Source organism: Macaca mulatta, chromosome 6 (assembly GCF_049350105.2).
Source record: "Macaca mulatta isolate MMU2019108-1 chromosome 6, T2T-MMU8v2.0, whole genome shotgun sequence".
Taxonomy (NCBI): Eukaryota; Metazoa; Chordata; class Mammalia; order Primates; family Cercopithecidae; genus Macaca; species Macaca mulatta.
In genome coordinates this window covers 36,461,528-36,605,706 of record NC_133411.1, presented here as the reverse complement: position 1 = coordinate 36,605,706, position 144,179 = coordinate 36,461,528, and the positions used below count along the sequence as shown (strand labels likewise).

The following is a 144,179-nucleotide window of genomic DNA, read 5'->3' as shown; positions in this document are numbered from 1 at the left end:
CTTCATCTTATCTCCTTGGTTGTCAGCTGGCTTTTCTTTTTCACTTCATTATATTTTCTTATAATGAGAGGAGAACCAGAAAATATGCAGCTATATCCCAATGGTGGATATAGCTTGGAATATGGAGAGGGGTAAATCAAAGAATATTAAAGAAGAAACTATTCCATATCACCCCATTTGCTTCCATTTCCTAACTTCTCCACAAATTGAAGCAGCAGATAATATTTATTGCTCCTGGTGATGTCATAGTTTTCTGGAAAAATTTATTTTAGAAGAGTTTTGTTTCTAATGAGTTGAAGAGCTTTGATTTGTGTGTTTTGCCCTGACCTTCTGGTTTCAGGACAAGGCTGGTTTTTAAGTCTCACAGTATTTCCTAGCAGATTTGCACTCAGCAAAGAATTGAAGCTTTCTTTGTCAACTTTGAAGCTCTATGTGTCATTGTGCAGTGAAAATAATGAAATACAGCATTATTGTTTTGTAGAGTTATCTTCCAAAGAAGTAATGTTTTCCCACTGAAGTTGAAAAAATAACTTTAGAGATTTATGGCATTGGCATTGCCTGAGAATTAGATGAGCTGGAAATACATTATTTCTCTTAGGTTATCAATAGCTTATATGGTTACTCAAATAATTTAATGTGTGCTTATTCCAGTTCCCTGCACTTTCAGAATCAGGCTGGTGGAACCAACACATAAGTTGATTTACCAGTGCCCCACGGCAAGAAAACCATGGGAAGAATAAAAATCTCCAACAGAGCAGATCACACCCATTAATATTTGCAGTGGTTTCAGTGATTGATTCTTCCACATCCACTCCATTCCAGATGTCTAAAGGAATAACAGTAATGCCACTTCTCTAACTAGTCATTGGTCTAGGCAAGGATATAGGTATATCCTTAGATCTACATTAATATACATGAATATAAATCTATATATATGGATGTAAATCTATATGATATGAATCATATATATGGATACAAATATAGATATAGAGATATATATGAATTCTATATATGTGTATGAATATAGATATATCTCTACATTTATATCCATAGTCACATCCATATATCTTAGATTAGAATTGGTTTGGATATGCATATAGATATAGAGACCTATCTATATTCTAGATACAGAGATATATCTATATTCATATCCATATATATCTCTGTATCAATATTCATGCCTACACCAATTATATCTATCTATCTATATCTATGCCTAAACCATTCATACACACACACACACACACACACACACACAGACACACACGAATTTCTAGCAAATGAGGCAAGAGGGAAAGTCAGTTGGTGATGGACAAGAGAGGATTCTTGGATGAATGAGACCTAGAGAGAGTATCTTAGGCTGGATTCCCTAAAGAAAAGCCTGAGATGTTGATTATTGTGCAAGATATTTGCTGAGGGTGTATTCCTTGGAGAAGAAGAGTGAGGGAAGCAGAATAGAGTGCAGGAAGAAGGCTAAGCAAGAGTATGTTCTCAGGTGGAGTATGGCTTCAGCCTGGTCCTACAGGAAGCTCTGGGACAAACACCTCACCATGGAGATGGTCCCATGTTGCGGCAAAGGACTGATCTTTTGTAACCCCGTGCTGGTCAGTCACTAGTCATTGGTTGGCTCCCTCTTTTCCCAACCCTGATAAGGAAGGGCATTGCCTCTCAGGCAAGGTGGGTCCTGTTTTGTCAAATGCAATTCTCACAACAGCTTAGGGACAAGTGTGCTGGCCCAGTAAGTGGAATCTGGACAAGGCACCAATAGCATCCCTTACTGATGATATGTCTGAAGCTACCAGGTGTCTGAACACGGTGCCCACACATAGAAGAGGGCAGGTCAAACTAATCAGAGAGAAATAGAGTCAGAACCCTGACACACTCAGCATACTCTAGATTTCTTCTTATATGAGATAAATCGCAGAAGTTACTCCGACTCAAGAATTCTGTTATTGCCACCAAAATACCCTGACATGATACTTACAAAGAGGTGATATTTCGTATATCACTATTGTAATAGGCAAGCTGAAAAATAGAACATTCACACAGCACAGATAGATGATAAAATCAAAATATGTCTTCTCCCTGTCTTCCACACCTAACTGTCTCCTCACATAGCTTAACTATTTTCTTTTTATGATTTCCTTCATAATACTAAATGATATGCTTTTATTTATATTTTTATCTCTAAGTAATATATATTGACTTTTTGCCTTAAAACTTGAGAAATTTAGCTTATTTATGTTACCTCTGCTTCCCTGCTTTTCTGCTAATATTTACTAGTTATATATAGGTTAATGTTTTTATTTTATCAGGTTAGGGTTTCAGAAATGCATTCATATCTTTTTTATGGATTCACCACCTTTGCATGATTTCTGACTCCCTAGATATAAGGTGAGAGAACATGCATCTCTGCACCTCCTTCCTGACCTCTCTCCTTGCCGATAGCTCAGAAATTTTCTCAGCTCTACCATCTTCATGTTGTTAAGATTTATCACAGTAATGTTTCCCAATGCTTTATTTCACCATTAGCTTTAGAACAGACCTTATTTAAGTTCACTACTCCAGGTCATCCTAAGGTGTAGGCTCCCAAACCCAGTGTATCATAGCAGTGGTGGCTCCCACCTGTAATCCCAGCACTTTGGGAGGTTGAGGCAAATGAATTGCTTGAGATCAGGAGTTCGAAACCAGCCTGAGCAATGTGGTGAAACCTTTATCGACCCAAAATACAAAAATTAGGTGGGCATGCTGGGGTGCACCTGTGGTCCCAGTAACTCTGGCAGCAGAGGTGGGAAGATCACTGGAGCCCAGGAAGTCAAGGCTGCAGTGAGCTGTGATCATGCCACTGCCCTCCAGCCTGGGTAACAGAGAGAGACCCTGCCTCAAAACAATAAATGAATAAATAAAAATAGTAAATAAAACATAATTTAAAAGTTAAAAGAAAAAGGAAAAAAAGAAAGAAATAGAAAAATACCCAAAACAGTTACAGAGCAAGAATCTTCCATGGGCATACCAAGCTTTCCCTCCCTTTCCTCATCACATCAAGCACTTCCTTTCCTGGGTACAAAGTCCAGTAAATAAACTTTGCCCATGCATGTCAATATCGCTTTTCCTTGGGGTGGAAGGAACAGATGAAAGGCAGAAAGGAGCATAAGTCTTACCCAGAGAAATCAACATCTCCCTGTCTTGGTAATTTCAGGAATTCCTAGCACTTTTTATTTTAAATCTGTTAGCAATTTTAATCATAAAATTAAAAATGTGTTTGTTGTAAAATTACTCATTTACAAACATTTTATTTATTGTTTGTGTTCTCCATTACACTGTCAGCAACTCAAGGGTTGAAACATTATACTCTTAGAACGGTCTTCCATAATACACATACAATAATTAGAAACGTACAGGGTAGTAGAAAGAGCACTAGCAAATCTGAGGGTCAATGGTTCCCAGTTCTGCCACTTAAGTGCCTATTCATTAAAAGTACATTTTGCATTTCTCCTCTGTGCCAGAGAATTTGCTGGGTACTGAAGAATAGCTTATGTAACCCAAACATACAGTCTAAGTTTCACATGGCGAGTATAAGTACATTAGAAAAACCAATGTGTATTACTTTGGAATATACCAGTATTTTGGCTTATTGAAGCATAAAGCATGAGGCAATGGCTAAAGGGAGATGAGCTTGGAGAGACAGAGAGGGTCCAGATCATGGAAGGCCTAGAGTGCCAAACCAAAGAGCCTGAGTGTTATCCTGTAGTTGTATGGGAGTCATTAAAGATTTTAAACAGGATAGACACAGCTATTAAATAGAGTCCTGTATTGCAGATAGGAGAATGGCTTTAAGGGGAGGTGACCAGTGTCGGACAGACTGGAAACATTTCATTGTCCAGGTTTGAAGTGAGGAGAAACTGATCTAGGATGTAGCACGAGGAATAAAGAGAAGGAGAGAGATTTGAGGAACTGCCAGGAAGTGAAATTAGCAAAATACGAGACGGATTAATACATAGTGGTAAGTGAAGAATGGGAAAGTAAGAGTAAAAGAGTGAAAAAGTAACATCCCAAGGCTTCTAGCATGGTGACTGTTGTGACCACTAACCAATAAGACAGGGAGGTGATAAGCAGAAGAAGACAAGAGGATTAGAGTCAGGGAAAAACCTGTGATGACAAAGATAAGAGTGAAAGAGAAAGTAAGCGATTGAAAGATGGTACGCTGCTAGCTTTGATGATGGAGGAAAAGGAAACAGCCAAGGAATGCATGGGGTCCCAGGAAGCTGAATAAGGTGAGGAAACAAGTTCTCCCCTCAGAGCCTCCAGAAGGAGTCAGCCCTGCCAACACCTTACTTTTAGCCCAGCGAGACTGATTTTGGACTTGCGACCTCTAGAACCATATGATAATAAATCTGTGTTGACTTAAGCAACAAAATTTGTGGTAATTCGTTACAGCAGCAATGCAAACTGAAACTTCCAAAAGTATGTATTGAATACCTACCATGTGCCAATGTGTATCTTTTAGAAACCATCATACTCATGGAAGAGAAAGAAACAGGAGGAAATTATTATAACTATACTGTGAGAGGGGCTGAAATAAACAGAAGTTTGTACAGTCAACTGTGGGGACAAAAAAGGCAAACCAGTCAATTCTCCCAAGGATAAGGGGCAGGAAGGGCTTCACTGTGGTGGTGAATCTCAGCTGAGTCTCAAAGGATGAATGTAAAAATTACTAGATGATTTCTGAGACTCCTTTAAAAAGCAGCACTCTGAGATCAGTGAACTCTTTTTACATGGAGTAATTAACTTGCAAGATATCTTGGGAAACAGGCAGCCATTCTGGGTTGAAGTAATGAATTTCCTCAATTACTTTTCTGAGCTCTTGTTAGCATGACTCCCATTTCTCTCCTCCAGATGATCCCTCTGGGTGATGACATTTGATATACCCTGTCATTCTGAACAACCCCAATAATTATAATTCCATTTTTAGTTCTTTGTTTTTCATTATTTCTTAATGCATTAGTTTTCTACCAAAAACTGGGTAGCTCAAAACAACAGAATGCATTGTCTTAGAGTTTTGGAGGCCAGAAGTGCATAATTAAGGTGTTGTCAGGGGCATGCTCTCTCTTGACAACTCTAGAGGAGAATCCTTCCTTGCTGCTTCTAGCTTCTGCAGCTTGCTGGCAATGCTTGGTGTTCCTTGGCTTGTAGATGTGTGACTGCAGTCACATGGCTGTCTTCTGCTTGTGTGTCTTCACCTCATCTCTCTCTGTGTGTGTCTGTCTCTGTGTGCAAATGTCCACTTTTCATAATGACACCAGTCATTGTGTATTAGGGCTCACCCTAACGACCTCATCGTAACTCCATTACATCTGTAAATATTCTATTTCCATATAAGGTTAAATTCTGAGGTAAGGTGGATTAGGAGCATAATGTATCATTTTTGGAAGACACAATTCAACACATAATAATTGATTACCTCAGTTTATTTATACTTATGAATGGATTAGAAAGAGCAAGAATATCAAAAAGCTACTTTGTTCTTTCCTAGGCAAAAGAGAAAATATAGAGTGGAAATTTGCCAGTAAATAGGTTAATACTAAAAACAAGAAGACAATAAATAGGATAAGATTAAGAACAAGAAGATAATGAAAAAATATGTAAGTAGTAACAAAATTACTCTGTTTTAAAACTCATGATAAATTTTCTATTTAAATGTTTTAAATATTTTTTAGGCTCTTTTAGAAAATAGTTTATGATATCACCTGAGATTTTTATAAATGTAAGTTATTTCAGAAAGGAATTTGAATCTGGAGTAATATAAATGCATATAGAATTGTTTTTATGTAAAGAAGTTAAAAAAATTGATCATGAAGTGCAGAAGTTGTAGCAAAAAAGAGGAAGAGAAGACAGTCGGTGACATCAAGATATTCAGTTGCCTTTCTTCTCTTAAGTTCTACTACATGGAAGGAGGGATCAATAATTCAGAAAAGCAGGAAGTTAAAACTTTTGGAAACTTTATTCTTTCGGCAGGAAGTTATGAAAAAGGCTGCTAGTATGACACCCTGTGGTAAGTTATTCATCATCACAGCTGCAAGGAGCTCCAAGGAACTGCCAAGCTGAGCTGCTTAAGCGTTAAACCACCCTGACCACCCTGAAGCACCAGATCACAGCCAAGAAGGGAAAGATGATAACTCTACGTACATAAAATAGGGTGAGTTACAGGCATATGCTTATTGAGTATGTTTCAGGAATTAAGAATGAATGAGAAAGACACATTTTAATTTTCTTCCCCTAATCTGCTTTCTAGGGCCATGCATTTTCACTATTCAATGTGTATGCCTTTGTTTTATTTTAAAATAATGACTGGAATTATAGAAACATGGAGTCAACTTGAAAAAAGTTGTCAGACTATTTAAAAGCTGATATCACCACTGAAATGCTTTTTTTCCTTCTATTTTTAGTAGATCCTAATTGTCAGTGAAATAGCAGATGGTCTCTTGAATACTGGTTTCCTATGGCTCCTGACATTCCTTGACTCATGGCAACATCACTGAAATCTCTGCTTCCATCTTTACATCTCTTCTTTGCCTTTACTCAATCTCCCTCTGCCTTCCTCTGAAAATGATACATGTGACTGCATTTAGGTCCCATATGAATAGTCTGGGATAATTTCCTCATCTCAAAATCCTTAGCTTAATCACACCTGCAAAGAGTCTGTTTCCAAATAAGGTAATATGTACAGGTTCCAAAGATAAGGACTTGATGTGTTTCGGAAGCACAACAGCCTGGTATAAACATAGAGTTTGCAAAACTAAAACTTTGACATAATGATAATAAACATGCAGTACTGCATGGTGGTTAATAAGGTCAGTTCTAAAGTCAACCAACCTGGGTTCAAGTCCCTGCTGTGCCATGTATTACTTGTGTGACTTCGAGCAGGTGAGTCAACATTTCTGTACTTCGCTGTCCTAATCTTTAAAATGGGGCCAATGTTCTCACCTCTATTAAAGGCATGTGAGAAGGAATAAACCAGACGATTCACTTAAAAGATTTAGCATGTGATTTTCACATGGCAAGGTTTCAGTATTGCCTATTGATAAAACTAGTAAGAACACTGGCAGAAGAGCAGAACTTTGTGAAACTGCCAAGATGATTCTCAATTATTCTCTTTAACTCTTAAAATTTTCCTCTTGGATCACAGAAAATGTCTGAGATCAGATGAGTACTTTTATTTGACAGAAAAGACATCAAAATAGCCTTTTTAAAATAAAAGAATTAATACACCAGGAGCAAGAGGGGCCACAGGCAGAAATATTAAATAGAAACAAATGGGGATTTCAGTCTAAATAGTTTCCCTTGTGGCAATACAAATACAGAATTGATTTCCAAGAAAGACACAAAAGCAAATAGCAGAAATGCTTTTAAATGGGCAGGCATTATTTGCTTAAAGGATGACTAAAGAGAAGCCGTAATTTCAGATTAAAATAGACTATAAGTGGGTGGATTATTAGTCTAAGCAGCTCTTTTTTAGTGTCCAGAGGTATGTTTCAAAAAATTAGAAAAAAATACTATCCTGGAAGCATAGGGTACTCTAGAATTCTGTCACGTCTTAAAAGAAACAATTTGTGAATCTACTTTGAATGGAAGACATTCTCACCAGCAGGCAGAGTGTGTGGTCCTTTCATTTAGGTAAAAATGGTTGCACGTGCATTCCTTTATTTTAAATTTGGAGTTGAAGAAAAATTGCGAGGACATCTAGGGGTTCAAATCTACTTCATGTCAACCATAAATCTGATTTCGGAGAACTGGTCTCTAGGTGACGAGTAGTTGAGTATAGAGGAAGTCAATTCTAGAGGAAGAATTCTCTGGAACCACAAAATAGATACTCAGAATGATTGAATCAGCTAAATATCTCTCCTTGTCAATTTTATATACAAAAGGCTTGCATTCAAAATGAAGTTTAGTTTTTGCCTCCCTGCAATTATATATGAATAACAATTTTTATTGGAGAACAGCATCGACATGTGAAGCTTTATTTACTCTTTGCTGATACAGGAAGGAGTATTATTATCCCTTTCCAGAATTATCTTTAGCAGTTTCTATCAATTTCCTTGTCATTTTGAGTCTACCAAAATCATTTCTCTGGCACCAAATTCTAATGGGATTCTTCTTTATTGCTTTCCTATAATAGGATTGTTAACAAGCCTCCTGTAGTAACCATCAGCACACCTTTTTATTATAATCAACATTATTATTCATCCTAACAGGGGATGTCAGGTTGTGAAAAAGCCTTGTAATAACTTCCCATGTTGGCAGAGTCTGATTCAGTAGGTTTGGCATAAGGCTTAGGAATTTGGGTTTCTTAAAATCTCTCCAGTAGCTTCAGTGTTTTCTGGTGGTTTAATTACATTAATGTACAGGTTAGTAGGAGAACCTTCTCTCTAGAAAAGTGATGTGTACGACTCCTTAAGGAGACACTCTAATTCTGCCTCTTGTGACCTCTAGTGCCCTGGTGTGTCAATATTTATACCTATGTGCATGTGTGCTTGTGTGTACGCATGTGTGTGTTTTACAGTGCATGAAATAATGCCTATTTACTTCCAAACATTTGGAAAAATCTTGATTTAGACTAGAAGTGGAAAGAAGAAAGTGAAAAGTCCCCTAATAATCAAAACTTTAAAATTATTTGAGTATTGACTATAATTTCAATAACAAAGATTCCTATAACTAACAATGGAGTGATAGTCTAGAATATCATAGCTATCAATATTCTTAACCTTTTTTACTTCCTTCCAATTATGGGATTTATGAATTTCATGTATCTTTGAGGATGTTTTAAATTTTTTGAGCAAACTTGCTAGTAACTACCAACAACAATAACAATAATCACAATAGCTGACACCAGTAAGTTTCAGGGACTATAGCAAGCATTTTACATATAGTTTATGTAAATTTACAACTACCTTATCAGAGCAAAATTATTACTATTTCTGTTTTATTGAGGAGGAGATTGAGGTGTTAAGTAACAAAGAAGTTAAATCATACAACTGAAAACTGGTTAGGTTAGGATGATCCCATGAAATCTAATTTTAAAGCTTAACACCTCCATTAAATAAATAAAACTATTAATATTTAAAGAAGTGGCATTTTAGAGCACAGGCTTATTTAAAACTTTGCAAATTTTTGCCTCAGGACATGAGGCCCTGAGACCAGATTGTTATTTCTTCATTCATCGATTTTTTTATACAGTGTTTACTTCCCAAGGGATTTCAAGTTGGCTTATGAGAGCAGACACGTATGCTAGAGATAAACAATCTAAGAACTGGAAGTTTGATCAGCAGCAGGGAGTATCAATAGCTGCCAGTAGAAGACCTAGCTGAAATGAAGCCACTGTGATTCAAAGCAAAGTTGTGACAACTCAGGCAGGAAAGAAAACAGCCTGAGTGTAGAGATTAACATTTGTGTTCTGAGTATAGGGGAAAGAGTTCTTGAGATACTAATCTTAGAGATTTTGCTTTCCTGCTGCTCTTTCCAATCTTTTCTTTCTTCATCAGTCTGGGGTACCCCGTGGCCTCCAGGAGAACTAGGGTTGTTGTAGCAGAAATGTAAGGAGAAAAGCAGTTATTTTCAGTAGTCATTTAGTCATTTTAAGTCCCACACTAGATTTCTAAGAATCAAAAAGAAAGTCTTTCTGGAGAAGTTTTCACATGGAAGTTATTAGAGATGCATAGACATTGGGCTTCATCTCTGTGAGACCCCATAAGGCTCCTTGTCTAGGGGGGTGAATATCATGAACATGGAAGAGTTCACTGGTCTAAGGGAGAAGGTCCTGCCCCGACGGATCCTGGAGGAAGCACGACGAGGGTGACTTCTCCATCCTCTTAGACAAAGGAGTCATAACCTCATTCTTCAAAACTCTTTAAGTTTTGAAGGCCTCTTTAAGGCCTTTCATCTACAGCTGCTGGCATGTCTTCTGTGGCCCACCCGGCAAGAAGGACCCCTGCTCATGCTGCTGGAAACTGCCCCGTGAGAACAATATCCTAGTCATCAGCCAGGACACGGGGCAAGGTCCTCAATCCTTAGAGTGGGAAGGAGTGGCGTGGAATAAAAACTCTTAGCACAAAAGCTAAGGAAACCAACCCCACACTAGCACTGACATAGGAGAAATGCAGTGCTTCGATCTGATACACACCTACATGTACAGAGTAATACTGAAAAGACATTGAATATTACTATAAAAACAATGCATCCATTAATATTGCATTTTTCACTTAAAAATCACTTTCACATGGAGTAAGAGTCTTTTAAAAAGATGCAGACACATTTTTTAACACAAAAAAATTGTATTCCCTATTTATTGACCTTTTTCTCACAATAGGATATAAACTCATGAGAGGGGATATCTTATTAACTGAGTGTCTTATTCACTACCATGCTTGAATGTGATGATAGAATTATGTCTGGCACTTAATAATTATTTCCTGTGAACAGACTCTGTGACTAACCCTGCTATTAACTGAATGAATTAATGTGGGTTTGAAATGATGCCCTTAGGGTGGAAAAGAGTAATCCCTTGAACGTCAACTCTGGTCAACTGGTATTGTTTCCAGGGAATACAAAACAGAGAACTTTAAGCATGGATTTTAATGGTTATCTAATTGAACTTTAAACAATTTGAAATTGGCACCTGGCATAGCTGGATTCTGATAACACAGTTATCATAACAGGCACATTAGCTGGCACGGATCAGAAAATGGACCTCAGGTAACTGAAAGACTCAGTGATCTGAAGTATTTAGCATTGTCCATCTAAATGCCCAGAAATGTCTGCCTACCTCGAAATCATGGTTTCAGTTTTACCTACTGGATGTTGTGCTGCTCTTTCTGACAGTAATTTGTAGTTAAAGTTCAACTCTTTCTGCAACTTTTGGAAAATAAAGAAGGGTACTTGTATTAGTCTACTCTCACATTGTTTTTAAGAGCATATGTAAATATACGTGACACTGTATATTTATAAAGAAAAGAGGTTTAATTGACTCACAGTTCTGCAGGCTGTAGAGGACACATGGCTGGGAGGCCTGAGGAAACTTAAAACCATGGTGGAAGGGGAGGCAGACATGTCTTATACGGTTGGAGAAAGAGGAAGAGAGAGTGAAGGAGGAGGTGCTACAGACTTTTAAACAACCAGGTCTCATGAGAACCCACTCACTATCACAAGAACAGTAAGGGGGAAACATGCCCCCATGATTCAATCACCTCCCACCAGGCCCCTCCTCCAACACTGGGGATTACAATTCCACGTGAGATTTTGGCAAGGACACAAATCCACACCATCAGTATTCATCTTCCTGTTTGCTGCTGAAGCAGAGAATGTGCATGCTGTTTGTTCAAAAATGATACATATTTATGGTAAAAAAAATGCATAAATCTCAAAAGAGAAAAATTACCCAGAGAAAAACAGTACTGATAATATAGTACAAAACTTTCTAGAATACTTTCATGCACACAGATGCATCGTTTTCACAGAAAATAGTTATCTTATGCACACTGCTTTATAACTTGCTTTCCTCCTAAAATATATTGTGTGCATTTCCCCATACATACCCTTCTCCAGCCATACTGTTATTCTTCAGTCATGCTCTTTTAAGAGCTATACCATTTTTCATCATAACGATGCACCTAATAATGGACTTAATTCTTTTCCTATTGGTGGATTTATAGGTATTTTCATTTTTAAATATAATATATAGATCTTGAATATATATATATATATATATATATTTTTTTTTTTTTGAGACAGATTCTTGCTCTGTTACCCAGGCTGGAGTGCAATGGTGTGATCTTGGCTCACTGCAACCTCTGCCTCCTGGGTTCAAGCTATTCTCCTGCCTCAGCCTCCCAAGTAGCTGGGATTACAGGCATGCACCACCACACCCAGCTAATTTTTGTATTTTTAGTAGAGATAGGGTTTCGGCCAAGTTGGTCAGGCTGGTCTCGAACTCCTGACCTCAGGCGATCCACCTGCTTCAGTCTCACAAAGTGCTGGGATTACAGGCGTGAGTCACAGCTCCCGGCCGAATGTACATTCTTTTAATGATGTTTGTACAAATGTATACTTACATAGTTTGGATATGTTATTTATGGAGCAATTGCTGTCTTCTTCATCAATAATTTTTGTAATTTTGATTGAGTTGTGCATCCACATTAAAATAACTCATTTTTTAAAATTAGCTTTAGTGTACTATGCCCTTACTTCAAAAACATTATTTCTTCACTCATGAGCTTAATTTCATTTTATTGCTGTATCATTGGATGTGTTTCTTCAAGTTACTGAAGAATGATACATAAATGGGTGATGTACTTTATGAGTCCTTCCAAATATAAGTGTGAATTTTTATTGCCTTTATACATGATAATCTGTTTGGCCTGAGACAATGTTTGGTTATATCCTCCCCACCCTCCAACTATGTAAATATTGCCCTAAATTTTCTTGCAAATGTTTCTGAGAAGAAAAGTCTTAGCCCAATCTGAATTTTGGTTATTTATTGGTTATAGATATAGATGTAGATAAATAGACGTAGACACAGACTGGTATATCTAGATATAGATATAAACATATATATAAAGATATGTTTTTTACCTAGAGGTTTTACAGATGTTAAAAAAACTCCTGTAAATAAAAATATTGTCAGATGTACTTAGGTGTAGATTTCCTTTGATTAAGTTTGCCTAGAAGATAGTTGACTCTTAAAACTGCGTATCTGGATATTTTTTAGTTCTGAAAAGTTTCTTAACGTTGTTGCATATTTTTGTCCTCCCTTATAAATAATAATTGTCTTTTTGTTGTATTTCCCTCTCTCTATTTTGTATCTATCATTTATCCAGCCTTTGCGTTTCAAGAAAGTCACTCAAATTAGATCTCAACACCCTATTTTAGTTTTTTCATGGCATCATTTTGGTCTCTATTTCCTACAATGTGAGTTTTAATTTTTTATAATGCTTTAGTTTCTTGAAGATATTTTACTATATTATTCTTCTCTTTTTAAATATTGAACTGTTCCTTCTTATCTCATTCCATTCTCTTCTTATGTCTTTTTATTTCTGTTTCAAAGAAGCCACATCTAATTTAATTTGATAAAAGTGCCAAAATCTTCTTAAAATGTTCCTCTAAGATAATTAGATCACGATTTTCCACCAATGTGCTCCTCTTCTGAGTCTTCAGAATACGATTTCTTTTCTTTTTTCTCCCTCATTTGACCAGGGATATAGGTTTTTCTTTATTTTCTTTTGACCTTTGTACTAGTCAACTTCCACTCTCAGATTTGTACCTAGAGGGTAAGATATAGACAAGCCCCCGTCCAATTGCTATGGTTTGGATGTGAGTCCCCACCCAAATCTCATGTTGAATTGTAACACCCAATGTTGGAGGCAGGGCCAGGTGGGAGGTGATTGAATCATGGGGGCAGATTTCTCACAAATGGTTTAGTACCATACCCTTGATACTGTCCTTGTCATAGTGTGTGAGCTCTCATGCAATCTGGTCATTTAAAAGTCTGTGGCATCTCCCCCATCTCTCTCAGGCTCCTGCTTTCCACCATGTGATATGCCTGCTCTCCTTCAACTTGTGCCATAATTTTAAGTTTCCTGAGGCCTCTCCAGAAGCCAAGCAGATGCCAGCATCATGCTTCCTGTACAGCCTGCAGTAATGTGAGCCACTTAAACCTCTTTTCTTTATAAATGGCCAACTCTCAGGTATTTCTTTATAGCAATATAAGAACAAACTAATACATCAACTACCAACTACCAATTTTTGGTAGACTTTTTTTTTTTTTTTTTCAGTTTTGTACTATTCTTCTCATCCCACAAATGACTGATAGTCTGAAAAATTGGAATACATGAGACATTATGTAGAGTTACTGGGAATTCTCCTGTCTTTACCCTAATGTATAAGCATTTGCACATAGAGACTATAATACATTTGGAGTTACTGCATTTAAATGGGCCTAGAATAAAAGAGGGGCAGAAGCAAGACACACTTCTCTGTCTCTTAAAAAGCAAAGCCTAGGTTGGGTATGGTGGCTCATGTCTGTAATCCCGGCACTTCGGGAGGCCAAGGTGGGCGGATCACTTGAGGTCAGGGGTTTGAGACCAGCCTGGAAACATGGCAAAACCTCATCTCTACTAAAAATATATATATACACACACACACACACACACACACACACACACACACACAAATTAGCTGGATGTGGTGGTGCGCGCCTGTAGTACCAACTATACGGGAGACTGAGGCAAGAGAATCGCTTGAACCCGGGAGGCGGAAGTTACGGTGAGCCAAGATCTCGCCACTGCACTCCAGCCTGGGTGACAAAGAGTGAAACTCCACCTCGAACAACAGCAACAACAAAACAAACAAACAAACAAAGAAAAACCAAGCCCTATGTGAAAGAGAGACCAACCCTGCCCTAGTCATCTGGTTAAAGCATTCATTCCCTGGCGACCTGAGTCAAAGGGCACACAATGGGACAGGTTAAAAATGTCCTGGTTTTGTTTCACTTAGTCTATATTTCAAGAGGAAAAGCTGGGCATGCCATGAAGTAAAGTCTATATAGGTTTTATCAACCTAAATCCATCTATCTTATTATTTTATGTAAGTTCTGACAATTTCTGTTTTCAGGGTGTGCATTGAACAATGTTCAACAGACATTTATCAAGTCATTGCAATAGGCTGGTGTATGATGACTTTGCAGTGGAGTGATAAATTGTGAGATGCTGCAGGACTAGGGCTAGAAGAGGGCGGGAAGTGATATTTCTTAAAGTCTCATTTGAACTTTAACTTTTTATACAATCTGCAAATCTGCAGTCTTAAACCCTTGGTTTTGCCAGTGCAAAATGTGGATTCCAATGCCATAATATACAGAGATAATTATATAAAATTAAGTGAGATGTTAACCAAAAAACTCTATTGGTTTTCTATTGTTGCCATAACAAATTACCACAAAGTAGTTTACAAGAACACAAACTTGTTCTTATACAGTTCTAGAGGTAAAAGTCCAACATCAGTTTCACCAGGATGAAATCATGGTGTTAGCAGAGTTGCATTCCGTGTGCAGGTTCTAGAGGAAAATCCATTTCCTTGCTTTCTCCAGCTTCTGGAGGTCTCTTGCATTCCTTGATGCATAACTTTTTCTTCCTCTTTAAAGCACATTACTTCAACCTCTCCTTTCATTGTCACATCTTGTTTTCTGATGCTGACCCTCCTGTCTCAATTTTATAATGACCATTGTGATTACATTGCCCACTGGACAAGCCAGGATAATCTTCCCATGTTGAGATCCTTAACTAAATTACGTCTGCCAAGTCCTTTTACCATGCAAAGTATCATATTCGCAGGTTCCATGGATTAGATTGTGGACATCTGGGGCGGGTTGGGCAATTTTCTGTACCTCAGCCCTTTGCCTTACTTTTGTAGGTAGATCATAAATAGAATATTATTAAATACCATAGTCTCCTATTACCCATGCTTTTTTTTTCTGTAGTTTTAGCTACCTGCAGTCAACTGTGGTCCAAAAATATTAAACAGAAAATTCCACAAATAAACAATTTTAAAGTTCTAAATTTTGCACTCTTCTGAGCATCATGATAAAATCTTGCATTGTCCTCCTCCATTATGCACATGACATGAATCATTCCTTTGTTCAGCATCTCCATGCTGTAGACACTACCTGCCTATTAGTTACTTAGTAGCCATCTCAGTTATCAGGCAGACTATCTCAGTATTGCAGAGTCTGTGTTCAAGTAACTCTTTAGTTAACAATGGCTCCAAAGTACAATAGTAATAATGCTGGAAATTCGAATATGCCAAAGAGAAACCATAAAGTGCTTCCTTTAACCGAAAAGGTGACCTTGGTGTTCTTCAGCTAGGGTTTGTTACTCTGCATGGTTTTAGGCGTTCACTGGGTTCTTGGAACACATTCTCCCATGGATAAGGGGAGACTACTGTATGCCTTCTCCCAACATTTCAATGTTGCTGGTACACATGTATTAGCTATCTATCACTGCATAACAAATTATCCCAAATTTAGTAGTTTACAATGACAAATATTCATCATCTCATGGTTTCTGTGAGTCAAAAATATAGGTACAGGTACAAATTAACAGTATACCTCTGGCTCAAGGTACCTCATGAGGTAGCAGCAGTCAAGGTATCAGTTAGGGCAATAATCTCATCTAAAGGTTGGATTGGAGATGAGATCTACTTCCAAGCTCATGTATATGGCTGTTGGAAGGCTTCAGTTCTTCATTTTTGGGCCTCTCCACAGGGATGCCTCCCAACATGACAACTGGATTTTGTCAGATGAGCAATCCAAGAGAGAAAACGTGAGTATGCACAAGATGAAAGCCAAAGTCTTCATCTAACATAATCTTAGAAGTGATATCATGTCACTTTGCCATATTCTGGTCATTAGAAATGAGTTGATATCTGTAGTGCACATTCAAGAGAGTGGATATTGCACAAACGTCAGCAAGTAGGGATCATTGAGAGCCAGCTGAGAAGCTGTGTATCACTGGTACTCTAATATTTTGAACTGCCTGGATTTCCAGTGCCAAAATTACACAAATTATCTCTTCCTCTCTTTCCACTTGAGTATTTTTTTTATTTCACATATTAAATAATAATTCTAGGAAATTTTAAAATATATTTCAATGGAAAATGTTAACAGTCTGTGCAATTGTGGAATTCATTTGTGAAGAATAATGTAGTAATTATGGATTTTCAAGCCATCTTAAGAGTGTTTTTAAAAAAATACTATTTGATAATAATGGCTGGAAGGCAAAATACTAGAATTCAAGTTATTACCCTAAATTGAAATACGCTGGTGGATATTTTCTAATAATAGATAAATAAAAGTCAAATTGGAGAAATACGTCTCTTGCACCCTAAATAACAACTACAAAAAAGTCTTATGATAAAAAGTACCCCTGTATTTCCATCCTCAGTTGAAAGAACTATTTGATTATTTTAAATAATGGATAACACATAATGTACACTTCTCCCATCTCTTAATATGCTCAATTACAAAAAAAGAAATTCAACTAAAAATAAAGATATTTTAAAAGTTAAAAAGCTTTCTAAGAACTCAACACTCAGAAATAACAACTTTGATAGTTTTTGCTATAGTTTTTATCTCAGCATTTTTAATAGATGAAATTGTGCTACATAACTGATTTCTAAGTAAGTAAATACATATCATAATTCAAAAATAATATGAAAGTGGCTTAGTAATGGATTATACTTCACGAATATCTTACCCTTCAATATTCACTTTCTAATTCTACTGTCTGTGCTTTCTCACTTACTTCCAATTCATGTTTAGAGACCAGGGATGCTGCTACATATTCTACAGTGCATACGACAGCCCTCCTTGGCACCCACAACAAATCTTGTCTGATCCCTAATGGCATTACTGCTGAAAAATTCTAGTTTCATGTTATTCTGGATGTGGTACCCAATACAATTAGGAAAGAGAAAGAAATGAAAAATACAAATGTTAAAAAGACACACTTATTATTTGTAGGTGAAATGAACATATACTAGTCAACCCCCAAAAAACTATTTAAAATACTATTGATCAGGGAAGGAATAATTAATTCTATTAAAAATAGCCTAAGAGAAAATTGACATGTATTACAACTTGTGATATTTTACGATGTATCAACTGCAACCTAATGTATTCAAAAAATGAGAAAAAATGTAAGCATTTATTTCTTTTATAACTTGTTACTTTTTATAATCATTTTCATTTTTAATTGTCTATTTTTTTGTCAACAAGTGTGATTTGGAGTGTAAGTTCTATACAGGAGGTTGATTTGGTGATGCAGCTGTAATGACAGGAAAACATTCCAGGTTAAAAGGCTATGCTAGGATATACATCAACATATTGCTTCCTTCACTGAGAAAGTCTTGCTGTGAAAAATGCCAGCTGACCTAATCAGTATGCTTACTGATGCAGTAAAAATTATGAATTATGTAAAAATTTACCATGGTTGTTGATCGTAAATGTTATTGCATAATGACACACGTGGTTATCAAGGGGAAGAAATTGTTTACAATTTTAATACTTCCATGTGACAAAAAATGCAATTTTTCAATTGGAGATAAAACATAAGAGCAAAAATGAAAGCTAGAAGCTTGGAAGAATCGTTTCTAAAGATCATTGTTACAAGTTCCATAATCTAATAATAAGTAACCATGAAGTACGTTAGTGATCTGAATACTGTACACTTGCAAGAAGTTATACTAAATACCTTCCAAATTTGATAAGATGTTTTGAATTTTCCTTTTGGTCAAAAGAAGATCCATTCTAGGTAATGGATTAGTTTTGAATCTATGTCTTTCCTCAAGTGATATTATAGGCTGGACACAGTGGTTCATTCCTATAATCCCAATACTTTGGGATGCCAAGGCAGGAAGATCACTTGATTTCAAGACTAGCCTGGGCAAGCACATGGTGAGGTTTTGGCTCAAAAAAAAAATTTAAACATTTTTAAAAAGAAGTGTTATCAAATGTATAACCTTAAAGAATAAGTTGTTAGAATTGAATACCAATGAAAAAATTGAAGATAGATTGTGAAAATATAGCTTTATTTTCATCCTTTTGGAAGAGTTAAAAATTAATACCAAGAACTTGATGAAATTGCTTTAACATCTCATTTCCATTACCATGAACATACTTTTGAGAGACATGTTTCTCTACTATGAATCAGTAAAACAGTTTAGGCGTACTTTGTCCCCATATGAGTAGTAGTATTGTGAATCTCACCCAGAAAAGACAGTGGGCAAGAAGAAAGCCAACTGGTCACATTAAAACCTTTAAATACTGATATATATATATATATATATATCATGTGCATTCAATGTATGTATATAGATTTTTCATATGAAAAACTGTAGTGACAGACTAGATTTTCTAAAATTTTATTTCAAAGGAAGCACGGATCTAAAAAGACCTAAAAAGAGGGAAAAAATTAAGAAAATTCTCAAATAAATTTTCCCTCAAAATTTGCCAAGCCCTAGTGGTTTTAAAGATTAGTTCTTTTAAATTCTTAAACAACAGATAACTAGTATAACTAGTGAATAGTTCCGGAACATAGAGAGAAAGGATTAATTCCAACGACAAACAAGAAAACTTAATAAACAAGACAAATAGGTTAATTACAAAAAAAGTAAGTGTAATAACGCCAAAAAGGCATTTGATGATGTTGAACATCCATTACTGATTTAAAAAAATAGAAAATAGGATAAATGAATATTTTAATGTGCACATATTAACAGGGAAGTCAGATATGTGCGCACGCGTGCACACCCACACACACACACACACTTCAAGTCAAAAAGTCAGCATTATGCTGAATGAGGAAATGCTAGAGCTATTCTCATAAGTCAGGAACAAATTAAGTTCTTCGCTCACCGTTGTTGAAGCTCTAATATAGATGCTATTATGGTAAATTAAATAACAAGCCCCCCTACTGTATGTTCATGCTCATGTATTACTCCCTGGAAGCTATGGGTATTTTATATTATATGGCAAAAGGGAAATTGCAGATGTGATTAAGGCTACAGACCTTAAATAGGGAGATAATCCTGGTTCATATAGGTGGGCCCAATCTAATCATGTGATCCCTTAAAAACATAAACACATAAACAAGAAATCAAAGAGATTCCAAGCATGAGAAGGCTTTGATGAACTGTTGCTTGTTCCAATGCGGAGGATCCACATGCAAGGACCTGATAGAGACCTGTAGAAGCCAAGAGTGGCCCTCGGATTACAACCAGCAAGGAAACAGTGGACCATAACTACAAGGAACTGGGTTTTTCAACAACCTGGCTGGGCTGGAAAATACATGCCAAAGCTTCTTGATAACAGCCCAGCAAGACAGTGCCATGATTTCATCTTTGTGAAACCCCAAGCAGAGACACCAACCTGGATGAGCCAGTCCAGACTTCTGACTCACAGAACTGTGAGATAAAATTTTGTGTTTTTTTAAGATGCTAAGTTTGTGTAAATTTTTATGGCAGCATTATAGACTGAATTGTGTCCTTACAAAATTCACATATTAAATCTGTAACCTCCAAAGTGACTGTTTTTGGAGAAAAGGCCATGTAAGGAAACAGCAAGAAGGGAGCTGTCTCCAAAACAAGAAGAGAGGCCTCACCAGAAATCAACTCTACTGGCTCCTGGATCTTGGACTTCCAGCCTCCAGAACTGTGAGAAAGTGAACTTCCATTGTTTAAACCACCTAGTCTGTGATATGACAGTAGCCTTGGCAAATGAATACAGGCAGTGATAGAAAACTAACAGAGTTAGTAAGAGCTATCAACAGGAGAATGACCCTTACAATGTGAAATGTGTGTTGGTTTGTTACACTTAGTTGACAGTATACTTTTTCAACATAGAAATTTTATCTGTGAATCAAATGTTTCAGTTCTTTCCTGACTTCTGAATTCTATGTCTTGCTTAGAAGGCTTTAAATCACTACAGTAGCCATCAATTTCTCCCTCACTCAGTCTAGCATCATGTTATTTATTTGTTTCAATAGGTTTTTGGGGAACAGGTAGTGTTTGGTTACATGGATAAGTTATTTAGTAGTGATTTCTGAGAGTTTGGGGCACTCATCACCCGAGCAGTGTACACTGTACCCAATGTGTCGTCTTTTATCACTCACCCACCTCCCACCCTTTCCTCAGAGTCCACAAAGTCTATTGTATCATTTTTATGCCTTTGGGTCCTCATAGCTTAGCTCCCACTTATGAGTGAGAACATACAATGTTTGGTTTTCCATTCCATTCCTGAGTTACTTCACTTAAAATAATAGTCTTTAGTTCCATCCAGGTTGCTGTGAATGCTATTATTTCATTGCTTTTTATGGCTGGGTAGTATTCCATGGCATGAATATATATATACACATATAATCTAGAGATTATATATATACACAACATCTTTGTTATCCACTCATTAATTGATGGGCCTTTGGGCTGGTTCCATATTTTTGCAGTTCTGGATTTTGCTGCTATAGATATGCATGTACAAATATCTTTTTTGTATAATGACTTTGTTTCTTCTGGGTGGATATCCAGTAGTGGGATTGCTGGATCAAATGGTAGCTCTACTTTTAGTTATTTAAGGAATCTCCACACTATTTTTAATAGTGGTTGTACTAGTTTACATTCCCACTAGTACTATAAAAATGTTCCTTTCTCATCACATCAATGCCAACATCTATTTTTTTTAATGTTTTGATTATACCCATTCTTGCAGGAGTAAGGTGGTATCACATTATGGTTTTGATTTGCATTTCCCTAATAATTAGTGATGTTGAGCATTTTTTCATACATTTGTTAGCTATATGTATATCTTTTTTTGAGAATTGTCTATTCATGTCCTTAGTCCACTTTTTGATGGGATTATTGTTTTTTTCTTGCTGAATTGTTTGAGTTCCTTGTAAATTCTGGAAATTAGTCCTTTGTTGGATGCATAATTTGTGAAGATTTTCTCCCACTCTGCGGGTTGTCTGTTTACTCTGCTGATTATTTCTTTTGCTGTGCAGAAGTTTTTCAGTTTAATTAAGTCCCATCTATTTATCTTCATTTTGTTACATTTGCTTTTGGGTTCTTGGTCATGAAGTCTTTGCTTAAGTCAATATCTGGAAGGGTTTTTTTGATAGCATCATATTTTCATGGGAAGGTGCTAAACGAGTATTCTTCCCCTTCCCAAACCTGCTTTGCTTTTCAAGGCTCTCTTCTATTAACTTGCTCTTTCTTGATTACCAGTTTCCCTGAACACCAAGAACAGCCCTTGGTATATGGTATTCACAAAATAAATTTGTCTCGACTAAAGGCAGTTAGTCTGGAGAAACACTCTATTCAATTGCCTTGTCTCAATTTCTGTTTTGTGTGTGGGGTTGGGGGTGGCATTATTTCTTCTCTCTGCTGACTGTCACAGGCATGAAGAAGGGAAATTCCACAATATACGTATTTCCTCTATAACCCATGATTATTGTATTGATAGAAAATTAAAACTGACATGTTGAGTGGGAAGCTCAAGCACTCATGTATCATGTGACCGATTAGAACAAAAAGGCACTCTTTGGACACTCCACTCCTGTTCAAAGCAATACCCAAGGAGTTTCTTCATTTCAATTTACCATTGAAAATTATTTCAAATCTCCATTCTGCTCCTTTTTTATTATTATTTTATTTTCTATTTTAAACAAGCACTCATTCATGGTCCATTTGGTTTTTTTTCCTGCTTTTCCTTGTGAACCACCTTTGCAAAATTAAAACAGTAAGAATAGTGTGACATCATTGACTCCATCTTGCTTCTAACCTCCAAGCTGTCCTTGTCAATCCTGTGTATAGGCCAAACTAACTTTTGGAGAAACTTAGTTTATAGTTTAACCTTAAAGCAAGGATAATAATAGCTCTTCCTAAAATTAAACCATCTTTGTAAAACTAATGAAAAGCCACAAAGTTAGGATTAGGACAGGAGCATTCTAAGATGTAGGCATAGTTAAACGACAAAATAACCAGCCTTTGTTCTGGAATTCACAAGATTTATAACTTCCCCAATTACTGCTGTAGATAACATCACTATGACAGAACCTAAGATTGGCCTTTTGAGTTGTGGTTTCAGACTTTTACATTTCTGAAGATCAGCTGACCCCCACCTGGACTCCTGGTTCATGATTCAACCAGTCTTGTGGCCCCAGTCAGAGGTGGACCCAGCACAGGAGGACTGTTTCTCACATCCCTGTGATGACATCCTTGACTAATCAACAGCACCCATTCCTACTCTCTGGTTCACCAACTATCCTTGAAAACCTCAGTGATAACTCCAGTTCTCCAGCACAGGCTGGCCTTGCGTCAATTAAACTCTTCCTCTACTGCAATACCATTATCCCAGTGAGTTGATTTTGTCTGTGCAGTGGTCAGAAAGAACCCATCAGGTGATTACACTTGCTGTCTTCCCTCTGGACCCCAGGAAGGGATATGTTGTAGGCATCTTGCAGCCACTCTTAAGAGCTAATTTTGCATCTTGTCTCAATTCTATGTTCAGTGACTTCAAGTTGGTCACGGGAAATCAGTCATGGTGGGAGTCATGGTGCAAATGCTACAAATCCGAATCTTTTTTTCCCAGAGAGTACTGGCTCTAGGACTCAACCTGCAGCATGGGTTAGCCTTCTTCATGCCCTAGCCAGACACTCCTTCCCCTGTGAGAGAGGGAGAGAAAAGCAACCAAGAAAATCTGCTTGTCCTGTCACTAAGCAGTATTTACAAAGATTACTCAGAGGAAGCCATGAATGGCTTCTGGAAGTCCTTTATTGATCTGTGGGTTATTGCACTTTTGTGTTGGAAAAATTATTAGCAATGTTGGGTGTTTTTTTTTGATAAAATGAAGATTCAAAAGAATGATGTTAATTTTGGTAAAATAAAGAAAACTCTTAGCTTAAAATTTCATACAAGATCAATTTAATAAACTAAATATCTGTTAATAAGGCAATATTACTTATATTAAGTCCATAAGGAAAATTATACAGTGGTGTAACAAGTATATATATTCTTGGCATGAAAATCTTAAGTGGAAAAAGTAAATGGCACAAAAATGTGTACCTTATTATTGGATTTATATATAAAAATTATATATAAATAGAAAGGAAACATTTGGGGGCCTTTGAGGTACTGATAATGTTCTGTTTCTTGATTTGGGTGATTATTATATTGGTGTTCACTTTGTAAAAATCCATTGAGCTATAAATTATGATATGTATACTTTTGTATATGTATGTTCTACTTTAATACAAACGTTCACTTAAATAGTATCTAAAGATATGTGTGTGTAATTTCTTAGAAAAAAATCTAAAAGCATTCATTTAATAGTGCTTTCCTCTGGTGAGAGGAGTAGGATTTGGGAAATGGTGCAGGGGAATTTCCTTTGTTACCGTATAAATTTTGTATTGTCTGTATGTTTTATCATGATTATGCATTTTTTTACAGGGATAAAATATGCCCCCAAAGAACTATTAAACTATCAGCTACCCATCCATTCACATTACTTTTAACATTGATTTTTACTCTACGCTTTCAGCTGTTTCTCATGTTCTACTTAAAGTTCCAGATGGAGGGAGGATTGCATTTTCCCCCCTGTTTTGAAAACACATTAGCAAAGGCAACACCTCTAAAATGTGAAGTCTGTGTGATAGCCTCTTTCAAGGGAGTCTCTTTTGCAGTTGAAAGCAAGTAAATTACCCAAGATAATGCAAATTCCATTTTGTGAAATCTTTGTTGAGAGGTAAATGAATAACTGATCAGGACACTATAAGCCTATACCTTGGTCCTTACTCTCCTCCTCCACGGACTTGGATAAATATTTTTTAAAGTTCTTGAAGGTTAGTGTGAGAAATTATTTGAGGACTAGAGATACAGTCATTAAGTAACATGTCCAAGGCTGGCATTGATGAAGGCTTCTGCAGAACCAAGAGAGTTCTTCACAAACCAAGTTGTACATATTTCTTGAGACTTCACACCTAAGTTTCACCCCCTCAGGAGTAAGTTCCTAACCTACTTTAACTTAACCAGAGCTGTTACATATTGCTATGCAACAGTGCATGAGGCCAAATGAGGAGCTGAAACCAGCTTCTGCTGCCCATCATCAGCTGAGTGCCACATGGGCTGCCTTCACCCACAGGGGACATTATTTTCTAATTCCCAGAAAGCCACTATGTAGGTTAATGGTGGCTCTGACTGAACCATTCTTATAGAAAGTAGGACAATGTATTTGGCATTGATCATTTCAAATACCCTTTAAAATAAAAGTTATTTGAGAATATTACTTATTACTACATTGTATTAAGTTCATTTCCAACTCTGACACTTTCAGAGCCTTCCTAAGACTTTCAGTTACTTAATGTATATCAGGTTGGTGCAAAAACACACATGGAAATACCTAAAAACATTCTTCATTTCAGCATTGGTAATTTTTAAAGCTTTCCCCAGGGTTGCCTTTTTATATCTTTGATGCCTGAATTGGCAAAGCGAGACTTATTATATATTGTACTCTTTTCCCTTAAGGCAAGTCAATAATAAATGTATTTTTAATTAGACCTGGCAGATCTGGGCTAGGAGTCTGAAATTTGCATTTTCATTCTGCCTGTAGCCCTGACTAGAAGCTTGGAAAAATTTTCACTCTCCAAATTCTGTGCAATATGGCACTACACTCTGGGTATTGGGAACCTTTTCACAACTAACCTCTTGGTCAAATCCTAATCTGTGGAGATCATCATAGAATTTATGTCCACTCCAAACTCTGTACAAATTCCTAGGCTTTTACTTGTGGCTTAAGGAGGCAGAAAGAAGCAGAGAGACCTTATGGAGTCCTCTTCAGGAGCAGCTGATAAAACTAGAGTTACAAAAAAATTGGGGGTGGATTGTTGCCTGTAAAACTCTCCGATCTCTCAAGATCCCTGAGATAAAGCAAGGGGTGGCCAATGCAATACCCACTCTGGGAGAAGAATGCAAAAATGTGGTGCTGTGTTAAGGTTCAGGAAACCGACCCTATTTCTCCAGGCATGGAGGTAGGGTCAGTCAAGAAAAACGATTGCTCTTCAGTTTCTCAGACATTCCATCCTCCTCCTCCTGTCTGAGAAACATGTTTGGGGGGTGTTAGGAGTTAGGGCTCTAGGACATCTCACAGTTTTCATCTCCCTACTTTTGGTGTGTGATTGCAAAAAATCTCCTTTGTGTGATCGTCATGGACCAGAAAATTTGTGACCCATTCAGAAAAGGCCTGGGCTGCTGCTCCAACAATGACCCTGCTGCTGCCTCTGTGCCTGGGTCATCCCTAGCTTCCTCCATCTGGGGCAGGGCACTGGGCATCGACAGGTGCCTCAGGAAGATGATCAACTGCATTGTATGGTAGGCAGGAATGTGGGTATTCATGCTGCATTGACTGTAGCTACTTTGCTCTCACCCCCTACCTCCACCTCGGATTTATGTTGACTCAACCACTAGGCTGGGTCTAGGTCTTTAGCTGTGTAGGGCAGCAGTCCCCGACCTTTATGGCACCAGGGGCCAGTTTTATGGGAGCCAGTTTTTCCACGGAAGGTTGGGAGGGTTGGTTTTGGGATGAAACTGTTCTACCTCAGATCATTAGGCATTAGTTTGATTCTCATAAGGAACACACAACCTAGACCCCTTGCGTGCACAATTCACAATAGGGTTTGTGCTCCTGTGAGAATTGAATGCCCCCACTGATCTGACAGGAGGTGGAGCTCAGGCAGTAATGTTCATTCACCCATCGCCACTCACCTCCTGCTGTGGGGCCTAATTCCTAACAGGCCATGGACCAGTCCACAGCTCAGGGGTTGGAGATTTCTGGTATAAGGTACTTTTATCCATATCTCCTCCCCATCCCCCACCCCCAATTCACCTCAGGCAGCCTTTCTTTTATTTCTTTTCTCACCTAATTAAAGCAATCTACTTCCAGTCTGTCAAACCAGCTAAGATCAGCCTTTAATTCATCCCATCACCCCTGAAAATCAACCCACCCGGCTTCCAGTTCCTGCCAACTACCTCAAGATTTCTTTTAAGTTTTGTGCAGTTCTTTAAACCTTTCACTGCAGTATCAAAAGTCCAAAACGTGAGGGCTTGAAAATGAAAATGTAGTAGTCCTAAATATTAGTATTTCAATAAACCTGACAAACAAACACATAAATGTTTACATGCAGCATTCATGGATACTTGTTGTTTCCATATTTTCTCTATTCGTTTTTTAAATGGCAGCATTCTATGAAGGTAATAAACTCTATGGTAATAAAAATTGGGTTTGAAACCCTGTTCTTACCCTTACTTTCTTCTGTTCAATTAGGAGCACCATTTGCTGATCTTAGAGTTTGTTCCCTATATGTAAAATTGTTACCTATAAGAACAATTGTGGCGAATCGGCAAATCCATACTGGTCTGCAGCAACCTCAATTTTTACCTCCTCAGAAGAAAGAATTCAACCAAGAGGCATAAGGCAGAGTAGGAGAGTGAGGCAAGTTTTAGAGCAGGAATCAAAGTTCGTTAAAAAGCTTTAGAGCAGAAACAAAAGGAAGTAAAGCACACTTGGAATTGGGGCAAGCAGGCAACCTGAGAGATCAGGTGCACAGTTTGACCTTTTGACTTGAGGTTTCATATGTTGGCATGCTTCCAGGGTCTTGCATTCCTTCTCCCATGATTCTTCCCTTGGGGTGGGCTGTCCGCCTGCTCAGTGGACTGCCAGCACTCGGGAGGGCTACACATGCAGTGTCTTTACTGGACTTGTACACATGCTCACTTGAGGTGTTCTTCCCCTGCCAGTCAAACATCCCTAAAAGGTCATATACCAGTGAAACTCTGCCATTTTCCCTCTTAATGCACATGTTTGAATCCACTTGCTGAACTCCTAAAATCTTATCAGGAAGCTGCTAACCACCAGTTTTAGTTTTTCTCTATCTATTGGGAGACTGCTTTTCCCTGGAGTTGGCTGCAACCAATTATTATTTTAGAGAAAAAGTTAACAACCATCACTTGATGGTCACCTGACGTTCCTGGTTGCAGGGCGGTGGGGAAGGGGGTGCTCTCTTGCCTTGTTCATGTCTGCCTGACTACCTATAGTAATAAGAGGAGGTTGTAATATTTACCTTGAAGATTTAGGGGGCTTTCTCTTAGAAAAAAAAATTCCTAAATACAATACCGGAACACAATACACAGAGATTTTTATTTTTCCAATTGAATTGCAATATTTTACTTTTGCAAATGTTGCGAAAATCTAGGACCATATGATGTGGTTAGGCTTTATGCCCCACCCAAATCTCATCTTGTGTTGTAATTCCCAGGTGTTTAGGGAGAGACTTGGTGGGAAGTGACTGGATTGGGTGGTGGTTTCCTCCATGCTGTTTTCGTGATAGTGAATTCTCATGAGGTCTGATGATTTTATAATGGTAGTTTTTCCTGTGCTGACACACACTCTCTCCTGCTGCCATGTAAAGAAGGTCCTAGCTTCCCCTTTACCTTACGCTATGATTGTAAGTTTCCCAAGGCCTCCCCAGTCATATGGAACTGTGAGTCAACTAAACTTCTTTTCTTTATAAATTACCCAGTCTCGGGTATTTCTTTACAGCAGTGTGAAAGCTGACGAATACACCATATGACCATGTAAACCTACTGCTGTGAGTGTTGGCTGCTACCTAGCCCCACAACTAACCTCCACATCTGGTGCCTGTAGTGGAATGACTTAAATGTTAGGCTCCATTGAAGCTATCTTCCAGAGAGCATGCATATAGCCTCTTCACAAGTCGTGGCTTTTGTACAGCATGTGGTCTCAGTGGATTCTGAGTGCTCTAGAGGGCCCATCCCCTTGAACAAGGAAGACGCAGCAGGGTCTTTATGACCTAACCTCAGAAAGCTTCTAGTGTCCTGTCATCATACTTTGCTGGTAAAGCAGACACATACCCACTCATATTCTAGGGAAAGAAACACAGACCCCACTTCTCAATGGGAGGAGTGTCAAATTATTTGTGGTCATATGTTCAAATAGCCATAGGGGGCCAATTAGGAACAAATTATACAAAAGGATATACAAGTTGTAGAAAAACTTTTTATTGTTTTTCTATGACCTGCTCTGAATCATCACCATGTAGGTCCTTGCAAATCTCTGTTCTCTGTGAAATAATCTCTAATTTACAGATTCTGCTTTGGAGATGCTGAGGTTATTGTATAGTCATGGAATTGCATTGGAAATGAAATAAATGAGAAGTCATTACAAAGTCTGAATCAGCAGTCCTTGGACAAAGGTCAAGTCTATTTTTCTACAAGCAATATTGAAAGCCTAAATGGCTAAATTATTGATGCCAAAGTGCTTCACTCTTACTAACACTAATAGTCTTTTAACAGATTTCTGTAACACAGAAATCTGTTAAATCTCCCCCAGAGAAGCAAAAAGACTTGCTACACTGAAATGTCAAGTCCATTGGTAAGGGGATGAAGAAAGTGGCTTAAAAATGTTAAAAATGTTTTTGTTGTTTATTTGTTTTTAACTTTTATTTTGGGTTTGGGGGTACATGTGAAGGTTTGTTACACAGGTTTGTTAAACCTGTGTCACAGGGTGGTTTGTACATAGTATTTCATCACCCAGGTATTAAGCCCAGTATCCAATAGTTATCTTTTCTGCTCCTTTCCCTCCTTCCACCCTCCACCCTCAAGTAGATCCCAGTGTCTGTTGTTTCCTTCTTCGTGTTCATAGTTCTTATCATTCAGGTCCTACTTATAAGTGAGAACATGTGGTATTTGGTTTTCTGTTTCTGTGTTCATTTGCTAAGGATAATAGCGTCCAGCTCCATTCATGTTCCCACAAAAGACACGAACTCATTTGTTTTTATGGCTGCTTAGTGTTCTATGGTGTGTATGTACCACATTCTGTTTATCCAATTTGTCATTGATGGGCATTTAGGTTGATGTTCGTGTCTTTGCTATTGTGAATAGTTTTGCATTGAACACTCATGTGCATGTGTCTTTATGGTAGAATGATTTATATTCCTCCAGGTATATAGTTAGTAATGAGATTGCTGGGTCAAATGGTAGTTCTACCTTTAGCTCTGAAAAATCACCATACTGCTTTCCACAATAGTTGAAATAATTTACACCCCCCCGCAACAGTGTACAAGTGTTCCCTTTTCTCTGCAATCTCACCAGCATCTGTTATTTTTGGACTTTTTAATAGTAGCCATTCTGACTGGTGTAAGATGATATCTCACTGTTAAAATTTTGAATAGATAGATAGATACAGAGTCAGACAGAAAGATAAACAAAAACAGGGAGACCAGAAAGACAGAGATAAAGTTTACATGCATGCATATACCAAAGCATTAAATTACTCAAAGTAAATATTTAAAATAAAAAATAATTTTTATTCACAATGTCTCATTTTATTTATTTATTTATTTATTTATTTATTTATTTTTGCTGTGGTAGAAAACACATAATTTAAATTTTACTGTAATAATTATTTTTAATTATTTTAATTACTAGGCCATATGGTAGTTCTATTTTTAATTTTTTAGAAACCTCCATACTGTTTTATGATGGCAGTGTTAACTATATGGACACTGTTGTGCAACAAATTGCTAGAAATTACTCAAATTACAAAACTGAAATTCTATACACATTGAACAATAACTCTTCCTTTCCTCTTTCCCCTAGTCCTGTCAAGCACCATTTTACTTGCTGCTTCTAAGAGTTTGACTATTTTAGATACTTCATGTAGCGGGATTACGCAGTATTTGTCTTTTTTTGTAACTGGCTTATTAACTTAGCATAATGTCTTCAAGACTCATCCATGTTGTTGCATATGATAGGACTTTCTCATTTTATAGGGCTGAATAATATTTTATTGTAGATATATACCAGTTTCTTTATCCTTTCATCTGTTGATGTACGTTTAGGTTTTGTGTTTTTGTTTTATTTTGATGAAATGACTTCACTCTAATACATGTAATAGATTTTGTTTTGTCTTTAAATTATTTTATTATGTATTTAAGGTGTACAATATGATGTTTTGTTATACATTTACATAGTGAAATGATTGCTACTGTCAAATTAACATGTTCATCACCTTCCATAGTCACTTTTGCTGTGGTAGGAGCACCTAAAATCTACTCTTAGCAAATTTTCAGTGTACAATACAATATTATTAACTATAGTCCTCATGCTGTACATTACTTCTCTAGACTTACTCATCCTACATAACTGCAACTTTGTACCCTTTGACCTACTTCTTCCTATTTCCTTCCCCCTTGCACCTAGTAATCACTGTTCTACTATCTATTCCTATAGATTTAACTTCTTTTTTTCGATTCTCCATGTAAATGACATCATAGAGTATTTTTGTTTCCATGTCTGGCTCATTTCATGTAGCATAATGTTCTCCGGATTCATCTATGTTGTTGCAATTGGCAATACTCCTTTTGTAAGGCTGAATAAAATTTTATTATATATATATATGTGTGTGTATATATAATGTGTGTATGTATATATATAGATAGATATACAGATTGTGTGTGTGTGTGTGATTAGTTCCCTTGTAAAAGATATCCCAGAGAGATCACTCATCCTTTTTGCCACATGACATTACAGTGAAAATGAGACCATCTAGGAAGGGGACCCTAGCACAGCAAAGAAAACAAACAACAAGATGAAATGTGTGGATGCATGTGTGTGTGTATATGTGTGTGTGTGTGTGTGTGTGTGTGACAATTTCTTCATTTATTCATTCACCACTTAGGTTGTTTCCATATCTTGACTATTGTGAATAATGTTTCAATGAATGTATAAGTACAGATATCTCTAAGAGGTGCTGATTTCATTTCTTTGGGGTATATACCTAACAGAGAAATGGCTATGCCATATGGTAGGTCTATTTTTAATTTTTTGAGACACCTCCATACTGTTTTATGATGGCGACACCAATTTACATTCCTACCAACAGTGTCCAAGGGTTCTCCTTTCTCTATACCCTTGCCATCACTTGTTATCTTTTGTCCTTTTGATAATAGCCATCCTAACAAGTGTTAGGTAATAGCTCATTGCAGTTTTCATTTGCATTTTCCTGATGATTAGTGATAATGGGCACTTTGTCATACACCTGTTGGCCATATTTATGTCCTTTCTAGAAAAGATGTCTATTTAAGTCCTTTGCTCATTTTTTAATTAAGTTTTTTGTTTTCTCTTGTTTTGTTTTACTATTGAGTCATATGAGTCCCTTACATATTTTGAGTATAAACTTCTTATAAACTTATACAAAGTGGAAGGCAAATATTTTCTCCCAATTCATGGGATGCCTTTTCACCTTCTTGCTTGTTTTCTTTGCTGTGCTACAGCTGACTTCCAAGATGATCATATTTTCACTATAATCTTTTGTGGCAGAAGGGATGAGTGCTCTTGCTGGGATATCTTTTATTATAAGGGCACTAATCCCATTAATAAGGTTATTAATCCCATTTGTAAGGGATTTGTAATCCTGTATATCACCTCCCAGAGGCCCCATCTCCTAATATTACCTAATACTCCCTAACATCTTGAAAGTTAGGGCTTCAACACAAATTTTTGGGGACACAAACATTCAGACCATAGCAAGCCTGGAGAATCTTCTGTGTATGCTTAAGAATGTATTCTACTGCTATTCTTATATATGAAAAACAGTCAAGCCAAGAGCCAAATCAGGAACAAACTCCCATTCACAATTATGACAAAAAGAATAAAATGCCTAGGAATACATATAACTAGGGAGATAAAAGATCTCTACAAGGAGAACTACTAAACACTGCTCAAAGAAGTCAGAGATGACATAAACAAACAGAAAAACATTCCATGCTCTTGGTTAGGAAGAAGCAGTATTGTTAAAAGCCCTATTGCCCAAAGCAATGTATAGATTAAATGCTATTCCCATTAAACTACTATTGAGATTCTTCAGAGAACTAGAAAACACTATTTTCAAATTCATATGGACAAAAAACAAAAACAAAAACAAAAACAAACAAACAAACAAAAAACCTGGATAGCCAAGGCAATCATAAGCAAAAGGAACAAAGCTGGAGACATCATGCTACCAAACTACTAACTACACTAGAGGACTACAGTAACCAAAACAGCATGGTAGTGGTACAAAACAGACATGTTGACCAATGAAACAGAATAGAGAACTCCAAAATAAGGCTGCACACCTACAGCTGTCTAATCTTCAACAAATCTGACAAAAACAAGCAATAAAGAAAGGATTACCTATCAATAAGTGGTGCTGGGATAACTGGCTAGCCATATGGAGAAGATTGAAACTGGGTCCCTTCCTTACACTATATACAAAAATTAACTCAAGATGGATTAAAGACTTAAATATAATACCCAGAACTATAGAAGCCCTGGAAGACAACCTAGGCAATATCATTTAGGACATAGGCATGGGCAAAGATTTCATTACAAAGACACCAAAAGCAATTGCAACAAATCCAAAAATTGACAAATGGGATCTAATTAAACTAAAGAGCTCCTGCACAGCAAAAGAAACTATCAAAAGAATAAACAGGCAACCTACAGAATGGGAGAAAATGTTTGCAAACTATGCATTTGACAAAGGCCTAATATCCAGCATCTGTAAGAAACTTAAATTGACAAGAAAATAAAGAACTAAACAACCCCATTAAAAAGTGGGCAAAGGATATGAAGAGACACTTAGAAGACATACATGTCACCAATAATCATATGAAAAAAAAGCTCAGTATCACTGATCATTTTGTTACAGGTGGGTCTTTGTTCTTAGAGCTCCCAAGATGGTGGTGGGCTGCTCCCAAGATGGTGGCAGCCACTCCCAAGATGGCAGCAAGCCCTTTTTTCTCTCACCTGAGGTTCGTGGCCTCATGGATTCCAAGGAAAGGAACCTTGGGCCATGTGGTGAGTGTTATAGCTCTATTAGAAGCCATGGGTCAAGGAAGAGAACCATGGAACCCAGCGACTAGTGTTCAGCTCAATTAGGATGAACCTGGGCACTTAGCCACGCAGGAACAATGGCAAACCTCTAGTCGAAATGGGAGTGGCAATGGGCACCTCACTGGATCAGAAACACAGCAGACACCTTGCTGGATCCAGAGGGGTGGAAGTCAACAGCGGGTCTACGATGGTGGCAAACAGCAGTGGTGGACAGTGAGCGAAAGCTCAGCTCAAGCTGGAACAAATACAGACCAGAGGAGTGTGCAGTTGCAAGATTTAATAGAGTGAAAACAGAGCTCCCATACAAAGGGAAGGGACCCAAAGGGGGTTGCCCACTCCCGGCTTGAATGCCTGGGGTTTATATCCCAATCATTGTCCCTCCCGCTGTGCTCTCAGATGATAGATGATTTGACTACTTCATTACCTTCTGCTTTTAGCCTAATTGATATTTTAGTGAGCCCTCTTTACTACCTGACTGGTTGGGTGTGAGCTGAGTTACAAGCCCCGTGTTTAAAGGTGGGTGCAGTCACCTTCCCCAGCTAGGCTTAGGAATTCTTAGTTGGCCTAGGAAATCCAGCTAGTCCTTTCTCTCAATTTGAGACATGCAAATCAAAACCATAATGAGATACCATCTCACACCAGTCAGAATGGCTATTAGTAAAAAGTCAAAAAAAAAAAAAAAAAAAAAGATGCTGGTGAGGTCATGAATAAAAAAGTGCTTATACACTGTTGGTGGAAATATAAATTAGTTCAACCATCGTGGAAGACAGTGTGGCGATTCCTCAAAGACATGAAGACAGAACTACCATTCAACCCAGCAATCCCATTACTGGGTATATACCCAAAGGAATATAAACTGATCTATTATGATAAGACACATGCATGTGTATGTTCATTGCGGCACTATTCACAATAGTAAAGACATGGAATCAACCTAAATGCCCATCACTGATAAACTGGATAAAGAAAATATTCTATATATATACCATGGAATACTATGCAGCCATAAAAAAAGAAAGATCATGTCTTTTGCAGGGGGGACATGAATGGAGCTGGAGGCTGTTATCCTTAGCAAACTAACACAGGACCAGAAAACCAAATACTGCATGTTCTCACTTATAAGTGGGAGCTAAATGATGAGAACACATGGGCACATAAAGGGGAACGACACACACAGAGGCCTTTTGGAGAGTGGAGGGTGGGAAGAGGAGAGGATCAGGAAAAATAACTAATGGGTACCAGGCTTAACACCTGGGTGATGAAATAATTTGTACAACAAAATCTCATGGCACAAGTTTACCCATATAACAAACCTGTACATGTACCCCTGAACTTAAAATAAAAGTTTAAAAAAAGAACATATCCCACTGTTGTTGGGTGGAGTGTTCTGTTTATGCCTGTCATATCCAATTAGTCTATAGTATTGTTCAAGTCCTTGATTTCCTTATTGATTTTCTGTCTTGCTGCTCTATTCATTATTGAAAGTGGGGTATTAAAATTTACTATCATTGCGTTACTCTCTATTTCTACTTTTAATTGTGTCAGTGTTTGCTTCATGTACCAATCTTATGGTGTGCTGCTTAGTTCATACATATTTATATCATCCTAGCAAATGGACTTTTATCATTATAAAATGTCCTTTGTCTCTTGTGACAGTTTTGGAGTTAATGTGTATTTGTCTGGCATAAGTATGGCCACCTTGCTCTCTTTTGGTTACCATTTTCATAGAATATCTTTTGCCATATTTTCACTGTGAGCCTGTGTATATCCTTAAGTCTAAAGTAAGTCTCTTGTAATCAGCATGTATTTGATTCTTCTTGTTGTTGTTTTGTAACACATTCAACTATTCCATTTTATTTTGAATGGGGAATTTAATCTATTTACATTTAGTGATTACTGATATGAAAGAACTTACTATTGCTATTTTTAAAATTGTTTTCTTTATGTCTTGTAGTTATTTCATATATGTTTTCTTCTCTTGCTGCCTTCTTTTGTGTTTCATTGTTTCTTGTAGTGACATGCTTTGATTCCTTTCTTATTTTCTTTTGTGCATCTTCTATAGATATTTTCTTTGTGGCTACCATGAGGATTGCATACAACATCTATTCAACTGCATACAAAAACTTTACTCCATTACATTTCCCCACAACATACATTTTATGTTATCATAAATTGCATATCACAAATTGCATCTTTTTATATTTCATAGCCATTAACACAGTTTTATAGTTATATAATTTCTATGTTTTAATCTTTTAAACTCTATACTTGAATTAAAAGTGATTCATATGCTATCATTGCATTTTTTACAGGATTCTGTCTTTGTTTATGTATTTACTTTTACTAGAGAGCTTTATAATTTTATATGTCTTTTTTTTTTTTTTTTTTTTTTTTTTTTTTTTTTTTGAGACAAAATCTCTCTCTGTCACCCAGACTGGAGTGCAATGGTGCAATCTCAGCTCACTGCAACCTCTGCCTCCCAGGTTCAAGAAATTCTCCTGCCTCAGCCTCTTGAGTAGCTGGGATTACAGGCACATGCCACCATGACTGGCTAATTTTTGTATTTTTAGTAGAGACAGGGTTTCACCATGTTGACCAGGCTGGTCTTGAACTCCTGACTTCAGGTGATCCACCCACCTCAGCCTCCCAAAGTGGTGAGATTACAGGTGTGAGCCAACATGCCCAGCCTATATGTCTTTATGCTTATGTTGTTGACTAGCATTGTTTTGTGTCAACTTGGAGGATTCTCTTTAACAATTCTTGTGAGACAGGTCAACTGGTGATGAACTTTCTCAGCTTTTATACTGGAAAGTCTTTATTTCTTCTTCATTTCTGAAGGACAATTTTGCTGGATATAGTACCTTTAGTTGTCAGGGGTTTTTTCCCCAGAACTTTAAACATATCATCCCACTCCTTTGTGGCCTGTAATATTTTGGCTGAGAAAGTCACTGGTAAACTTGCAGTAGCTTCTTTGTATATCGTGAGTTACTTTTTATTATTATTATTATTATTCTTTCAAGGTTTTTTTTTGTTTGACTTTTCAGTTTTGTTATAGTTTGTCTTGATGTGGGGCTCTGATTTCATTAGAGTCCTTTCAGATTTTTGAATTTCACTGTCATCTTATTTTCAAGATTCAGAAAATTTTGGAGCATTATTTCTTCACCTGAGTTCTCTACTTGTTTATATCAATGCCCTGCATCCAGAACTCCCATAATGGATATATTGGTTTGCTTGATGGTAAGTTTCTTCAGGTTTCCATAAGCTTATCCTATGCAAAGTTTTATGGGCTGGCTTTGATTAGGAAACTTTCCATAAGTTTCTTCAGCTATCTTTACTTTCTTTCATTCTTTTCTCTCTTTGCTCCTCTAACTCAATAATTTCAAATGACCTGTCTTTGAGTTTGCTAATTCTTCCTTCTGCTTGATCAAGTCAGCTATGGAACCCCTCTGATATATTTTTCTTTCAATTTAGTTACTGTATTCTTCAGATCCAGAATTTCTGGGTTTTAAAAAATAGTTTCTGTCTCTGTGTTGATATTCTGATTTCATTTATGCATAGTTTTATTGATTTTATTTGGCTGTCTTCATTCTCTTGTACTGCATTATGTTTTAAGATGGTTATTTTGAATTCTTTGTCCAGTAATTTATAGATCTCCATTTTTTTTTTCTTGAGACAGAGTGTTGCACTGTTGCCCAGGCTGGAGTTCCATGGCATGGTCTCGACTCACTGTAACCTCTGCCTCCCAAGTTCAAGCAATTATCCTGTCTCAGTCTCCTGAGTAGCTGGGATTACAGGTGCCTGCCACCATGCTCCACTAATTTTTTATATTTTTAGTAGAGACAGGATTTAACCATGTTGGCCAAGCTGGTCTCGAACTCCTGACCTCATGATCCACCCACCTCCGCCTCCCAAAGTGCTGGGATTACAGGCATGAGCCATCACATCTGACAGAACTCTAGTTTTTTAGAGTTGGTTACTGGAATTTTATTTTGTTCCTTTGATTAGACCACATTTACTCGTGTGTGTGTGTGTGTGTGTGTGTGTGCATATACATGTGTGTGTATGCATGCGCTTTGTTATTTTTCTTGTGTGATTGGTGCATTTGAAAAAACAGCCATCTCTCCCAATTATATGGGCTGGCTTCGTATAGGATAAGAACTTCACCAATGAGCCTGGCTACAGAATCTGGGAACATCTCAACCTTTTTATGGGGATGTGTCTTCATTGGGGTTATGCCTCCAACTTTCCAATTAGAAAGGTTTGTCCATTTCTTTTTTCAGGAGCTTGTAACATCTTTCTTTCTCTAGTGTTTGTCTGGGGTGCTACAGGATTTCTGGTGCTACAAAAAGCTGCTTAGCTCTCTTTTGTTCTCTATGACCCTAGGCACCTAAAATATGTCAACTCCATCAGGGATGCATATCAGGCTAGGTAGAAATCAGTCTCTCAGACAAAACCCTGAAAAAAACAAATTTAACCTGTGTTCCATTCTTTTATTTTTCTGCCAAAGGAGTAAGTGTGAATTACATTTTTTTCTCCTAATTGTGTTGAGTCATGTGGCTTGGAGAAAGGAATGATGCAGTTGAAATCAAACAGCTTCTCTTACACATTTCAATGGGTGTGTCCTTGGCTTTGAGCTTACCCGGGTGTACTGTTACCTCTTAACTGGAATCTGAAGATCTCATAAAGACTTTTTGGACTATATATTTTTGTTCAGTTGGTGTGTCTGTAGGAGAGTAAAGTCTGAGGCTTCCTATTCAGTCATCTTGCCGTCAATCCTCTAATTTTATTTCTATCTTTCTACCAAATAGATAGGTAATTGTCCTACAGGCACATGTAAGTTTATCTTTATATCTTTTTTCCACTGACTTTTAATGCTACTTTTGTAAATTCCCAGAGATGCACGGGCCTTTTCAAGGTCAATTAATTCAATTCCTTTCATCTATTTTCCTATTCCTTAACCAATATCACACTGTTTCAGTTACTAAAGCAGAATACTTAGTCATGATCTCTGTTAGAGTATATACTCCTACTTTATTTTTTATGCTGTCTTAAGTCTTTGTTGTATAACCATTTAAAATCACTAGGTAAAATTCTCCAAAAAGATTTCTTGAAATTCAGATAGAAATGGCACTGAATTAGTTAATTAATTTTGGTGAGTATTGTCATATTTACAATAACGAGTTTTTCCATCCCATGTGTCCGTGTACTCAGATCTTTTTCTTTTTGCCCTTCAAAAGTTATTAGTAATTGTCTCCATTCAGGTTTTACACATCTTTTGTTCAATTTATTTCTGAGTAATATATAATTCTTGTTGCTACTGCCAAAGATATCTAATTTTTATGACAGATATTAAGTGGCTTTACTAATGTGTGAAAGTACTATTAATGTGTTAACTGATTTTAAATCAAACCAACCAAAATTTTGTTCATTTTTGTAACCCTGTTTTAATATCATTATTTTTAATATTCTGGGATCTCAAAACCTGGAAGTGACTTGGGCATCTTCTGATTTCTGAGAGGACTTGGATAAGCATATCACAGAACAAAGTGCCAAAGCAAGTCAATGGTAAAGAAATGAGATCCGAATGTTCTTGTTTAGTTACCTATTCATTGCTGAGGTCCTCAAACTTTAGCTTACTTCAGAACCACCCACAGAGGTGCTGATGCAGTACCACCCATAGAGGTGCTGGTTAGGTCATATAATCTGCATTTTTAAGTCAACTAAGAGATTCTCATTAAGATAATCCTTAGGCCACATTTGAATAAACAGGGATCTATGGCATCTGCTGGCCAGAGGAGTCAGTTGCAATATAACTGATGGCATCTTGGTTATGACTTTTGCTAAGGATTTTTACCTAGTATACTGCCCTATTAACTTTTGCCAAGAATTAGGAAAGTCTATCTTTTTAGATTAAAAACATTTCCCCAATTATGGTCAGTTTGTTTGTTTTGTCATCCTGCCAACTGGGTCCTCCTTATTCTCAGTGTTAGCAGCTGTAGTCAATGCATTTCAGAGTTTCTTGTTTCTTGCTAAAATTGTTGGCCATGAACTAACTAATTAGTTGCCTTGCAGGGACAGGAGCTACAGTAGTATAATTACAGTCCTTAGCAAGAACATTAAGCCTGGTGTATTTATAAGTTCAACTTTGATATTAGTGTTGTGGTGAGCCTCATGTGTATTATAGGGGTAAGCCAAGATGAAGGGAAAAACAGAGAAATCCAAATGGATATACAGCTGATCCTTGAACAATATGGGTTTGAACTGTGTGGATCCACTTATGCATGGATGTTTTCCAGTGAATATACTAGAAATTTGTATGGAGATTTGCATTGGAAAAAACTTACAGATGAACTGCTTACCCTAGAAATATTGAAAAAAATAAGAAAAAGTTAAGTATGTCATGAATGCACAAAATATATGTAGATACTAGTCTATTTTACCATTTACTACCATAAAATGCACACAATACTATTATTTAAAGTTGAAATTCACTAAAAGTACTTATAGACCATTCATGGTGCCACTAGCAGTCAAGAGAAATATAAACAGAAAGATATAGTATTAAATCACAACTGCACAAAATTAAGTACATACTGTACTATCCTAATAACTTCATAGTTACCTCCTGTTGCTATTGCAATGAGCTCAACTGTGGCAAGTGTCCACTGAAAATGCCATGTGATGCTAATCATCTCTGTGTGAGCAATCACTCTAGTAAATTGTGAATCACAGTAAAAAGTGATTGCTTGCTGTTCTCACATATTTTTCATTATGGTTAGTGCAATACCATAAACTTTGAATAACACCAAGTGACCACACAAAATGTCATTGGTGATGCTGGAAGTACTCCCAGGAAGCATAGAGAAGTCGTGACATTACAATACAGGGTTGAATTTCTTGATATGTACCTTAGACTGAGGTCTGCAGCTGTGGTTTGCTGCCATTAAAGATACATGAATCCAGCACAAGGACCACTGCAAAACAAGATAAATTCATAAAGCCTTTGCTGTAGCTATGCCAGGAGGCATGAAAATGTTGTACTTTTTGGGAAATATGTTTTTATCTCATATTGAAATTGTCATTTTTATATAAGTATGGATTGATATCAGAAAGGCATACCTAGACACTAATATGCTTTGAAAAAGTAAAGTCACTATATGACAATTTAAAGCAAATGGAAGGTGAAGGATCTAAAGCTAGAGAATCTAATGCCAGCAAAGGATGGTTTAATAATTTTAGAAAAAATTTGGCTTTAAAAATGTCAGATAACTGGAGAAGCAGCTTCTTCTGAAAAAGAGGCAGCAGGCAGGTACCCAGAACCCTTAAGAAAATTACTGAGAAGAAAGGATATCCACATGAACAGGTTTTAAATGCAGATGGAAGTGCTCTATTCTGGATATAAATACCATAAAGGACATTAATTAATAAGGAAGAGGAGCAAGCACCAAGATTTAAGGCAGAAAGGGATATGCTAACTCTACCATTTTGTGCAAATGTAGTAATATTTATGATTAAGACTTCCCTTACCTATAAAGCTGCACACCTAAAAGCCTTGAAGGGAAAAGATAAACACCAACTCCAAGTTTTTTTTTTTTTTTTTTTTTTTTTTTTTTTTTTTATGGACAACAGGAAGGCCTGGACAGTGACAACCCTTTTTCTGGATGAGTTCCATTGTTGCTTTGTCCCTGAAGTCAGAAAGCCCTTTGTCAGTAAGAGATTGCCTTTTAAAGATTTTTTGATAAGTTCAATAGCACAGTTGTGGAAGTGGTCTGCTTGCCCCCAAAACCAATGTCCATAATTCAGCCTCAAGATCAGGGTCCATAACGACCTTTAAGTCTCACTCATCACACGTGATACTTTACGGAAAGGATTGTCAACACTATTGAAGAAATCCCCAGTAGAGAGAATGTCATAAAAGTCTGGAAGGATTAAACCATTGAAGATGCTATCATTGTTATAGAAAAAGCTATGAAAACCATCAATAAATAAAACAATACATTTCTGCTAAAGAAAACTGTTTCTTTGGCCGGGCGCGGTGGCTCAAGCCTGTAATCCCAGCACTTTGGGAGGCCGAGACGGGTGGATCACGAGGTCAGGAGATCGAGACCATCCTGGCTAACACAGTGAAACTCAGTCTCTACTAAAAAATACAAAAAACTAGCCGGGCGATGTGGCGGACGCCTGTAGTCCCAGCTACTCGGGAGGCTGAGGCAGGAGAATGGCGTGAACCCGGGAGGTGGAGCTTGCAGTGAGCTGAGATCCGGCCACTGCACTCCAGCCTGGGTGACAGAGCCAGACTCCGTCTCAAAAAAAAAAAAAAAAAAAGAAAAAAGAAAAAGAAAACTGTTTCTTGATATCGTACATGACTTTACCAGATTTATAACAGAACCAATCAAGGAAACCATAAAAAGATTGTGGATATGGCAAAAAAGGTAGGGGGTAAAGGGTTTCAAGATATGAATCCTGGAGAAATTAAGGAGCTAATAGACTTAACACCAGAGGAATTAAGAGCAGATAAGTTGATGGAGATGAGTGCTTCTGAGCAAGTGCCAGATGATGAGAAAGATGTAGAAGACGCAGTGTCAGAAAACAAACTGACATTAGACAATCCAGCAGAAGGGTTCCAATTATTCAAGACTGCTTTTGACTTCTTTTACAAGGACCCTTCTATGACACAGGCACTGAAACTAAAGCAAACAGTTGAAGAAGGATTGATACCATATAGAAATATTTTTAGGAAAATGAAGAAGCAAAAGGTAAGAGAAAATACAATATATTTCCATAAATTTACACAGTTTGTGCCTGCGTCTCTTGCTTACCCTTCTACCTCCTCCACTCTTCAATCAGAGACAGCAAAATCAACCCCTCCTCCTCCTCAGTCTACTCAACGTGAAGATGAAGAGGATAAAGACCTTTATGATGATCCACTTCCACTTAATAAATAGTAAATATATTTTCTCTTCCTTATGATTTTCTATAACATTTTCTTTTTCCTAGCTTACTTTATTGTAAGACTGTAGTATATAATACACACAGAATAAAAATATATATTAATCAACTGTTTATGTTATTGATAAGGCTTCCAGTAACAGTGGGCTATTAGTAGTTAAGTCTTTGGGGAATCAAAACTTATACACAAAGTTTTGACCACACAAGAGTTGCCACCCATAAGCCCTGCATACACACATAAACACACACACTCACACACATATATACACTTCTATAATATGCACTCAACAGGCAGAAATACACACACACATATAAGATGTATATCTTTCTATGGTTTTTGAAAATAAAAATATTTTATTTTTTAAACTTTTTCTTCACAAAATGACTTCAGGGAAAAATACTGGCATGTCTAAAAGCTGTGAACCAAATATCCCCCAATCATTCAAAGTGATGAGTAATGTCGTTCTTACTTGACAGTGACCAAAGAAGAGCGTAAACTGGGTATTTACAAATCCATGCTGATTTAATTGAACTGTGAATCTCCATTCAGTATCTTATTAAGTAAGATTGTTCATCTGGGCATTTTTGCTTCTTGGCACATATTGGAGTAAGCAGAGTCATCTGTTATTTTGTGATGTTCTTACCTCTGGTTTCTAAAGTTCTGAGAAAAAAACACAAGGAGGAGAATCTAATATTTATTGAGTTCCTAAAACATGCCAGACTCTATGTTAGGCATAATCCCATACTTTATCACTGATTTAATCTTCATAATAACCCAATGGAATAATATATTATTATAATCTCCATGAGATTATAATATTGAAAAGATCGAGGTTAAGCAATTCACTCTGCTTGTACAAGGCCACATAGGTAGCAAATTATTGGGCCACCAACTGAATCTAAGACCATCTAACATAAGGCTCAGGTTCTTCATGTATTTCATCTCATTATCTTTTATATTAGGATACAAATCAGATTAGGGAACATTTATGGAGAGACTTGATCCAAAAATATAGTTCTCTTCATGTAAGAAGAACTCCTTGAACTGATGAATGAATGTATGTTCCCCTGTGTGTGGGAGTGTGTATTCCTTTGGGCTATTTCTATAGACTTACCACACATTAGTTAATTCTCCTCTGTGTTTAAAAGTGCTTGGGTGAAAGCCTGTGATAAGTACTGTGCTAAACTATTCTCTAGGTTGTCAAATAAAACCCAGATACTCTAAGAAGCTATAGCAAGAACACAGATGGGACCACTGAAATAGGTTTCACCCCTCTGGAGGGTCTCGAAAATGCAAATAACTCATTTAAACAACAGCTCGTGAACTGACTTATGCCAGTTCTTCTCTAATTAGATGTGTACTTTCATTTAATGGGAGTCAACGGGAAGGAATAATATTTGGTGAGATCTGCCCTCAAGAATAAAAGAAGGCAGCAGAAGTTAAAGGGCAGTTTCTAGCTACCAATGTGCATGGGATAAAAAATAATTATAAGAGTTGTGTAAAGTGGATTAGTTTTGTAACTTCTTCATCCTTGAGACCTTGCTTTCCTCTACTTCTCCACAGTGATTAGTATGAAAACTTGTTAAAAACAAAAGACCTGTGGACTGGTGTAGCTTGTAGCCTGTACTATAGTGGCTTCAACTAAATTCTGACCATCACAGCCCTGACCTTCTGCTCAAAGGGAATGTCTAATGATGCTCTCCTTACAAACAGCTCAGCTTCTAGTTCTGCCCAAAGGCCTCAGGAGGAAACATAAGCTGTACTCTTGATAAAAAGAATATACTTTTGAATTAGTGCAGAGCAAAAACCTAAGAACATTTTGCAAGTGATTACAAAGGCCTGAAATAAGGAACAACATGCTGGTTCAGACTGCTGGTAAGAGAATATTGGGAACCCAAAAGATCAATAAGACTTGGAGGAAAAACTGAATCCAAAAATTACGAGACAATTTTCATAATAATTGTTTTTTAAACCATTTTCTTATACGAGAGGGAAATAGAAACTAATATCAAATGACACTGGTTCTTTGAAGAATATAGTTATTCAGCATAAATTAAATATAAAGATAGAAAATATAGAGCTTTATTTTTGTTGTATTCAACTGTTTTGAGTTGAAGAATTCCTCCAGGTATCACTATAAGTGATTTGACCTGCTTCTGTTACTAATACAAAGAGCAAATCATGACAAGCAGTAATCCCTTAAAGCATTGGTTTCATGGAATTATTTTTGCCTGAATATGTTGTACTTTTCTTCAAGGGAGAAAGGAAATGAGGAGTTCTGATAAGTGTGTCTATACCCAATATTCCAGATTAGAGTGGGGATAAGAATCCCAAAGGATAGAATGGCTCAAATCAGTATTAAGGACAGTAGGAAATCAGGCTGTCTCTGAGATGAGATTTCAGAGAGGAAAATAAATCCCTAGGAGTTGTCCTGGATCTAAAAATTGACCTCAGGGACCTAACAATAGAATGCTGACTGGGTGGGTCTGGATGCATTAAAGCCACCCAAATAAACACTGAGGTATTCTGACAGACAAATTTGAGTGAGTCAAATATTATGACACTTTTTACAATGTTGAAAGAAGAATTCATAGAATGGAGAATCATAGAGGTCACCTTATGTCCATTCTTACTAGTGAGTTCAGTTTTTCCTTTACTCACTGACAAAAGGTAGGTAGTCAATCAAAAATTCCTTCACTCAGCAAACACTGAGTAAGAAACTTATTACCTACTTAGCTCATCTTGGGTCAAGTGCCCATCTCTGAACCATTCAATTGTAATGAGAAAGGTAAGGGTCATGATGTATGATCTTAGCTTTGATCATCGCAATTAGGATGAGGATGAGGGGAGGGGAGGGGACATTTCTTAGGTGTTGCTAAGAAGCAGTTCCATAGGTATCCAATGTAGCACACATGGTGATTTTTTTTTCAGATATCCAGATGGATGAATTTTCTATAAGGTTTCAAAGATAACATTTGGATTCTCTGTCTGGTCTTGCATTTGTAGTGGGTTCTCAAAAACAATAGCATTGTCTTCTCTCTAGTCTTCCTTCCCTTAATGATCTCATCCATTATCATGACAACAGAAATTGTAACTCCTCCATGTATTTCTTGGGGAAGATCTCTCTTCCTGGGCATGAAAGCATGATGAAAAGTATATAGATGAGGGTGTGAGAAGTGAAGATTGGCAAAGGACAAAGTTCTGGGGAAGAACAATATTTGGTGCATCTTTTGTCAATTGGTGATAGCTGCCCAGATCATTTTATTGTGAAGAATTCTCATCCTATATCTAGCCTCTGGATCAGTTGTAGGGGAAAGGGAGAGAGATGAAGATCAGTTGTGCCATATATTTGAACCACTTAATTGTCATCTCAAATGAAAAAGCTGTGTCGAGGGAGACAAGCTAGTAAAGGAGATGGATATAGAAAAATTAGGTAGAACAGAATTAAAATAAGGCCGGGTCAAGGAAAAACACTCTTATGGCATGAAGGAAGTTAATGATATAACACCTGAAAGTCTAAAAGTGATCAAGCATGATAATGTCAAATAATATGTCTTTTTGTATTGGCAAGTAAGTCATTGAAAATAGCTTTTGTGGAGTATTGATTGTGCAAACCTACTACGAGAGGATTGAGAAGCTAATGGATGATAAGAAAATGTAGACAACAATTGTAGTCTATTAAAGGAGCTGCCTGTAAGTGAGAAGGAGAGCCAGTGGCTAGACTGGTGTACAAAGTTCAGAAAGTTGTAATTTTTAGCAAGACAGAGGCAAGCTAGAGATGTTTCACATCTGCTGAGTGAAAAATGAACTATAATCTTTATTATGAGATTGTAATAGCTAAAAAATTGGAAATGACATACATACCCATCAATTTTTTTAAAGATAAATTTTGTATAATTATATAAGGAAAGTGGATTAATAATACTTTTTAAGTTAGTTGGGAGGTATTCATTATACCAGGTAAATCTTTATTCCTTTTGTTTGTCTGAAATAGTTTGCTATGAATTAAAACAATTATTTTTTGTTTTTAAAATAAGATAAAATAAATCAAGTATTTATAATTCTTATAAGAAGAGAAGCAGTGAGCCACCTCTATTCCTACCTGGAATTCTACTTCTTAGATGTCAACGTGTGCAAGTCTTAGTCTTGTTCTTTTAGAATTTACCCCATTAAAAAAAAAAAAAAAGATGCTGAGTACTTGATCCCATATAGAATTGCACACAATGAGAACATCACCTAATCATGAGTGTAGATTCCGCTTAAGAAAAGGAGTCCCTTTATAGTGTAGAGTTGTGGCTCAAATTCATCACTGGCTAAATTTCAGACCAATACTAGCCCTAGGAGTGCAAATTGAGTGGCATATGCAACAAACTTCCACTAGATTTCAAAGATCAGATCAGGCCATATATGGGAGTGAAGAAGAAGGAACCTGCTGGTTTGATAGTGATGAGAGGGACAGGAAGCACAGCAATGTTTGAGAAGCACCAAAACATTGAGTCAGACAGAGACAATTCTAATAAAGATAAACACATGCAAAAAAGTGGCTTATATTATTACCAAATTTTGCTCTATAGATGTCCATCTCCATCCACTTAATGAGAACATGTGTTTGTTGTGTTCATTAATTCCTAATTGTCTACATAAGAGGCACTCAATAAGTATTTGTCAAATTAATGAATACATGCAAGAGTAGATGGAGCGTGGCAAATGCAATAGAATAATATGTTGCAATGCTATGGTTGGTTTTCCCTGAAAGGTTCCTTCATGAATATAAATTGAAAATAATTATTTCTCATCCAGGTTGGAGAGCTACAGAAAAATGCAGTATGTGCTTCCAGCAACTTCCCGTTGGTCTCAGTGGAAGTCAGACAGTATTTTTGTCAACCACGTGACGTCACCTCTCTTAGGAAGTTGCAGTCAGAATAATTCATTTCCCAAAGTGCTTACTGAGAAGAATTCCTTCAAAGTTAGAGGGTGAAGGGGCTTCATTCGGGGAAAACAGGATTATCTAGGGTATATGTTTTTAAAAGCTGTTACTTCAATCTTCTCCTGTTTTATCTCCCTTGAAGAGTCTATTTGTTTTGTCTCTTCCTTTTCCCTTACTCCACACACAATTTGGCTGATAGTTTCACACACAAGACTTTTTAATTATTTACAGAAAGGTCTAATGCTGAGACACGGGCATAGCTACTCATAACTTTTTCATTTGCAGATTAGTTTTATGTGTTTATGAGTTACTTCCTGAGAGTTCTCATCATATTTTGCAAGGTTTTTTTATTCAGTCCCCCACCATTCATGCCAAGGTTTGAATTAGCAAATGTCTTCTTTAGTTTAATCTTGGTGGTTTTTTCTTTACCCTCTTTTTTTTAACTGTGCTTAATTCTGAAGAGCAAATGTGTCCTAGTGCTTTATTCTTCTGGTTCTAATCCAACAACATGGCTATAAAGATCCGAGAAATTCTTGTTTGTGCTTTTTCTGGTGGTGGTATTCTATTATTTCATTAAATTACATCACTACAGTGGGTTGTGGAAAAAGCAGGGGTTAGAAGCCCTGTTTTTTATCCAAGTTCTGCGATTTACCAGTTCTATGAGTTTAGGCTAATCACTCAAGCCCACTATGCCTTAGTTTATTTATCCACCCAGTGAGTAAAATAATACTGTTCTTATACAGTTGTTGCCAAGTCAACTGAGACAAAAGGCTAGTAATGTCTTCTGAAAAGCACAAAGCACATAAATCAATCTAAATTACTATGATGAGATGTACCTTTCCAATGAGGAAAGTAAAAGCTGATCACCAGCTTACTTGTGCCAGCCCAGTCATCATTTCTCAGCACAGCCAGAATTATCTGCTGTTCGAGTCAAGCAGAATCACAGCCAACCCCTTCTTAGAATCCAATTATAAAGTCATTACTTAAAACATTATTGAACACATATATGTGCTCAACCCTTCTTGAGGAGTTGTAAATACAGTGGTTAGTCAAATATATGGATAAGTCATGAGCTTACATTCCAGCTTCCCTCATGAGCTTACATTTGAGTCAGCATAAGACGATAGGAAAAGGTAATTTATGTAGTCTATAATACACGCAGGCATATTTATATTTATACTGCAGAAGTGATGGTGTATCATTATCATTGCAAATTGTACATATAAATCAATTCTCCCTAAAAAATCTCCCATTCTCATTGTGTGCGTGCACACCTTATAAAACTCAGGGGCATTAAAAAAACAAACAAACAAAAAACAACATGGTGTTTAGGGTGGAGGTAGGGGGAATTTTTACTCCTTCAGCCAGAACCCAGCCTAAGTGATTTCATTAATAACCCTTTTATAGAAAGGCCACTCTCATCTGAGACACAGCTGCTATCTTCTCTCCATCCTGATCTCTTTCAATTGTTTTTTTGTGAAAGAAAATATGTTGCCTCTCATCCATGAATTCCTTTTCCTCCACAATCTCCATCACCCAAACAAGGTAATTATCTGTGTTATACTGTAAACATTTCCTTTACCTCTCATTCCACACTGGAGACAATATGTATGCCTCCAAAAGATCCACTTTGGGTTTATTTAATCCTTTTGGTAGGATGCTTCATCCTTTTAATGTGGATATTGGTGGAAGACACATGGGTGGAAAGTTCAGGTCCTACAGATACCTCCTAGCAGCTGCATGAGTTTGGACAAGAGACACTTCTTCTGCGCCTCAGTTTCTTCACCTGAAAAATGAGATAATAAAATTATTCATCTGATAACATTCTTGTGAAAGTTAAATTAGCTAATGCATGTAATAAACTACCTGGTAAAGGATGGTCATTCAGTCAATATTAGATAGTAGTAGTATTTTTGATAAGGTAATTGCAACTGCCCAGTGGGTTCTTCTTCTCTCTATCCCAGATAGAGCCAAATTATCAAGGCAGGGGAAATGCAATAAAGTGTTTTACACATACATGGCTAAATAAGAGACTGGGGTTCTATTATTACTCAAATCAGCTTCCCTGAAAATTCAGAGGATAGGGATTTTCAAGGATAGTTTGGGGGAAGCGGGGGGTGGCTTGGCAATGGGTGCTTACTGCTGATTGGTTGGGGGTACAATCATAGGGCTGTGGGAAACGGTCCTTATGTGCACTGAGTCACTTCTGGGTGGGGCCAAAGAAGCAGTAGACGGGTCCAAATGGAGCCATGGTTGGCAGGTCCAGGTGGAGCCATCGGTAGTCAACATACAAAACAACCTGAAAAGACACCTCAAAAGACCAATCTCAGATTCTGCAATTGTTATCTGCAGGAGTAATTGGGGAAGTTGCGTAGCTTGTGACCTCCCAAATAATGGCTGGCAATAATTTATGTCTACACCTTAGTAAAATTCAGGCTTCTCTTATCCTCCTAGCCTGGTGGTCTCTCATTAACTTTACAAAGGCAGTTGAGTTTTGGGCAAGGGCTATTATCATTTAAACTATAAACTAAATGTCTCCCAGAGCTTGACCCAAGCCCAGGTATAATTAAGGCCAGTCTGAAGACTAAAGGAAAGATCAGGAGTTGTTTAAATCAAATCTCTTTGACTGCCATTATTTTCTCAGTATTTTAATTTTTGCAAAGGTGGTTTCATAATTCATCTTAATTTGTATCGTATTCTTTTAACAGACTGCTTGGTGGCTCTAAGAGAATTAATAAAGCCTTGTTGGATAAATATAGACTCAGATTGGATCATTATTTTATCAATAGGAAGCCACATGATAGATGCAACATTTTGGACTCTACTATTTGTGATTTCAGGCAGTTTACTTAATTTCTCTGGAGGACCTTTTCTTTGCTCATCAACAACACAAAGTGTTGGCCTCAATTTATTTCAAGTTCAAAATCATCTGAGAAGGAAAAGAAAAATAAACAAAAGTAAATATTTAAAATTATTCAGAGGAGAAACATGAATAAGAATAAAATAGAAGAGGTTTTGAGTTTATGTGGATAAGAGGAATAAGATGATCTCTTGAGTCATATAAATAGACAAGAGCAATGGTCTAAACAACAATGATAGTTTGTAAGGTGTCTGGGTCATGGGAACCATGAAGGATGAAACAATTAGCACTAAGTGTCAATTTATTGGATTGTTGAGTGGATAAAATGACAATTTTAAAGTGCCTTGAAAAAGATAAAAGTGCTTTAAAAATGAGAAGCCATTTAACTCCTTCAATGTCTTCTTGGTTTTGTTTTAAGTTATGAGGCGTATAGTCATCCAACCTTTGTTTATTGTAAATTTAGTATCCAAAATAACTTACTTTGTTTAAACAGAATTTTTGACCTTTGCCATTGTTACAGAATTTAAAAAGCATTTTTCAGAACCAAACGGGGAAGACTAGCAAAGAGTTCTAAGTGCCACACAGTATTTGTGGGAGGCACCTTCCAACATGGCCCCCAATAATCCCACCTCCTGGTATTCATATCCTGTGTTATCCCCTTCAAATTGTACCACTGTTGGTCTACGTGACTGGTAGGACATGACGGGGTGATGGTGAATCACTTCAGAAATTAGGTTACAGAAGAATATGTGGCCTCCGTCTTGGTCCCTCATTCTCTTTTTCCCCTTAGAATATAAGTCAGATACTGTGTTGTCAGCCACACTATAGAGAAGCTCACAGGTGAAAAACTAAAACCTCTGGTCAACAGCGGGTGAGGAACTGAGAACTACAGCCAATAGCCACAGGAGTGAACTTGGAAAAGGATCCTGCAGACAGGTAACCTTTAGAAAGCCTTAGCCTCAGCCAACATCTTGATGGCAACCTCTTGTACTCTGAGCAGGAATTACCAGCCCTCAAAAATTGTATGAGGTAACAAATGTTTATATTGTTTCAAGCTCTAGGTTTGTGGCAATTTGTTATGCAGCCATGCATAACAAATGCAGTGTTCTTCAGACTAACACTGCTCTCAAAATTAAGAAAAGGTAGAGGTCAGTGAGGTCTCAGCTCATGTGGACAGGCAGATGCATTTCAGAGAGAATAGGCCTTGGTCTTGTTTCCTGCCTGCAGTCACATACTATAGTTCTTCTCTCCAGAGAAGCTTCTGTTGTGAGTTTCTTGTTATCTTTCCAGCATTTTCTGAGCATTTCTGATATTGATTTTGAACACTTTCAATACATATTAAATACTAATAATTTCTCCTTAGTATATATGGGGGAAGGAAGCATGTAAACTTGTGAAAAACTTTGTCCTACGTTATAAATGCATGTGCAAAGTGGATTTGTTTTTCGATCCTAAAGATGCATTTCTAATTTGTAACATCTATTGCTTGAACTTGTTCTTGTCATTCTGCTTTTCTATTTTGTCCAGATCCATAGACTCTTCAAAGTTGCATTTGGACTTGGGACTATTTCAAAATCACTTGAGCAATACACTTCTCTAAATGACCACTTTTCATTTGTTCAGCAGACTAGCTCTCATGAGTTAGTCTTTCCTCTCTTTCTGGAAGATATTTAGCTTTCATTGATAATTCATTAACTGTTTTTAACAAATGTGTAGTTAGCTTTCATTAATAATTCATTATTTGTTTTAATAGTTGTGAGCAGCCAAGGGTCCCTGAACACTGACTTTACCTTTTAGAGTTGAAAAGACCTTCAGCCTTTTTGAGTTGCAGAAAGTTTAATCAATTTAATTACTAAGGTTTTATTCTTGACTATTAGCCTCACAAGCTTCTGAGACTTTTTAAGCAGAGGCTGTTAGGTTGTGACAGTTTTCTTTTTGCGAACTTATTTGTATCATACCTTAGCTTATTTATTTCCTTTTTTATTTTAACTTTTAAAAACATAAAAGACCATTTGCGTTAACACTCTAAGACTCAACAAAAATGTATTTCAGTCTCCGATATACAAAAGGAAATTTCTTTATTTTTACTTGCTAATAAATTTTTCTTTCAAATATGTTTCCACATTCCTTTGTCATAGTTCCCATGGTTATGTTTATGTCTTTTTTGTAGCCACTGTTTTCTGTTTAGCATGTGTTTCACTTCATTTTAAAGTTTACTACTAACTTTATTTTTAACCCCAGACCACAAAGCACATTTACATGATTTAAAACATTTACACACAATAATTTCAAAATTCTAACAGTCATAAAAGTCATGGCAGTCATGCTGTTTTACTTAATACACAGGATGTACTTGTTTTTATTTGGATTTTTTAGAAGGTTTTTTTTTTTTTTGCCTTTAGCTATGTGTTTCTGAACTTTTATTTTTAATAGTATAATTAATTTTGCACATAGCTTTGCAGAACGTGCAACAAGTTACACAATTAAAAGAGATTTTCTCCAGCTTGCTTTCATTTCCTTTGCCCTGGTCTAATACTAACATTTCCTCCCAGGCTCTACCAATTTCCTCCATCCTAACTCAGATGACTTTATTTTTTGTTTCTGGCCCTTACTCCATGGAACCAACCACTAATAGGTTACTATCTATTATTTTCCAGGTTTTCTAATTTTATTTTTTCCATCTTAACATTCATCACTGGTCAATTTTGATCTATCTACCTAACACACAGTGCCAGTCTATCTTTCTCTGTGAAAACTGCCTGTGTGGCACATAATTTAGGGCTTGTATTAGTCACGGTTCTCCAGAGAAGCAGAACCAGTAGGAAGATACATCTATATATCTATATTGATATCCATATCATCTATATCTAATTCATCTATATATATATACACACACACACACACATATGCACACACACATATATAAAACAGCAAGAGTGAGAGAGGGAGATACTGAGTATGAGGAATTGGCTCATGTGATTAAGGAGGCTGAGAATTACCATGATCTCAATCTGCAAGCTGAAGAACCAGGAAAGCCAAGGGTGCCGTAATTCACCCAAGGCTGAAGGACTGAGAACCAGGAAAGCCAATGATGTAAATACCAGTCTGAGGCCTGGAGAGGATGAGATAAAATATCCCATCAAGCAGTGAGGCCGGGAGGAAAAAAAAGGAGAAAATTCCTCCTTCCTCCAATTCTTGTTCTATTTAGGTCTTCAGTGGATTGGTTGATGCATAGCCACATAGGAGAGGGCAGTGCACTTCATGGGGTTCACCTATTCAAATGCTAATCTTATCAGGAAACACCTCCGTGGACACACCCAGAAGTGCTTAATCTGGGCATCCCTGACCAGTCAAGTTGACATATAAAATTAATCGTCACAGAGGTTGATAAATTAAAATCTTAACAAAAATAATAAACAGCAAGGAAAGGCCAATCTTCTGATAAGAAAACACTACATCAGTATAAAACATAGAAACAGGTACTGCTCCTAGACTCCTGGAGGCTATAACAAAGGTGGCAGCTCACGGTGAGAAAGCTTACATTTTGTAGTTCTCCCATTTGAATGTACTCAGGAAAATATAATACCACCTACCACCTGGAATGCTTGTAAGTGTTGCTAATACCTATTTTTTTTGGGGTGGGGGGACAGAGTCTGTCTCTGTCACCCAGGCTGGAGAGCAATGACACAATCACTACAACCTCTGCCTCCTGGGTTCAAGTGATTCTCCTGCCTCAGCCTCCTGACTAGCTGGGATTACAGGTGTGCGCCACCATGCCTGGCTCATTTTTGTATTATTAGTAAAGACAGGGTTTCACCATGTTGGCCAGGCTGGTCTCAAACTCCTGACCTCAAGTGATCCACCTGCCTCAGCCTCCCAAAGTGCTGGGACTACGGGCATGAGCCACCATGCCTAGCCAATGTTGCTAATTTCCAGGTCCAACCCCTAAAGACTCATTCAGTAATCCTGGAGTGCAATCCAAGAATCAGCACCCTGCAAGAAACCAGGTTTAGTCCCATGCTTTGAGGAAAGGACATTGTGATGAGAAACACAGAAAGCTCTTGTAATACGTGTATGCTCATAGTATTGAAACAAGGAGAAAGATAAATGTATGTCTTTCCTGCATGAGAAATGTAACCATCCCTCCTCCAGATTTTCTAGTAGATTCTACAATGAAGGTGAAATTAAAGGAACCATTTAAGTAACCAAGAGGAACGTATTTATGGAAAACTGTCTCGTAGAGAGTGTAAAGAAACTATTTGAATTTGCTTTGAAACATAGAAAGAAGCATCTAAAGAAAGTAAGCCTTGTTGACAAGGTGGAAGGATCTGAAATAGCTAAGAGCAAGGCCAACGTAAACCTTCCAAGGGCCATTCATTCTAATAATTGTGTCTGCTCTGGATATATAGCTGACTCTCATTTAATCTAGGAAGATATTTGAATTAGGCCTTTGCCTGTAGAACTGTGATTCTCATTATCAGCTACACATTAGAGTTATCTGGGAGCTTTAATAAATACAAATGTCTGAATCTCACTGACTGGATAGTGGGTTTTAATTGGTGTGAAGTATGATCTGATTACCAGGATTGCTGAAAGCATTTCAGAGATTTTTAATGTGCAGCTAGATTAATAACCACTGCTCTAGTTAACTTAGCAAGTACTGCAGCAGTATGAAATTAACCTAAGATTGACAGTAGAGTAATTCACAATACTTTGCATTTGCAGTTCATCATTAGCTGAAAGCTCAATATTTTCAGTGTTTCCCAGGCCCCTAAATAAACAAAGCTCTTATTTTGAGGATTTGTCACCACACTGTTAAGAGAGTTTTTATTTTTTTTCTTAAGTGTCACTTTTGCAATCAGCCCTGTGTACATTCATTGTTCAGGGACAATTGCCTGATCTTTCACAGAGAAGCTTTTACTTCTGAAATTCCCAGATCCTTTCCCCAAAGTCCCTGTTCTGTGCACAGAACTTCCCTCCCCGCTCTAGCCTTGATAATATACACTACGAGATCAGTACAAACAAGACATTCTGAGCCTTGACGGAAGGATAGAATGTGAGAGAGGAATAAAAGTTTCCTTTGTGCAGAGCATTGGTGGTGGTGAAGGGATTCAGTTTCCCGGTTGCATAATATCTGTGTAGTTTCATTTTCATTTTCACTTTTCCCTTGTTCATTCAACAAATATTTGAATCATTACCATATGCTACTTACTTTGTTGAGCATTAGGGATACAATGATGAATAGGACAGACAGGGCCCCATCTCTCCTGGAACTTAACCTCTAGTGGAGGATACAGGACAGAAAACAGAAAAATTGCACTACTGTGTAATTAATTTGTTTATTCACCCACTAATTCTTCATACAGTATTTAAACTGAGCCAGTGCCTAGAAAAGATGGGTGAGATTCAAGGATGCATTTTAGATACTGAAAGGAGGGTGGTGGAGAGTCCTTTCTCCTCAAATTTAATTTTATTAGAATAGATTTAAACATGCAGAGATTGTATAAAGCTGATTGACATTAGCCATCAAGTTTGATTGTGAAGTGGGTTGTACGTCTGTTTGGCTCTTTCTAAAACTTTGGCAGGGACCACTCAGTACTTGAGCTTTTGGTGCTGAGGTACTTCTAAGCCATGGACTTAAGTCTGTCTCTATTTGGAGGCTTTTTTTTTTTTTCCTAAAACATGAAATTGTTTCCCAAAGAAATGAATCAAAATCCAAGCTGATTTTGCAAGTAAGAAACCTTAGAAGAAGGGGATTTTTGTCAGCCACTAATATAAAATCATCTGGGAATACAAGATTCATACTGAACTAGAATCTCAGGGACTGACAGGGGAACCTGCATTTTTAACATGGACCCCAGGACTAAAGTACCATAACGGTCGCCTCAGAGAATCTGGTCTGTCTCTCATTGACATTTTTCTTCAATCAATCCCAATCAGTGAGTCCTTATGGATTTTTTTCCAACTTGATTATCAAGTCGATAGGTTTCCACAAGGATTTTGAATAAGGTTATCTTCTTAAACTAGTATTAATAAATCCCGTATATGATACATGGGACACCATCTGGTGAAGTAACAAAGGAACTTGTCTATAAATGTTTGAACTGAGGAGAGGGGAACATTCAAGGTCAGCCATCCAAAGCGAGTGAGGAGCAATTCAGGTGGGCGAGACTAGAATATGTTAGTAATCAAAACATTGAAGCCTACTCAGTGACATTGTAGTAGGGCTGAGAAAAGCCTGTGAACAGAAGTCTATTTATTCCTTCTCTCTAGTTTTAGACTTTATGGTGTCTAAAACAAACAAACAAACAAAAAATCCTGTTATTGTTACTAAGCATTGACTGTCCAGGAGAGAAATAGAGGGAGAGAAAATAAACACCTGATAAAAAGATAAAGCCTTTTTTCTCCGAGTCAGAGAGGAGCCACCAGGCTTCATCATGAACTGGAGGAAGTCTTCTGAAGACTATCTCAAGACTTGGCTCGAGGTCCATAATCATTGCTCAGTTTTCTTACTGTAATCTGACGTTCCCCTGAGATTTCAATACTAAGAGTGTGCACTGGCCAGAACATCTGTGCATCCCAGTGCCCTTAGTGTTTATTTTTCTGACTGTGAATTCATATGCTGGCATGTGGTTTCTCCTTTTTTCTCTATTGAGCCTGGAGAGTATTGGTTGAGCCCCTGGCTCCATCAACCTCTCTAATTATGGTGGCAAAACAGAAAACAGAAACAGTTTCCTGACTTCAAACTTGAGCATTAAGACTCTATGGGACTACACTTACGTGAGCAGCTGGACTCATTCAATAACATGTCTAGGTTGTTTCTCAACAACCGTAACACATATGATAGACTTTTTAGAGCTCTTAGGAGACAAGTTTTTATTTTACAAAGAAGGAAACAGATTCAAAGAGGTGAAGTGGTGAGCTAAGGCCAGAAAGCAAGAACATGGATGGATAAGGACAGAAAACTTTTCATTCTAAGAGTAATGTTTCTTCTACAGCATGACAGCACCTCTCACAAACTGTGCTTGCCACAATGACTTTGTTTTCATCCAGTGATATGTCCACTGAGCTTTTGATGACAGTATACCTTTGTTAGTATGCAAATAGATAAAATGACTTCATAATTATAGAAGCTTAACTTACAGCAATTTTGTCCAAGGCCCTATAGCTTCCAAAACCAATATATATCAATGTATACTGATATACTTCTTAAGCCTAGCACAGATTTCTTCTTTTCCTTTTAGTCACCTAGAAATGTCCCTATCTAAGCATATTAAAAATCAGATGGAAGACAAACAAAACTCCTTTGCTTGAAAATGTGATCTCCCTCCTTTTAAAAATAATAAAAACTGACAAAATATTTATGTTCTATTAAAAGACACAGTCAACCTTTAAACTTGGTCTTTTCCTTAAAAAACACATCACCAAGTACTAAAAGGCTAGTTCCTATGAAACTGTCTCCAGCTAGAAAGGGAGGTCAAGATGCCCCACAAATGTGATTTACTTCCTTAAGGACGTTTAGACAGACCTCTTGCACACAGAATTGCCTTTAAATAAAGAGCCATATAAAATTCATTTTGTCTGTTTTGCCTCAAGTTTGTTGTGCTTGAGGTTTATTTGCCTGCTGTTTACAGGGCTGGGGTATAACAGAAACCAGACCAGAAATCAACACATTTTGTCTGAGCTCTCAATGTCATGTGTCAGAACAGTCACTGGCCTCCCACCAGTCTGTTGATTGGATTCAGATTATGACCTCCCTATTCGTTCCATTTAAATTACCCTGAAGGTATGAGCTCAACAGTGCTCTGAGACAGTGTTGGAATAAGCTTTGCAAACAGCCCAAGCTAGGAATTCAAAAAGGCCTCAGCAGTAGCCTAAGAAAATCTTTATTACAAAACGACTTATAGATTTGATGTAAAACATGCTTACAATCACTTTGGGAACAGCGTTTTCATGATGCATAACAGTTTATATGAACTGGAAAGAGAAAACTTCTTACAAATGATTATCCAAAACAGTTTTAAACCAAGGGTATCTCTGAAACAGTAAGTTGGTATAAACAATTATTAGGGATTTTAAAATGTAGACTGTTCTCCTTCATTTCACCTCTGATTTTCTGGTAGCTGCATAGCTCCCAGGCTAACATCTTCCTTTGTATAGTTGATACTACAATTTGTGTCTGTGTGTACCTGGCTCATGCATCTGCAGTGAAATTAATTGCCAGGGTAGGGACCACAGAAGCAAAAAGAGACTAACAGGAAAAGACATTAGTGCTTCAGAAGATAAAGGGCTTAGAATTCTACAAATATGACTCCCTCTGATTACAAAATGGTAACTTCCTACTTTTAGAACAACCAAAAAGACAGAACACAGAAATGTTAATAACAGTTGGCCTCATATTACCCAACATCCACATATGTTAGAAAATATCCATGTAATTAGAATTGAAGTCTCTGAATTGCAACAGCGCATCCCAACCAAAAATAGATGTGGCCAGAAGTCTACTAAATGGGGACCACCCATCCTTCCAGGTTCTACATGAAACTGAGTGGGAGTTTGGCCCAGAAAAAGTAAAGTTCCCTTTTAAAATTGGGGGAAAAAATTAGTCTGTAAAAAATTAACAACTGTTACAGAAGTTTTAACTATTCAACACAGAGATTGCATCTATAATACCTACATCTTGGTTTCTAATGCCATTCCCAGAAATGGAAACAAACAAGCTAAAAAACAGTGCTCCTTAGAGAAATGGCTGATCCAGGACTGGGATAGGAAATATACCGTATGAACCTGGAACATCTCTTAGTACCTGAAAAGTGAGGACATGCTCAACAAAAACCGAAACCCATTGATAGGAACATAACAGAGGGGAATGGGATCCAATGGAAAGAGCTCCCAATGATCAAATTTGAAACAACTTGAGCAAACAAAATACATAAAGTAGTATTGGATTATAAACCAAAATGTCAAATAAATATTCATGAATCTGTACTTACATGAATATGAATCCCAAATAATTTATGTACTCTACTCTCAAGAAAGTGGATCATAACTCTCCTCTCCATAAGTGTGTGCTGCATATATTAACTCCCTTCTCAAGAGTGCATTATGGTGGCCAGGAGTGGTGGTGCATGCCTGTGATCCCAGCACTTTGGAGGCCGAGGCGGGTGGATCACCCGAGGTCAGGAGTTCGAGACCAGCCTGACCAACATGGAGAAACCCCATCTCTACTAAAAATATAAAATTAGCCGGGCATGGTGGCACATGCCTATAATCCCAGCTACTAGGGAGGCTGAGGCAGGAGAATCGCTTGAACCTGGGAGGCGGAGGTTGCGGTGACCCGAGATTGTGCCATTGCACTCCAGCCTGGACAACAAAAGTGAAATGCCATCTCAAAAAAAAAAAAAAAAGGCATTATGGAGAGGAGTGGAGAGTACCTTTACAGTGGAGAAGCCCGACAACCGTACCACGGCCAGGTGATCAAGGCTAACATCATCAGTGATAAGTCGTACTGATAGTATACATCTTTGATATGATGCAGTGAGAGCTACATTTTACCTCTGTGTCTTCCTCTGCTGAACCCACACTCCTGAGAAAACAACAGACAAATTCTACAAAATACCTGGTCCATACTCCTTAAAATAAAAAGAGTCTAAGAAACTACCACATCCAAGAGGAGCCAAAATATAATATGGTATCCTATATGGGATCCTGGAACAGAAAAAGCAGTACACATACACACACGCACGCACACATCCCTCCTAAGCCAACCTGAATAAAGTATGGGACTTAGTTTACAATACTATATCAATATTGGTTCATTGTTTGTGACAAATATACCATTTTAATGTAAAATGTTAATCATAGGGGAAGCTGGATGTGGGGTATATGAGGACCCTCTGCATTACCTTCATAACTTTTCTGTAAATCTAAAACTATTCTAAAATGAGAAGCTGATCAAAACTAGCATTTACTAAAAAGCAGAATACAGTAAGATAGGTGCGCAATGGGTAAGGAAAAGAAGGAATAAAGGGATATGATCAGGTAATGTGCTTGAGTTTGTTGTGAAGTTATGGAAACCTGGGGAATATTTCTTAGGGACAATCCCTGTCCTGGGTGTGTGCAGCACACTGATAGTCAATCTAAGGACATTTCAGCCTAAGGGCCATGAGGGCTCATGCATATATTTGCATGTTAGAAGACAGGAAGAGATGAATGCCTGGAATAGAATGCCTAGGAGTTCCAAGAGGGAAGAGTTGTGCTTTCTGATGTTAAGATTACGGGAAAAGGGTTTCTCTTCAACGCAGTTATGGAGGACTTTCAAGCCCCCAGTTCTCATTTCTGCAGGCTTGCTCTATTCTAGGGCTGAGAGTCTAATTCCAGGAGAAAGCTTTTCAGGGATCCTTTTCATAATCAATAAACATCTGTTGAGCATCTGTTGTGAAGCAGGAACTGGAAATACAGAAATGAACAGGCAGTGACTGTGCTTGCTCGGAAATAGGCAAGGGTGTTCTTTTGAATCCTCAGATTTCGATTGTCTGTGACGGAACACGGAGTTGCATTCAAGTTTTATCATCTGAGTAAGAGGATACTGTGTGCGGAGGCAGGGTTTTATGAGACCTAAATTACTATGAACACTTACTACACATGTAATAAAATTTTTACCTCAAATCTTCAAAAAAACAAAAGAAAGAAATGATCACTATGATGTCCTTCATGTCAGGAATCTCACTGAATAGTGGAGTGGGTCCATAGGGCAGCATGAGAATTGCTAAAATGGAATTAAAAATGGGCTGCTAAGGGGCCATAGAAAAGAAGTATCTAGATTGAACTTGGGGTCAGTGAAGACTTGAGCTGAGTGTAGAAGGATAACTTAGAAATAGGCTAGGTGAAGGGCTGGGCCTTGAGGCAAGAGGAAGCAGCTGAACCAAGTTTGGAGGCATAAAACAATACATCCTGGCCACATGCCGGAGCTCATGCCTGTAATCCCAGCACTTTGGGAGGCCAAGTCAGGAGGATCAGAAGGTCAGGAGATTGAGACCATCTTGGCTAACACGGTGAAACCCCATCTCTACTAAAAATTAAAAAAAAAATTAGCTAGGTGTGGTGGCCCTCACCTGTAATCTCAGCTACTTGGGAGGCTGAGGCAGGAGAATCGCTTGAACCCGGGAGGCGGAGGTTGCAGTGAGCCGAGATTGTGCCATTGCAGTCCATCCTGGGTGACAGAGTGAGACTCCGTCTCCAAAACAACAACAACATGCCCCACCTGAAGAAGTGCAATGAATTCTGCACAGCTGGAGTGAAGGGTGTCTGTGGGCAAGGGCAAGAGTTAAGTCAAAGGTGGAGATAAGGTCAAAGGTGGAGATAAGGTCAAAGGGTAAAGAGTGGGCAGAAGAATAAGGGCCTCAGAAGTGACCTAGGGACTTGAACTATTTCTAGAACATTATAATCATCCTCCTTATAGTCTCTTATATCCTATTTCTGTGTCTCCACTGGTGCTTCACAGTAATGTACTGAATGAAGTTCTACAAGACAAATGGAGAGATGAACGTGAACTTGACTGTCAGAGGACAGACCACAGACTGATGTTTCACTGTCATTTTTATTGTACTATATAACTCAATTCTATCATAAAGATTATATTTTAAAGAAAATAAAACTCAAGTGATGAATGTGTGAAATTTCCACCTTATGAAAATAAAACAGTGTGTAGGAGGGACTTCCTAAACCAGGCAAGTTGTTCCATAGAACATTTTAAAAAATCCCTACCCCTAACTTTTGACATCCTCAGGATGAAGATCTGGCTATTCATATAATCGTAGGTTTAATTTCTCCCACAGATTGTGCATATTAATTTCTATTAATTTCTCCCACAGATTGTGCATATTCTTTGAGTGCCTTCAGGGTACAGAAAACTACTGTAACTCCAGCATTCCCTTAGCAACAACAGAAATGTTCTAAGAACTGAGACTGTTCTGCTTAAGGAAGAGAAGGCTAAGGGGTGATGTTTGAAGAAGGACTCGTGACTGGGGTCTGTCGTGGTTGGCCTGGAGAACACATGGCTGACGAGGGCTAAGCAGGAGCCCTGTTGGTCTAGTTTCCCTCACATCCCCAGTGCCTAGCAGATGGCCTGGCAAGAGTAGGCACTCCGTGAGGACTGCTGGATGGCTGAAGGATGTGGGACAGAGGAATGGAGGAAGGGACAGGTGGGGGCATTTGGGAAGTGACGGTGCCAACTACACAAAGCCGGCCGTCTTAGGAGAGGTGGTGAAGGTCCACTGTCGAAAACCTAAATGGTGGCACAGCACAGATTAGCTCTGAGACCATGGGCTCTGAAACTTGGCTCTGTGGAGTTGCTTCTTGTCTCTGTCACTTTCTAGCCTGGTATGGGTAAGAAACATACGTTTCCTCATCAGAAAATGAGGAATAATAAAATATATTATAATAATGTTTATATATTATGATTGTTGTGAGGATTAAATGATACATATACCTCTTAATTTGTATGTAATATATATAAATATAAGTATACATATTTTTTCAGCCTCTAACAATTCTAACAGTACCTGGCACACAGAAGTTATTAAAATACCATTTATATATTCGTTTTGAGGTGCCTTTCCTCTTTGAAACTTAGACTCTTGAGCACTAATAGCAAGAAGAAAGGTGAGACAAGACAGGAAAATATAATTTTCCATCTTTTTTCACTCTTATTCTGAGTAAGGAGAAATTGAATGGGAACCATGGAAAATAATGATTACAGAAGTAAAATGCCAACAAAAAGTCAAAATGAACCTAGAAAAACCTGAAAGCCATGATGTAGCAAACCTCATAAACTAACGAGATTTTGGGTTTGGCCAGATGGGTTGATAAAAAGTTGAATTCACATGAACATGAAATGGAAGGATGGTAAGAGATGGCAGATTTTCAGCACATACCAGGGTGAGAAAAATAGTTTCTCACCTAAAAATGAATCTTCCTTGGCTTTAATCTTTGGAGAGAAGGAGAGATGCATAGAACTGAAAACCCTGTGCAGGGGCTGCTCTGTGCTTTGCTCTTGTGGTTGAATTCCCAGTGGTTTACTCATTCTGCTCTGGGAATTGTCCTCACTTCACACAGGTTCCAGGAACTTCTCATCGTCCCTAGAGAGGGAGCAGATTATCTGCAGCAGGTGGTGGTTGACTCCACAATGACACTCAGTTCTAGACTAATGAGGACCATTTCTCTCTTTATCATCCCACTCCTCACTCAGGCCGCCTGTGCCTTGCTCTCATTACATCCAGCTAACTTTGCCTGTGCTGAGAGGAGGTCTCTCAAGGCCAGAAGTAAGAATACTGTGATCCCGACTTGCTGACAAATCGCTAGTTCTTGGAATTGTTTGCCAGGTGTATTTGTCAAACCACTAATTTACCCTAAATTGAAAATAAGATGGGGAAAGAGGAACAGCTGAGATACCTGATGTCTGTGGCTTCCTCTCCTCCTGTATTCCTACTCACAGTGTGGCAGAGTTGTGCATCTCAAAGAACACGGCTGCCATGATCAGTGCAGATTGACCTCCGGTGCGCAGTATTTACATTCAGGCACTTGTAGTGCATACTGAGGTTGTCTCCCACATATCCAAACCATACCTCTCCACTGAATATTATGTTGCATTTGGGAGAATTGGAGAATTGACCTTAGTTTAAGAGAGGGCCTGCTCAGTTACAAGGTCTTTTATAGGCCTTTAATAGGAATTAGCACAGCCATGAACATACGACCCAATCTGGCACAAGAAGCGTTTGTTAGAGGCTGTGGCTTCACGGGACATGAAAAAGTCAGCCATCCTATAACCAAAGTTGAGAGGAATCAACTGATGCTGTGGATGGATGTATTGCAGAGGGGAAGCCCAGCCTTGATGACATTTATGAACTGTTGGATTAAACCTGAACTGCGCCATACCATAGAATATCCTTCTATGAGACCCAGTAAATGTCTTTGTTATTTCAGACCATTCAGTTTTCTTACTTGCTACTTAAAACATTCTAAAAATACAGAAATTGACTTAAAATGTATACTTTGTCTAGATGGCTTTTAAATTGTTACATTTTAATATAAACACATAGGATAAATTTTCTAAGACATACAGAGTTTCACATGAATGAGTGAATACATGAATGAATGAATGAATGAATAAAAGTTGGCCAAATCATCAAATTTTATTCCTTCATTCTATGAGCCTTAGTTGGTTGCCCGCTTTGGGCCTAGACTTGACCCTGAGGGTAAGTGGATCTATAACAACCTGCACTCAAATTGTTTACATCTGCTAGAAGATACAGATGCACAAAAATAACATGGAAATACAATGTGACAAATGTGATAAGAGAGCTATGCACAAATATTCCTGGATTTCAAAAATGTATTGGTGCCAGACTGTATCTTACAAGATAACCAGGGACTAAGTCAGTCAAAAAGAAAGCAAATGAGTGTTCCCAGCATTGGAGACACAAAACAAAGGCAGGGCATCCATCACTCCAGCTACAACATGAATGGCAATCCTTGGAGTTGTCCATTGCACAACCTGCACTGCTGTGTGCAGCAGCCCCCGGTAAAGACGAAGGAATACAGAAACCAGCGTGAGAACTCCTGGAACTACAAACTGTCATTCCTGCTGCAATGGTAGCCAGATCCTCCCAGGAGATTAGGTTGGAGAAGCACTTGAAAATATGCATTTTTCTTATAGAGTTATCTTATATAGCATGTTAAGGAAACTAAAGTTTAGTGTTTCTCTTAAAGTATTTGCATTAGAATCACCTGGTGAACATCTTAAAAATGCAGACTTGTAGGTCCAACACTTGGAGATTGATTTTATAAGTCTGGTGTAGGACCAGGCACCTGTATCTTTAAGTGGATCTCCAACAGAATCTTCTACTTCTCCAAATTGAAGAAACGGTGGTGACGGTGATGTGGTGTTGCTAAAGGGAATCATTCACGTGGTCAAATTTGTTTCAGAAAAGGTCCATGCCGTCTGAGAAATGGGTTGGGAGCCGACCGACTGGAGGCGGTTAGGAAGATGTTCAGTAATTCAGATAAAACATGAGGAGACCAATATGGTAGGAATGGAGAGGAGGTGACAGATTTGTACAGCTTCCTAACCAGGCCAGGTGGCCTCAGGGCCAGAGGAGCAGTATGACCCTCGCTTGTTCTGTGGATGAAGAGCTTTACCCTGCCCCCTGTGAGTGGACAGAGGATGCCAGAGGCCTGCGTGGCATCTCCTTAAACTGTTGCAGCAGTTGCCTTCATGGTGCCTGCAAAGGAGACACCTAGTCCAGGATTTGAGGCTGATGGCATCATAAAACACTGTGGTCCCAAGCACGATAGCACTATAAGCCACCCCAGGGGACCAAGAACAGGCAAAGCTCCTTGTCCTCAGGAATTCTTCGTTTGAAGAAGGAGAGATGATATATGGATGCTAAATAAACAGAATGCTAAGTAAATAGTTCCAGTGACTCTTAGCATTGTTGAAAGTGCCCGATGCTTTCACTTTCCATGGGTTTCCAGCCTCTTCTTTGTGTGTGTGTTGTTGTTGTTTGTTTGTTTTGTTTTGAAATGGACTCTCACTCTGTTCCCCAGGCTGGAGTGCAGTGGTACAATCTCAACTTGCTGCAGCCTCTGCCTCCTGCTTTCAAGGGATTCGCCTGCCTCAGCCTCCCAAGTAGCTGGGACTACAGGCGCCTGCCACCACGCCCAGCTAATTTTTGTATTTTTAGTAGAGACAGGGTTTCACCAGGTTGGCCAGGCTGGTCTCCATCTCTTGACCTCATGATCTGCTCTCCTCGGCCTCCCAAAGTGCTGGGATTACAGGTGTGAGCACCGCGCCTGGCCAGCCTCTTTTAACTCACAGATTTCAGCCTTTGCCCCACTCACTTATTTCTAAAGATACAGGAAAAAATACTGGTCAATGCACTCGTTATTTTAACCTCTAAAATAAGCTTTTCCATTCTTCTTTCCAGAATGATATTTCTATAAAAAACTACTAACATTATATTTGTTTATGGTTCTACCCAAAGGATAATAGAGTCTCATTGATGCATGTGAGGCCTTGTAACACTGTTAGAAGAAAAAGCTGCCTGGTAGACAAAATGAGGAGCTTAATTCAAAAGTTTAATTCTCAATTCCATTCCAAAGAACTATGAGCTGGATCGACATTAATTCCCACATCTCAGAGGGAGAGTTGGACGTTATGACACTGTTCAAGCAACTACACTTAATGAATGTATTTTATTACAACAAAGAAACATCAGCTGGAGCTATCTTCTCTAACTCCTATTCAGGCTGAAACACATTTTCATAGAAGAAGGTTTCTCAAAGTGTTGCCTTTGGATACACGTACGTAGGAAACTCCAAAGGCATTTATTGAAATTTCCAAGGCATTTATTCCAATTTCCTGTACTGCAGGCCTAAGAAAGCTACATTCTAGGGGTAGATCCAAAGCAGCCAGTCTCCAGATTTCTCCGCTGATTCTGTGCATACTAAAGCTTGTGAACGTACTAATGAAGATTCCAACACTGTTTACCCTCATAGCTCTGACACTTACACTGAGGAAACTCATTAACAAAGGCCAAGTTTCAGAAATGAGAATAATCTTAGAACAAGAAAACCTCTATACCTAAGATATTGGTGTATAAATAAATGTTAACTTTAAGGAACTTATAACCCAAGAAAAAGGATACAGAATGTGCTTTATTAGAAGGCAGATCCATAACAAGTTATGGACAATTTGAGAGCTGAGCCATATAACCTTTGAGGGTCACGTTCCCCACATAATGTTCCTTGGAGAGTCTATGAGAAGCAGATCCTAAGGATGCTCAGATTTGATATTTTGAGGATATATCAAACTTGGCGCTATGTATTTCCCTGTGAGACTGTACATTCCTGAAATACAGAAACTGTGGCTTTTGCATTTTTGTATCTTTGGAAACTTAACACAGTGCTTGTTAATAATAGATAATAGTGGACATCAGCAAATACTGAGCACATATCTGCCATTCAGTGAATATTTGCTGACATGAACTGGGGGGAAGAATCACTGTTGAAGAAGTCCACCATAAATGAGAAAAATCCAGTGAAGTTCAATGAGATATGAGAGTGAGTTTACAAAATTGCATGCATTGTTGTTACTCAACGCATCCTTAACATTTCACCAAAAATATTTATCAATGTCACATTTTTACATTCTATCGCAAGTATTGCACACAATTCTATTCTCAGAGATTTCTCACTGTGGTGTCACTGTGGTGACTGTGCCTGGTGTCCTTGGTCATGTCCTCTTAGGCTACTCAGCTAATTACTAATTTAGTCATACTTATTTATATTGACTCTTCATAATACTGAACTCTGTTTTAAAAAGTGAACTTTAAATAAGCTTCTTACTCTTGATTTACTTTGCTCTCTCTCTTTTTTTTTTTTTTTTTTTTTTTTGGTTTGTTTTAAAATGACTACGGCTTAAAAATATTTCTTTGAAAAAGTTCTACTGGAATATTAAGATACAAAAAAAAAATATTCCATTGGTTATAGCAAAGCCTCTGCTATTTGGCATGCTGAGATAGAGGAAAAATGGCTTGAGAAAGAGAAATTGCTTTGACCACCTCTGAAAATCACATGTGTTAAAGAAAAGAGAAAACAGATTTTGGCAAGTTTTATCTCCCATTGTATTTGATCCTTTTGAGAGAGTATAGAAGTTGGAAGAGGATTTGAGTTAATTACTCTCACAAAATTTTTACTTTGGTTTCTAAATCAGAATTATGTAAAACACCCTTTACACATTGAAAGAGATTTGTACATTATTATGAATTATATAATAATATGAGCTAAAGACAAATAAATGAAAAACACATGGATTAACAGTCCTGTTGACTATGCATGTGTTAAAAAATTACAAGAAAAAATGTTGTGATACAATACATATAGAGATTTTACTAAGCAAAAACCCTATCTGGTATATAATTTGGAGTGTTGAAGAAACCCTTGGGATACAGACTTTGAATACTTTTTCCACAGCTGTAATTTTTACAGAAACACAACATGGGCCTTTTTGTATATTCCATATAAAAATACAAAATATGGTTATTTGTGTGCAAAGTCTAAACAGAACAAACTTACTTAGAGTTATTGAACAGGCCTTCCAAAGTGAAACGGATAATGGAATTATAAACTGCCACGGCTAGAAAAGATCCTAGAAATGATTGATCCTCTCATATTGACCCAGGGCTGGAGATAATGGGCCTTGCATGAGATTATACAGCAGGTAAAAGTCAGAATTGGGGCTGGTTTGAAACTTCTAATTTTAGTTCCAGACAGAAAAGAATTATTGGTAATAAAAATGTCAAAAATGATTGCTATTACTCCAACTTGTATCTCTGTGAACCAAAAATTTACTTGTCATAGTTCGTAAAATCAGCTAAATTAAAATCTTCTATTTATGCAAAGTAACTATATGATGCAAATAGATTTTTAAATTTAGTGTGTTGTAAAATAACTTTGACTATTTAGTATTTCAGAACTTGATACTGGGTCAACAGCCACGTTGAAATGAAAGCGCTTGAATTGATTACACAAGACAGACTATAAAATGAATTCTAATCTAAAATAGAAATATGGAACATGGAGGCTGAGATGAGAAGTGACCAGGCTGCCACTTAATAAAAGTAGCCTTAGACAAATTATTGCTTTGAGCCTCCAATTTTTCATGCCACCTCCTAGGACTTAAACAATCCAAAGAAAGCATTGCATGGGAAACCACTCCAAAAATCATTAGTGTAACACAAATGCAATGTTAGTGCCACCGTTATATGAAGTAGATGCACAATATATATATCATACCAATTAATATCAGAGAGAAAGAGATGACATTTTAAGAAATTGGCTCACATGATTGTGGGGACTGATAAGTGCAGGCAAGTGTTGATGCTGTCAACCAAATAACAGAAAGAGATTCTCCAAAGCTAATGAGTTTGTTCAGTGTTGCACAGAAGATTTGCAAATCTGTAATATGCAGGCTATGGAAATCATAAGCATATCCAAAGAGGCTGAGACAAGGAAAAGCTTTTAAAGGCAAAAGAGAGAAAGTATGCAATAAGTTGTTTTAAAACAAAGAGAATATTGGTTCCAGGGGCTTATCACAGGAGTTGATGCCAGTTCATTAATGAAGACAGTAGATCAGGCAAGTGTCCTTATGCATCTGGCTAGCTGTCCTTGTGACTCATGTAGCAAGCTGTAGTTTAAAAAGTACTTGGCAAAAGTTCTTGTAAGGGCATTTGTGCATAAGGGCCCTGCAGAGAGTCTCTGTAACAGTTCTTACCATAGGTAGGTGTGCATAAGTGCCTTCCCACCTTAGTCTCCTGGCTTTATTTATTTTTTTGTTAGGGTTTGACATAAGTGACTCCATTTTGATTCTGACAACTTTCACAATGGAATCTTGAGTTTAAATTCTGCAGGCCAAAAGACTGGAAACTCAGATAGGATTTCCATGTTGCAGTCTTGAGGAGAATTCTTACTCCTTTGGGAATCCTCAGTCTTTGATCTTAAGGCCTTCAGCTAACAGAATGAAATCCATCTATCCACAGTATACTGATTTAAATGTTAATCACGTTGACAAAATTCCTTCACAGAAACATCTAGACTAGTGTTTGACCAAATAACTGGGCACCATAGTTTAGCTACATTGACACATAAAATTAACCATCACGTCTATCTAAGAATAGAATTGTGGGATCATGTGGTAATTTTATGTTTAACTTCTTGAGAAACTGTCTAACTGTTTTACACAGTGGTTGTACCAATTTACACCTTCACTAGCATGTACCAGTGTCCAATTTCTCCACATCCTCTCCAACATTTGTTATTTTCTGTGTTTTATTAAAGACATCCTAGTAGGTATGAGGTGGTCTGATTATTTTTTAATACACCTTTGGAGTCACTAAATATTTGTTGTTGGAGTGCCAGTAAGATAGAAGAGGAGGTGCACACCTGTTATCCCAGCTACTTGGGAGGCTGAGGCAGGAGAATCCCTTGAATCCAGGAGGCAGAGGTTGTGATGAGCCAAGATTGCACCATTGCACTCCAGCCAGGGCGACAGAACAAGACTCTGTCTCAAAAAAATAAGATAGAATAGGTGCCTTTCACATGACATAGAAAGTAGGGACCTGGACTAGATGAACTATTTGGGTTGATGATTTAGGCATCATGTAGTAAGATTATATTTCAAAAATTATTGCAGTGTATATACTGTGAGCAGGGAAACACTTTTTCCTAAATTCTGGTGTTTCCTTCCACATCACACAGTTTAACATTCCTAACCAATCTGTCCTCTTTCAGATAGAAATAATGATTGAGCTTGAAAGAAAGTCACAGTCATGGGTCACTGAGATCTTGCCTTTCCTTTTTTTTTTTCTTAAGAGCTAACTGCCTGTAAAGAGTTAATCTTGGCTCTGCTCCGCCAGGGACATGCCCCTCCTCTGCAGGTAGGGAGGTCTCCTCAGTTTCAGGCTGACCAGTAGGTCTGCCTAATCTTGGGATTCAGTACGAGGAATCTCACATGCCAGCAGATGAATGCCAGATTTTCTAAAACAATCTTTTTACCAAAGGAGTTATTGGGGTCTCTGTCTGCTGTTCCTTTTGTCTTACCTTGAGTATTTTAGACTTTAGGTTGGAAAGCAGGAAATTTTTTATTGTATCCATTACTTGAAGACATCTCTATAATTCATACTATTATATTAATTTTCCTTTTATGATTAATCTGATCTTGCTAACAAGACAACACTCCATGCATTTATTAAATGCATTTTATGAACGTTAGAGATTCACTTTATTGATGGATACTATTGAATGGGTAATTAATTTCTAGGGGTTTAACATGTTTGATTATACTTCGTATCACACCAAAAGATGGATCAGATGTAAAATTTGCTTAAGTATTATAGTTGTTATTATATAATTTTTAAAAACTATTTTTGTAGGATTGGAGAAATGGCCTGGTATGAGATTTTCTTTTCAAAATTAAAATGGTTGCCTTTCTGAAACAAAATAAAACATTTTGATGACATAAGATAAAATTATGAGATTAAAAAACATAAAAAGACCAAAGGATGTATGAAATTTGTAGGGAGGTGGAAGAAATCTTGAAGAGAGAAGTGGGTTTGAGTAAGTAAATCTTACATTTATTCAGTTTGAATTGATCCTTCATACTGTTCTTTCTCAAAGCTATTGCCATTTTATTTGAACTGTCCTTTCTCCCATTCCCTTATATTATTTTTTCAGTTGCCACGGATTATACTTTTCTTGGTCTTTTACGATCCTTCCAGGTTGATAAGTAAGTGGGAATCTTTCCTCTTTGGCAATTTTTCCATTGTGACTGGCTCTTTACTTAACTAAGCTAATTTATTCTCTAGATAGATCATTAATAATGTGTGATGGCTATGTGTGTTTCAGAATATCCAGATAGTCAAGTATCCCATTGTGACTGTTTTCGCAAAACTTCAACTTTAGGTTTCTAAACAAATAAACATTTTTTCAGAGTCAGGCAGTCTTCATAGTCATGTCACCTATGGATATGCCTGTCATACATCAAGTTCTTATATTTCAAGACCATTATAATTTTTCACCATGGGTTATCCAAAGCATGAGATTATAGTAATTTTGTTCTAGGAACACTGTCAACTTAGGAATTAATTATAAGCAAAACAAAACAAATCAAAAACAAAATGAAACTCTCCACTTAGAGTTTTGTATAGTAAGGCTATGTATATTGAATCCAAACTGTGACTGTAAAAGAGTATTTCAACTTGAGCAATAAATTGTTCCCTATTGTTTGCTTTGAGGTTTGAAGTTCATCTTTTTTAGCTTTATTTTATTTCATTTTTTAAAGACAGAATCTCACTCTGTCACTCAGGCTGGAGTGCAGTGGCACGGTCATAGTTCACTATAGCCCCAACCTCCTGGGTCAAGTGATCCTCCCACCTCAGCCTCCCAAGTAGCTGGGACTACAAGTGGACAGCCTTTGACTATTTTCTTTCTTAATTTTTACAAATCTTTTGTAGAGAACAGGTCTCACTTTGTTGCTCAGGCTGGTCTTGAACTCTTGGCTTCAAACCATCCTCCTGTCTTGGCCTCCCAAAGTTTGGGGATTACAGGTATGAGCTACAGTGCCTGGTCTGAATTTTATTTTTATAATGTATTTTTAAGTTATTGTATTCATACATTAAGAAATAATCACAAAACCAACTTTATAACTTTATAGTAAAGATATAATGAGTTAAGACGTTTAAAGCATTATTTAGCAGCTATTATTATTCACCTAAACTTTGGGGAATAGATTATGTTATTTTTATTTAATGTCATAATTAAAAGTGTGAACCTCAGTTTTAACTCACACTTATCAGATACGTGAGTGTATTAGTCAGCTCCATAAGCAAAATAGTATAGACCGGACAGTTTAAACAACAGACATTCCTCTTCTCATAGTTTTGGAGGCTGGAAGTATGAGATCAGGGTGCCAGCATTGTCAGTTTCTGGTGAGGTTTCTCTTCCTGGTTTGTAGTTGGTTGCCTTCTGGCTTGTGATCACATGACTTCTTCTTTGTGTTAGAGGAGAGGTGGGGGGGACACTGCTGTCTCTTTTTATAAGGGCAGGGCACTAAGCCCAGCCTGAGGGCTCCACACTCATGACCTCATTTAAACCTGTAATAATAACCTCCCAAAGGCCCCATCTCCAAATACTATCACATTGGAGGTTAGAGCTTGACATATGCATTTAGAGGGGGACACAAGTCAGGCTATGACAATGAGGCTGGACAATACTGACCCTCTCTAAACTGAATTTCTTCTTCTTCTTCTTTTTTTCTTTTTTTTTTTTTAGATGGAGTATCACTCTGTCGCCCAGGCTGCAGTGCTGTGGCGCAGCTCCACTCACTGCAAACTCCACTTCCTGCAAACTCCACTTCCTGCAAACTCCACTTCCTGCAAACTCCACTTCCTGCAAACTCCACTTCCTGAGTTCACGCCATTCTGCTGCCTCAGCCTCCCACATAGCTGGGACTACAGGCGCCCGCCACGACACCCGGCTAATTTTTTGTATTTTTTTAGTAAAGACGGGGTTTCACCGTGTTAGCCAGCATGGTCTCAATCTCCTGACTTCGTGATCCGCCCGCCTCGGCCTCCTAAAGTGCTGGGATTATAGGCGTGAGCCACCGCGCCCGGCCTCTAAACTGAATTTCTTAACCTGTAAAGTGAGGATTAGGACATGACAGAGTTATTGTTAAATTTAAATGATTTTCTCCTTTTGCTTGTGTTGTTTTGTGAGCATTGCTTTTGTTATAAGAGAAAAAAGATAAAACACAGACTCCTAAGGTAAAAGGAAATGTCCCTCTTCTCTTCTTGTTGGTTTTGCTTTCAGAATCCCTCCTGATCTAGCTGTAATTCCCCTCTGCTCCTCTCAGGCAATGTGTTTCCTAGCCAAATTAGACTGGTAGTCATACTCTTAACTTGTGCGTTTTATATCTGTTTCTCTGAGATAAGCTATTAAACCAAATTCATCTAATGAAATTCCTCCTTCTGTATAAAACTTTTCTAAATCTCTTTGTAGAAATAAAGTCTCTCCTTTGAGTATTCACAGAATTTGGAGCCATTTCTATAAATATTATTTCATTTACTTTCTATTATTAGAGTTATGTACAATCATGATTTATGTCCCTGTTGGTCAAAGTTCTTTGAAGGAAAGACAAACCAGGTTATCTACTGTAGATTTAGGACATAGTAACAATTCAGTTTATAAATAAATTGATAAAACTATAGGGATAGGTAGTTCATTGGAATTTTCTTTTGTTCTTTTAATGCATAAAGAGATTGTCGTATTCACTAATAAAAATGAAAGACCATGAGAAAATGGCTTACTCAAGAGAAACAACTTTTGAGCGCTCAGTAAGCAGTAATTGTATAGTTGATGTGTTAAATTTAAATCATAGTCAAGTATTCATTAAAGTAAGTTCCCTGAGGATCAGCACCAGGCAACTCTTTATTAGCTTAGGTTGCTATTGCATATACTTGAATACAATAACAATACCTACTTTGGTCCGGCATTTAAGAGTTTACAAAATACTTCTATGTACATTATCTCATTTGTTCATCACATCAGCCCTGTGAGACAGGCAAAGAAAGTATTTTTATACCAGCTCTACAAAACAAAAATGTGAGTCTGAAATAATGACATTTGTCCAAGGTCACAAGCTAGAACACAATGAAACCAGGACAAATGGTTCATCTTTTCACTCCTCGTCTGCTGTTCTTTAAACAGCAAGCTATCTCCTGCCACACAGCATGTCTTTAAAGCTACTTCATTTGCTTTGTATTACAGTTATGTACAAGCCATAATCCATGCATTTTGATAAATCAGACCAGTGTCACCACCAACCTCTTCTTAATCAGTATGTGAGGTTTTGCTACACTCTAAGATTTTATTTGATTAAGCCTTCAGTGGAACAGATTTTATTTGATTGCAAAAATGCCCAGGAAAAACCCTAATATAATTACTGCAATACTTTTTTTGTTGTGTGGTTTTATATTGCTTCAGTAAACTGCTCTACTACATTTACCAATGTATTCAATTATAAAGACATATCAACTCCCTATTCTCTATTTTTTTAAAAAAATGAAACAGAAATCCAGGCAAATCGCTTCAATTTTACAAAAATTCTAAACTTGCTTCCCTCAAGAAAGCATCAATTAAAATGAACATGAAAGCCGGGCATGATGATTCGTGCTGTTATTCTCGCTGAGGTGGGAGGACCACTTGAGCCCAGGCATTTGAGACCAGCCTAGGCAACATGGCAACCCCCCTAACCCGTCTCTACAAAAAAATAAAAATAGCCAGGCATGGTGGCACATACCTGTGATCCCAGTTATTCCGGAGGCCTAAGTGGTAGCGTCATTTGAGCTCAGGAGGTTGAGGCTAGAGTGAGCGGTTATTATGCTACTGCACTCCAGTCTGAATGACAAAGCGACACACTGCCTCAAGCAAAAATAAATAAATAAATAAAATGAATGTGAAGTACAATGTATCTCAGACTAGTTTGTTTCTCACTAAAATTTAATAATTGATCAAAGTGTCTAAATTTCATAGACATTAAGCATTTCTCATGGGTATCTTTGCTAATAACTAGTTTGCTTAGTTCTCGGTTATTATTTACCTTTACTTTTCTTTATAAAATGCTGTTCAACCTTTGTAACCAAAATTACTGCTTGTTTAGGAAGTAATACTAATTACAACTCTCATTGAGGCATAACTTTGATTATATTTCCCCAAGGAAAACTCACCAGCATTTAGACTTTTTAAAATATCCTTAAACTATCCCAATTAAATACATGCATATGAAATTCATTAGATAATTTCCTCAGAAAAACAAAGTATAGTAAATGTAATTAACTAAATTTTGTTGTAGTGAATGCTGTGGTTTATACCATTTCACATGAGTCTAAGTTTTTTTGAGTTACAACCCTCTTTGCTTGGAAATCCTGAACTAACCTTTTAAACTTGTACAAGTACCAACAACCTCAGTCTGGCAGTTGTTAAGTGCCTTGCTCTGCATGTACAAGCTCTGGCTTGGCCTCTTGCCATAATGTCAATTAAGGCCTACTTCTTCGGTATTGGTGCTATATCAAGGTGCCAATTTATGATAAGAAAAGAAAGCCCTTCAGATTACAAGTGCTGCTTCATTTAGATTCTGTATTAGGCTGTTCTTGCATTACTATAAAGAAATACCTGAGACTGTGTAATTTGTAAGAAAAGTAGTTTAATTGGTTTATGATTCTTCAGGCTGTATAGGAAGCATGGCACCCACATATGCTTCTGGGGAGAACTCAGGAAGTTTAAAATCATGGCAGAATGTGAAGGGAGAGCAGGCATCTAACACAGTGGGAGTAGGAGCAAGAGAGAGAGCGGGGAAGGAGGTGCCACACACTTTAACAACAAGATCTCATGAGAACTCACTGACTATCACAAAGACAGCACCAACCCACGAAGGATCACAAACACCTCCCTTCAGGCCCCACTTCCAACACTGGGGATTATAATTCAACATGAGGGGTTTGGTGGGGACATCTATTTGGACTATATTATTCCTTCCCTGGCCCCATAAATCTCATGTCCTTCTCACATTGCATAAGATAATCATCCCCTGCCAATAGTCACCCAAAAGTTCAACTCATTTCAGCATCACTCAAAAGTTCAAAGTCCAAAGTTTCATCTGAGACAAGGCAAGTCTCTTTCACCTACGAGCATGTAAAATAAAAAACAAGTTATGTACTTCCAACATACAATTAGGGTACAGGCATTGGGTAAACATCCTCATCCCAAAATGGAGAAATTGGTTAAAAGAAAGGAGTTACACGACCCATGCCAGTTCAAAACCCAGCAGGGAAGTCATTACATCTTAAAGCTTCAAAACAATGTCCTTTGACTCATGTCCCACATCAGAGCGCACTGCTGCAAGAGGTGTGCTCCTATGGCTTTGGGCAGCCCTGCCCTGTGACTCTCCAGGGTTCAGCCCTTGCAGCTTCTCTCATGAGTTGGAGTTTGTATTAGTCCATTTTCACACTGCTATAAAGATTCTACCTGAGGCTGGGTAATGTATAAAGAAAGGAGGTTTGATTGACACAGTTCCACATGGCTGGGAAGACTCAGGAAATTTACAATCATGGCAGAAGGCAAAGGGGAAGCAAGGCAAGTCTTAAATGATGGCAGGAGAGAGTCCAGTGGAAACCACCAATTCTGAACCATCAGATCTCATGAGAACTCCCTCACTATCATAAAAAAAGCGTGGGGGAAACCATCCCTGTGATCCAATCACCTCCCACCAGAATCTTCCCTCAACACATGAGGATTACAATTCGAGACAAGATTTGGAGGGGGGACCCAGAGCCAAACCATATCAGAGTTGAATGCCTGTGGCTTTTTCAGGTGCAGGGTACAAGCTGCCAGTGGATCTACCATTCTGGGGTCTGGAAGATGGTGGCTCCCTTTCCACAGCTCCACTAAGCAGTGCCCCAGTGGGGACTCTGTGTGGGGCCTCCAACCCCACATTTTCCCTCTGTACTTCCTTACTAGAAGTTCTCTGTGAGTGCTCTGCCCCTGCAGCAGGCTTCTGACTAGACACCTAGGCTTTTCCATACATCCTCTGAAATCTAGGCAGAGGCTGCTAAGCCTTCCCTCTTGCACTCTGCATGCACCTGCAGGATTAGCACCATATGGAAGTTATCAAGGCTTATAGCTTGCTTTCTCCAAGGAGGCAGCCCAAGCTGTACCTGAACCCCTTTGAACCACAGCTGAACAGCTGGGATGTAGGGAGCAGTGTCCCAAGGCTGCATAGGGCAGCAGGACACTGGGCCTGGCTCAGGAAACTATTCTTCCCTCCTAGCCCTCTGGACTTGTGATGGGAGGGGCTGCTGTGAAGATGTCTGAAATACCTTTGAGGCCTTTTCCCCATTATCTTGAATATTAGCACTTGGCTACCCTTTAGTTATACAATTATCTCCATCAGGTAGTTGCTCCACAGCCTGCTTGAATTCCTCTTCAGCAAAAGCTTTTTCTTTCTCTGACACATGGCCAGGCTACAGATTTTCCAAATTTTTATGCTCTACTTCCTTAAATATATATTCCAACTTTATTTCTTTGCTCCCACATCTGACCATAGGCAATTAGAAGCAGCCATGCCACATCTTGAACACTTTCCTGCTTAGAAATTTCTTTTGCCAGATACCCTAAATCATCACTCTGAAGTTCAAACTTCCACAGATCACTAGGGCATGAACAGAACGCAGCCAAGTGTTTTGCTAGGGCATAACAAGGGTGGCCTTTGCTCCAGTTTCCAATAAGTTCCTCATTTCCATCTGAGACCTCATCAATCTGGCCTTTACTGCCCATATCACCATCAGCATTTTGGTCACAATCATTAACTAGTCTGTGAGAAATTCCAAACTTTCCCTCATCTTCCTGTCTTCTTCTGAGCCCTCCAAACTCTTTCAACCTCTTTTCATTACCTATTTCCAAAGCTACCTCTACATTTTCAGGTTTCATCACAGCAATGCCCCACTCCTTGGTACCAATTTTTTTTATTAGGCCATTCTTGCACTGCTATAAAGAAATGTTTGAGGCTAGGTAATTTATAAAGAAAAGAGGATTAATTGGTTCACAGTTCGGCAGGCTGTACAAGCATAGTGCCGGCATCTGCTCTGAGGAGGCCTCAGGGAACTTTTACTCATGGTGGAAGGTGGAGCAAGAGCCAGTATATCAACTGGCAAGAGCAGGAGTAAAGGCAAGACTTGGGGGAGGTAGCACACTTTACAACAACTGGATCTCTTCAGAACTCACTCACTCTCATGAAGACAGCACCAAGTCATGACAGATCTGCCCCCATGAACCAAACATCTCCTACCAGGCCCCACTTTCAACACTGACATTATAATTCAACATGAGATTTGGTGGGGATTTATATTCAAATTATATCAGATTCTAAGATCCTAGCTTTCCATTGTGTTTTCTGTGACATTGTATCTGCTATACAACAAAGCTGAAGCTCTTAAAGACAGAGTTCAAAAATAGTATAATGATCTTTTAGTTGGTAACTGAAAATAGGTGTGACCTAACCATAGGGCATTCCGAATGCTTTATTGTGGCTGGGTGACTTCAATAATACTGATATAGTTTGGCTGTGTCCCCACCCAAATTTCATCTTGAATTGTAGCTCCCATAATCCCCATGTGTTGTGGGAAGGACCCAGTAGGAGGTAATAAATCATGGGGATGGGTTTTTCTCATACTGTTCTCGTGACAGTGAATAAGTCTTATGAGATATGACGGTTTCATAAAGGGCAGTTCCCCTGCACAGGTTCTCTTGCTTGTCACCGTGTAAGACATAACTTTTCTCCTCCTTTACCTTCCGCCATGATTGTGAGGCCTCCCCAGGCATGTGGAACTGTGAGTCCATTAAACCTCTATTTCTTTATAAATTACCCAGTCTTGGGTTTTGCTTCATAGCAGTTTGATAATGAATGAATACGGATACTGAATAAATACCTCATTAAAGCAGCACATAAAAACATTGGAAACAAAGGCTCTAACAATGTGGAGTTATCAGGGATCTGGGAAACATAGGCAGCAGGCCTGCCAGCCTGGCAACATGATGTCAGGATGACACTGAGGTGAAAAAGCTGAATCTAAACCACCATCTGATATTGCAACTAAAAGTTGTTATCTTTTCCCACTTGGCTTATTTAAATGCTGCACCCAAACCACATAAACTGAAAGCCTGTTATGCTGCGTGTCATTCCAGTGGAACATAGAAAAAATCTTTTGCAAACCAATTGTACCTTTGGAACATTATGGCCTTTAAAAATCTTCTCTGTAATAGAGCATACTCTAAAAGGGAAATGAATGCAGGGTTTTGGTAAAATATAAACTCCATCTAATTGTGGGTAATACTACATATAGACTGAAATATGGTAACACATATACAGACATGCAGTTGGAAATGGAGGTTGCTGTGTGTACTGTGTTATGTGAACAAACTAATTTAACAAATTTAGAAAGTATTGATGGCCAGGCATGGTGGTTTATGCCTGTGATCCCAGCACTTTGAGAGGCTAAGGAGGGAAGATTACTTGAGCCCAGGAGATTGAGACCAGCCTGGAAACCACAGTGAGGCTTCATGTCTACAAAAAAAAAAAAAAAGTTTAAAAATCAGCCAGGCATAGTGCTATGTGCCTGTAGTCCCAGCTACTTGGGAGGCTGAGGTGGGAGAATTGCTTGAGTCTGGGAGGTTGAGGCTGCAGTAAGCTGATCACTCAGCTGCATTTCTAGCTGAGTGACAGAGTGAGACCCTGTCTCAAAAAAAAAAAAAAAAAAAAAAAAGTATTGGTATTACTCATGATGGAGGGTGAGGTGGGAGCCTGAACATCATATGGTGGGAGCAGGAGCAAGAGTGAGAGTGGTGGGGAGGTGCCACACTTTACAACAGGCTGCCATTTACATTGCTTCTCAGAATAGTAATCTATATTGATTCCAAAATGCTTTTCTAAATAGGAAACTCTTCTCAAACTTCAAGGATGTAAGAGACATGCATTTAAGACTGAACCACAGGCACATATAACAACTTCAAGGTCATTTGACTGAGGCATAGGTCTTCTAGAAATCCAGTTACCTTCATGAGATAAAGGAAATTGCAGGAACATGTGGAATTTGGTTATACTGGGGTAGCCTCATGAGTCCTTGTAAGCTGGTAGTTAAAATTCAATTCTTGGCAAGTCATATTTAGATATTCCTGCACGATTTTTACTACTAAATTATGTATATATCTTATTGAAGACCTCAAATGCCATTAGACATGGCTAATGTCCAAGGAGTCCCCAAGATGCCATTTAAGATAGCCCCAAGATGACCTTCGATGAACTCTTCCTCCTGATATTCATGGATATTGTGGAAAGGACAGGTGAGACTTCTGAGGCTAGGTCAATAAGATATTGCAGGATCTGTTTTGTTCTTGGATCACTCTAGGGAAATTCAGGTGCTACGTTATGAGGATATTCATATCTGCAGAGGATCACATGATGAGGAACTGAGGCCTCCTGCAACAATCAGCATTGACCAGCCAGCCATGTGAGTAAGCTATTCTGGAAGTGGTTTCTCCAGCAAGTCAAACCTTCAGGTGACTGCAGCCCTGGTTGGCATTTAGGCCACAACCTCAGGGGAAATCTTATACCAGATCTGCTCAGTCAGGCAGCTCCCTGATTCCACCTCAAAGAAAGTATGAGATAACAAATATTTATTGTTTTAAGACACTAAGTTTAGGGGTAGTTTTTGATGCAGCAACAGAGAACCAATACAAATGTGTAACTTATTGCTCTTCAGAAACTCAGCTTATCAAATATTTGCTTCTGGCCAAGACTCCCAGATCTTTTGTATAATGCTAAAGACAAGGTAGTTGAGGAAAACTCATAGCGAAAATGGGGATAATGCATCATTCCAACTCCACTGTAGTAACTTGGTCCTAGTGATGAGGAATAGAAACATCTTACTGGTTATTCTCATTTTCTCACACTCCGTGGTTATGAACAGCACTTAAAGACCACCTGAGTTGCAAGGACACTAGAAAGTGTTGTCTTGCAATGAAATAAACATGAAGTACTCCAAACATCTTTTTCCTGAGTCTTCTGAATTTTCAGCTACATCCCTGGGTAATTCAGAGATAAAAGGACCAGTGAGGTGGTAAATATTTAACAACAAATGGCTGAGGAGAATAACATGAGAAAGGTTCAATCAGGCCCCCAAAATTCAAGAAGGTTGACCCATTTGGATCTCAGTTCTGACCCTCACATAGAGGTAGCACATTGCAGAGTTGCAACAGATGGTGCAGAAGCTGGGCCAGCCAGGACCGCATGTCCAGTGGACTGTATGGGAGTCATAGGAGGTGTGCAGTGAAAAGTCAAAGATAAGATACTGTGAAAGGAGACTTGAAAGCTGAGAAATACCTTCTGCAGAAGTTGAATTGTCTACTACTGAAGGAGATGCAAACTTGAGGAAGACTTTCAAAGAATTACGAAGAATGTAGTTATTACCTAGAACATGGAAAGATTATAATACAGGAAGTTGCCGGAAAAAGAACTTTATGAGTATGTGGAAAGAAGAGGAGTATAGTCAGAATCCTTTAAAGAGGCTTGGGCTGGCACAGATGGACTCTATACTCATATGGAGAACTTCTCAAATATCTGCAAAGGAAAGAACTTGTGGAGGGTGGCTAGGGAAGATGCAGAAGAACATCGAAACAGCCAGCAGGTTTAGAACTTCACCACACAACCTCAAAATCCCCAAGGATTCACTTGGGGGTTGCATCTACAGAAGTGGGGTTGGCTGGAGGAATGACAAACACAGAGTAACCAGCAGTGTGGCCTTTCTTATTTTTCCCATTAGCATGCACATCAGATATTCAGAGCTAGTAAAGGACGTAGCAAAGGAGACCAGAATCTACAGCATCAATCTTTGTATTGACTAACCTTCTAGGACAAGAACACTGGCTTTAATGGTTCCTGCCCCCCTCCTATCAGTGAATGCCAGTTTTTCAGTAGCAAAGTATGTTAAATTGATTAAACATATACGTATAAACCCAGTTGATCAAGTATATGAAGACAACAGATAATTCTTTCACATGGTTGAGTACTTCCTCAAGAAAGAGTGCTCGTGTGTGATGTCTTTGGGACTCTCTTTGCTCTATTCTCTGGGATAATCCTGGCATATAGTTGTCATTCAATAAATACATGTTCAAATGAGAAAATGGAATTCTAGTAATGGTTGGTTTGATTGTGCAATTTACTTTTTGTCCCTTTGAAAGTCTTCACAGCTAACAAGGCTTTTGGCTTGGGGCTTTGGATTGGTTTGATTTACTCTTGCCACAGTTTCTGGAAATGCTCCAGCTAGAATAAACAATGATTTCTCCTCACCCCTAAGGACCTTGGATTGTTCACATGGAACTAGAGGATCTCTCCAGTTACCTCCAGCTCTGCTATAATTTCAACACAGTTTCCTCAATTTGCAGATGGAAAATCTGAGGATTACCCAGGGCACAATACTAGTGAAGAGTGGAAGTGGCTTTCAACACTGACTTTTGACTATAACCCAGTCCTCTTTCCATCCTACAATTTTTTCAGTAGCCTCATACCAGCCACTCTCCTGATTCCTGCTGATTTTGAAGTATCAAGCTGCTGATAAGGCATGAGTTCTTTGTGAAATATAGGACTAGAGCATCAGTTTGGATTCTGTTTAGAACTGCTAAGTATGGCAGTGACTCAGAAGATTGGTTGACCATTCTGAGAAGTAATATTTTACTTCTCACACAAAGGTTGATGCTGTAGATTTTAGTCTCCTTTGCTATGCCCTTTACTAGCTCTCAATATCTGAGGTACATGCTAAGAAAAAAAATAAGAAAGGCCACACTGCTGGTTATTCTGTTTGTCATTCCTCTACCCAACACCACTTCTGCAGATCCACTGCAGGTACAGACTCAGCTCCTCTTTGTCTATCTCTATGCTGTGTGAGGCATAGTGCCCGAAGCCTGCAATTCCTGGGCAGCCTTGTCCTCTATCTTCCCATTGAGTCAGTGGGATACTCGAGGTCAGGAGGAGAGAGATTGGGGTATTTCTCCCCTGCTCCTGCCCTGCCTCAGCACCACAGTTCTGGTAGCCCCTGTGACCAAAATTCTGGTCAATTAGCCCTCCTTGTCCTAGCTCCAACTCTAGCCCTCCCCTGCCTCTGGTAATAAGCCTCTACCCTGGATACCTTATGCCTGGGCAGGTGACAGTTTTCAGCCATTGCTAAATCCTGGGTACCTCAATATCACTTGCTGGTCTCCTTAAACTGCTCTTAATTTCTTAGGATTGTTTTCTGTCAAGACTCTGCCGGATAGGGCTACTCTAAGAGAAACCCCCTCTAAGTCTTCAAATGGCATTGCTTTGTATCAGGGTTTTCAACTGCAGCAGTACTGGTATTTCGGGCTGGATAATTCTTCCTTGTTATGGGGCTGTCCTGTGCATTGTAGGATATTTAGCAGCACCTCTGACCTCTACGTACTAGATGCTGATAGTAACCTTCCCCCAACTGTGACAGCTAAATATGTCTTTAGACATTGCTGAATGTCCCCTAGGGGCAAAATTACCCCCACTTAAGAACTATACTGCTTTATATTAGCCTTGTCTCTTGCAGAACTCTGCTTTCTATGTCACAGTTTATGCTTGTCATTCGCTAATACTTATAATACCATTTACAATTCATTTTTCATATATTGACTTACTTGAATATCACAGAACTCCTACAATATTGGCTCTGCTTATTTTAGTCCTGAATGAGACCAACAGTCAGGGAAGTTCCATGATTTCTTCAAGAGCACTGAGCTAGTAATTGGGAAAGTTAGAATGAACTCAAACCTTTGACCTTTAAGTTTCTTAGTGTATCCCAGTGGTTCTCAACAGGGAGTGATTTTTGCCTCACTGACCCCAACAAGGACATTTGGCAATGTCTGGAGACCTGTTTGGTTGTCACAAGTGCTGGGGAAGGCTACTGGAATCTATTGGGTAGAGACAGGAATGCTGTTCAACATCTTTTTTTTTTTTTTTTAATTTTTTAATTTATTTATTATTATTATACTTTAAGTTGTAGGGTACATGTGCATAACGTGCAGGTTTGTTACATATGTATACTTGTGCCATGTTCGTGTGCTGCACCCATCAACTCGTCATTTACATCAGGTATAACTCCCAATGCAATCCCTCCCCCTTCCCCCCTCCCCATGATAGGCCCCAGTGTGTGATGTTCCCCTTCCTGAGTCCAAGTGATCTCATTGTTCAGTTCCCACCTATGAGTGAGAACATGCGGTGTTTGGTTTTCTGTTCTTGTGATAGTTTGCTAAGAATGATGGTTTCCAGCTGCATCCATGTCCCTACAAAGGACACAAACTCATCCTTTTTTATGGCTGCATAGTATTCCATGGTGTATATGTGCCACATTTTCTTAATCCAATCTGTCACTGATGGACATTTGGGTTGATTCCAAGTCTTTGCTATTGTGAATAGTGCTGCAATAAACATACGTGTGCATGTGTCTTTATAGCAGCATAATTTATAATCCTTTGGGTATATACCCAGTAATGGGATGGCTGGGTCATATGGTACATCTAGTTCTAGATTCTTGAGGAATCGCCATACTGTTTTCCATAATGGTTGAACTAGTTTACAATCCCACCAACAGTGTAAAAGCGTTCCTATTTCTCCACATCCTCTCCAGCACCTGTTGTTTCCTGACTTTTTAATGATCACTTACAATGCACAGGACACAACCTTTACTCCCCGGCTAAGGAAGATTCAGCCCAAACTATCAAAACTGTCACAGCTGAGAAACCCTGATTGTCTTAGTCCATTTCTGTTGTTTATAACAGAAGCTGCACTACATAAGTTATAAATGAAAGAAATTTATTTCTTACAGTTACGGAAGCTGGGAAATCCAAGGTCAAAGGGGACTCATCTGGTGAGAAACTTCTTGCTAGTGGAACTTTCTGAAGAATCCCAAGGCAGCTTAGGATATCACATAGAGAAGGAGCTGAGTATGTTCACCTGCTTCACCTGCTAGCTTCAGCCTCTCTTCCTCTTCTTATAAAACCACCAGGTCCATTCCCATGATAACCCATTAATCCATTAATCCCTGAATGGATTAATTCATTCAGGAAGGCAGAGTTCTCATGACCTAATCACCTCATAAAATCCCCACCTCTCAATATTGCCTTGTTGAAGATTAAGTTTCAACATGAGTTTTGCAGGGGACATCCCTCTATCATAGCACTGATTTATCCACTGTGCTTTGCTATATTTCTAAGCGGTTTTCTCTGGCTTATTCCTACATTTTGGATAGCATATTCCTCTGCATTTATAAAGATATATTGAAGCCATTCATAAATTGATAGCAGCTCACATTTCAGGAAACTTAAATCACTTTAAGTTTAATTTTAAAACTGTAATTTTCTACCTCTCTTCTATTGTTTTTAATATACTTTCTTCCCTAAAGTCTACGTCAGTGAAAAGTTTAGAGAGAAGTTCTTATTTTCTTATATTTGAAAAACAATATGGAAATGTGGGAAAAGGAAAGAGGAAAATTGGTAAATACTTTGAGCTCTAAATATGATTTTTATAACTGGACTATTCAGGAAATACTTATAAAATATTTTAGGGCTGCTATAAAAGTTTTAATATTTTCCAACCCTGACCAATACTTTACAGACAGGGAGAACAAAAGAAAGAATTTAGTGAGGTTGGAAGGGCAAAGAGGTATAAGATATGTGATATATAATCATTTTATTGTTTTGTTGCTTTAGTAGCCCTGGATTTGGATCTAAACTCAATTTTTTCTATTTGTAAAATTAACACACAGTAATGCTGACTCTTTTGGTGTGCAGTTCTATGCACATTAACACATAGAGAAATTTATAGAAAACACTGCCACCATCAAAATACAGGAGAGTTGCATCACCCTAAAGATATTCTCATGCTACTCCATTGTGGTTGTACTCTTCATCAACTCTTAACACCCATGGTAACCATGAATATACCTTCATCACTATAAGTTTTTTTTTTTTTCTAATTTCAATAGTTTTGGGGGAACAGGTGGTGTTTGGTTACATGGATAAGTTCTTCAGTGGTGATTTCTCAAATTTGTTATACCCATCATCTAAGCAGTGTACACTATACCCAGTGTGTAGTTTTTTATCCCTCACCCTGCACCCACCCTTTTCCCTGAGTTCCCAAAGTCCATTATATCATTATTATGCCTTTGTGACCTCATAACTTAGCTCCTGCTTATAAGCGAGAACATATAATATTTGGTTTTTTATTCATGGGTTACTGCCCTTAGAATAATGGTCCCTAACTCCATCCAGGTTGCTGTGAATGCCATTATTTCATTTCCTTTTATGGCTGAGTAGTATTCCATGGCTTATATATATCACATTTTGTTTATTCATTCATTGGTTGATGGGTATTTAGGCTGGTTCCCTATTTTTGCAGTTGCAAATTGTGCTGCTATAAATATGCCTGTGCAAGTCAGTTTTTCGTATGATGACTTATTTTCCTCTGAGTGGGTAGCCAGTAGAGGAATTGCTGGATCAAATAGTAGTTCTACTTTTAGTTCTTTAAGGACTCTCCATACTTTTTTCCATAGTGGTTGTACTAGTTGACATTCCTACTAGTGATGTAAGTGTTCCCTTTTCACCACATCCACACCATCATCTATTGTTTTTTGATTTTTAAATTATGGCCATTCTTGCAGGAGTAAGGTGGTATCTCATTGTGGTTTTAATTTGCATTTTCCTGATAATTAACAACGTTGAACATTTTTTTCATACGGTTGTTGTTGGCCATTTGTATACCTTCTTTTGAGACTTGTCTATTAATGTACTTTGCCCACTTTTTGATGGGATTGTTATTGTTTTTTGTTTTTTTTTTTTTCCTGATGATTTGTTTGAGTTCATTGCAGATTCTGGATATTATTCCATTGTTGGATGCATACTTTGTGAATATTTTCTCCCATTCTGTAGGTTGTCTGTTTACTCAGCTGATTATTTCTTTTGCTGTGCAGAAGCTTCATAGTTTAATTAGGTCTGATGTATTTATTTTTTGTTTTGTTGCATTTACCTTTGGGGTCTTGGTCGTGAAGTCTTTGCCTAAGCCAATATCTAGAAGAGTTTTTCCAAATTATCTTCTAGAATGTTTATGATTTCAGACCTTAGATTTAAGTCATTGATCCATATTGAGTTGATTTTTGTAGAAAGTGAGAGACGAAGATCCAGGTTTATTCTTCTATGTGTGGCTTACCAATTATCCCAGGACCATTTGTTGAAGAGGATGTCCTTTCCCTACTGTATGTTTTCATTGGCTTTGTCGAAGATCAGTTTGCTGTAAGTATTTGGCTTTATTTCTGGGTTCTTAATTCTGTGCCATTGGTCTACATGCCTATTTTTATACCAGTACCGTGCTGGTAACTATAGCCTTGTAGCATAGCTTGAAGTCAGGTGATGTGATGTCTTCAGAGTTGTTCTTTTTGTTTAGTCTTGCTTTGGCTATGAGGGATCTTTTTTGGTTCCTCACGAGTTTTAGGATATATTTCTACTTCTGTGAAAAATGATGATGGTATTTTGATGATAATTGTATTAAATTTGTAGATTGCTTTTGGTAGTATGATCATATTTACAATACTGATTCTACTCATCGATGAGCATGGGATGTGTTTCCATTTGTTTGTGTCATCTATGATTTCTTTCAGCAGTGTTATGTAGTTTTCCTTGTAGAGCCATTTCACTTCTGTGGTTAGGGATTTTATTCTTGTTTTGGCAGCTGTTATAAAAGAGATTAAGTTCTTTGTTTGATTGTCAGCTTGGTTATAGTTAGTGTACAGAACTACTACTGACTTGTGAACATTGATTTTGTATCCTGAAACTTTATAAATTTATTTGTCAGCTCTAGGAACTTTTTGGTCAAGTCTTAGGGCTTTGTAGGTATATGATCATATCATCAGCAAACAGTGACAGTTTGACTTCCTCTTTATCGATTTGGACACCCTTTATTTTTTTCTGTTGTCTGATTGCTCTGGCTGTAACTTCCAGTACTATGTTAAATAGAAGTGGTAGAAGTGAGCATCTTTGTCTTGTTCCAGTTCTCAGGGGGAATGCTTTCAATTTTTCCCTGGTCAGTATAATGTTGGCTGTGGGTTTGTCACAGACAGTTTTTATTACCTTGAGGTGTGTCCCTTCTACACCAATTTTGCTCAGGGTTTTAATCATAAAGTATTGCTGGATTTTGTCAAATGCTTTTTTCTGTATCTATTGAGATGACTGTAGGATTTTTGTTTTGAATTCTGTTTATGTGATGTATCACATTTATTAACTTGTGTACGTTAAACCATCCCTACATTCCTGGTACGAAACCCACTTGATCATGATATATTATCATTTTGATATGCTGTTGGTTTCAGTTAGCTAGTGTTTTGTTGAGGATTTTTGCATCAATGTTCATCAAGGATATTGGTCTGTAGTTTTCTTTTTTTGTTATGTTCTTTCCTGGTTTTGGTATTAGGGTGATACTGGCTTCATAGAATGATTTAGGGAGGATTCCTTCTTTCTCTATCATTTATAATAGTTTCAAGTAAGATTGGCACCAATTCTTCTATGAATGTCTGCGACATTTTTTGTTGGCATTTTTTTATTACTTTTTCAATCTCTCTAGTTGTTATTTGTTTGTTCAGAGTTTGTATTCCTTCCTGATTTAATCTAGGAGGGTTGTATATTTCCAGGCATTTATCCATCTCCTCTAGATTTTCTACTGTGTGTGCATAAAGGTGTCCATAGTAGCCTTGAATGATCTTTTGTATTTCTGTGGTATTGGTTGTAATATCTCCCATTTCATTTCTAATTGAGCTTATTGGGATCTTCTTTTCTTGGTTAGTCTTGCTAATGTGTCTATCAATTTTATCTTTTCAAAAAACTGGCTTTTTGTTTCATTTATCTTTTGTATTATTTTTATTTCAATTTCATTTAGTTCTGCTCTGACATTTGCTATTTCTTTTCTTCTGCTGGTTTTGGGTTTGGTTTGTTCTTGTGTCTCTATTTTCCTGATATGTGACCTTAGATTGTCTATTTGTGCTCTTTCAGACTTTTTGATATAGACATTTAATGTTCTGAACTTTCCTCTTAGCACTGCTTTTACTGTATCCCAGAGGTTTTGATAAATTGTGTCACTATTATCATTCAGTTCAAAGACTTTTTAATTTCCATCTTGATTTTATTGTAGACCCAAGGAACACTCAAAAGCAGGTTATTTAATTTTAATTTACTTGTATAGTTTTGAGCATTTCATTTCGAGTTAATTTCCGGTGTTATTTCACTGTGTTCTGAGAGGATACTTGATATAATTTTGATTTTCTTCAATTTATTAAGACTTTTTTTGTGACCTATCATATGGTCTATCTTGGAGAATGCTTTGCGCTGATGAAAAGAATGTCTATTCTTCAGTTTTTGGGTAGAATGTTTTGTAAATATCTGTTAAGTTCATTTGTTGTAGGATATTGTTTAAGTCCTTTGTTTCTTTGTTAACTTTCTGTCTTGATTACCTGTCTAGTACTGTCAATGGAGTACTGAAGTCTCCTACTATTATTGTGTTGTCATCGATCTCATTTCTTAGGTCTACTAGTTATTGTTTTATTAATTTAGGAACTCCACTGTTAGGTGCATATCTATTTAGATTTGTGATATTTTCCTGTTGGATTAATCTTGTTACTTCATAATATCACTTTTTGTCTTTTTTTAACAGTTGTTGCTTTAAAGCCTGTTTTCTCTGATATAAGAGTAGCTTCTCCTGGCTGGGCATAGTGGCTCACACTTGTAATCCCAGCACTTTGAGAAGCTGATATAGGCAGATCGCTCGAGGCCAAGAGCTCGAGACCAGCCTGGCCAACATGGCAAACCACATCTCTACTAAAAATATAAAAAACTAGCCAGAATAGCTGGAACATGAGAGGTGGAGGTTGTAGTGGGCAGAGATCATGCCACTGCACTTTAGCCTGGGAGACATAGCATGACTCTGTCGTGAAGAAAAAAAAAAAAAAAAGCTATTCCTGCTAGCTTTTGGTTTCCATTTGCATGGAATATCTTTTTCCACCTCTTTACCTTAAGTTTATGTGAGTCTATATGTGTTTGGTGAGTCTCTGGAGGATAGCAGTTACTTCCTTGGTGGATTTGTATCCATTCTGTATCTTTTAAGTGAAACATTTAGTCCATTTACATTAAACATTAGTATTGAGATGTGATATACTATTCTTTTCATCATGCTAGTTGTTGCCCGAATACCTTGGTTTTATTTTATTGCATTATTGTTTTATAGGCACTACGAGATTTATGCTTTAAGGAGGTTCTATTTTGGTGTATTTCAAGGTTTTGTTTCAAAATGTAGAACTCCTTTTAGCATTTCTTATAGTGCTGGCAGGCAGTGGCAGATTCTCTCAGCATTTGTTTGTCTGAAAAAGAATTTATCTCTCCTTCATTTATGAAGTTTAATGTCACTGGATATAAAATCCTTGGCTGGCAATTGTTTTGTTTAAGGAGGCTAAAGATGAAACCCAATCCTTTCTTGCTTGTAAAATTTCTGCTGAGAAATCTGCTATTAATATGAAAAGTTTTCCTTTATGGGTTATCTGGTGCTTTTGTCTCACAGCTTTTAAGATTATTTCCTTTATCTTGACTTTATTTTTTATTTTTTTGTTGAAACAGGATCTCACTCTGTCATCCAAGCTGGAGTGCAGTGGCATGATCTCAGCTCACTGCAACTTCCACCTCCCAGACCCAAGCAATCCTCTCACCTCAGTCTCCCAAGTAGTTGGGATTATAGGAATGCACTACCATACCTGGCTGTATTTTTTGTAGAGACAGGGTTTTGCTCTGTTGCCATGGCTGGTCTGAAACTCCTGAGCTCAAGTAATTGCCTAACTCAGCCTCCCAAAGTGCAGGGATTATAGGCATAAGCCACCATGCCCGTCCCCATTTTGACTTTAGGTAACCTGATGACTATATGCCTAGATGATAATCTTTTTGCGATGAATATCCCAGGTGTTCTTTGAGCTTCTTGGATTTGAATATCTAGATTTCTAGCAAAGCCACGGAAATTTTCCTCAATTATTCTCTCAAGTTTTCCAAACTTTTAGATTTCTCTCCTTCCTCAGGAATACCAGTTATTCTTAAGTTTGGCCGTTTAGCATAATCCCAAATTTCATGGAGGCTTTGTTCATTTTTTTATTATTTTTTTCTTTGTCTTTGTTTGATTAGGTTAATTTAAAAGCCTGTCTCTGAGCTCTGAAGTTCTTGTTCTAGTCTAATTGTTGAAATTTTTCACTGCAGTTTTTATTTCTTTAAGTGTATCTTTCATTTTCAGAAGTCACGATTGTTTTTTCTTTATGATATCTGTTTCTCTGGAGAATTTTTCATCCATATTCTGTATCATTCTATAATTTATTTAAGCTCTTTTATACCTTACTCTGGTATCTCCTTGAGTAGCTTAATAATCAATCTTCTGAATTCTTTATCTGGCGATTCAGGGATTTCTTCTCAGTTAGGATCCATTGCTAGAAGCTAGTGTGATCTTTTGGTGGTGTTATAGAACCCTGCTTTGCCGTATTACCAGAATTACTTTCCTGGTTCCCTCTCATCTGGGTAGCCTATTTCAGTGGAAAGTTCTGAAACTCAAAGCCTGCTGTTCAGATTTTGCTTCATGGGGTGATATCTTAATGTGATGTTCTCCTCCTTACCCTAGGAATGGGCTTCCTTAGAACCTTCTGTATCTAGCCACTCAGAGTGGCTACCAGGCTCTGGACTGGTGCTGGAGAATGTCTGCAGAGAGTCCGGTGATGCGATCTGTCTCAGGTCTTCCAGTCATGGATACCAGCACCTGCTCTGGTGGAGGTGGAAGGGGAGTGAAGGGAATCCTTGGTTGTAGATAGGTTTAGTGTGCTGGCTTTCTCAAAGGTTAGTTTTCCTGTGGACACACTCAGGATCCCTGTTTAGTCAGGATGCTGTAGGCTGTGGAATTAGCTGTTATTTTTTCCTTCCTGGGAGCAGGGTTATTCTGTCATGAGTTGCTGTAATGGCCTGAGTTGGTTGGCCTCCAGCCAGGAGGTGGCACTTTCAAGAAAGCACCAGCTGCAGTAGTAGTAGATGAATATGAACCTGCCCTAAGTTGGCCAAGGCAAGTATTCTGATTTATCAGGCAATGGGCAGGGCCATAAAGCTCCCAAGTGTTTCTGTCTTTTGTGTTCAGCTACTAGTTCATGTAGAGAAATATCATCAGGTGTGGGCAGGGGTAGGCAGCTCAGGGCTCAGACTCTCCTTGGGTAGGGTTTGCTGCAGCCACTGTGGGGGACAAGGGGTGGTTCTCAGGGCAATGGGGTTATGTTCCAGAGGGGATGATGGCTGCCTCTGCTGTGTCATATAGTTCACAAGGGAAGTGGAGCATAGCCAGTAGTGAGAGGCGTCACTCCACTCCCACGCAGTTGGCAAGGCCAATCTCAATCCCACAGTGCTCCCATGAGAACTTGCCCCAGGCTGTGAGCTTCCCCACTGAGAAAGCAAGCATGGCTTTCAGACCTCATCCTTCCCAGTCTACCCACATTGTGAGTGGTGGCTCCTGCACTCGTATCTGCAGCAGTTCCCACTCAACCCCAATATTCTGCTCAGGAAAATTCATGCCCTGTCGATATTATGACTAATTTTAGTCGGAAGCTTTCTTCACTCTGTGGTCCCTCCTTAATTCTGCTGGCTGCCTTCCCTGAGGCCCCTGTGGAATAGAGTCAGGGTTGGCTTCCCTGGGCTTAAGAGGGAGACTGGGAGTACCTACAAGGCTCTTTCCACTGCTACTTCTACTTTTATAGTTCATGTGGTTCTCTAAATCTGTTTGAGCACTAGGTAAGGTTAAATCCTTCTCCTGTAATCTAGATGTTCAGATTCCCCAGCGGGGGTGTGTGTTTAGAGGCAGGTTTTCCCCCCTCTTGCACTTTGGGAGCTCACAATTTTTCACCCATCTTGTGGAATTTGCAGTGGCATGCCACTTCTTTCAAAGGATCTGTGAATTCTTTCAGTTTTCTTGGTACATTCCTGTGGTGGTTCTTGGAGCAAAAGTTCACAGTGTGTCTCCACATGCTGCTCTGTCTATCCAAGTGGGAGCTGCATGTTAGCCCTGTCTCCTATCTGCCATCTTCTTCCTAAAATTCTATACTATAGAAATTGAATTGCAAGGTATTTAAACTTTTGAGATTTCTTTTAGCAGCATTTTATTGTATGTATACACCACAATTTGTTTATTTTTATCCATTGAGAGATAATGGCTTTCCCGGTTTTGGGGGATTATAAATACAACTGCTATAAAATTTAATGCACAGGTTTTTGTATGGACATAAGTTTTAATATCTCTAGAGTAAACACCTAGATATGAGATTGCTAGGTCATATGGTAAATGTTTGTTTAGCTTTATAAGAAACTGCCAAACTGACTTCCTGAATGGTTGTAATGTTTTCATTCCCATCAACTGTGTTCGAGTATTCTAATTGATTTGCATGCTCACTAGCACTTGGTATAGTCATAACTTTTTATTGTAGTCCATCTGATAGGAATGTATATAGTGACATCCCATTATAAGTTCTATTTCAAAAAATACTTCCCTTTAAAATAGTTTTATATTTACAGGAAATTTTCAAAGACAGTCCAGAGAGTTCCTGTATACTCCACATTCAGCTTCCCCAATTAATCGTATATTACATTAGTATGGTGTATTTGTCACAATTAGTGAATAAATTATTGATACATTATTGTTAACTAAAGTCCATCCTTTTTACATTTCCTTAATTTTTACCTAATATGTATGTATGCTTCAGGGTCTCACATAAGATACCACTACATTAAGTCATCAGGTCTCCTTAGGCTCCTTTTAGCTGTGAGTTTTTTGAATTTTCCTTATTTTTGATGACCTTGAAAATTTTAAGGAGTACTGGTTAGGCATTCTGTAGAGTGATCCTCTATTAGGCTTTGTCTGATGCTTTCTTATAACTAGATTAGCATTATGGAATTTGGAGAGGGAGGCCAAAGTACCATTTTCATCACATCGTATCAAGAGTACATACTACTGACATGACTTGTTGATGTTGACCTTGATCAGCTGAATCAGGTAGTGTCTGTAAGGCTTCTCCACTGTAAATTTACTCTTTCTTTTACTCCTACATACTGTACTCTTTAGAAGGAAGTCACAAAGCATAGCTCACACTTAAGGAATGAGAGTTACGCTCCAATGCTTCACCTCCTTGAAGGCCAAGTATCTATAGAAACAAATTATTTGGAATTCTTCTGCATGGGAAATTTTTCTATTCTTTCCCCCTTTACTTACTTATGCATCCAATTATTTATTTAAACAAGTGTGGACTCATGGATGTTTATTTCATAGTTGGAGTTATAATTCAATACTACTTTATGTTGTTGCTCAGATTGTTCCAGCTTTGTCCAGTGGGAACTCTTTCAGCTGGCTCCTATGTCATTTTGTTTTTTTGTTAGGTTTGGTTTTATGTTTTTAGCACTTCCTTACTTTCTGACACTTCAAGATGTTCAAAGCTTATCTTTTATATTTCCTGCCATGGTCTAGAATCAGCCATTTCTCCAAGGAGATCTCGGTTTTTAAATTAGTGTTTATCTAGTATGAGTAACCAAGATCTGGGCACTAGGTATGTTCATTCCTTCCAGGCCCTCTCAGCTAAGAGAAAGAAAAGTTTGTGTGTATACTGGTAGATGTATATATGCATATCTATAAATAATTATATGTTTAGCCATTTGTATTTATATTCAGCTAAGCATGAGTTTATACTGATATTTCCAACTCCAATCCGTTGCTACATCGATCATTCTAGTTTTCTACTCCTCTTGCTTATCTATAAGCCCCCCATTCCAACTGTGAGAAACCTGTCTCCCAACATCAGCCATCAATTTACTTTACTGTTCATTTCCAGTGTACACATATAGTTATTTCAGAACTGTAAATCCGCAGCCTCATGGGAAGTAACTCTATTACTAGAGTACACTGCTTATTTATAGTTTCTTTTGCTTTTTATCTTACAGATTCCACTCATTTCCAAAGTCACTTAGGTCAGCACCATTTCCTCCCCTCCCCTTTAGTGAGGTTATTTTACACATTTGTAATACAGTTAGATTATTTTTGTCACATTCTGCATTCTTCCATCTTGGGATTCCCCAACCTCCTAAACGTTTCTTTCATTTGCATCCCTTAAGGTTTACTCCTTGTGCTGGAAAGTTCTGTGTTTTGATAAATGCATGCCATATATCTATCATTACAGCATCATATGAGAATAGTTTCACAGTCCTAGAAAATCCCCAGTGCTATTAACCTCCCTACCCCCAAATCCTAGTGACCACTGATACGTTTATTATCTCTATAATTTTGCCTTTCCAGATTCCCATACTAACGGAATTATAGAATATGCAGTCTTTTCAAACTGCCTTTGTTCACTTAGCAATATGCACTTCAAATTCTTCCACATCTTTTTGTGGCTTGGTAGTTTATTTCTTTTTATTACCAAGTAGTATTCCATTGTAGGGCTGTGCCACAGATTGTTTACCTGTTCACTACCGAAGGACATCTTTGTTACTTCCAGCTCTTGACAATCATGACTAAAACTACTATATACACATTCACATGAGGATTTTTGTGTTTATGTAAGTTTTCAAGTCAGTTGGGTAAATACCTAAGAAGAGAATTGGTGGTATGGCTGAGTATGTTTAGCTTTATAAGAAACTGTTAAACTGTCTTCCAAAATGGCTACAGCATTCTGCATTCCCATCAACAATGAGTGAGAGTTTCTGTTGCTCTGCATCTTCACCAGTAATTGGTACTGTCAGTATTGTGAATTTTAGCCATTTGAACAGTTATGTAGTATTACCAATTCCTCTTTTCTGTCCATTGCTGTCATTAATTTCAGTACTTCATATGCTCTAATCACCCAATACATTGCTACTACTATTGCTTCAACAAACATACATCTTTTAGAAGCATTAAGAATAATTTAAAAATTACATTTTATTTTGCCTTCACTTATTCCTTCTTTAGTGTTCTTCCTTTCCTTATGTAGATCCAAGTTTCTAACCTATATCATTCTAGCATCTATGTCACATCTGAGTTTGGTAAGTTCTTTGTCTCTTCAGACTGTGTGTTTTCTTGCCTTAAGAGGACAAAACATGCCTTGTAATTTTTTTTCTTGAAATCCAGTAAACTCTAATACTTTTTAGCTGTGGATCTTGGATACTTCACTCAATTCTTCTGAAGTTCTGGTGGTGGGGGAGGATTATGCTTATATTACAAAATTATTGTGGGGATTGCTTAAAAACAAAGTCCCGTGTAGAGAGTGAGGCATATTTAGCCAAGGTAAGGTGCATGATCTGACATTTCTTAGAGGTCAGCCCGCCTGATCTTAGGAAGTGGCAGGTTCTCCCTCTTCATCTGGTTTTTATGACAACATTCTCTATTTGGGGATGTCAGGAGTTGGGGAGCACTGAGAATGGAGCACCGAGACCTATGTACTTATGAAAAGTAACTTAGTCTAATGGTTACAAATAAAGTATTCAACAAACCATCAGTTCTGAATACAGTCATCTGTTTTCTCACATTCAGTGCCAGATCATCTCTGAGAGTTATCAGAATGCATTTAGATCTTAACAACACGAGGTGTTCTATCCTGATGATTAATGAGATATGGTGATAGTCATGGTGGGAAATTGAGAGTCAGGAGAAAAGCAAATCAGACACCAGCATCCATTCTATGATTATTTGAATCAGCTCCAGTTAATAAAGAGTACAGTCACAAAGGAAGATATTTTGAAAGAGAAAATATTCAAATAGTCTCTGAGAAAACACACACACACACACACCAATCACAGTTATTTTAAGACTTCTTAATATGAATTTAAGTAATTTTAATATGTAGTTCTAGTCCTCTGTTTTTTAGTGGAAAGGAAACTATGGAGTTGAGGATTTGAAGAAAGTCAACAGAAATAATAGGTTTACTGTTATTTATTTACTGTTAGAGACCACATTGTGTATGCAATTGAAATTGCTTTTGCAAAATTACATAAGAGAAATTTTACATAGTTGACTCCATCCATTTTATTATCTCTAAGCTGTCTTTGGTTATTCCTGGGCATAAACCAAACTAACTTTGGGAGGAATTTAGTTTATAGTCTAATCTGAAAGCAAGGATGATAATGGCCCTTCCCAAAACTAAGCTGCCTTTGTAAAACTAATGAAAAACCACCAGGTTAGGGCTATGAAAGGGGCCTGCATTCTGCTAAGATGTAGGGATAAATGATCACCAGCCATTGTTCTGGAGGTAACAAGATTCGTAACTTCCCCAATTACTCCTGTAAATAACATCACTATTGTAGAATCTGTGATTAGCCTTTGGAGATACCTTTTCAGACTACTGCATTTCTGAGACAAGCTGACTCCACCCAGATGGCGACTTTTGCCTCAACTGGTCCTGTGGCCTCTACTTGGAGGCTGATTTAGCTCACAAGAACTGTTTTCCACACCTCTATGGTTTCATTCTCAACCAGTCCACATTCTCCATTCCCTAGCACCCTGCCCACCAAACTATCCTTGAAAATCCCCTAACCTCTGAGCAGTCAGAGAGACTGATTTGAGTAATAACTCCATCTTCCATGTGACCAGCTTTGTGTCAATTGAACTCTTTCTTTACTGCAATACCATGGTCTCATTTAATTGGTTTTGTCTGTGCAGCACGCAGGAAGTACCCTTAAGCAATTACACATTGTGCTTCAATTTTTCCTAGTGATGAAAATAGTATCCACAGTAGGCAAAATAATTTCTCCCCAAAGATGTCCATGTCTTAACTCTTATATCCTGTGAACATGTTACCTTACAGGCAAAAAAGGACTTTAAAGATGTGACTATGTTGCAGAACTTAAGATGAAAGATTGTACATGATTCCTAGTGGGCCAAATCTAACCACATGGGTCCTTAACATTACAGAACATTTCCTGGTTGAGGAAGATGTGGTCAGAGGGAAACGTGACTGTGGGAGGATTGCCAGAGAAATGTAATATTGTTGACTTTTAAGATGGAGAAAGAAGACTGTGAACTAAAGAATGCAAGCAGCCTTTTGAAGCTGAAAAAGGGAAGAAAATGGATTCTCCTCTAGGTCTTCTAGGAAGGAATACAACTTGTTGATATATTGAGTTTAGCCCAGAAAGACTGGTGTCAGATTTCTAAGCAATGGAACTGTAAGAATAAATTTGTATTGTTTTAAGCCACAAAATTTGTGATAATTGGTTACAGCAACAATACAAAATTAATACAGCACCCATTTCAGAAATTAATTGCATTGTTTACAATAGTTCTATTGCTATTCAAAAGGAAAGACTTCATAGAATTTCTCCACTATTCAAAAGGAAAGATTTCATAGAAGTTCTCCACGCAAATTTCTAAATCCCTGTACTGTATTAGACAAACTAGCAATATGATATTAATGTCTTAAAGGTAACACTGGTTATGATTTTTATTTATAATATTAAAAATCTCTTTGAAAAAATATCAACTTTGAAGCTCATAATAACCTGCCTATTTGCAAGTTTAGCAGTATACATGTGGTAGTTAAAATTACTTTCAGTTTTTAGGAGACAAGACAGATAACCATGATCTCTGAGTTGCAGAAATGTGTACACTCTGGTCTAGTTGGGAATCTTTTATATACTGTTATCAACTGGCTGTATGAGTCACTACATTTCTTCTTCAATAAGTTTCATGGTATGTTGAAAATATTATGAAGAGAAACATGGGAGCAGCAGTGCATTTCCTAGAGCTAAAAACAAACAGCAAATGATTAGGCTCTGTATCCTATTAATCATATCAGAGACTGCAGAGGGATAGTATTTCAATATAATGTTTAAAAAACCCAGCACATAATACTTTAAGGAAATAGAAATTCTAGGCCTTTGTAGCAAATAAAAGAGACTGTCCAGCATCTAGCAATCCATACAATGAAAAGTTAGACAGTAAGAGCCATCCCAAAACTTCTTGACTCAGATATTGGTGGGTGGGTACTTCAGTAAATCTGCTCCAGGGAAAACTCAGCCAATTTAAACATGAAATAAGCACATGTGCCCCCACATCAAATGAGTGATGGCTTTATTTGCTGTGAATCCCCAAGAAGTTGGTGGTACCTTTTTAAGTGTTTCTCCTTTACAAATATTTCTTTTGGGAGAAAGTTACTAGTGGAAGGATGGACCTTGAGAGTTGCAACAGAATTATGGTAATTGAAATCTGCTATGAAACTGATTTCTTACACCAATTGGCATTGTGGGATCCTTAATATAGATGTTTCAATTATGGTAATTTATTGATTTTGCTTAAAAAAAGAAAAGATGAAAGCACATTTGAGCTCAATAGGAAATGTGACAAAATAACCAGCAATTATTTCCCCAAAAATGAAGTAACTGCAATCATGAAAACTTGTTTTTTAGAGCGAGTCAAAAAATTCCTTCTTTATTGAGAACACACAAGCAGTTCATTCTCAATTTTGTATTATATATTTTGGCAAATGTAAAATTTCCTCTACCATTTTTAGCTTGTTTTTGAGTCTAGATGCAGTTAAGGTTTTTCAGTACTGGCAGATAGTTGTATGTCAAATGGTATGAATTCAGAGAACTTAGGGGAGTCTTCATTTTTCACTAGATATCAAACACTGAAGCATTTTAGAAATTATCCTAAAGGTAAATGAAGTCCAATGTATCTAATACTACTTATATAGTTATTGCCATGGTGCTTAGCGTAATCGAAAATGAATTGTGTTGGCACACCTTAAAATGTAGAAGGAAATATAGGTCAGAGAACAATACCCTTCAGAAATTATATGATCTGGTCTTTAGGGGGCAGCAGAGGGAGCTTGCTTGTGAACAATAATACCAGTTACGAAGGTTCAAGCTACCTCTGTTCTCAATGAAATTGTGTGGCTGACTCAGATGTAACCACCAGATATTGATTGAAATGGCTATCGTCACTAAGGAAAACCATTTTCCAATTCCGCTGCCACCCTAAGCAGCATATAGCACTTTGCACTTATATTTCCTTTGAAGAATCTACAGCTGAGCTACAGAGATTTGCACTTAGTAAGAATTACACATTTGTAAGTGAAGAACAAATTCCAGTAAGTGTTCCTTTGATGTTTAGTAATTTCAAAATAAATGCCTTTACAGAGCAATGTAAACATCTGCTTTCACAATGGCTAACATTAATTAAGCACTTATGTGCGAGACGGTGTTTTAAGCATTTTATAAATACTAACTTCTAAGTACTGTTAAAAAGAATAACAATTGGGAGACCATTAGGCTGAGAGGGCTCCCACGCTTTGGGTTCCAACATAAGTAACTGAAAGCCAACCCAGAGTGACTGGTCATAGCTATGAAAAGGAAACTTAAGCTTAGCCATTAAGCTTAAGTTCAAATGTGTGATCATCTAATTTTTGAAGCAAAATCAACAAATTACCATAATTATAACAGCAATATTAAGGATCAGAAACTGCCAACTAACCTCTAATTAGGCACTTTCCATTTTAACCCATCAAATGTTCTCTTTGTCTGACTTCCATGAACACTCTACAAAACGTTTCCCCTTGGGTCCTCTCAGTGGTGCCCTAAACTGCTTATGGTATGCTGCTGCTCAATTCCTAAATCACTATCTGCTTAAATAAACTCTTTTAAATGCTAATATGTACGTTTATCTTTTAACATCACCCACAACAGCACTATGTGGTAATTCTTGTTATCCCATTTTGCAGATGAAAAAACTGGCTCAAAATGATTGCCGTTTTCCCAAGGTCATGCAGGTAACATATGATAGAGCCATATATTTGGTGTCTCAAATACAACAGAAAACTGTTTCAGTGGGGTGGCATGGGGTGGGGGCTTACATTGATTTATATTAATGCTATATGCATTTTGTCACTGCTACATTGCTGCAATCACATGTTCAAAGCCAAGAAACTCATGCTAAAGGTGAATTAGGTGAGATGCTGGTCTCAAAGAGCTCTTTGATTCTTCACATTAATAAATCAACTTGAAACTCCTGGCAGTTGAATGAATACATAGCCAGACTTTATAAAGATCCTATTTTCAATAGCAGCTTAGCTATGAGTTACTCGAAGACCAAATAAGTGGAGTTTTTCTTTTCTTTCTTTTATTTATTCAATAATTCAGTAAACATTTATAGAGCCTTACTGTGTGCTAGGAAATATTCTAGGTTCTGAAGATTCAATGATGGCTAAAACACAGGCTCTGTCTTCAGAAAGCTCATAGTCCAGTAAGGATGCCAGAGAAAGAGGTCATTTACAAAGATATGCAAATGTACTATGCCATATTTGAGCAAAGTGCTACGAACGTGCATAAGAGAAATGCCCAACCCAGCCTATGTGAGACGAGAAAGTTGTCTTAAATAAGGTATCGTTATTTTAACTTCTGGTATTTTAAGATCCTTAATAAAAACAGGCAAAAATAACAATGAATTTAAAAAAATAGATTTTTGGTGAGCATTACTTATGTATTTTACAGACATGGATAAGAACTTGAATGACAAAAATTAACAAACGAAGTTCCATGAAATCCTCAAGGGAAGGGACAAATTTATATTGTCAATGCCTAGCACAACATCTAGCACCCAGTAGGAGGTTAACAAATGGGAACTGAACTGAATCTGACAGGCATAGAGTCCCTAATCTGAAGCACCATGTTTAAGAAAGACATGGATCACTTGGGAAGATGCAAAGACTAGAAAAAGAACAGTTGAAGTCTACATGTTAAGTCTTGATCCACAACTGAAATTTCTGAGTTTTTCTGCAGACCTAATGAATTTCAGGAACTAAAATCCTGGGGAAGAGGGTTTTTTCTTCAACCTGATCTGCTTCATCAAAAGGTCTTTTGTGGAGCATTACAAAACACAAGTTGTTAGGCATAAACCAGATTTATGTTTCTCACTTAAGCTAAAGAAGTCTAATATGGGATAAAATTGTTGCAAGTCTGAAAGTACTTATAATGAAGTTAGGAATCACCTGCCCCCAAGTCCATTTTAAAAATGAAAACCTAAGCTAGACATTTAAATTGAATTTAAAGTGAAGTTTTAAAAAAGAAAGAATTGAAATGTGTCAAGGCTCCACTCAGTCTTAACTGAACCACATCTTTCTCTTTTCTTCGAGCTCTTCTACCCCTGGAAAATTTGCAAGTAGAAACTGAAGAACAAGGAAGAGGTTAAGTTTGGAAGATGAGATGCTACCACAAAAAAAGCCTCCGCAGACTCCTTGAAGAATTTAATGCCCACTAAAGAACAGAAATGTCAGTCCCTGCCCTACACCTCCTGCCTTAGTACTTACTGCCAACAAATACACAGGTAGGAAGAAAGCTCTCAACAGTCTGTTAAATGCCAGAACTCTCAAGGTTGAAGATACTCTCTTGTTTTAACCTTTTGGAAATAGTTGATTTACGAGGAAGATTCACTAGAAGTAGCTGTAGTTTTTTTTTTTTTTTCCTGTTCTTTCTTAAATTAATTTTTTGTTTGTTTAAAAGAGAGTCTTGCTGTGTTGCCCAGGCTAGAGTGCAGTTGTTGCATGGTCACAGCTCAGTGCAGCTTCAACCCCCTGCCTCAGTGTCCCAAGTAACTGGCACTACAGGCACATCACCATGTCACACACCTGGCCTGTTTTTTTATACCCTGTATTGCTTTCAAAATTGCTCAACTTTCAAGAAATAGAAAAGTAAAAAATAACTGAATTCCATAAAAACAAATCTGGCTATGCTAAATTATTACAGGATTCTAGCCTCGGGGCCCAGGATACATTAAACAAAACCCAACGTTCTCTGGGAAATAAACCATTTTAGCAAGAACTGAAATAATGTCATCTAGCTTCTGTGCTGCTTAAAAGCCACTGGTACTGTACATCAATGTGACACCATAGTGCTAAATGTGGCAAATAAATTCGTAACAACGTTGCAAGCTGGAAAGATGCTTCACAACTAAATTTCCTTTAGCTTGCATGTCCACAGCTACTGTGGTTCTGTTCATACATGTCAGACCTGAGAATGTCAAGATTTCACAGGAGAATGTTACAGTTTTAGAGCTGGATATCAACTCAGAAAGCAACTGATCCCAAGAAACATTGTTAACCCATCTGCACCAAGAAGAGCACAGAAATGAAGAGTATGCATTTAGAAACCTATACAGCAATTTGACAGTTATTTTATCTTTTGTATCTCATCACCAATTTTAAAAACCTGGGAATTGAATTTGTATGTCTTTTGTTTTTAATTTTGTCTTCTGGTAATCTATTTTGATTTTATAAAATCCTCAGTCCTTGAGAAATTGGGAAAAAAATTAAGTATTCCTTCCTCACATGGTTTAAGAAGAACTGCCCTTTTGGTCATACTGAAATACCCAGGGGACAGCCTGGGGCATGTGAAGTTAGACTGAGGAGCCAGGGTACAGGGATGCAGGGTCTCATCTCTTGTTTCAGAATGGCACACTGTTAACCTAAGTGTTGGGTGTCAGCAGGATAGATAATAGTACGATAAAACTGACAATGATAATATTTATATTGGGAAATAGAAAAGAAAGCCATATGCTGGAATAGTTCTCTCAAAGTAGGGAGAGAACTTATACTGGTTTTATACCTTTGTAGTTTTCCCTCTTCCCTAAATTGTCTACAGAGACAGGAGCTCAGCCTGAAAATGTAATCAGATGGAAGGAGAAACTGTAATTTCAAAGCTTCTCCCTGTGTTTTGTGCTGTGGAGGTGTGATGTAGTTGGTTCTCATTTAGCAAATCATCCGAGCTCAATTTGAGTAGGGGGTAGAAAATGAAACTCTAATTCATGAGAAATTTGGAGGTTTGAAGGCTAAGGTGGTAGGAGAGAGAGAAAGGTCTGAGGAGACAAACTCAGAGGGATCAGAACCTATCTACAAGACATTCCCAGAGGCAGAGGAAGACTGTGGGTTTAGAGCAGCGTTGTTTAATATTCCATCTTAGTGACCATGTTGTGCTAGTATATGTGGCTATTTCCCTCCATTAGCCCAAACCTTCCGTTGAAAGCTGGCTTTGTCCAATTGCTTTGTACTAATGGAACTCAAGCGGGGAAAGGAATGGAGTGTTTAGGTCTCATGTGCATGTTTGAAGAAAGCATTGGGTGCAGTTTACATTTTGAGGAAAATTCACAAGCTCACATGCAGGGCAGCAGTGGCTGAAGCAGATGCACAGAGCAGAGATTGAGAATCCAATGAGATCAGAACATCTCATGAGAAATGACCAGAGGGGCGATTCGCTGCTCCTGCCACTTCCCTGGCCAACAATCCACATAGATATTTGTGGAGGGGGAACTAGGTTTCTCACTGACCTTCAGACACATGCTTAAAACATGGATTTAGTATGTGAGAGGACACATGGGGTGATAATACCATGGGCATCAGGGGAGAAGCAAGCACAGCCTAGTGGTCTTACTTCATCAACTAATTCCTATATGCCAAGTATAAGAACCTTCCCCATGTCATCTCATTCATTCTTTAAAGCAAGTCCAGTGATGGAATTCTATCAGTATCTGATTTTGTAAGCTTTATTTTAACAAAGCCAAAATTGCAATACTGACAAACAAAAATTACTGATGGAGGCCAAATTTCTCTATCTTTAGATGAGAAAACTGAGATCCAAAAAGAATAATGAATAACTCACTCACACATGATAGTAGGTATCAGAGTCAAGTCAAAAAAGAGTCTGGAAACATTGCTAGATTTTAATTCTTTCAACAGAAGAGCAGAGGACTCAACAGCTCATCCATAAAGCATTTAAATATACACCTAGGATATTGATCCTAAATGATGGCTTTCTTCTCCTTCCTCCTCTTTCTCCTTTTCCTTCTCCCCCTCCCACTTCTTGTTACTGCAACTGCAGAAGAAAGATGTGCTCTTCTAGCTGATTATTCAGATAATTCAGTCTGTAATGGCAAAAGAAACAACTGAAAGCAGCCCTGGGCACATCAATAAGCCTTACCTGGTGATTGAATACTTCAGAATATATACTTACTAGACTCTACAGTTTTGTGCCACGTGTTAAGTCAGTATCCTCCTAATTGGGGAGTTTTGTCTGTAGGTCTTGGAACTAATTGAGCTAAATTCTGCGCTCCCAATGAAAAGGAGAGATGGTAAATAAACAATACCATGTGTGAGCCTAATTGGTTAGGCAATCAATCACAAGAAGTTTCCTCTCTTTAATAGAAGCTGAGTTTCCTGTTTGATAGACAAGGCCTCGGTGCCACACCCTGGCTTTCATTAAGGCATGAAACATTGTCTTATTGTCAGGTGATTCTTGCTCTCAACCAGGGAAACATTCTTTCCTGGTAGTTCATAAACCATAATTTAGTTACACACACCATGACTTGAATAGTTTCCTAGACTCAGAAATGGGGAGTCTGAGTCTTTCTTTCTTCTAGTTTATACCTGACTTATTTTTTCATAGACTTGTAACAAAATTGAGACTATAAAGATTATCCTATAAAACCCCTTTTATTACCTGTTTTATTATCCTTAGTTGGATGAGAAAACTGCAGCTTGGTGCCTATTGTGTAGTAGGTGCTTAATGAATCTTTATTGAACCATTAGATAGACCCAAGCTGACGTTGAGTCACATGGCAGATCTGTGATGGAAAATCAGTCTTGTAACTTCTTGCTCAAGGCCCTTTCTACTACATTACTATCCATCTCCCTTCAGCCTCAATACACACCTGTCAGCTACTGCTACAACTGCTCACAAAGGGGAAATTCCACATAGAGAGAAGAGAGTCACAGGAGGAGCTTTGATTCCTAAACATTTGCATTGGTGTCTAGCTCAGGCAAAGAGTTGAAAAGCACCTTTAAAAAGATGTTATATTAAACAGAAGTAGGGCAAATGAGAACACTTCCTTTCATCACACACACACACGTTTTCTTTCCTGAGTAGGAACCTAAGAGCTCCAGGTGGAAGAGGCATAGGCAGAGAACGGCCGATAGCAGGGCAGGTGGAAAGCAGTGACTGACATTTAGTTTAACCAACCTTGGCAGTGGTTTCAAGGGACACATCAAGCTCAAAGTAAGCAGGGGCTACAGGCAAGGTAAATGCTGTCTAATATTTGTATGAGGACTGGGAAACATCATAGAATTATTGCAACTCTCTCAGGAAGGGAGACTATGAGAAGGGATTGTCCACTTTTACCCACATCTAGGATGCCATGCCCAGCCCTTCTTGCCTTCCTCCCACCTCTGCCCAATAGGCTCCAGTCTATTCCAAAGGGGAATGTCTAACAGAATGAGTTAAGTATCAGCCAACTTTTTAAAAATACCAGCCTGGTCTGCTGGATCCTTTTCTGCTTGGGGACCTCTTCAAATGCTGCTGATTATCTTAACTCTGTTGTCATGTTCACCACTCTGGCCATTTTATCCGCTCCCTCTAGACCTCATGGGTTTATGTTTCTTCCAGAAAGCTTTCTAAAGAGACAAATAACATCAGTCATCTGCATATTAAACCAGAGGAGATTTATTGTTGATAGCCAAAATTATACTAATATATTAATTAGTAATACTTAATAATATTAGTTAATTAAGTATATCAGGAATGCTATACTTGCCAGTAGAGACAGCCTGTCAGTGGCTTCAGACTGTCAGCATTCTTTTGTGTCACCCTTCTCTTATCTTTGCTGTGTAACTGTCAGTGGGTGCAGTGTCCAAACTTAGGAAGACATCCAGGGAAAGTGATTTCAGAGACTGGTAGGAATGGGATATTAGGAACTGTGGGCTCTAACACTGAAAAATCTGATAGTTTTCTTTTTCTTTTATTTTCTCTTTGTCTTTCTTTCTTTCTTTTTCTTTCTTTCTTTCTTCTTTCTTTCTTGCTTCATCTCTCTCTTCTTTGTTTCTTTCTCTTCCTTTCTTCTCTCTCTTTCTTGCTTTCAATAATAATCACTCCGACGGCATCCTTTCCCTTACTGTCCCAGAGGGAGACAAAAACGATTATCAGTGGCAAATGGTACTTGCAGCAAAGCAACACCAAGACCTGGCTTCACACTCAGGACAGAACACTGCATGTCTTCCTCATGGTTGCCAGTGTTCTACATGTTCAGAGGAACTTCTCTAGTAATGAACTATAGAAATGATCCCTGAAAGTATAGTCTTAAATCTAGACATTTCTTTTCTTGAATCACGGTCAATATTTCTAATGACCAGAAATGCTGTCACTCAAATTGACCTGCAGATATGAATATTAGTAAGTCTAAGTGTGCAAAACATGTGTTCCTCTAATTGCTAAGAAGAAGAGAGGTGATGAAACAGCTCTTGACACAATGCAGAAAGTAGGACAACTCCAAGACTGGCTAGTGACAAAATTTTAAGGATATTTCCTGCCATCCCTTTACCCAAAAACAAGAGATATTTTCCTGCTGATAAAGGTCAGGTGTTTGTGCCATTCTAGCATCCAGTTTTTGTGTCTGTCCAAGTGTGTGTAGGCTAAGTGTTTGAATCAGGCCCTGAGAAGTTTTATAAAATTCTGCCAGATCATGATCCATGAGCATAAGGATTATGCTGATTTGTTGACCAATGCTTTTCACACCATCTAGCACAGTGCCTGACATTTAGTAGGCCCTCAATAGACACTCCTTTTGCAAAGTATTTTTAGTATTTTTAGCGTACTTTTAGTAGAGATGGAGTTTCACTGTGTTTGGCCAGGCTGATCTCGAACTCCTGACCTCAGGCAATCTGCCCCACTCAGCCTCCCAAAGTGCTGGGATTACAGGCGTGAGCTACTACCTGTAATCCCCCCCCCTTTTTTTTTTTAGCGAAGTCTCGCTCTGTGCCTAGGCTGGAGTGCAGTGGCGTGAACTTGGCTCACTGCAACCTCTGCCTCCCAGGTTCAAGTGATTCTCTTCCCAAATAGCTGGGATTATGGGAGCACACCACCACCACACCTGGCTAATTTTTGCATTTTTGGTAGAGACGGAGTTTCACCATGTTGGCCAGGCTGCTCTTAAACTCCTGACCTCAAGTGATCCACCTGCCTCAACCTCCCAAATTGTTGAGATTACAGGTGTGAGCCACCGCACCGGGCCCTGAAACCTTCTTTAATATGATCTCAAGCCACCTTGATGAATTTCAACTTTCATCCTGTTTTATTTTGTTTATAGTTCTTATTATGATACAATTACCTTTTTATGTGTGGATTGATTGGCTTGTTTAAAATATAAATTCCATGGGGCACAGACTTTATCTAGTTCTTTGGAAGAACTGTGGTTCCTGGGATAGTGCATGGTGCATGGTAGGTTCCTAATAAACTTGTTAAATTAATGAATTTTTTAAAATGAAAGAATATGTTCTTCTAGGTGTACCCCAAGGAAAAGGAAGTTTGCAGCAAAAGCATTTCTTTTTTCTCATCTGGTTTAGAACTGGGAATCCTCTATGCCTTTCATCCCTCCTTTGTGTTAATCACATTCTTTAAAACATCTCTGTAGTTTCTGATATCTAATTGCCTTCTGCCTTCCCCTACCAATTCTCTCCCTATCCTTTGCTCTGGTAGAGAAGCTTGTTTTCCTCCTGTGGTATCACTTGCTGTTACCATGCTGTTAAGAGATCAGCAGCCCCAGTAAAAGCATAACCTTGATGGGCAGAAGGCATCAATATATTTTGAATCACTCCACTAAAAGTTTTCTCCGTATGGTTTCCACATCAGTTCCTAAGAGAACTGGAAACTAGTTACATATGCCCTACCTCTCTCACTCTCCAGTTTATCATTCAACATTCACAAACATTCCCACTCTTTAGCCTTGAGCCCTCTTAGACCACTTGGCCTCACTACCACATGCTTCAGTAGCCCTCTTTCAGCAACTTAGCACCCAAAATGGTTCTTACTTTTCGTTAGGGCCTTCGTTTTCATTTAGGTCAGTCTATTACTTTATCAAAGATGGAGGTCTACTTTATCTTTCTTTAATTAAAGTCAATCAATAATTAAAGTATTTTAGGGCCTCAATAGCTAAAGTTCTTGCTACAGCTTCTGATATATTTTCATATTTAAATCAACTTGGAGGAATCTAGAATTCCCTTTAATAGTGAGTGGCACATATATTTACACAAACTTTTCATGATCCCTGATCTGCCACAGACTCCAAGAAGAGGAAGAGTTTACCATTTCTTATGTCACCAATTCTAACCATTAAAAATTAGCTCAAAGTTCACCATAAGTGTGGTAGACAAACATCAAACTGACAGATATATTCACCTCATGTCTTGGGAATCTCCAGGCCATCTTTACAAATGGCTTATATTATTTGTAGCTTGGTTTTTTCTTCACAAAGATTGTATGTTAGAGGACAAAGCATAATTTTTTGGTTTTCAATTGAACACATCACAAGTCAGACCAGTGTTATACAATGCACTGCTGAGCTAAAAACACAAATCTCGGTATGACTTAATAAAGTAGGTCTCACTTTTGTGTCCATCCCAGCGTGCCTAAAAGATATCATATACTCCCAGAGTTAATGGTGACCCATTATGACAGTGCTTCCTGTGTAAGGAACAGCTTGAATGATTTATTCAGTTAATTCTTATTCTCTGCCCCCCGCCACCAAACACACACATCTCATACAGAACTGAAATGTAGAATGAATCTTTATTTATCTACCCTTATTACTGAATAAGGGTATAGTTGTTATTTGGTATTCTTTGATTCCTAGCACGTATAATATAAATACTCAAGTACCATTACTTAAACAATTTTGTGAGCAAAAGCCACATGCCACACAGTATCTGTGAGACTTTTAACAGAATGACACTTTAACACTTTAGTTCATGATTTTAACAAGCTGCTTTTATGGGGTAAGAAAGGTCAATGCTTTTATAAGACCAAAAGCTTAAATGCAGCCAAAAAGAATTTTGAACTGGAAAGGTGATGGCAAGTGCTTCATGCCCAGAAGAGATCATCATTTGAAAAATAAAATCAAAACTATAATTGCTTGAAATGAATAATGAAATTTTGAGAATGATTTGGCTCATTTCAAGTCATTGTCATAATGAGAAGGCACTATCAAAATTACTCAGGGAATTTTTCCATTGAACATATATCTCTTCCCTCCAGCTTAGTATATCCTCATTTTCCAATCTCTATGTGTTTACTGACAGATTTTCCAAGTGATCATAGAGGCTCCTTCATTTCTACTCCTTCTCTTGGAGTGAGCATTACAAATTCAGTTGGCATTAAGGCATTAGATGATTAAAAAGAAAGTCTGAGTGGCTACTTTGAGGCCATATAGCATATAGAAGAAAAAAGATGACCCCAGAATTAACAAATCTGCAAATATAGCAAAGCAGCAAAAATTTATTAAAGTTCATCACATTCCAGGTAGCACATAGTGAGCACTATTCATGTGCCAGCTAGTTTATTAATTTATTCTCTATTTATTCATGCAACAAATATCTATTAATTGCCTAAAATAGATGCTCTGTATACAGTGATATTCCAAATAGAGTTAGTCTACACTATTTTACAGAATTCCCCAGCGGAAGTAAACTCCAACTGTCCATAGTGGTGACCAGCTCATTAGTGTTTCCTTACTGGCTATTTGTTTTTCCTTGACCTAGTCTCCTGTTAGCCTACCTGTGTTTCCGGGACAACCTTACAAATGAATAATTTGAATGCAAGTACTTATATGAAGGCTTGCTTCCGGGAGAACCTGAACTAAGACACCAGGTGAAGTGTACTTCAAGCAGAGGGAAAGGGAGATAAGAAAGCTCTAATCCTGGCCAAGAGCTCAGCATAGAGGGGCAGAGAAAGGGCAGACTGGCCAGAGCACAATGAGCTGGGGAGTGCCCTGGGGGGGACTGAAGCTGGGAACAATGGCCAAATGCTGCCAAGTCCTGGAAGCTGAGGTATCACTTTCTATTGTTGTAACAAATTACCATAAACGTTGTGGCTTAAAACAACATAAAGTTATGATCCTACTGTTGTGGAAGTCAGAAGTACAAAACAGGTCTCTCTGGGCTAGAATCAGAACATTGGCAGGACTGTGTTCCTTTCTAAAAGCCTAGAGGAGGATGCCTTTTCTGTCTGTCTTTTGTCGCTCATAACCCCCTTCCATCCTTGCAGCCAGCAGTGGTAAGTGGGTTCAGCGCTTCTGACAACCCCTCACTCTCTCTACTGTTCCCCTCTTACACTCCTCAGAATCCTTGTGATTACATTGGGCCCGCCTTGATAATCCAGGCTTCTTTCCTCATTTTAAGGTCAGCTAATTAACAACTTAATTCCATATGAAACCTTGATTCACCTTTGCCATGTGACCTAACATATTCACAGGTTCTGGATCTTTGGATAGGGGACATTGTTGTGTCGACATTAACCATGGAAAGGGGCTTGAATTTTTCAAAGAAAGAGACAAACCGATGGAGAATTGTAAGCTGGAGAGTGATAGCATCTACTTTGTGTTTTTAAAACATCTTTTTTTGGCTCCTATTTGGTGAATCGATTGGAGGATGACAAGACTGAGAATGGGAGGATTAATTAAGAAATTATTGCAAAATTTAGGGGACAAGCAGTGGTAGAGGACTAAGATGATGGTGTCAGAGCTTTTTGGAGGTTCAATGAACAGAATTTGGTGAAGGATGAGATCAGGGCCAAAAGAAAGAGGAAAGTTTCAAAATTAATTCCCAGATATCTCTCTTTAGCATTTGAGTGAATGGAGATAATGGTTTACTGACGTGGAAACATGGGTTTAGAAACATAAAACATTCAGGTTTCAACAAGCTCATTTTTAGATGCCCGTGAAATATATAAACGAATATAATCAAGTGCATATATATGAGTCTGGAATTCAAAACTGAAGTCTGGATTAAAGGTATACATTTTTGAGTCACAGTCATAAGATAATATTTATCACTATGGGAATTAGTGCAGTCACCACAGAAGAGAGAAAGGTGAAAAATGAAGAGGACAGGACCAGTCTTTTAGGAGTAATACCATGTACCCCTGGAAATTATCTGTTCATTCTGCTATTCGTTGTCTGTCTTCTCCTCTTTCTATTTTTGCTCTCTAGAACCTCTGTGTGCTGTTCGAATCTTCTCATTCCATACCACGTGTCTCTGGTCCTTTTATCTTTTCCATTGATTTCTTTTTAGGCTGCCTTTTGGGTAATTTTCTCAGATTTGTCTTCCAATTACATAGTAGTCCGTGCCTAATCTACTACTTAACACACTCATTGAGTTTTGTAGTTGTTGTTGTTGTTGTTTAATTCGGTGACTGTACTTTTATTCCAGAAGTTCCATTTGGTCCTTTACAAAATTTGAGTTTCCTGTTGTCATATTTTGCTTTTCTTGTCTATTTGTTCTACGCCTTCCTTCATCTTATCAAACATTTACATTTTTCTTAAAGTCTCTTTTAGAACTTTTAATTTTTTAGTCCTTGGGGATACAATTGCCCCCATTTGTCATCTGCTACTTATTCCTCAGAGTGATTCCTTTCCTTAAGTGTTTTGTGATGTCTGTGAGCTCCATCCCAAGAGGGCTTATATTTGGCCGAAAGTTTGTGTGCCCTGAGCTGTATGCATTTTTCTCCACAGTTGTTTTTGCTCTGCCTCACTTAGCCCCTGGGAGTGCACCAGCTATGTATTAGTTTTAATGTGAAGAGTCTAAGCTTCGACATTATTTTTCATGTCTTGTTTTTTTCTTCCAAAGATTCCAAGCTGACAGCATATTTCTTTGCCTCCTTTCCAGGCTGGGAGGATTGGGGTTTTCTATTGCCCTTTTCATAGAGTTATGAATAGCTGGTTTTAGACTTGATAATCCCCACATGCAAAGAGTTTGTGGCTGGATCCCCAAACCAATATTACCTTATGGGAAGTAGAACCCCAGCCACAGCCACAAAGAATATATTCCAACCATTAGTCAATTTTTTTAAGAAAAGCTTTATTGAGGTGTAATCGATATACAAAAAGCTGCACATTTAATAGATACAATTTGATCGGTTTGGACATAGGCATACACCCATGAAATCATCACCACAATCAAAGTAATACACTTATTAATCACCTCCAAAAGTTGTCTTGTTCTTCTCTTGTTTATTGTTTCGTTTTGTTTTGCTCTGCTTTTTGTTGTTATCAGAACACTTAACATGTGATTTATCCTCTTAACAATTTACCCCAGCTTTATTAAGGTATAATTGACAAATAAAAATGTTATATATATTTACAGTGTACAATGTGAGGTTTTGATATATATAGATATACCTTGTGAAATGATTGATTCAAGCTAATTAACATATCTATCACCTCACATATGCTTTGGTCATAAGATCCACTCTTTTAGCAATTTTCAAGGATGTAATATATTATTATTAACTACAGTCACCATGCTGTACAATAGTTCTTTAGAACTTGTTTATCCATTTAACTAAAAGTTCACCCCCCCTTTATCCAACATGTTCTCATTTTCCCTCCTCTGCCCTACCCCTAGCAACCACCATTCTGCTTTCTGCTTCTTTGAGTTTGGCTTTTTTAGACTCCACATGCAAGTGAGATCTTTCAGGGTTTGTCTTTCTGTGCCTGGCTTATTTCACTTAGCATAATGTCTTCCAAGTGTATCTATGTTGTCACAAATGGCAGGACTTTCTTTTCATAAGGCTGAATTGTATTCCATTGTATATTTATACCACATCTTCTTTATTCATTCATCCATCAGTGGACACTTGGGTTCATTCCATATAATAGCTATTGTGAATAATACTGCAATGAACTTGGGAGTGCAAATATCTCTTCAACATACTAATTTCATTTCTTTTGGATGTATTCCTAGAAGTGGGATCTCTAGATAATGTGGTGGCTCTATTTTTAATTTTTTGAGGGAACTCCATACTGTTCTCCATAATAGCTGTGCTAATTTACCCAAAAATGTACATTCCCTTTTTTCCACATCCTCACCAACACTTGTTATCCTTTGTCTTTTTGATAATAGCTTTCTAACAGGTGTGAAAAGATATCTCATTGTGATTTTAATTTGCAATTCCCTGATAGTTAGTGATGTTGAGCAAATATGACTGATTCATATATGTGCTGACCATTATATGTTTCCTTTTGAGAAATGTCTTTTCAGGTCTTTTGCACATTTTTAAATCAGGTTGTTTGTTGCCTTGCAATTGAGTCGTTTGAGTTCCTTACGTAGTTTGGACATTAGCTGTTTATCGGAAATATGGTTTGCAAGTACTTTCTCCTACTCCATAGGTTGTCTCTTTACTCTGTTTATTGTTTCCTTTGCTATGGAGAAGCTTTTTAACTTGATTCAATCCCATTTGTCTATTTTTGCTTTGTTGCTTGTGCTTTTGGGGTTATGTCCAAAAAATTATTGTCTAGACCAATGTTAAGAAGCTTTTTCTCTATGTTTTATTCTAATACTTTTACAGTTTCAGATCTAATGTTTAAGTCTTTAATCCACTTTCAGTTGATTTTTGTATGTGGTGTAATTAAATTTCTAATTACATTCTTCTGCATGTGAATATCCAGTTTTCTCAGCATTTATTGAAGAGACTTTCCTTTCCCCGTTGTGTGTTCTTGGTAACTTTGTCAATGATCAACTGACTGTAAATAGATGAATTTATTTCTGAGTTATTTCTTCTGTGTCATTGATCTTTCTTAACAAATTTGTAAGTTAATAATATAATATTGTTAACTATAGGCACTACTTCGTATAGTGTATTTCTAGAACTTATTCATCTAAAACTTTATCCCATTAAACAACCCTCTCTTTCTTCCTCCCCTCAGCCGTGGCAACTACCCAAGAAGGAAGAAGTGAAATGAGCTGTATTTGTAGATGACATAATTTTACATGTAGAAAACCCTAAAGACTCCATACAAAAAAAATTTAAAAACTATTAGAATGAATAAGTGAATTTGATAAAGTTATAGGATACAAAATCCGTATACAAAGTCAGTTGTATTTCTATATACTAACAATGAACACCTAAAAAGGAAATTAAGAAAACAATTTCATATAATAGTATGCTTAGGTATGAAGTAAACCAATGAGGTTAAAGACTTGTATCCTGAAATTTTAATTCTTTCACATCTAGCTCCGCTATGCTACCTTTGAACTCCCTCTGCAGTAAATTTCCCCTCTTAGTTTACTGCTTGGCTGTGTATCCAAGAATTCTATGACTGGGTTGATTAAAAATCCCCACTTGTTAAGTGAGAAGTATCAAACAATTTTTTTTTATATAGCTGCTACCAATTGTGCTGTATCCAATCCTCTTTCCCACTGGACATCTATCAGAAACTTTGAAAACTCCTCAATCTGATGTTATCACTTTTCAATTAATAAAATGATCTCATTTTTACTAATTCTTAAGATTTTTCATTACAGAATTATAATCTCTTACTCACAGCTCTTACCTTTCCTGCTAATGTGATGAAGCCAGCTTGAGACAGCTCACAAGAGCCTACTGTGCACATCTCTTTCCAGCTCAAAGTTCAGTGATGTGCTATTGGAGTTTGACATTGGCCATGATGGGAGTATTTACACTATGTCAATAATCAAACATTACAAGTCACATTTTCCTTCTAGAGAACCAGTTGTTAAACATTTACCAGCACACCATTGACCCGTCTCCTCAAGACTAAAGATGTGGGTCCATTGCCAGTTTCTGTGTGTGAAGGATGTTGAAGAGTAGGAAAAAAATACCATGGACTTGGTCTCCTCTTGCTCACCCCATCCCTCCTCTGTGGCTAGTAGTCTCATTTTGGTGCTGGAAGAGGGTTTTCCATTGCAAGTTAAATGTTTGCTTCTGTACTTCAATTTATGTCTTTTATGTGAACTTCTATATTGGTGGTCATGAATTTGCCATCACATTTCTGTTGGTCATCACGACTGACCTAGGCCTTTGTCTAGGTCTTAGGTAAGTGAGGCCCAACAGGTCCTAGTGATGTAATACAATCTCAAAGAGATTTCAAGGCAACACCCAACTCTTTGAGACTAGGTTACATATTAAACTGATCCCAATTGAGTGCATCCCACCTGAATTCCTCTGACACACACCTCTTTGCCTCATGTTGGAAAGAACCATTATATGATGCACCATCATATGTTTGTAACTTCTCTTCCCAACACTAGGCCTGAAAACTCGAATGGGATCTATCTTCCTTTCCTTTCATGAGGCAGTCCTTTTAGCTTTGCTTCCCAAACATGAAACCATGCTCTTTTCGCAATTTCCAACCATGAAACAAGGTTTGAGCTCCCCTTCTTGCACCTAGACATCACAAGCAATTCTCTCAGTTTGCAAATGCTGCTAACCCTAAACAAAGACCCCATTGCCTTCCCCAGTTCTCCTCTTATATCTCTCTTAGGCAATAGCATTCTATCTCTCCCAAGTGAGGACAAATGTCCAGTCTCATGTTAAGAATCAGATGTTCTTTTACATGGTCCTTGAAGAATGTAGACACTGTATTTTCAATAGGACCCTATTTCTGTTTACCACACCTTATTTCAACATCTCTGTTACATGTAATCTAGTAGCTCATGTTTTTTGAGCAGTGGGCATTGGACTTTACATGAACTCAGTATCAGGAGAGAAAGTCAAATTTTACTTCTATTTTATTGAATTCTGTATTGTTTGACTTCTAATATATGATATGGTTTGGATATTTATCTCCCCAAATCTAGTGTTGAAATGTCATCCCCCAATGTTGGAGGTGGTCCTTTGTGGAAAGTGGCGAGTCATGTGGGCAAATCCCTCATAGTTTGGTGCTACCCTCATAGTAGTGAATGAGTTATTGCAAGATCTGGTTGTTTAAATGTGTGTGGCACCTGCCCCCCTGACTTTTGCTCCCGCTTTTTCCATGTGATGTGCGAGCTCTTGCTTGGCCTTCTGCATGGATAAAAGCTCCCCGAAGCTTCCGCAGCAGATGCTGGTGCCATGTTTCGTATACAGCCTGCACAACCATGAACCAATTAAATCTCTTTTCTTTATAAATTACCCAGTCTCAGGTATTTCTTTGTAGCAATGGAAGAATGACCTAATAAAATATCAAGCATATTTTACTTTTATAAGAAAAAACTAAAGTAATAACATGTTCTTAATGCACCTGTCACCAAAGAGTAAAAGAAAGCAGCCTAGAGGTATTTTGTGTTTGGAAAAGAAGACCTAATATTGTAATTCTAAAACTAAGATATTGTATAAAGTGAAATGCTAGTTGTAATGTTTTGACCAAGTCCAAAAGTGGGTTAATTTTTCAATATGAAGTTATATAGTATACACACTTGGGATTCCACATTTTAAACAATTGCTCCTTATACTTTTTCTTAGCCAATTCTTACATATGAAAGAGAAAACAGACAATTTAATTATGTATAAAAATTTTAAATTGCTGCTGAAAAATTCTAGAAAGAAAATTATAGTGGTGGTGGTAGTGAAATAAAAAATGAATGGAGAATTTGATAGGAAAATCATGGATTCTGTACAGACCTTAAATCTTATATGTAAACTAAAAGTGAATTTAAGATAATAAGAAAGGAAAGAAAGCCAAAACGCCTTTTATACTATCAGCAAAGATTTCTAAGACATATCAAAGAGAGAGCATTGGTTTCATAAACTTAGATCAGTGGAATGAAATGATACACATGCCTCACAGAATGACAGTTTTAATATTAAGCTGCTATTATATTCATTAGAATAATGCTAACTTTTATTACAAGTAAGGCAGAAATGTATTCTGGCCTGAAAGTAATATAGACATATTTGTTACTCATGCTTACTAGATGTCTGAAGAAAGGTTGATTGACACTTTTCAACATAATCATCCAGAAGCACAGAGTGATGGAAGCTTTGTTGTCTTCAACAGATGTTTTCCAGAGTCATCCTGGGACTCTTCTCTATCCCAGTCAGAGGGAAAAGGAGGAGTATGGAGGTCTATTTATGGAAAGTTTATATGGTCCAGGACTATGAGTGGAGCTTTTTTCTATTCATGGTCCCTGGCTAAAGCTCAGTCACAAGGACATTTTAACTGCAAAGGAAATTAGGAAATATGCCCCGTTTCCAGGGAGGAGAACATGGATTTGATAAGCAGCTAGCATCAGTAAGTACAAACTAGAATTGTCTCCTCTGTAGACTGTTTAAAACAGAATAGCTCTTCATCTAATTGCAATAATACGCGTGTAGTCCCACTTAAAACAAAAGTACGGACATCACCAAATGCTCTCTAAAAGACCCTAAAGTTCTCTAATTTTTGGAAAGATGTTTGTATTTTTGGGTTTTTAAAAAACACATAAAGGAAGTACAGGTATAGAGATTATGAATGAAGCAATGGGAAGTTAGAATGTCATGTTGACAGGGGATATGGAAAGAGAAAATTATGGGGACACTAATAGGAAAAAATTGGGAGGGTATAGGGAAAGGGAAGGACATGAAAAGTAAGGGAGAATACTCTTATTATTCTGTGATATGCTGAGAAAGTATCAAAACAAGAATGAACAGAGTTCCAAGAAGTTACAAGAAAAAAATCACAACCCATTCAATACCACTTTTTCCTAACTTTGTAGAGATAGAGCAAAAAGATTTGCGGATAGAAACATGCACAGGCTCACAATGGAGAAGCATCTACCACACTGGCCTCAGAGCTGCCCTGGGAAGTCAGCAAGTCAGAGCTGATGTTACTGACACCCAATAATTGCTTGGTTAATATGTACTGAAGTCACCTGCTTATTGCAACAATTTGAGAGTCCTTACTTGATACTTTTATTCAATTTTAATTGTTTCACTTTCTGTCTCTGGAGTCCAAAGCAAATAAGGCACTTGATGATTGCTTTAAAAAGGTTTCTTTCCTCAAATAATATGAGTTTCTAGCTTTAAGAAAGTCATAAATCTTGGCGGTATATGCACAAGGAGTCTGCATTTTGTATGCGACTTCTGGACTTGCCCATATCCTTGTTTGTTTAGAACACTGACATGATGATGCAAAGCCACACATACCCTTGTTAACAAAGGTCAGCAAAGCTGCTGATACAAGCTTTTTATTAACTTCTGAAGCCAGGTGTTTATCCTGTCTCCAGCTGCTCAGCTGAAGGCTTATTGCAGGGCATATCTGCTACTTTGTTTTGGTTAGGCTGGCATCAAAATAATTACATTCCAATGGGATCAGGAAAGACCGTTAAAATGGATCTTCAGTGAGAACATTGTTCACTATCATTTTGCAACCCTCTTCTCGATTGTGAAAGTCAGTGTAAGCTAACAGAACTGCAATCTTATGGCCTGGACGTCAACTGAATGTTTGCAGGGCCCATGAAACGCATTTTGATTCCTTCTACAAGAAGACAGCAAAATGTAGATGAAAGACAAAGACTTCAGTTTGACACTCCTCTGCATCTCCATTAGCTCAAAGATAGCTGACCCAAACTTTACCTTTAATGTGTGGTCAATGGCAGTCACTGGAGTCAAAGTTAATGTTTTAGTATCATGACTTGGCTAGACTGCATATGACTTTTGCCCCAATTTTTTTTTAATAATGATTCAATTACCCTGTCCACTGAAGACATGTAATACAAAGAAAAAACTTACATGCTATTGGCTACTGATGATTGAAAGATAGTTGTCTGAAGACCCACAGAAGTTGGAAAAGAATCGGGAACTCCACTAAAACAGAAGATTTATTATTTTAATAATCTTCAATTTAGAGATCAGATGGATACATACATGAGCTCTATACATTCATCCACAACGTATAAATTGCTGTGTGTGGTTCATTTTGTTTTGAATAAATAATTCTTGAAATAGCCATCTTCAGAGATGGTTCCCAATGATCCCCACTTCCTAATATTCATGATCTCTTACAGATTTCTCCTTTTTATCACATTAGGTTTGTGTGAACAATAAAATGCAGCAGAAGGCATAGTGTGATAGTTTTGAGACTAGATTATAAAAGACATGATGGCTTCCGGTAAAAAAAAACCAGGGTCAAACTACACAATCTTTTGATGTGACTTCAGCAAGATCAAAGCTGGTGCCTTGGAGTAATTGTTTAATGTTTATAAAGTCTTTCTTAAGGGTGTGTCTCACAGATACTCTCAAACAATAAATCTAAAACACTTAAGAGTTTTGTCCAATAGTTGTCTCAGCAGAAGACAAATGTAAAGGACTTTTGTCAAAGATGTTTGTGGGTGTGGCTTTTATTTAATGGAGTGAATCCCAGTGAGTTTCACAGAAAACTCACAAAGTCTTTAAGATTATCATATTCACAGAAACACCACAAGCTTGGACTGCAAGGGATAAAGATACTACAAAATGAAAAATAGGCTTTGGATTTCCACATTTGTATAAGCAATAAGGAGAGTGAAAAAGCTACTCACATGTGAACACATGCTACTTTTTATGAGGAAATGAAGGATGACTCAGAGGGTAGAATCAAGAGATTAATAGCATGGGGCTAAAAGCCATAGAGGATTATTCCAAAGTATAAATCCTAATCAAGAATCTGCCAACTTGTGCCCGGCGGATTTCATAATTGCTCTAATCTGGAGACGCCTGTGCTTTTTATTTCCTTCTTTATAAATGTCAGTATCAGTTGTCCTATGCCTGCCCCTGTTGTGTATTTCGTGTTTGGGGGAAAATAACTTGCTTCTTTTGTTTGTAAATCTTTGGATTAAAATAAACAATAATCAAGAATCTATGGTTATAGAATTACACACAATAAACCTCTTTCACAACTAAACCATATTTAAATGATGATATTCTGGACTCTGAAATCACACTGATATGGGATGAGATTTGGGGGCTTTTGGAAGGAGGGAGTGTATTAGGTATTGGGAGAAACTTGATTAATTGGGGGCCATAGAACAGATGGTGGTAGCCAGCCTTGAGGATGGCTGCAACGATCCATTCCTCCTCATGTTTGTGCCCTTGTGTAGCTCCATTTGATGTTTTATCAGGGTTGGTGTGTGTGACCAATAGAACATGGCAGACCTGATGATGTGTTACTTCCAATGCTAGGTTTTTAGAAGTATCATAGATTTTGCTTCTCTCTTAACCATTTGCTCTGGGGGAAGCCAGGTGCCATGTCATAGACAGTCCTTGAAGGGGCTCGTGTAAATAGGAACTGAGACCTTCTAACAGCTGTATGTATGAGCTTAGAAATGGGTATTTCAGCTCCAGTCAGGTCTTCAGATGTCTGCAGTCATGGATGACATTTTGATTATAACTTCATGAGATACTCTGAGTCAGAACAACCCAGCTAAACCATTAACATATTTCTGACCCACATTCTGTGAAATGCTAAATATTTGTGGTTTTAATACAGTAAGTTTGGAATATTTGCATGTAAAAATAGATAATCTACTATTAGGTCGGTGCAAAAGTGATTGTAGTTTTTGCCATGGAGAGTAATAGAATTAAAAATCACTATTTAATTCACATTGTATCCTGAGTAGCAGTTAACCAACCATCCTACACTTCAGCAATTGTCCGTAACTTACTTGTTCTAAATTAGTGTCTTATCTAAAGGTAGAGTATTGTGACTATGGAAGTAGTCCAGTCTAAGAATGCAATTATATTTTTTTTTGCCATGGAGAGTAATAGAATTAAAAAACACTATTTAATTCACATTGTATCCTGAGTAGCAGTTAACCAACCATCCTACACTTCAGCAATTGTCCGTAACTTACTTGTTCTAAATTAGTGTCTTATCTAAAGGTAGAGTATTGTGACTATGGAAGTAGTCCAGTCTAAGAATGCAATTATATTCATTACCACTATGAGGAACTTGAATAAGGGAAAGTGGTAGCCATTCTCAAATCATACATTTTCTTTCCAAGCAATATTTCGAGTTATTTTATTTGTTTTTGTCCTCTCAAATGATAATACATGTAGTAATAACTTTTAGCTTTCATGTATTAAGTTTCCGAATATGCAGATAGTTTCGATTTTAAAGCTCAACCTGACATAATCTGCTATTGGAGAGGAACTCTGATTAGGTTACTTGGTACCAAGCAAATAAAATATGAAAACGAGAAGAGAAATTAGTTTGAATTAGTATAACATAGATATATTGTATCCTGGAGACACTGGCAAGGGATATCATTGGCATATGCATACACAATGTGAAAAATCTAATCATCACTGAGGATGGTGATATTTCCTTAAAACATAAAAGAATAGATTATACATCATATTTCTTTTGTAGGTTAATACTAAAAGCAGTTATTCAATTAAAAATTTTGGGGTTTTGATTGATTTTTTATGTCTGTGGTTTCACAGAATAAACTTATTTGATCACTCTTAAAAATGTGAAAGGGATAAAGTTTTTTTCAATTAGATATGTTTATATCCATTGTTCTCTTGAGGCAAAATGTATTTGGTTGCACAAATACAAGTGTAGCCTATGTTCTCTATACAGTCTAATTTGTAAGGCCCAAAAAAGATCAATTAGAAAAACAAGCCATTATTCTTTACCTTATGGATTTTAGTTTATAAAGATTGGATACTGAGAATTTCCTCCTCGTCCTCCTCCTCCTCTTCTTCTTCATGTACTTTCCTTGATGGCAGAGTAAACTGCTATCAGATGAAAGAGGTGATAGGTAGAATAATGGCCTCTCAAAGACATCCTTGGCCAAATCCTCAGAGTCTATGAACATGTTACATTACATGGAAATGAGGCACTAAGGTTGCAGGTGGAATTAAGTTTGTTAATCCATTGACCTTACAATATAGAACTTGTGGCCAGGCATGATGGCTCATGCCTGTAATCCCAACACATTGGGAGGCCAAGGTGGGACGATTACTCAAGCCCAGGAGTTCAAGACCAGCCTAGGTAGCATAGTAAGATCTTATGTCTACTAAAAATTAAAAAAAAATAATTAGCTGGGTGTTGTGGCAAGTGCCTGTGATCCCAGCTACTCAGGAAGCTGAAATGGGAGGACTGCTTGAGCCTTGGAGGTTGAAACTGCAGTGAACCAAGCTTGTGACACTGTACTCTAGCCTGGGTGACAGAGTGAGACCCTGGAAGAGGGAGGTATAAAAAGGAAGTCACATTTTAACAACATGACAGAGACTCAATTTGCCATTGCTGGCTTTGAAGACCAAGGAAGGTGATATGGTTTAGCTGTGTCCCCGCCCAAATCTCACCTTGAATTGTAATAATCCCCACATGTCAAGGATGGGGCCAGGTGGAGATAATTGAATCATGGAGGTGGTTTTCCCCCATACTAGTCTCATGGTGGTGAATAAGTCTCATGAGATCTGATGATTTTATAAATGGGAGTTACCCTGCACAAGCTCTCTTGCCTGCCACCTTGTAAGATATGCCTTTGCTTCTTCTTTGCCTTCCGCCATGATTGTGAGGCTCCCTCAGTCATGTGAAACTGAGTCCATTAAACCTCTTTCCTTTATAAATTACCGAGTCTTGGGAATGTCTTTATTAGCAGCATGAGAACAGATTAATAGGAAAGGGGACCATGTAGGCAGCCTCTAGAAGCTGGAAAAGACTCTACTGGTGCCTCCAGAAAAGAATTCAGCCCTGCTGACACCTCAGTTTTGGTGCATTGAGATGAATGTGGAATTTCTTACCTGAAAAATAATAACTTTGTGTTGTTTTAAGCCACTAAGTTTGAGATAATTTGTGACAGCAGCAATAGAAAATAAATACAGATGCTGTCAGGATATTGTAGAATACCAACACTTGGGGGGAAAAAAATAGGTTCTAGCCACATAGCAGACAGAAAGTAACACAGCTAAACTTCATGCCAATCACTTTGAATTCTAGATAAAATGTTACAGGCCTTTACAGTTTATATAACTAAGCTTTAATGAAAGAAAACAAAAATCTGTTGGGTTGAAATTTTTTAAAAAAGAATTTAAAATCAAGGAAGAGAAAAGCCCATAACCGGTGGGAATTTGAACCAGATACAAGTTCTCTATGAGTAGTGGTAACAAAATGTTCCAGGAGAAAAAAAGAAATGAGAAGTTAGCTTTAATGTGAGCATACAAGGGAAATTTTTAAATAATGGCTGACATGAAAGCTGGGGACTGAACAAGGAATGAAATTTCACCAAGTTGATGAGGGAAAGAAGAGCATTGCAGACAAAGTGAAGACATTCGGCATGAGGATGGAAGGTATATTCAAAAAACAACAGTGTGTTTGGTGTGGGATGACCTAGAAGCTTATTATTGTTTGTTAGTTTGTTTGTTTGTTTTTGTTTTGACTGGGTCTTACTCTGTCACCAGGCTGGAGTGCAATGGTGCAATCACAGCTCACTGCAACCTCTACCTCCTGGGCTCAAGCGATCCTCCCACCTCAGCTTCCTGAGTAGCTGGGACTACAGGCATGCACCATCATGCCCAGCTAATTTTTGTATTTTTTGTAGAGACAGGATTTCACCATGTCGTCCTGACTATTCTTGAACTTCTGAATGCAAGCGATCCTCCTGCCTTAGCCTTTCCAAAGTACTGGGATTACAGCCATGAGCCACCATGTCCAGAAACCTAGAAGTTTAAAAGGAAAAGTATATTGGATCCAGATTATGCAAAGTCTTGGATGTCTTGCTAAATAGTTTTGACTCTATTTTTATAAGCCAAAGATAACAAACCAGAAGCCATCAGGTGTGTTTTAGTTGGCTTCATAGTGCTTTTTTCTGTATGTGTTTAGATTATTACCATTATTTGTAATTTGAATTACAAAAATTAAAACATTAAAAAGACTGGGAGACAGACCTGACATAAAATTCTAGACATCCAACTTCTCTGTGGAAAACAAAACAAACAAACAAAAAACCTAAAGTGTAAACAAATGATTTGACCATCTTGCCACATTGGGTCTCACTGCAATTGGGTAGAATTGAGTAGTTACTGGCCCTTTAGTCTGGGCATGTATTCTTCAGTTCACCACAGTTTACAAACTCTCCTCTTTCCCTAATGTGTTATATCTGTCCATTTCACCACATATTTGTACCTGCTGGACACACCTAGACATTTGTGTTTGTAACCCTTGTTGTCGGCAGGTGATTACCATCGAAGGATTTTTAAATATCAAATCTGCTTTAGAGGCCAAGATGGGTGGATCACCTGAGGTCAGGACTTCAAGACCAGCCTGGCCAACATGGTGAAACCCTGTCTCTACTGAAAATACAAAAAAATTAGCCAGACGTGGTGGTTCATGCCTGCAATCCCCACTACTTGAGAGGCTGAAGCAGGAGAATCACTTGAACCCGGGAGGTGCAGGTTGCAGTTAGCTGAGATCATGCCACTGCACTCCAGACTGGGTGACAGAGTAAGACTCCGTCTCAAAACAACAAAAACACAAAAATTTTGCTTTGGGAAGAAAACCTTGGTAGTAATATTAAGATGCCCTCTGCATTCCTGTTGTACATTATATGTATTTCTGTATTCTTTTTCACTTCTTAAATACCTGTATTATTTTTAAAAAATCATTTGTTCATGGATAGCTCTACAAAATACTTCTCCCAGCCCAAAACTTCAAATCCTTTGCACATGTCCTCCATAAAGAAACAAAATATTTATACTGCACACCCATTCAAGTCTAATTTTAAAAAACATTTAAGATTAAAAATCAAATATTATTTTTCTTTCCAGAACTTGTTAGTAATTTTAAACCACAATGCAACATACTTAACGGCATTTCTTTTTAAACATTAGCTTATTAGATTATTTTATGAGAAAAATCAATTCAAGGCCTCAGGGAGAATATTATATTCTGTGTCTGAAAGCAAAAGACATTGAAAAACCCTTTTGTTCCTCTGGAGTTTGTGATTTCAACATAACCAACAAAAATAGCACACAGATTGACTTCCTACTTAATATTAGGCATTGTTTTGTTACTTTTGGACTGCAGCTGAAACGCTATCTAAACTTGAAAACGGTGGGTGAGTGGAAGTCCAGCACAGAAGAGGGTCAAGCCTGGGGACAGGCGGATAGAAGCTTTCTGAGCAGTGGAGTAAGAAGAGCCCAATCCCTAGGATCCCCCATCATGGCAGGCTCGTTTGGGGTGGAAGACAGTTTATTGCACTTAACACTGAGTTACAATAATCTGTTTATGTTGTTTGCGTTCTTTGCCAGGCAGTGAAATTCTTATAAAGGGCTAGAGATGTTTTTCTCATCTACCTGTGTGATTCCCTGTTACCTAACATTGTTTGGCAAGTAGTAGATACTTAGTATTTATCAAAATATACTGAATGAAGGATAAGAATGGGTAAGACACTGAAGGCAGAATGATCAGTAGGTGGACTATGACGTCATCCTAGTGAAACAGGAAGAGGGCCTGAATTAGGATGGGCCTATGATGAGGATAAGAAGAATATCACTGTCAAAGGTATTCAGAAAATATAATTAATTTGTTTTGGGGGGTTCTATGGTTTGAACATGTCCCCCAAAGTTCATGTGCTTTGGAAATTTGATCCCCCATGCTGCAGCAGTGTTGGGAGGTAGTCATCAGGGCATAATAGGAACTGGTCATCAGGGCATAATGGTCGTCAGGGAACCAACCTCATGAATGGATTTATGCCATTATGGTAGTAGTGGGTTTGTTATTACAGGACTGGGTTGCTTGGAATGAGTCTGGCCCCCTCTTGCTCTCTCTTTCTCATTCCTCTGCCTTTTCCTCTCTCCTTCTGCCATAGGATTATGCAGCAAGACAGTCCCTACTGGATGTTAGTCCCTTGCTCTTGAACTTCCCAGCCTCCAGAACTGTGAGATATAAATGTCTGTTGATTGTAAATTACTCAGTCTATGCTATTCTGTTATAGCAGCACAAAATGGACTAAGACAGAAGGTAAAGGAAAAGAAGAAATAAAAAATGTCTCTTAAATCATCATCATACCATATGGGATGACTTCTCATGATCTATTATTCACCAATCCAAAGAGAGTGAGTAATTACCCCATCCAAGGACTTCAGCCTCCCCTATTCCATGGAGCATATAGTCACAAAATTTTTCTACTGGGAGGCAGTTGAAAAGCTCCAGGCTACAGATTGGAAGACCTGGATTGATCAAGTCTCAATTCTCCCCTTTACTTATCTATGGGTCTTGTACAAATAAGCAGCCTCTTCGATGTTCAGTTTCCTAATCTATAAAATGATGGTAGCCTAATATTGCTCTAATTTATTAATATGGCTATGAGAGAATAAACCTAGCTTATCTGAGAGTATTTTGTAAACCATGTTATGTTATACAAATATGTTACATGCCAAACTCTGCTAGTCACTAGGGATACAAGAATAAAATAAGGCATAGACCTCTAGCTACCCAGTTTAAAAGAGACTTTTAAAACATAGTGACTTTTAAAAATCACTTTTTAAAAGTGACTTTTAAAATACAGTTGAACAGAACATAAGAATATTTAGAAATGGAGATAAATTTAAGAATATTTAACCATGGTTTTATTTAACACTTTCTCAGCATTCTTCCTAGAAGAATAATTTTGCAATGAATATTTGGCAACCTAGGACTATGAATTGTAGGATATTAAAGGTTCTTTGGTGGAAGGGTTTATTTCCCCATTTGGAGGTTATTTTATTTGTTATGTGAACTGAAGTAGAAATTGCTGATGATATTACTGGATGGTTGATTTTTAAATAGGTTCTAGCCACACAATCTTTTTAAAGATTTTGAAACACTAGAGGAATGCTTAATAAACCTAAGTGCATTTTAAGTCACTTACAAGATTCTTCTAACCACAAACAGATCTTCTCCTGCGATGGTCATTATGCTACATATTTGGTCATTCTTTGGCACTGAAAAATCCCCATGGAACAAAGATGGAAATAAGAAATAGTAATCCTATAAAATTCAATTAGGATGAACGTAGGTACTCAGATAACTTCCCTGGTCATCTCTGTCCTCTTCCACAGATAAAATACAAATACATTAAAATCCACTTAGTATGAGAGCATCTCTGATAATAATGTGTTATATTATCTTAGTAATTATGTGAGGAGTGAGAGTAGCTTAATTTCAAACAGCTGACCTATGTGAAGCTGCAGATAAAAATGCTATCAATTGAGAGTCGGGTCATGAATACATCTACTCTGCCAAATGAACCACGTTGCTTCTAAATGTATAATAGGAAAATAAGATTTACATTATTTAGCCACAGAGAAATTTAGGAAGAAGATTGAAAACAGATCTGAAAGCATTACCCCACCAGCCTCTGAATTTGTATGCCCCTGTTCATACTGGAATAATTAACTGCCCATTTCCCAAATATCAATACACAGTAAGGCAATGTATCTATAAAATATGGATGTGTATCTTTAAAGTGGAATTTTAAAAAACTCTAGGGGCACTATGGAAATGGAATATTTTGTCAAGGCAAAGATAAATACTATTGATTTGGAAATACAAAACACTTTACATTGTTAGGGACTACAGATGACCACCAATTCAAAGTGACAAAAGTGACTAGGAAGTTATTGGCTTAAAGTGATTAACAGAAAGTCTGAGAATGCTGTCCTACCAGAATAGGATGCTGGGGAAAGAAAATGGCTTTAATCAAAATCTCAGTAGATGAATCTATTTTTTTGTAGATGGAGTCCACTGTTTAGAACGGTACTTTTCGATCCAATACACTTTTTGAAGGCATACTAAAAAAATGTCCTTTGGTTCTATTGGGAAAAGCTACCTTTTACACAGAGAAAAGTAAGTAACATGCCAATGACAATTCCAGTGACAAAGAGAACACTGCCTGCTTCTATTATGTGTTCCTTCACTCATTCTGTTATTTATTCCCTTCTGTCTTGATTCCTTCATTAATGAGAATCAATTAATGAAAGTGCCTGCTGCATTTAGAAAAGCCAGAGATGATGGAGAGAAGCACAGAAAAGGAAGAAAAGTAGTCAATTCAATTCACACAATCTCACAGACAACAGAGACCAGTATGAGGAAGAAGCAAACTAGTCAAGCATGTACCGTAATGGGGTACAGAGGGAGGCAGGGCGGGGCAGTGTGCAGTCACCAGGTATCATCTAGGGAATATTTTCTATATGAATCAATTTGGGATTGGGGTTCTAGTTGGGTACACATAGACACAAAGGTGGCAATAGACACTGGAGACTACTGGGGTAGGGGAAGAGGGAGAGAGACAAGGGCTGAAAAATTACCTGTTGGGTACTCTGCTCACTACCTAAGTAACGGGATCATCCGTACCTCAAACCTCAGTGCCATGCAATAGCCCCCGTAACAAACCTACACATGTATCCCTTGAATCTAAAACAGAAGTTTAAATTATTTAAAAAATTGAAAAATAAAAGTTTGCTGTTGATATTAAAAAGGAAGGAAAGGATTGGAGTTCTAAACAAAAAACATGATGGAAGAGACACCTGTGATTATGAGATGGCCAGCCAGAGCCGGCAGCATCATTTGTGGGATCCAGTGCAACATGTAAATGGGGTCTCACTGTTCAACAAGCAGGACAACATGTATTTTCCTTTCTTTTGCTGTCCCTCTCTCTCCACCTTCACGTGTTTTTTTCTTTGCTGTTAGCGTTGTGCTCCCTGAAGTGCAGGAATACCCCCAGGGACATTGCAGAACTTCACAGACTCTGGGACCTCCTTAGGCGACACCGCATGCAAAGTATATGCATCCAACCCTCCCTCCCAGGTGCAGTTGCCCAGGAGCCGAAGGGTGGCACACGGTCGGTTGCGGTAGCTGAGTGTGGCCATGGGAGTGTGCGGCTGAGACCCCAGTCCCGAGCGTGGGGAGGCCTTGGGAGGCGGACTACCCGTGAGCTGGGCCCTGGCACATGCTCCATGGTCCCATTGGTCTTCACTTCCAACATGAAATTTTAAAGATTAAATTAAGAATTTTCAGACTGACAGTGGAGCCTACTCTGGGTCCTTGTGAACGAAAGGCACCATGCAACTGCATGGTCACCCAACCAGCTCAAGAATTGCAGAATCAAGGGGGAAAAACAAAGAGGCAGAGTGGAAATTACCATGAACTTTACTGTCCGTGTAAGAAACTTTTTCAAGATTAAAAAGGAAAGGTCACACACAGTTCCATTAAAAAAAAAAAAAAAAAGAAAAAAAAGAAAAAAAAGAAATAGAGTCATGTTTAGATGCACACCGGGAAACTTTGAAGGGTAAAGGGGGAAAAATCCTATACCTATTTACCTATTCAAGTACAAAAATAAAATAAACAGGTTGCATACAAAAGAACAAAAATCATCCTGACGTTAGATGACTGTCAATCCTAAAGATAGAAGATTATTGCAGAATATAGTTTCTCAACATTACTGGGAAAATGCAGGGGGCTCAAAATCGTTGTCTGCCAAAGAGAGACAAATTTGTTCAAGTAACATTCTCAAGTAACAAAAAAAGTTTGCTGCCCATTTATTCTTTCTGGGGGAGCAGGAGACCCTATTTAAAATGTACTCTATCTGGCTAAGAAATTAATCCAAATCAAGCCATCGAGAATGTGAAAATTGTTTTATATAGTGTCTACTGGTGGCTACTGAAAGAAATTAAAAATGTAGAATTAAGTACAATTTTTTTCCTAAATCTGTATTTAGTTTTGAGTTCTCCCAGAAGTAGGCCCAGAGACAAGAATTCCAGAGAAAGTATATTGATTTAGGTTGTCGAGAACAGGTAGAAGAATATGAAAGAAAAGAAAAGCAACCAAGAAAGGGTAGATTGTCAAGCCAGCTTCCAGGAGGGTAACTGGCATTTAGTGCAATGGGGCAATTTTGACACAGCCTGCAAAACGCACTCGGAGAGTTACGGCACCCCGAGGGCAGGAGAGCTGGAACGTTTATACATCAAGTCATTGGCTCACCAGTCACTGGCTGGGGATTCAGGAGCGGGTGCTTCATCTCTTTCCCCCCATTGCTTGGTAGATGCAGCGTCCAGCAGTCGGAAACCCGGAAGTCGGCAGGAGGGCACTGCAGTCGTGGAGTTCCAAGGGATGGTAGCGTACTGGCTCAGCTGCAGTCTGGTTATGACACTAAATGCAAGTAACCATGACCAATTCTGAAATAAAGATTTGGTGGTTGTAAAAAATGCAGAGGATAAACTGGCTTACAGCTCCAGATTAAATGAGTAATACTGGGAAGTGATGAAGCGCTGAGAAGACAGAACAAGGTAAATTTTTGCCAAACTCCCTATCACTTTATAGAGGAGGAACAATGAAAAGTTATGGCCTGTTGAAAATTATAAAAATGTAGGTTTGGTTTAACATATATTTGGCAAAATTAAAGGCAATAGAATAGAATTAAATATCATTTTCTATATATATTGTCATACAAAATAAAAGGAAACAAACACAAAGAAAATATAGCGCAAAGAAAAGTAGAGCAGAGGTTAGGCCATATGTTTCTATTGTAGCTATAAATTCCTGTGAGTTAACTGCTCTTTTCACACATACAAATGCATAAAACAATTTAACAAATTTTTTTTTAAAAAAAGGCACCTGTAGACCCATCGCCCTGATCAATAAATAGAACATTGTCAACATCTTAGAGGCCTTCTGTAATCCATCCCTAATTACAACCCTTTTGCGTCTTCTTAAATATAACAAATATTTTTCATTATGTGGTCATCTCTTCCTTGCTTTTACCATTTTAGAATAATCCCTAAACACAAAAGCTTAATATTGACTGTTCTTGAACCTACATAGTCAGAATCATAAAGCTTCTTTTGGAGTATACTGTTTGTGAGATTTACTCATGTTGTAACATGTAGCTGTAGTTCATTCATTTTCAGTGCTATATACTATTCAATTATGTGACTCGATCAGTTTATTTCTTCATTCCACTGTGATGGACATTTTGATTGTGTCTCTTATTTTGTGCTACTATGTGTAATATTAGTGTGGTCTATGATATTCATATATATGATTGGTGAACATTTTTACACATTTCTGGTGGATAAAATACTGGGAATAGAGTTGCCAGGTCATAGGACATGTGTATGTTCCACTTTTGTAGATATTACCAAATTCCTTTCTGAAGTGTTTGCACTAGTTTACACCTCCGCCAGTCACAGATGAGAGTTCCCATTGCTCCTTCACCTTGGCTGTTTCAGTCACTTTATTTTGATGTTGGTCATTCCAGTAGGTATATGATGATATTCCATGGGGTTAATTTACGATACCTTTATGACTCTTTTCATACACATATCAGCCGTTTGTATTTCCTGTTGTATGAGGTGCCTGTTTGACCTTCTTGCAAAAATTGTCTTCAACCTGGAGCTATAAAAATCCTAACTCAGCAATCATTGGTCATAGAGGAAATACTAGCTAAAATTACAGAACTTCTAGAAAACAGTCAAATTTATGGAAAGCAAGAAAATTAACATGAAAAGAAAAATTCAGAGTCTTCAATACTTAATTCAATAGGAGAAGAAATTAAGAAAAAGAATGAATTACTGACTAAAATACTGAAAAAAGCAAAAAGAAAGACTTTAAAACATGAAAGCAGAAACTATGAAGTTAGAAAAGAGAAAAACAATAAAACTAAAAACCATACCCAAATACTGGTTCTTTCAGAAACCCAATAAAATATATACTCATTAACTACTTTAAGAAAAAAAAGTACAAATACATGAGATAGCAAGTAAAAATGAAACATGAGAAATGTAAATAATTATGAGAAAGGCTTTGTACAATTTCATACACATAAGTTGAAAATCTGGATTAATCAAATAATTTCCTGGGCAAATGTAGTTTGAAACTAACTCCAGATGAAGCAGACGATGTGAAAAGGGAAACATACAAAAAATAGGAAAAAGTAGGGAAAATTTTCAAAGGAAATGACTCCCAAAAGGCACCAGACCTAGGGAAATTATACTAAATCCTAAAGAATTCTAGTGCATTTAATTAGAAAAGCATTGGAAAAAAGTAAACGATCTAAAATCTTGTATCAGTATTTGAGAAAGATTACAGGAAAAACAAATTTATTTAGAACAAAAGTTCTAAATAAAGCATTAGTAGAAACAAAAATCTAGGAGCAACTTAAAGAGATAATACATTACAATCAAGTGGAGATGAATTCAAGGAATGCAATAATGGCCCAATGTTAGAAAATTAATTCATATATCATATTACTGGATTTAAAAATACAATTCATATGATCATTTGCAAGCAAACTAAACAGGCATCTGACAACATTCAACAATGCTTTGTGATTTTTTTTAAAAAGATACAGAATAAAATAAGAATAGATAGTTACTATGACAAATTATTTCTTTTTTTATTCAACTTTTATTTTAGATTCAGGGGATACTTGTGCAGGTTTGCTACCTGGGTATATTGCATGATGCTGAGGTCTGGGGTATAAATGATCCAATCACCCAGGTAGTGTGCATACTACCCAACAGTTAGTTTTTCAGCTCTTCCCCCACTCCCTAGTCAGTGTCTACTATTGCTGTCTTTATGTTCATGAGTACTCAATGTTTAGCTCCCACTTATAAATGAAAACCTGTGATATTTGGTTTTCTGCTCCTGCACAAATTCACTTAAAATAATGGTCTCCAGCTACATCCATGTTGCTGCAAAGGACATGATGTCATTCCTTTATATGGCTGCATAGTATTCCATGATGTGTATGTACCGCATTTTCTTTATCTAACCCACCATTGATGGACACCTAGGTTGATTCCATGCTATTGTGAATAATGCTGCAATGAACATGTGAGTGCATGTGTCTTTTGGTAGAATGATTTGTTTTCTTTTGTTTGTATACCCAATAATAGAATTGCTGAATATGACACTCTTTCTATGTCCATCACAGTATCAAAATTAATGAGAAAACAGTAAATTCAGGACAAGACAAGGAATCCAACTACTGCCACTATTATTTAGCATCTTATTGAAGATTAAAAGCCAAAGCAATTAGAAAGCAGAAATAAAGATATAAAATTTGGAAAGGGGAAAATTGACCTATTCCTAGTGCAGTTAATATAATTATGTACCCAGAAAACTCAAAAGAATAAGATAAAAAGTATTTGAATAATCAGAGATTGCATAAGTTTTAAAGCTACAAAATTAATTGTCTTCACACACATAAACCACCAGTCAGATAATATATAACATCTTTTTAAAAAAGTAAACATAATTATAATTTTACTTTGATTCTATAATCATAATAGAATCAAAGTGAAATTTTTAGAAATAAAGGTAACAACTCATGTGCAAGATGTATATAAAGAAAACCTTAAAAGTTTGCCAAAGCCACAAGAGAAGATTTAAAATTTGATAAATTAAGGACAAAAATGATTCAATGTCATAAAAATTTTAATTCTCCTTATGTTAACATATAAATATAGTATAATCCTTATCAACATAATAATGATTTTTAATGTATCTAGGGTTTTTAATTTCATGTAAAAAATTAAAACCTAGGAATAGCCATGAAAACTCTAGAATAACAAACTAGTCATGATACAAATAGCCTTGCCAGATATTAAAATATATGATAAAGCCTCAATAAGTAAGACGATATTATACCAGAGCATAAGTAGGCAGACCAATGGAACCAAAGATAACTTCAGGAAAGGACCCAGATACATACAGAAACTTAGTATATGCTTAAGTAACATTTAAAATCAGTGAGGACCCCCGTATGTCCCTGGTGGTCTAGTGGCTAAGATAAAATCAGTGAGGAAATTGGGATAATTTAATAAAATAGTGCTGAGACAACTAGGTAGCCATCTGGAAAAAAATATGTTAGAACTATACACCACTGTTCATGAGAATAATTGCCAGATGTATTGATTAAATTATAAAAAATCAAGCCATTATATATTAAAGAAAGAAATGAAAAAATTTGTCTATAACCTGGAGAGTAAAAGTAACCTTCTTATGATTCAAAACCTATAAGCCATAAGAAATGGTAGATAAATTTGACTACATAAAAATTTTTAAAAAGCTGCATTAAAAATAATAAAAATCAAAACAAAATTATAAACTGAAAAAAAAAACTGAAACTAACAGTTTTAGAAATGGTACATTGCCTTAAAAATATGCTATATTTCTCATACAGGAAAAGTTCAATAGAAAGAAAAAACGACAGAAAACATAAAGAGTTCTCAGGAACAGAAATTGCAAAAAGTTCTCTGGCAAGGAAAGCTCAACCTCTACCATTAAAAAATGAAATTAAAGCTCTACTGGTATGTCAAACTTCTAGATATTTTCCAATTTGATGAAAAATGAAATTAAAGTTAAATCTTTACTGGTATTTCAAACTTCTAGACTTTTTTCAATTTGAGGGATTAAAACAGTATCTCTTGCCAAGATCATGGGGAAAAGCACTCTCATGTACTTCTATGGGAGTGCCAATTGGCACAGCCCCTATAGATGATAATTTGGCAATATCTGAGCAAATACATTTTTCCTTTTACTCAGTGATATGGTTTGACTGTGTCCCCACTCAAATCTCATCTTCAGTTACAGTTCCCATAATTCCTCTGTGTCATGGGAGGAAGCCGGTGGGCAGTAATTGAATCATGGGGGCCATTACCCCCATGCTGCTGTTCTTGTGATAGTGAGTGAGTTCTCATGAGATCTGATGATTTTATAAGGGACTTTTCCCCCTTTTGCTCAGCATGTCTCTTTTCCGCCATCATGTGAAAAACAATGCGTTTGCTTCCCCTTCTACCATGATTGTAATTTTCCTGAGGCCTCCCCAGCCATGCGGAACTGTGAGTCAATGAAACCTCTTTTCTTTATAAATTTCCTAGTCTTTGGAAGTTCTTTATAGCAGCATAAGAACAAACTAATACACTCAGCAATTCCACTTCTGAGAATATAACCTAAAGACAACTTTGCATGTTTCTGTGGAGACTTATTCAATGCAGCACTGTTTGTTATAGCCAAAGATTATCCCAAAAAGCCTCTCAAATATTATCCACAGGAGAATGATTAAATACATAGTGGTGTATCTATAAAATTATGAAGATATAAAAAAGGAATGAGAAGATTTTGGTACTGAGATGAGAACATCTTTGAAATAGATTGGCGTCAGACAGTGTAGAGAAGGATACTTGAGTGGCCAACTATCCTAGTTGCTCAAAGTTAAGAAGTTTCCAGAGACAGAGGACTGTAAGCACCAAAACTGGGAAAGTCCTGGGCTAACAGACAGTTGGCAGTCCTCCTTGTCTAGCCCCTTTTTTTCTGTAAAAGAGGTGGGAATTAGAATATACACTCATATTCATTTGTATATGCATAGAAAACTTCTGGAAGGATACACAAGAAAGAAACAATGATGGTTTCATGTTTTATCTTTGGTGAGGATGGGGAACAGGTAGATGAAGGACTGAGATTGAAGGAAGTTGTTTCATTCAATGTATATTTTAAAAATTTAGACGTATGTGAATTTAATACCTATTCAAAAATTAAGCCAGCAAATAAATATCCAAAAACAAATCATTCAGGAATGAAAAAGTAATCTGTTTTGTGGGAGGGAAATGTTCTTTTCTTAAGTAGAGAGCAAGATATCTGGGTAATTTATACAGTTGAATGACTTGGAAACTTTCTTGCAAAGTATATTTTTTATAGCCTCTGCCGACCTTCTTTTGGATCATAAATGTAATGCAGTGTACTGTCCATTGAGAACAAAGACTTACAGGCTGTCTGCCCTGGTCAAAGAGAGCCCTTAAATTTCTGAATTGCCCAGACAGTCTCAACATAGACTCATAAAGCTGCTGTCTGAAAGAAAATAAATTCTACTCAAAGCAAATCAGCCTGTGAGCAACCGAATCTTTACTTCAATTTGATTTTATTCCTTTTTTACTCAAGGAACTCTGTAAAACATTTTGTGACTTAGGAAAATTCTTTATAAAACTTACATTTGTTTGCAAATTCATGTGTTTTTCAAAATGTTTGTTTTTTTTAACTCTTTCTGAGCATTAGAGTGTGAGGGAGATTTATTATTTATATATATACACCCACACACATATGTGTGCTGGTATGTATGGTTTTTATATGTTTTATATATTTTTGTAGCCTCTACCGGCCTTCTTTTGGATTATAAATGTAAGGCAGTGCATTGTCCATTGAGTCTACATATATATATATATATATATATATATATATATATATATATATATATAAAATGAATCTCCCTTCCCCAGCTCTCTTTATATAGAAGTCCCACAATTTGCTGTTTGCAAGCCAGAGACCCAGGAGGGTTAGTGGTGAAGTCCCAATAGAAGTTCAAATATCTGAGAACAAGGAACTCTGGTGGTATAAGTCCAAGTCTAAGGGTAAAGGACGAATGTTCCAACTCAGTCAAGGAGAGAGAGAGAGTGAATTCTCCCTTTTTGCACCTTTTTGTTGCATTCAGGCCCTCAAGAGATTGGATAGTCTCCTACCAAATTGGGGAGGGCCATCCGCTTACTTCAGTCTGCCTATTCAGATACTAATCTCATCCAGAAACACCCTAACAGACACACACAGAAATAATGGTTAGTCAAATATCTGAGTACCTCATGATTTAGTTGACACATAAAATTAACCATCACAGGGAAGAACAAGGGATGTATGTAAATGGGAAAGATAAAATCCCTGCCTCTAAGTAGAAGCAATAATCACAGATACACAAAAAGACCTATTGCAACAATCATGGACATGCCTAGGCATGGTCCAGTTAAATTGCCCAGGATGGCACAGAGTGGGAGATACTAGACTTGAAACTGGATGTCTAGTCTGAGGCAAAGTAAGCTGGAGAAGAGAATACAGGCAATGGTGTTAGTGCAGTATTGCAAATAGCAGCAAATACGTGGAACATGCAGCAGCAGGGCCTGCTGAGAGGCAAGTAGAGAAAGTATGGGCAAAGGAATCAAGGAGCAGGCACTATCCGGAGATGAGAAGTAGGTCCCATAAAGTCTGTTAGTGGGAATAGGGCCTGAGCAGAAATTCATGTCTAAAAGTCTGTTCCCAGAGTGGGATGGATAGGTGGATGTACAGGCCAAAGCAAGGTGGATACCAGTTCTAGAAGGACCAATGTGCCAGGCAAATTTTCAGACTGGAAATCAGACACAAGGCCAGACAGAAATTAGGTGTCTCAAAACGTACCTTGCACAATGCACATATACATCTCAGGGGATTGTAGCCTGAACAACAAGCTAAAACTATAAACTTTCTAGGAAATAAATTGGAGGAAATTGTCATGATCCCAAGATTAGCATAAAATCATCAGCTAAGGCACAGAAAGTATTAATCATAAAAGAAAAAATAGATAAATTGCATCTTATAGCAATTTAAAAGTCTGCTCTTGGCAGGGCGTGGTGGCTCACACCTGTAATCCCAGCACTTTGGGAGACCGAGAGGGCAGATCATGAGGTCAGGAGCTCGAGACCAGCCTGGCCAACATAGTGAAACCCCATCTCTACTAAAAATACAAAAAATTAATTGGGCGTGGTGGTGGGCACCTGTGATTCCAGCTACTTGGGAAGCTGAGGCAGGAGAATCACTTGAACCCAGGAGGTGGAGGTTGCAGTGAGCCAAGATCGCACCATTGCACTCCAGCCTGGGCGACAAGAGTGAAATTCTGTCTCAAAAAAAAAAAAAAAAAAAAAAAAAATCTGCTCTTTAAAAAACACCATTAAGAAAATGAAATTGCAAGCCACAATTTATAATGCATATATATTTAATAAATGACTAGCATTCAGAATGTATAAAGAATGTTTACAACTCAGTAAAAAGACAAGCAACCCAAGAAAAATATGTGCAGCTTGAACAAAAACTTCAGGAAATAATATATGCTAATTATCAATAAACAAAAGAAAAGATGCTCAATGTTGTTAGGCATCAAGGTGATGCAAATTAAGAACACAATAAAATATCATGAAACCCACTAGAAGCATCCTAAAATAAGAAAGATGTATATGTGTGTATGGGTGTGTGCACTCACGTGTGGGTGTGTTTTAGGAAAATCTATGATAAAGTGAATTTAAAATTCATGTAGAAGAGTGTCCAAAAACAGACAAGGAATTTTATTTTATTTTTAATTAATGTAAAGCTTTTTATATAGGTAAACTTGTGTCATGGGGATTTGTTGTACAGATTACTTCGTCACTCAGGTATTAAGCCTAGTATCCATTAATTACTTTTCCTGATCCTCTCCCTCCTCCCACCCTCCACTTTCCCATAGGTCCCAGTACATGTTGTTCCCCTCCAAGCATCCACATGTTCTCATTATTTTGCTTCCACTTATAGGTGGGAGCATGTAGTATTTTATTTTCTGTTCCAGCGTTAGTTTGCTAGGGATAATGGCCTCCTGCACCATCCATGTTCCTGCAAAGGACATGATCTTGTTCCTTTTTATGGCTGCATAGTATTCCATAGTGTATGTGTTCCACATTTTCTTTATCCAGTCTTACCATTGGATGGGCATTTAGGTTGATTCCATGTCTTTGCTATGGTAAATAGTGCTGCAATGCCCATGTTACTTTTTGACTTTTTAATAGTAGCCATTCTGACTGGTGTGAGATGGAATCTGTTTGTGGTTTTGGTTTGCATTTCTCTAACGATCAGTGATATTGAGCTTTTTTTCATATGATTGTTGGTCACATGTATGTCTTCTTTTGAAGTGTCTATGTATTTTTCCTACTTTTTAATGGGATTGTTTGTTTGCTTTTTCTTGTAAATATGTTGAAGTTGCTTGTAGATGCTGGATATTAGACCTTTATCAGATGAATCATTTGCAAAAATGTTCTCCCATTCTGTAGATTGTTCACTCTGTTGATAGCTTCGTTTGTGTGCAGAAGCTCTTTAGTTTAATTAGATCCTATTTGTCAATTTTTACTTTTGTAGCAATGGTTTTTGGTGTCTTTGTCATAAAAATCCCTGCTTGTTCCTATGTCCCGAATGGTATTGCCTATATTGTCTTCCAGGGTTTTTATAGTTTTGGGTGTTATATTTAAGTGTTTAATCCATCTTGAGTGACTTTTGTATATGACATAAGGAAGGGGTCTAGTATCAATCTTCTGCATATGGCTAGACAGTTATCCTAGCACCATTTATTGAATAAAGAATCCTTTCCCCATTGCTTGTTTTTGTCAGGTTTGTAAAAAATCAGATAGTTGTAGGTTTGTGGCCATAATTCTGGGTCCTCTATTTTGTTCCATTGGTCTATGTGTCTGTTTTTGTATCAGTATCGTGCTCTTTTGGTTACTGTTGCCCTGTAGTATAGTTTGAAGTTGGGTAGAATGATGCCTCCAGCTCTGTTATTTTTCTTTAGGATTGCCTTGTCTATTCAGGCTATTTTTTGGTTCTATATGAATTTTAAATTTTAAAGTTTAGTTTTTCTAGTTCTAGGAAGAATGTCATTGGTACTTTATTAGGAATATCATTGAATCTTTAAATTGTTTTGGGCAGTATGGACATTTTAACAATATTGATCCTTTCTATCCATGAGCGTGGAACGTTTTTCCACTAGTTTGTGTCATCTCTGATTTCTTTGGGCAGTGTTTTGTAGTTCTTCTTGTAGAGATCTTTCACCTTCCTGCCTAGGTGCATTCCTAGGTATTTTATCCTTTTTGTGGCAATTGTGAATGGAATTGCATTTCTGATTTAGCTCTCGCCTTGACTGTTGGTGATTTTTGCACATTGATTTTTCTATCCTGAGACTTTGCTGAAGTTGTTTATCAGCTTAAGGAGCTTTGGGCTGACACTATAGGATTTTTTAGATAAAGGATTACATCATCTGCAAAATGGGATAGCTTGACTTTCTGTCTTCCTATATGAGTGCACTTTATTTCTTTCTCTTGCCTGATTCTCCAAGACAGACTTCCAATACTATGTGGCATAGACGTGGTGAGAGAGGACATCCTTGTCTTGTGTCAGTTTTCAAGGGGAATGCTTCCAATTTTTGCTCATTCAATATGATGTTGGCTGTAGGTTTGTCATAGTTGTCATAGTTGTCATAGTTGGCTGTAGGTTTGGCTCCTACTATTTTGAGGTATGTTCCTTCAATACCTAATTTATTGAGAGTTTTTAGCGTGAACGGATGTTGAATTTTATCAAAAGCCTTTTTTGCATCTATTGAGATAACCATTTGTTTTTTGTCTTCCGTTCTGTTTATGTGATGAATGAATAACATTTATTGATTTGCATACGTTGAACCAACTTTGCATCCCGTGGGTGAAGCCTATCGTGGTGGATAAGCTTTTTGATCTGCTACTGGATTTGGTTTGCCAGTATTTTGCTGAGGAGTTTTGCATCAGTATTTAGCAGGATATAGGTTTGAAGCTTTTTGGTTGTTGTTGTCTCGGTCAGGTTTTGGTATCAGAATGATGCTGGCCTCATAAAATGAGTTAGGGAGGAGTCTTTCCTCCTCAATTTTTTGGAATAGTTCTAGCAGGAATGGCACCAGCTCGTCTTTATACATCTGGTAGAATTTGGCTGTGAATCTGTCTGGTCCTAGCTTTTTGTCGTTGTTGTTGATAGGCTATTCATTACTGATTCATTTTCTGAGCTCATTATTCATCTGTGCAGGAATTTAGTTTCTTCCTGGTTCAGTCTTGGGAGGATGTATGTGTCCAGGAATGTAACCATTTCTTCTAGATCTTCTAGTTTATGGGCATGTAGGTGTTCATAATATTCTCTGATAGTTATTTATATTTCTGTGAGATCAGTGGTAATATCCCCCATTTCCTTTCTTATTGTGTGTATTCTAATCTTCTCTCTTTTCTTTCAATAAAGATTAACAATCTTTATTAATCTAAACATGTTTATAAGACTAATAAACATTGGTCTAGATAGAAGTCTACTTTATTAATTAAAAAAATAGCTCCTGGATTCATTAATCTTTTGAATGGTTATTCCTGTCTCAATCTCCTTCAGTTCACCTCTGATTTTGGTTACTTCTTGTCTTCTGCTAGCTTTGGGATTGGTTGCTCTTAGTTCTCTAGTTCTTTTAGTTGTGATGTTAAGTTGTTATATTGACATCTTTCTAACTTTTTGATGTGGCCATTTAGTGCTATAAATTTCTCTCTTAAAAAAACTGCCTTAGCTGTGTCCCAGAGATTCTGGTACATTGTATTGTTGTTCTCATTAGGCTTGAAGAACTTTTTTATTTCTGCCTTAATTTCATTATTTACCCCCAAAGTCTTTCAAGAGCAGTTATTCAGTCTCAAGATAATTGTATAGTTTTGGGCTAATTTCTTAGTCTTGATTTCTAATTTTATTGTGCTGTGGTACGAGAGAGTGTTTGTTACGATTTGAATTCTTTTGCTTTGTCTGAGGACTGTTTTATGTCTGATTATTTGATCAATATTAGAGTATGTGTCACATGACAATGAGAAGAATGTGTATTCTGTTATTTTGGGATGGAGAATTTTGTAGATATCTATCAGATTCACTTGATCTTGTGCTGAGTTCAGGTTCTGAATATCTCTGTTAATTTTCTGTCTCAATGATCTGTCTAATATTGTCAGTGGGGTGTTAAAGTCTCCCACTATGATGTGTGGGAATCTTAGTCTCTTTGAAGTTCTCCAAGAATTTGCTTTATGAATCTAGGTATTCCTATGTTGAGCGCATATATATTTGGGATAGTTAGATCTTCTTGTTGAATTGAACTTTTTACCATTATATAATGCTCTTCTTTGCCTTTCATGATCTTTGTTGGTTTAAAATATGTTTTGTCTGAAATTAGGATTGCAATCTCTGCTTTTGTTGTTTTCCATTTGCTTGGTTGATTTTTTTCCATCCCTTTCTTTTGAGCTTATGTGTGTCATTGCATGTGAAATGGGTCTCTGGAAGACAGCATCATACCAAGGGGTCCTGGCTCTTTCTCCAGCTTGCCACTGTGTCTTTTAATTGGGGCATTCATCCCATTTACATTCAAGTAGTATTGATATGTGCAGATTTGACCCTGTCGTCATGATGCTAGCTGGTTATTATGCAGAATTGCTTATATAGTTGTTTTATAGTGTCCCTGGTCTGTGTACTTCAGTGTGTCTTTGTAGTGTCTGGTAACAATCTTTCCTTTCTACATTTAGTGATTCCTTCAGGACCTCTTGTAAGGCAGGTCTGGTGGTAATGAATTCCCTCAGCATTTACTTTTCTGAAAAGGATCTTATTTCTCCTTCACTTATGAAGCTTAGTTTGGCCAGATATAAAATTATGGGCTGGAATTTCTTTTATTTAAGAATGTTGAATACTGACCCCCCAAACTCTTCTCACTTGTAGGGTTTCTGCTGAGAGGTTCACTGTTAGTCTGATGGGATCCCTTTTGTAGGTGACCTGACTTTTCTCTCTAGCTGCCTCTAATATTTTTTCTTTCATTTTGACCTTGGAGAATCTGATGATTATGTATCTTCTGGATAATCTTGTGAAGTATCTTGCTGGGGTTCTCTGCATTTTGTGAATTTGAATGTTGGCCACTCTAGCTAGGTTGGGGAAGTTCTCATGGATGATATCCTAAAATATGTTTTCAAAGTTTGTTCCATTTTTCCCCGTCTCTTTCAGGGACTCAGTCTCTTTACAAAATTTCGTATTTCTCAGAGGTTTTGTTTGTTCTTTTTCATTTTTTCCTATAATCTTGTATGTCTTACTTCAGAAAGCCAGTCTTGAATCTCTGAGAGTCTTTCCTCTGCTTCATCTGTTTTGCTATTAATACTTGTGATTGCATTATGAAATTTCTATAGTGAGTTTTTCAGCTCTGTCGGGTTGGTTATATTCTCTTCTATTCTCTGTCAGGCTGGTTATTTTGTCGGTCAGCTCCTGCATTGTT

The 144,179-nt window shown here is 37.6% G+C and overlaps 1 long non-coding RNA gene and 1 other non-coding gene across 2 annotated transcripts; both read right to left on the bottom strand.

The window, feature by feature from the left end:
* Positions 1 to 42,834: 42,834 nt before the first annotated feature.
* Positions 42,835 to 116,025, bottom strand: LOC106998707 (uncharacterized). The gene is made up of 3 exons (XR_001445242.3): positions 115,910 to 116,025; positions 49,000 to 49,203; positions 42,835 to 43,150 (listed from the first exon to the last, which is right to left on the bottom strand). It is a non-coding gene; the product is annotated as an uncharacterized LOC106998707 (long non-coding RNA).
* On the bottom strand, positions 107,456 to 107,669 carry LOC114679210 (small nucleolar RNA U3). Its single transcript, XR_003730875.1, has one exon. It is a non-coding gene; the product is annotated as a small nucleolar RNA U3 (small nucleolar RNA).
* Positions 116,026 to 144,179: the final 28,154 nt, after the last annotated feature.